Source organism: Chelmon rostratus, chromosome 22, assembly GCF_017976325.1.
Source record: "Chelmon rostratus isolate fCheRos1 chromosome 22, fCheRos1.pri, whole genome shotgun sequence".
Lineage (NCBI taxonomy): Eukaryota > Metazoa > Chordata > Actinopteri > Chaetodontiformes > Chaetodontidae > Chelmon > Chelmon rostratus.
Window position 1 is genome coordinate 5,082,796 of NC_055679.1, and position 144,179 is coordinate 5,226,974.

At 43.7% G+C, this 144,179-nt stretch overlaps 2 protein-coding genes across 2 annotated transcripts; one reads left to right on the plus strand and one right to left on the minus strand.

The window, feature by feature from the left end:
* The first annotated feature begins 9,191 nt into the window (after window positions 1–9,191).
* ano2b (anoctamin 2b) lies at window positions 9,192–61,912 on the plus strand. Its single transcript, XM_041963671.1, has 26 exons — window positions 9,192–9,224; window positions 11,706–12,077; window positions 19,841–19,939; window positions 20,131–20,282; window positions 20,981–21,035; window positions 21,118–21,169; window positions 23,406–23,461; window positions 23,622–23,669; window positions 24,468–24,532; window positions 25,786–25,920; window positions 26,499–26,659; window positions 26,964–27,046; window positions 27,322–27,408; window positions 27,540–27,572; window positions 28,299–28,382; window positions 36,209–36,283; window positions 36,543–36,744; window positions 39,378–39,489; window positions 39,633–39,690; window positions 39,784–39,884; window positions 42,202–42,344; window positions 46,371–46,523; window positions 47,185–47,237; window positions 48,551–48,729; window positions 59,024–59,129; window positions 61,420–61,912. The coding sequence occupies exons 1-26, from the start codon at window positions 9,192–9,194 to the stop codon at window positions 61,807–61,809; spliced, it is 3,087 nt and encodes a 1,028-aa protein (XP_041819605.1). The 3' UTR covers window positions 61,810–61,912.
* Window positions 61,913–102,575: 40,663 nt separating this feature from the next.
* ntf3 (neurotrophin 3) lies at window positions 102,576–131,234 on the minus strand. The gene is made up of 2 exons (XM_041964104.1): window positions 131,103–131,234; window positions 102,576–103,677 (listed from the first exon to the last, which is right to left on the minus strand). Exons 1-2 carry the CDS (start codon window positions 131,118–131,120, stop codon window positions 102,793–102,795), a joined length of 903 nt encoding a protein of 300 aa, XP_041820038.1. The 5' UTR covers window positions 131,121–131,234; the 3' UTR covers window positions 102,576–102,792.
* Between the last annotated feature and the right edge of the window lie 12,945 nt (window positions 131,235–144,179).

Below are 144,179 nucleotides of genomic sequence, written 5' to 3' on the forward strand. Positions count from 1 at the left end.
AAAGCCATAACAAAAAAGACACTTTATACCTTATTGAATTCCTGCAAAGTCTCCACCACGTATATCACGTGAGTCATATGGATGCATCTTAAAAGGTTGGCACAAGCATAGAGGTGGTGTTTCTAGTTTTGTTTGTAACATGCACCACAGTGCTGCCATGATCACTCCACGATCCTTGATAGAAAAATATTTTTGCACGACATACTTCAGCTTTTTTTTTTTTTCAGGTGCACTGCAGCTTTTATGGAATAACGTCCACGGCTCTTACAGGTGTGTGAGGTTGGTGTGGGAGGAAACTGGAAGAAACTGGAGCATCGAGAATCGATTCACTCTCTTTCTCTATTATCTCTGGTTCCTCTCCAGGAAGACATGAACCAGATCAGCCGACTGGGGAAATCACTGTGTGTGTGTGTGTGTGTGTTCATGGGCTCCTGTCCTTCTGTCTAAATGAGGAGCAATCTGACTTTTAGATCTTCAGGTGAGGGCACTTAGCCTGTCCTCACCTCTCTAAGGGGTTATTTTAGGGTCAGGAGGGCTGAGGTTCAGGTGATGTGTAGAGCTGAAGGCTAAGAGTAGGAAAGCCAATGAGGGTCCTCACAAGTACTGAAATACTTGCAAGTGTGAGATGTGTGCTTGCACATGTGCACATTTTGTGTATGCACTTGTATGTAAATCTAAATGCTGATCTACTGTATGTGCATGTATGTGATTATGGTGTGTGGGCGTGATGCACTTCAATCTATTTCTGGCAGCTGCCTTTAAGTGGCTTGAAGAATATAAATACAGATTTAATGCTTTTCCTTTGAATTTGCAGAATGTTTCTGTGACCTGCATAGCTGTTGAAGCTGTCTCCGTTCGTGTCATCTCATTTTTTGGGGGGTTTAATGTTAGCGGTGAAATGCAATCAGTGTGTTGTTGAAGATGTACGAGCACCAGGGGCGTATCTGAGGGGTGGCTGACATAACAAGTGTCCAGGTGTTTCTGAAATCATGAGAACCAACAGTTTTTCAAACTTTACACCACAGGGACGTGAATATGTGACGCTCAGAGCGAGTTTGCATCTGCTGGTGCCCACTGTGTCTTTGCATTGACTTTGAATGTAATCTAAAAGTTGCTTTGCATTCAATCCAAAGATTCCTTACAGGAGCACTGGGCTCATCACAATTCTAATTCCGAATTGGTCGCCTCTAATTAATTTTAGAATTGATGAAATCTCTCCCAGATCAGCTGTCGTGCAGTTTGAGGCAGGTCCAGACACCTGATTCACAATCGGATGGATTTCTGGCACTTGCGTGGCTAAATTGTGCAGGAATGCTGCAGAATGAGATCAATTTGAAACACATATCAGTCAAAAAATGAAACACGGCTCCTCTAGTTAAATGTTTAGACATTAAACCTTAAATCCAACATGAGTACCATTGAACTTGGGTGACTCCCACAAGTCAACATTTGAGAAGTGCAAGCTGGGAAAGCTCCATAACATGATAGTCAACCAGAGCAGGCTGTAGTTTGAACTTGACCTTTTAGCAGTTTCCTCGATTACAACACCTCGCCGTTAATATTACAGCCTTTAATATTTAACACCCTGACCATACCTGTGCCCGCTGTAACCGGAGACTGAACGCGGAGGTGTGTCTGGGTGCGTGCGCGTGGGCGCCGCTGGTCAGTGTGCCACATCAGATACCCTTACTGACAGGCCGCGAGGGCGCAGGGGAGTGCACGCTGGCGTGCACGTGCCCGTGCGCGTGCAACCTGACGCCGCCTCTCACACTCTATCTGTATTTAGCATCAGTTACCATCAGGTAGAACAATTAGTCACTGAGGAGGTTGGCCAAGCAATTAGACTGGGAGGAAGTACAACCATGGCGTAAAATGATCATTTATTTCATTCATTGCTTATAGTGAGGGAAGAGCAAACACCGTCTATGTGTGCAGTACATGTTGTCCATTCAAAAAGCAGAAAAAGACGAATGTTTTAGCTTTGATTTGACTTTAATAAGTGTCGAGGGGAGTTTTTCTGGACCTGGTCTGTGCAGCACGGTATGCAGAGCAGCTTCTCTATTAGGAACCCTGTGAAGCTACAAATATCACAGTGTTTACATTCAGTCTTTCTCACTAAAGTGCATTGTGTGGATACTTGAGTCTGACAACATGTTTCTTGCATTTCCCTCCTTGTAAAACATTTGAAATGCCTTATTTGAATCCTCTGTTGTTTACATCCATATAGGTTCCAAGGTTTATGAGAAAAATAGTCTTTTCCTGTACACAGTATTACAGCTGAAACACTTCCACCCCTTGGATCAGCATGAAACTCCTCTGGTTGAAGCATCATTTCAAAAGATTAACAGCTGCATTAGGAAATATCTGCTAGAAAGCTGAAGGTACAAGCCTGTGAACATAACTACAACTCCCGAGGTGCATTTCTGCCACAAACTCTGATTAACAGTTAACAGTAAATTAATTAAATTCAGTGGCCCATGTGGCTACTTTCCAACCTACTGTAGCCATCATAGTTGCCATAGGAACGCAGCAAGGCTTTCGTCATAAGGGAGTGGGCGTGGTCTCATCTAATATTTCTCTGGGCTTTACTGCCACCATCTGTTGATCAGTATGCTAGTATGGATTTAGCAGCATTGCATCGTCTGTGTGCTTCTGTTTGGTGTGGCCATTGGTCGAGAAGCCCACAGGGCGCCTTTGATTTCAAGGGAGTGACACTGTCCTGTTCAGTGCATGACATCAACTCACCGTGCTGAATCATCATTACTAACATGATGAGTGTTGTTTTGGTTTGAGCCCCCTCCCTTGGCCTCTGACAGGAGCAGCATTCTGTGTGAGCTGCAGCTCTTTTGGAAACACCTGTGAAAAGACACTTGTGGTGGTCCAACCTGCTCGAGGATTATTTTTCTTGCCTGTTTTTGGAGGTGAATTGATTCTCCGTTATCATTTGCAGCTGGTAACAGCCTGACTTTGATAGAGTGTTGATGAGGCTGTTGAATGTGCTGCACTTCATCTTGTCACTGAAGGCCTAAAGTCCAGATGTCACGAGTGCCTCGTGCGAATTGTCATCATCTCCATTTCCTCACTGTATAACTTTAATTTGCGCGAGGATGCCTCTTCCCTGGCTCTATATAGTGGACCCTTAAGACCCCACAGGTTCGCAGCTAAACCCTAACAGAAGGCACGGTAATTAATGCACATTAGAGGGCCCAATAATCTCTGCTTGTCAGTGTGTGCCTGTAATTCCTTTTGCAGAACACCCAATCAGCCAGCCGGTCTGTTACCCACAAGCCCTGGTGTGCAGTGTATTAGGAGAGTGTACACAATGAGCTGAGTTGTGGAGTTTCTGCTAACCTGCCAGCCATTTGGAGGAGAGTATTATCTCAGCGGAGCTAAGCTTCCACTGAGCCGAGGATTGCACTACTGAGTCGGAGCGTCGCTGTTGTTCGTCTCACCTGCTGCTGACAGCAGACCGCCGCGGCTGACTGACTGACTGACTGCGAGCTGAAAGGGAACAAGGCCTGCCTCTCGGCTGGAGTCACTCAGAGTTGAGGCGAAATGGCTCTCCGCAGATCCCCCTCCTCCACCTGTGCAGGTGAGTGCCACGGTAACGTATAGGAAGCCCAGCAGGACCCTCCTTTGTGTGGCCTGTCCTGCCTGTCCCTCCTGTATCCTCACCCAACAAAAAGGACACATTAGACAGGACCACCGTAGAGTAACCCGCCTATTGTCCCTTTCTATTTCCGCAGCAGGCGTGTGTGTGTTTGTGTGTGTCAGCAGGCCGCGTGGGGCAGCCATCAACAGGCAGCTCTTTACGGCAGGCGGGGGGTGTACGGTTGCGCGTGAGGCTGCCGTAGTTTAATTCGATCATTCATTCAGACCCCTCTGCGCTGATGTGGTGTGGCTGCTCGTTTCGCCACATTTGAACAGAAATAATCAGTTTCTAAGGACGACATGTGTCAGACACGTGCTCCCTAAAGCTCGAGCTGGGCGGTAATCCCGGTTCGTTTACGCGGCTGACTGCTGCGGTGCTTCACTGCAGGTGAGGCGAGGAAGCCGTTGGGGCTGAATTCAAACGATCCTTTTGGTTTAAGTGAAACAGCAGGATAGTGATAACAGCATTCTCATGAGCCCCGAAAGGCAGAGACTAGAGGAAACTTTCTGTGCTGCGTAGAAACCGCCCGGGGGGTGTGAAGCTGACTACAGAAGAGGGAACTTGGTGCATTGTGGTGCATTTCATTGGCCCGCTCCAGGGGAAACATTTTGAAATGATGCAGACAGGCCTTATTGACTGCGGCAGGGGGATTATTGGGCGGCTCTGGAACGTCACGATTTACTATCGAGCCTCCTGGAGGTTTTATGTTCCAAACTCATTATAATACACTATCCTTGATGGGGGGATGGCTGATTGATAGCCAATAATGACGCTCCAGCTGTTGCGCGCACAGCCAAACTTTGGCATCCGAGCCAGGCTTCTGCGTAGCTCACTCCCCCAGAATAGCGCTTGTGGAAAGTTACGTCAGTGCTGTCATGTGGAAAATTAAAGACCCCCTCCAGACATGTAAAAAAAAAAATACTCTGCTTGGGATAACAATTGGTGTCTGATGTGGTTTTTCCTCTATAAACTTTCATTGCCTGGTTAAGAATTATTAAAGTGCCATCGACTCCTTCTCCCTCATAAAAAAAAATCCAGAATTTATAAATATGCAAATATTTTTCATATCAGAAGTTTAACTACCAGACAGAAAATGTCTCCTACTTCACTGAAAAGTCCGTTTTCACTTTATGTGCACTTGAGGCACTTGTATGAGCTGCGTATTGGACCATGACACGCTTGTTGAGCTCGAAATTAAAGGTGCCCTGTGAAATTTTCACGTAAACAAACAAGAGTTGTTGTGAACAAACACAATACATGGTGTGCATCCTTTAAAACATTTGCAAAGCTGATTTTTCAAGTATTTTGAATCCTGCATTGTTCACTTACCAGCAATCTTCTGAATCATTTGGACAAAACTCTTCACAAAACAAAATGCTCTGCTAATGCTTCGAACAGGTGTCGTGCATCACTTCAAAATGCTGAAAGTCTTCACAGCTGTAACACACGAGTACCTAATCAAGATGGTAATGACATGAAAGCAAAGCAAGACGGGGTTAAAAATGCATTCAGCTGCGTCCTGGCAGTGGCTTCCATGCAATCAGTGAGCCAGAGCTGAGACAACATGTGAAAAAAACACCAGCATTAAGTCTTTGTGCGGCGCTCTGCTGCTGCCCATTAGCTGTTCCCTGAAAGATGCCCTTTGTCTCTGTCATTAGAAATTACTGTGAAAATAGAGAGTGTTTATCTTACACAGTCAGTCCGAGGAACAGAGGCTGCGTGAAGCCCCAAAAAGGTTTTGATATAAGGCAGCATTCTGAGGCAGCTGAGGACGCCTTTTCACCGTTCGTCACACTGAGGTGGATGCAAAGTTAAAAGTTAAACCCCAATTTAGAATAATTTGTCTCTATTAGCACCTTGTGAGAGGAAATGTGTTATTTGATATGACAACCTAACAATATTAGGGTGACAAAATGGAAAAAGCAAAAAATAATTATCAATCTTCACATATTTCCCTACAAATTAAGTTAAATTAAACACTCTGACAGCTTCCATGAGATGGACGACCAAGAGACACAACGTCTGCGACACCTCTAGAATGGATAACTGACAGTTTTCAGTAGGACAAAATGTATTTTACACTCCAGAAACATTCAACCGAGCCTCATTTTATGTTCCTGTGATGCTCTCTATATTTATACAAGAGGGATTTTCTCATCCCTTTCCTCTCCTACCAGATTCAAACTGGCGACCTTCCAGTTCCAGGCCTGCCTCTCTAACCTCCAGGCTACTGCGCTGCTGTCAAGTGGGCTGTGAGGAACACGAAACACAACTGTTGCCATAAAACGGCTTTGCTTATAACTCGAAAACGCTTCAATCGACACGTTAAAACTATTTCACTGCCTCGACCCGGCCGACGGGTCGTACAGTGCGTTCAAGTGTCGGACGACTGTGTGTGGATGAGAGAGAGAATGAAACAGAGAGAGAGAGAGAGCTGTCCGTGGTACTGAAATGAGAGCACAGCACGTGGCCTGCTGCGTTACTATGGCTACAGCTGTCTGCATCCCTAAAATAACCATACACACACATAGTAACCTTATTGCAAAAAAAAAGGAAAAAAAGAAAGAGAAGTCAATCTGTTGCAGCTCCTTACAACACACTAATAAGACTGATAAAGATGGAGAAATGTCTGTTTTGTCAGCGCTGCACGTGAACTCCCCGCAGGAAGGAAGTGTTTGAAAATCAACACTATCCAGCGAATGAGCAACAAGTAATCAGCTGGTGTTTTCCATGTTCCACACTGTGTACTAAATAAAAATGCAGACTGTAGCGACATTGTTTCTCTGAGCTACATTGTGTTCTTTGTGTTTTCAGATGGATTGTTGAGGCTCTACGTAGGCTTGTCCTTTGTCGAGCGCTTTGAGACGCCGTTTGTGATTGACTGACACGCGCGTCAATTTGCACAGCGTGGAACAAAAGCTTCACGAGGCCACTTTGCATATTTGTGGCTCCAGTAACAATGAGCGGCGATTGAAGACGCCGATCCTCAAAAGGCAGAGGCGGCGAGACCGCGGCATTGCCCAGAGATCCTGGGTTTGAGAAGAAAATCCCTCAGTGCTCTGCTGGGGCTGGCCCGCATGGCGCCGGCCTCCCCTCAAATCTGATTGGCCACTCTGTTTGGGTTTAGTGGGGCTATTTATCTTTTACATAAAAATTTCAGACACAGGGATGTAAGAAACTAAGATGCTGTAATGTTAGTAGTTAAAGTAGCGATGAGGAATGGTAAATCAATGCCATTCCTCCTATTATAGGATAGCTGCAGCCATTAGCTTAGCTTAGCATGAAAACTGGAAACAGGGGAAACTAGCACGCTTGGCTCCGTTCAAAAGTAAGAAAAATACAGCTCCAGAACGTACCAGCATAACTAAGACACTATATCTTGGTTTGTCCCTGTTCCCGGTCTTTGTGCTAAGCTAAGCTAAGCTAACCAGCTGTTGACTGTAGCCTTACAGGCTAATATGCGTAATAATAAGCTACCTCAGCCCTTGTTTCAATCAGTGCAAATCTTTTCAACCAAACGTGTGATTGTCTCATTCACTGTCCTGCTGTTATCTCACTCATTTTATGGTGGAAGAGCCGCATCCTCTCATGTTTTATTTTATGGCAGTTTTGAAGTGCAGAGACTTGAAGTGAGCTTTGAAAGTTTAAGTGTGGTTGACTTTGCTTGGGTACATAAGAGACAGCTGCACAGGACAAGATGTGAAAATACACCTGAATCAATACAGCTGAATCATCCAAGAAGCTCAGATTCACCCTGTTTCAGTTCAGTCCCTGGTGGGAAAGATTTACCCGGAGTAAACTGGATCCACCGCCTATCGACGTACCGCTCCACCACCTCAACGTCTGGCATAACAATACATAACTTCTGGCTCACAAACTCCTTCAAGCCTCCTTCAACATTTAGTTGCCCTGTGCAGTCTTAAATGACCAAATGTCCAATCAAGATGCTCAACCCTGAGTTCTAATCATTCATATTCCTCTTAAATAAATGTCTTCTAGGCACATGGACCAATGGTGCGGGCTTCATCCAAGTGGCCACAGCACTCAGCGAGTCTTCCTCCATCCACAGTGACGCCCTCTACCACCTGACCAAGGACATGTCTGGGGTGGGCCTGGACCCCATGTCCTACAGCATCCTGGAGCCTGAACCATTCAAAGATGAACCGTGGGCTGAGGAATCACAAAGTTTACTACAGGTGATCAAAGGCCCGCAGAAAGTGTGTGTGCATGTGAAAAACTTCCCACTCTTGGGATGCCTGCTCACACATACTAGGAGGAACTTGTAAAACTAAGTTAATCATATAATATTTCCTGTGTGGGTAATGTGTGTGCATTTCACTGCATTGCATCACTTTATAAGTTAGCACAAAAAAAACAGTGTCTCATTAAACTTGACTTCAGATATTACAGTCTGTGATGATTATGGAGGGGGTTGTTCTCTAAAATTTCTTTCAAAATAAGAGTTGTAACTGAGATATTTTGGGGGAATTAAACCGACTTCAAGCCGAGTGAAAGCTTGGGTTCAAGGTTAATGTTAGTTTAGGGAAAAGACTTCAATTGAGGATTAAGGCTGATATTAAAAATAGGTTAATGGTAAAGCCTGAGGTGAATGGTGCCTCAGAAGGTATCTATGTGTGTGTATGTGTGTGTGTCCTTGAGTGAGGTGTCTTTTATGTAGGCTGTTTGAATGAATTCTTATCATATGCATATAAATATAATGCTGGGACAAAGCATATACATAAATATATGTAGAGTCATAGTTTCCTCTGTGATTGCGTTGTAACGCAGGTCTCGCAGTGCGCTGTCTGAGCAGCACAGGCAGCTCCCTCTCTCCACACTGCAAAAAATATCCGTCTGAACGTCTCATTTTCGGAATCGGAGCAAGAGACATGTAAGAAATTGATTTTAAAAAGAAGAAAAAAAACACGGGAAAAGTGAAGTAGCTCGTCTTTTATCGCAAATCAGCGTATGGATGGAGTTTTTTTATTGTCGGGTGAAATTGGAGACATTGATTATTTCGGAGATTTAAAAAAAAAAATCTGTTGAAACCACACAGAAAATCACGTACTTTCACGCATTTTGCCAAACTATTTAGATCTATCTGCTTCCATCGGCATTTTGAGACTCAAGGTTAAAAAACAAATCATATTGAAGACGGGCATTTTTTACAGTGTGGCACGCTCCGTGCCAAAAAGCGCCGGCGGTGCGCAGGAAGCCTCCAGATCCCACAGTTGGATAGATGGGTATCACCAGCGTGTGATCCGGCTGCTGAGAGTGTATGCGCAGCCTCTTCAATCTGACAGATCCCTCTTCAGCACAGCAATGCGATCCGGTGCGGACGAGCCGTCGCTCCTGCTGGGCTGTGGACTTACCGGAGTGACCTCGGGTGTCATTCGGGGATGATGGGGATGAGGGTGGTGATGATGAATCCGGCTGTTTTTTTCTGCGAAAAACGCCAACTTTTACTCCCTCTCTCCTTCTCCTTCTTCTTCATCCTCTTCTTCCTCTACTTCTCTGTGTGTCTTTAAAGCGCAACAGCATGCAGATCTCCCCGAGTGAAGACAAGACCCCAGTAAGTACATCAGTATCCTTCCGCCACTTCCTCGCCTTTGCTTTGAGTTTAGTTCGTTTCACACCTGTGACCAAGCTGTCTTCTTTACGACCGCCTGTAATAGTTTTAATTATAAGGAATCCTCAATATAAACTATGTTCACGAGGTGATTCTGCAACTATTACTGCTGCACAGGAGACTATCTGACACAGTATATACAGGCAACATCATATACTGTATATGAATGATGATGATTTTAACCTTAACCAAAGTATTGTTTTTATTGTTTATTTGTTTCATTGTGACACCATAATTATAGCAGGTAAACTGTCAACCATGTTAAAATATGGTAGCAGCAAACAGGTGAGGTTCTGTAAAGAATTTACAACCTTGAGGGAACGTCCCCCAGAGGTTTTGTTCATGTTTTACCAACAAGAGCATGTGGGAACCTTCTTAGAACTAACTAGGCTGAACCAAATGGGAATCTTCCCAGTACGTTACTTATAAAAAAAAAGGCATCAGCGAACAAAAGCCCTGAGGGATAGCTCCAGGAGTTTTGGAGGCAGCATCCACTGTGTGTTCTGTGGAGAATGAAGATGTGGGGGGAAAACTTCCTGAAACTTCCAGTGGGTATTATCACTTTACTTGACGGTAGAGTGGTGCTATGTTTCCAAGGTCTGTAGATATGTTTTCATTCCATTACGGACGTGTTTGTGCATGGATCCAACTCTGAGAATCAGTCAAATAAAATGGCAGGAAGTAAATAAAATGCACAATGTAGCAAACATGATTGATTTTGGTAAATAAATGATAAAGGCGTAAATTGTTCCATGAGGAAGGTATCAATGAAGCACAGTGCATTCCCACATTATCATTAGAAGAGGTCCGATCTGCCTAAATAAGTGAAAGCACCTGTGTTTGAGGACTGTGGGTGCCGAGGGGCTTTTGAATATTTGAGCTGATCTGGCACCGGTACCAACAAAGCATGTGGCCATAATTAAATATCAACCACATCCAAACTGAACTTCATGGCGACTGACAGCCAGGACCAGTAAGTGAGCCCCTTGAGCAGCATTTTGTATGTATACCCAGCACAAACGTTAGCTGTTTAGCTAGTTGGAAATGGTGCCATTTAAAAATTGCACATATAAACAATGTAGGCCGACAGAATCCTTTTACTAACACTAATATGGTGATTTTGTGTCAAATAAGTGAACAGAGCTTGAAGCAGCAACTTTCAAATCTAGCATGCCATAGTGTGAGGTAGTGTAGCATGTTTGCTAGCTAGGTTATCTAACATTTCATACTAACATTAATAAAATGGCTAAAACCAATGAAATGAAATGAAATGACAATGTGAAAACAATGTTATGGTGTGAGACGGGTCACTTGTATGAAGAATTATCACATGAATCTGCAGCTACCCGCGGCTTTATGGAGCGCTACAGTGAGTTTCGGCTCGTTGTTTAGCTGTCCGGTCTGTCTGTTTTAATTCAGTCTCGCCACTCTCACTGTAGTGTTTTCAGCCTCACGGGGCAGCCAAAAATGCTCTAAATACCAACTGTGCACCAAACAGCAGTCAGACACAGCTAACAGCTAGCTGGCCAACGTAGTGGAGTATTTAGCAGCTCGAGAGCTACAGTGGCAGCAGTTTCAAACCAAAAAAAAAAAAAACTGGAAAAATTGAGCTAATACGTTCTTCTCCATGAGAAACTTGAGTTTAACTGTACATTTGTGCCTCGTGCTTCTCTTTATACCTACAGAAAGGATGCTGCATTATTTATTGTTTCAACAAAATAAAAACATAATGACTTTCATGCGATATAGCCAAACTAGCTAGCATAGCTTTATCCTACATTGGCAAGTGTCATTCCATCATTAGCCTGTTTTACTGGATTTTATTTATATATATATATATCAAGAGGACATTCATGAGGCTGTAGTCACAAAAACAGTCAATTTCTTAGTCTAATACCAACAAATACATTCAGTCTGTGATTGCTGTATTACGACACACACACAGACAGCAAAAATGGACTGCACCATATTTTAGCAATCTGCCGTGCTAAGTAAGAAGCCTCTCAGGTAGTTCAAAACAGTATCCCATCATGCCCAGAGCCTACAGAGTGTTCCCTCTTGTGCCCTCCATGTTTAGTCTCCCTCTCTACCTTCCCTCTGTCTAAATAAAGAATAAAGCTGCCAAAGGTGAGCTGACTGCCCACTCTGCTGCTGAAGGTTCTCACTTCCGTGTTTTTGAGAACCTGCCAAAAGCCACTTCTGTTTGCGTGTGCTGACAGTGCAGTAGATGTTTAAGTTCATTCAGACACTCATTACATAACACTGCTCAAAGGTTCTGTGTATGCTGTCTTTCAACAGTTTGTATTGCTCAGACTGATTTGTTGCGATTATTTTAAACAAATGGTTGCTGGCTACCTCTATCTCACAGCAGTTTAAATGGTTGCCATTCTACATTCCCTTATGATTTCTCTTGGCTTCCTACAGGTTGTGGGTTCAACTTCAAGCCCTCAGGGCAGCGGAGAAGGCCTTTGCTTTTCTGATGGTCGACGGAAAGTTGACTACGTTTTGGTGTTCCACCAGCGGCGGCACAGCTCCATACGATCTCCTGCCAGCACCTCAGTTTCACATGACAGGTTATCCATCGTTTCCAATGGCAACTTTCCCCCTTCGGTGGGCTCAGACGCGGCGGCAGGAAGAGGGGGAGAGGCCGCGAGTGTCGGCGAGGTGTTCATGGAGCTTGGCGGTGCAGGGGGGAGCGAGCCAGCGGAGCCTGCTGATCATGAGATGCGTCTGATCAGGCAGGAATTTGAAGCCAACTTGCTGGAGGCCGGCCTGGAGATAGAGAGGGACAGAGAGGTGAGAGTGCATGAATGGCCGCATTAATGTTCATGTTCTAAAATAGCTGCATGGCTTTAAATTTCTCATATCATGTTGTTAAGCGGGAATGCAGAGATGAGTTTGGAATGCAGAGATGAGTTTGGTGAAAGCTCTTTGTTGTTGGTGGATTCAAAGACTTGGAAAACTCATAATCATCTTTTAATACAAGAAACAAACTTGTTCACATTGTTACATCACAACATGATGAATGCAAGTCTGTTATTCACTTTCCTTTTTGCCTCTGTTTTGGCCTCCACCAGCTCCTGAAGGAAATATTTGACTTTTTTAACTGGTAAATGCTCCTCTGTGTTCATGGGCTACTTGCTAACTTCATCTGCCTGCTGTTCGGGGCTGGGCTGGTAGAATACAGTGTGTTTTGCTGAAAACAGCTTTGTGTTGCTGCTGGAAACAATGCAGATAAGAGCAGTGAGAGTAAAACAGTAAAACTGTGAGCCTTTAAACCAAATCAATGAGCTGAAAGCTGCTAAAATGTTCTGTAGAGCTGACGATAAGATGGGTGATTATTCCCTGTGGGTTCAATTTTCATATTACATAAAGTAATTTTTCATGTTTTACTTTAAGTTAACTATAGAGCATTAGCAGGTAATAGTCAAGAATGTATGAAATCACCTTTTCTGGTCCGCTGGTAGGTGAAGATGTTGAACAGTTATGGTTAACCAGGATTATAATTTCAGGCGTTAACCAGCAGCCTGTGGTTCGATTCACAGACTAAATGCTAGTTTTTGCTGACATTACAGGATTTTTTAAGATAAACCTCAACACAAGATCTGATGTAACTCTGTCTTGAGCTATTTGTGGTGAGCGCCTACATGGGAACCTGGTTCAGATGGTAGAGGAAAGAGGTGGGTGAGACTCGAGGTGTTGTCAGGGATGTAAGGTGGCTCTTAGACCAGCAAGAACCTGGTGTCATGAGGCTTCTATAAAACCTTTAAAATGTGTATTTTCTTTTCCTTTTTAAGTTTTATGTGCAATGTTGCGCTGCATTCATCGCCTCGCTGGTGTTGGACAAAATGACAGAAGCACAACATAAAGAAGAGAGGATCCATACGAGTCAACAGGTTCATGTTGACGATCAGTATGTGTCATCTTCAGAGCAAACAAAATGCAGGCACAATAATCGATATCCACCTGTGTCTCGTGTACCTATGGTGCAACACAGGTACACTCTTCGCAATCAAAATACATCTTCTCAGCAAGAGAGATCATTTTTAATGCGGGCAATATCGTCAAATTTCTGGGTTAATAGTGGAAAGATCCATTTTACACTCAAAATTCTGGGCCTTTGTGCACGATGATACAAGACTACAGTTTGTTCAAATGACCAAAAAATAGACTTTTTTGATTTCTTTTAGCAGAGTCAGCTCGTATTACATGGCGAACATCCCACAGTAGCTCTACAATTGTTGAATGGACAAGTTTAAGCCAGACAGGCACATGACAGGAATCTTCTTTAAAAAACAAAAAAAAAAGGGGGACCACAGAACAATTCAATCAAAAACGTCAGTATCAAAAGCCTTCACAGAAAATCCTTCACAAAGTGGTATTTAAAGAAGTTCTGTGTCAGAACAGCTTGTATCCAGGGCAACACACAAATGCATAACTCGGTGCAAGCACCAAACCTGCAAACCTGAGCGATGAAGAAAAAAAAAAAAAATCAAGTCTGATGAGTCATTCAGCCTTGTTCCTTCTTCAAGAAACACTTGCTGGAAGACAAGGGGCCCTCAAACCAACAGTGTGTCCTGCCAATGGCGTGGATGAGTATTGATCCTATGGAAAGTGTAACCACTGATGACTGCTCTACTTGGTCAAAATATATCAAACACACTATTTTGCCATTTGATGGGGCCAGATTAGACCAATACTTTGGATCTCCAAACATTTGAACTGAATTCAGAGCGTTTTAATTGTACCTTCACGTAAGATGTAATTACTTCCCCTCACATATGGAAATCCACTGAGGTCTCAGTCCTGAGCTGTTCATGGTCTTCACACTGAGTCTGCGACCTACGCTGCTAAATGGCAGCTTACTGAATAGAACTCACATTTACTGCTGTTTCCTACCTGTGATTCAGTTACTTACACTCCAAACTCCTTTTTCATGTCATGTTTCTGATATTTTGGCTCCACCACCTCTATATATGATGTGTGTGTATGTTTATTTATGGGCCTGATGGTTTCATGTGAGGCGGCAGACTTGAATTCCACTTGCTGCAGCCAACGCAGCTGCTGTGCTGACCTCTTTGTATCGATTCACTAATTTCGTCTGAAACGGGTAATTTTGTTTCGTCGTGTACAAATCGCTTCGCCGCGAGATAGGCGCGGCAACCAGCACTTGCGTGTGAGAGTGTGTCGTTCAGTCCTGCTTTTGGATTATGTGTATGTGTGTGTGTGTGTGTGTGTGTGTGTAGTTGCCGCTTGGCAGAACACAGTCTGTGCGCTGCAGGCCCGCTGCCACAGAGCCGTAAATGTAGTTATTGTTAAAGTTCCACTTGTTACCAGATGAACTGCCGCTGCTCTTTGGCTCCGACGCTAAGAGGAATTATTTGGGACAGCGAAGTGTTGCTCGCTTCAGCTGTTGGAAGCTGCAAGGAACAGTCCTGCAATTTTGTGAACTGTTGCATTACAATAGTGATACAATGTGGTTACCAACAGGCTCTTATGCTCTGTGTTGTGTGTGGCGTTCAGGGAAGAATTATCTGCAGCATAGGAGGACTTTTTCAGTGTCATAACAATACACAGTGTTCGGGTTTGGTGTGCGTTTGTGTGATACCTATTTCACTAAATACATGTGACTGCGAGGACGTGTGTGTGCTGGCTGGCTGCCAGTTGGCAGCGTGTGAGGTCTGCAGGCTAGTATTAATCAGATTGTTGACAGTGTGGCCATGGTGCCTAAGCCAGGATGAGATTAGCCGACTGAGTGATAGCTCCTTATCTCAGCTCATTGATAGAGGGGTAGATCAAATCTGCTGCTGCTGAGAGCAGCCAGTATGAAGAGGAAGACTTGCATTTCAGTATCCCTCACTTGAAAGTAGTGACTGGTACAAAACACAGTTACACTCCTTCCTTTAGAGTGTAGCTGGGTTTAGGGCGTGCTGGCAAAGAGAAGGAACATTGTCTGATACTAAATGCAGGTTTGCCGCTTACTTCATCATCATATAGATATAATCAGACAGTCTGGTAAATCACTGTATTCTGTGTGCAGATAATAAAATGATGCAGCAAATAAAAGTTGTTTGACTTGTTTGACACGTTATAATTCATGAGGTTCATGCTGTGCCAGCATAAAAAAGGGCTGTATCTGTGCCAGAATCATGCAAACAGATTCATTTGAAATAAATACACTGAGACAGAGCATTAACTGGTAACCTGTTGCCTAACGGGGCCAATGTATGTGTGGCAAAAAGTTTCAATACGCGTTGCGGTGCTTTGTGAGGGATCAGGGTTAATATAAGAGTTTGGTATCTAATGATGAGCCTCATATTTCTCTTCTCTTCTCCATATCTGCTGTTTAGCATTCTTCAGTAGTATTCTTCTGTTTCTTGCAGGTTGAGTAATGGTAATAAGGTGCTGTTGCACTGTTTTTATTGTTGTGAGAATAATTTTGGCTACACCTCGCTCAGTCTTGCCAGAGCAGGTGTTTTGGTGGATGTAATATGACTTTTTGGGGTTTGGCCAAGTCTAAAATGATTGAATTTTTCTTTAGCCAGCACTTATTATTTAACCAGTGTTTAACGTAGCATTACTGCTGCAGTTTTAGGCTATTACTGTAAGTTAACGATGTGTTTTTACTGTATTATTAGACGACTTAAGATAATAATTTTGTAAAAAGTAAGTGAAGCCATGGTAAACACACGTTTTTAAGTTCCTCCAAGTGTAAACCAGTTGCATTTAGATGAAAAACAACGTATTTTTTTATTATTGTGCACATTGTACTGAACCACTTTCTCCTGCTTGTTAACCTTCACATTAATTGGATGCTAGAAAAAAAGATAGCGCCTTAAATGTCAAACTTGTTGACTGTGTCTGAGGATTACGGAGCTGACCTTTGATCTCTTAGGGACATCCTCTTACAGAACACTTTTAATTAAATCAGAGCAAGATGTTAATTTAAGAAGTGGAGCTGGGACTTGCGAGGAGTTCGGTCTGTGGGGGCTTGGGAAGCAGAATGAGCAGGATTAACTGTTTTTGGCAAGACTCCCCTTTGATGGAGAACGATCCTCTCCACACAAATTGCTTAACAGGTGGCAGACCAGCACATTCCTCTGTACTACACCTCCCTGCTCAAGTCCTGCAGCACCACTGTGGTGTAGAGAAATGGCAATAATCACAAAAATGTCATTGATTACTGAATGTGCACATTGTTCTCTTGGAGGAAGAGGCACGTTAGATAGTTACAGCAACAGCTGTGATGCTGGGTCAGATCTTTAATACGTACCCATGAAGGTGAATATCACAGGTAGTGTTTGAACCACATCTCCACACATCTAAATGTTATGTTAGTGTCATGAAACTTTCAGGTGGAGGCAAAGCAAACTTTATTTAGAAAAATATGAATGTAGCCTGAAAACATTTTCTTACTTAGGGGCACAGATGTATTAAGACCTGTCTTATGTATTATAATGGATATATTAGTGTTTTTCCCACTGACCTTGCCTTGCTGGGTACTCCCTATAAAATGCAAGTCTTTGTCAGGCTGACACATTTTCCTGTGCACCTTACCCACATGTGTTTGGCTTTGTGTGGAGACAGGGTTACTCTACATTTTATCCATTCACCTGCAGTCAGTCACAACAAACTATTCAGCCACTGATAGGCAGCAGGAAAAAAGGCTGCTTTTGAAAGGGTAGATTGTCTGAGCACAGCGATTAGGAGCTTAAAAACTCGGACAGGAAGTGTAAACATAACTGTTGCTGTGGCAACTCCAAACTCTTGAAGAAATTATAATTTGGTACTCTGTGCTAGACTAAAAGAGTTGTATTGGCTTTTTTTTTTTCCAGTATGTTCTGCAACTGATGTTTCAGCTCTGCAGCAGAAACCTGTAGCTTTTCATCCTATAAATGAACTAAAAAGAACTGCTCTGCATCCTGTTGTGCGTTAATGTACATGAAGTCATCTAATAGTAGGACAAGGCCCTTGACTCTCGACAGTCCATGATCCAGCTGATTGTGTGTAGAAACAAACAGCAGCATGTGTACTTATGTGTGCGATTCAACAGGTAGCGTGTAGTTGTAGAATACAGCAGCCAGCGCGTGCAGGTCGATGCCGGCATCCGCCCACCTGCAGGTCTGAAGGAGAACCTGTAATGTCAGCCCCCCCCCACAGCCATTACCCCAGTGCAAAGACCTCTCTAATAACCACCTTTCATGCTGGTTTCTCTTTGTGTCTTTGTGCTGGTTTGTCTTTCTCTGTGTGATCCATCTTCCCTCCCTCTCAGTCACTGTCTTCATCACTTTGTCAGTCACCACTTCACTCTCTCCCCAACCATCCCATCGCCCAACTGATCACCCTCTCATATTCGATGCCCCCCCCCAATCCAAAAACGCCCCCGGCTGCGTCCTACTTCCCCCTCCCCCCCATAGAGATAAAGAGCTAATTGGAAATCCCTCTACTAATTAACCTTCTCCAGGCTGAAAGGTATTTATAACCTCTTCTTTTTGATGGAGCGATAGAAGAGGAGGGTGAGGAGGGGGAGAGGAAGGGAAGGAGGAGGAGGAGGGAGAAAAGGGGCGAGAGAGCTGAGAAACGAGTGCGAGCAAGTGGGTGGATGTAATGGATGTTGGTAGAAGTTGGGTACAGGTAAGTGAAGGAGGAGAGCGAGGGAAAGGTGCCAAAGTAAAGAATGAGGTAGCTGAAGCAGTTAAACACAGATGAATCATTGTCAACTTCTGAATACTGTGATAGAACAATAAGCACCAGGAACAAACAAGACCATCACCGAGAAGCCATCAGTCCTCTACACGTTTACATTCAGACTCACCAGATCAGATCTCAAAGGAAAAAGATGATAGATATGTGATAGAACATGTTTCTGTTCATCAGGAAGAGGGAAGTGGACAGGCAAGCAACAGGGCTTATGGGTAAACACTTGAGTAAACACCTGAGTGAGATACAGTTCAACAGTTGTGTGCAGTAATTCTGTTAATATATATTATGATATATTTAACACACACCGACACACACACCGACAGTATGTACTTAAAACAAACCTATACACACTTGTCTTATACATATATATGTTTTATGATGCGTATATTTTAATGAAAGGCTGTTAGAGGTCAGGCGGCTTTACGCTCCACTGCTTGTCTTTGTATGATAAAGGGCTGCGGACGCGAGCGAGGCAGAAGATAATGAAATATAAGAGGAGCAAGAGTGACAGTTAGTGAGTCAGCCAGTCAGTCAATCAGTCAGTGAAACAGTGTCTAGCGGGTAGCAGAAGGTACAGTAATATATATGTGAGGAGGGGTGGTGGCGCTGAGGGGGAGTGAAAGATCTCAGGAGAGTAGGAGTCGAGAGAGGAGAAAGGGACTCGTTTCAGGTTTCCGTCATTTGCCATGCCACCTTTCTCTTGTCACCCCCCCCTCCTCTCACAGAAGCTGATGGGGGTCCGAGGAGGGTAAGGTTACCTGGCTGTCGTCCCCTGCAGCCTCTGCTCTCTTTCATTCCTCTCCCTCAAGCCGCAAACAAGCTCCATCGTGGCCGCTGTGTGGATTTTCACTGCTGCTGGTTCTGCTAAATTGTCGACTACAGAGGGCCAGAAGGGGGTCGGTCAATTCACTGATATTTAGAAGTCAGTCACATACCCTCTGATGCTATTTGGAGCTGCCAATTATCACATTTTGCTAATGCATCTTAATGCAAAATATTAATTCAAGTGTGGGCACTGGACCATGATTCATTAACAGACCAAGCTGGATGAGGATTTAATTTCACAAATACATTATTTCTGTTTGGTGGAGATGATGTTTCGGAACAGAAAGGCGTCCAATGTGTCAGGAACAGGCTGCAACAACAACACAGTGAGGAAGAACAGCTCCAGGCTCTGCTTTAGGAACAGAGGCTACATTTATCTTTCATAAACACCAGTAATGCTGCTGGCCAAACTGGTTAGCCAAAGTGGTTCAGTGGGTCAGGCTGATCGCAGGGATTGGTTGTGTCCGGTTCAGATGTCAAGTATAATTTGGAGTTAGGATTTGCTGGACACTCTGAAGTGTGGAGTTGTAGCTCCTGATGCCACGTTCGAGGTCTGAAGGCAATCAAATCAGCTGAGAAGCAACTGACTGCAGGGAAGCACATACTGAGGTCTCTCCTGCTAAAGTCTGTCGGCTGTATTGGATTGCCAAGCGGCACCGACAGATGGTCTGGTAAGCAGGTAGTTTCAGCCAAGCAATCTGGTAGTATATTTCCCAATAAAACAAAAGTTTAAGGTTTAAAAAATGTCCTTTGTAGAAGAAAAGTTCAGCTCTTTAAAGTGCATGCATCAAAGGAATAGAGAAACAAGGGGAATCAAAGCCATAATCCTACCATTGTTAAAGCTGCTGTTTATGCTTGAGACAGATTTGCAGCTCCCCAGGATCTTGACGTACAAGTAGCAGTAGCTTTTACCCGCTGAGTCTGACCACATGACTGAGGAGACGTGTTTTTTTTTCTGTTCGTGAAAATTCCTGATTCAGTGACACAAACATGATATCAAATCTTCACATGGAGTTTTGTTTGTTTTTCAGTTAAAGACCCACGGCCCCAGCTTCACTCGTATCCATGCGCCCTGGCCGGTGCTGTGTCGAGAGGCCGAGTTTCTCAAGATCAAAGTCCCCACCAAGACGGTGAGCGCTCAGTGTCAGCTCTGGTGTGTCTGGGTTCTTGTTTTTTCTGTGGTCGACGACGACAGTAATGCAGTAACGGCAGACTTTCAATTCCTACAAGGCTGCTCGATGTTAGAAAAGTGTATTTTTTAAGACACTTTGGACGCGAGAGTGCAACAAGTTGGCTAATCCTGCGTTGTGTGTTTCGTCAGAGTTATGAGCTGAAAGAGGAAAGTGGCTTCGGGTCCAGTGTGAGCACAGTGTGGAGGAAAATGAACCAGCCTTTCCAGCCCAAAGTACCACACCAGGACCACGAACGCACCAAGTTTCTCTCACACTGCTTCTCTAGGGACAAACTCCACCTGTGAGACATACACACACACACACACACACAGAGAGAGAGAGAGAGAGAGAGAGAGAGAGAGAGAGAACACAGAAACAGGCTATCATGACTTCCTTTGCTGTTAGACACCAGAGAGTTGTGGTTTTTTGGTAACAGTAGCTTAGGTGGCTAATGTTAGCTTATGTTAGCAAACTGTTCTCTAACTGACATTACTGATTGATGGATTGACAGATTGCGCTCTTAGTCGTCATACTCAACATGTACTAAGTAATAAAAGCAGCATGTCATGGCCCTGGCTGATTGTTGCTCGTGCTGTCTGTGCTAATGTTTTAAACCATGCTAAGCAGTGCTAAAACATTAGCACAAGTGGCCATGCTAACAGTGTAAAATATTTGAGATAATAAGATCCAATAACAGCTCTTCAAATGAATGATAAGATTATTTATGATATTTGACTGAAGTCTGATTGTCTTGTGAAAGATTTTTTAAAAAACACAGTTTGGAATAATGTAAAGTATTAGCATAGCGCTTTGGAGAACATCTTATATAAGTATAAACCATCAGACCCAGTGATCTAATTTGCAGACATGGAGGATTTTGGTGTTCTGATCAATGAACAGGTTGAACACGATATAAATATGTGTAATATGTAAAGATGAACACACCACTAATTAGCATACGCATGCAGTTTTTTTAATCATTGGTTGTGTTGCTTTCAGGTACAACATCACATCTAAAGACACATTCTTTGACAACGCCACAAGGGGCAGAATAGTAAGTGTTTAATCTGTGTCTCTATCACGTTTGTCCAGGAATAGCTTGTGTCTCCAGTCTAACATTCCCACATCTTTCTCAGGTGTATGAGATCCTGAGACGGACGGTGTGTGTACGAACCTGTCAAACCATAGGTGAGGTTAAAAAACAGTGCGTTGTCTGGGAGGAGTTTGCCGAGCACGCACAGCCTTTTCCAGTCCTATATATTCATCGTTGACTTGTCTTTATCTACCTCTGCCGGCCTCTGCTTAACCCTTGAAGTACGATGGCCTGTAACTGATTAAAAACAGCCAAACAGTCACATTCTGGAGATAAAAGCAGAGGTCAAAGAAGAATCTACAGAAGAGGTCATGAGTCACAATAAAAAGCCTTTATTAGCCAATGTACTGGACATATTGTGATACTGGTTCATACTTTAGCACCATTCTCCATCGCTTCAAAAGCAAAATGGCAGTTAATATGAAGCTGGAGTATCTTGAAAATGGATTGAATCATGTGTGTCATGTATAATCTTGAAAATTAAAATCCCAATAACGGGTGGGGTAATAGTTGAGTCACAGAAAATGAGCAACATCTCAATCAGCCCCCTGCAGACCTTGCTGTTACGTCCTGCTGTGGGAAGCGTGCATATTGTCCCTTTAAGGGTGAGATTAAAAAGGGAAAGCAGGTGTAGTGGAACACTTATGTAACGTCTTTGGCTGTCAGTTGCATTATGAGGTTGTGCTTCCACATTCAGATCCGACCGGACTGTTTGATAGACTGCAGGTGAAGTGGGAGGTGATATTGATATGCCCGCTGGGAGTTCAGTGGGGGGGTGAAGTGGAGTGCAGTTGACACAAAGAAGGAGTGCCATGATTGGATAGTGAGACCTACATCTTTTGAAGCCTAATTTGTTTGCGATTGGTTTCATTTGGGCTTTGTGGCGACACTTAGCCCATCACCAGGCGGATCCCAGAAAGTGTCTTCACTTTCACCATCTGTGAAGATGGCAACAACAGCGACAAAAGACTCTAAATATGTAAGAAACACAAAAAACGGCCGTGTCAATATGAGTTAAAATATAGGTCGACCACTGTTTGAAAGAGGCAAATAAATCCTGCAGACATTTAGCACACTCTGCTTTCAAGTCAACATGGGTGTTGCCTTAGTGTTTTCATATATGTGGATTTTAATGAATGCAGATAACGCCTGCCTATGCATTCATGAGAGCCATCAGTCCCATATAGAAATGAGCTGACACCCGTTTCACTTCCAGTGCTCCACCATATGTCTGGTTGGCCTCTCCATCACAGCAGAAGGTCTCAGCCAGCGGGTACCGATGGAGCTGCAGGGGAAGAAGGGAAGTGAAAATAGAGTTGCATCTCTTTAACCTCTATTTTTCCCTCCCTCTTCGTTATTGGTGTATGAATTTTGTCTCACAGGCGGAGCCCACTCCCTGTGTCTCTGCTGCCCTCCTCCATCTCCTCCACAAGTGGGTCATACTTCCTGGGTCAGGCTGAGATTGAAGCAAGGGCCTCTGGGAGTTGTGGTTGTTTCTAGCCGGTTGAGTGAGAACTTGTGCATTTGTACGGTTGTGTATGTGAGTGAGTGCTGGTCGTGAGCTTCATTAATAGCACAGCTAATCACTGCATAGTTCCCAGTCCCCCTTTGAGGCACCGATAATTAATTGATTAATTACTTTGATGAAAGAGCCAGCTGCGTGTGCCAGGTCATCTGACGTGTCAGCGCCGGCCCTGACACCCACAGGTCAGACTATAACTTTCCACATGAAATTTTCCAAAGACTAAAAGTGGTCCCTACGCAACCCAATCCCAGTCTGCCTGACACTAAAAAACTGAATTAAAGCGCTGCAGCCTGCAGGGTGAGGCCTGATGTCTCCACCGCATGCAGCAGATACAGATACATGGTGGCTCCATGTATAGAATTGCGAATGTCAAGGGCCGAGTTCAAAACCTGAACTAGCGAGAAGAGGAATTTCATACACAGGAAATAGAACGACCGGGCATCTTGCAGCACTAGATGTAAGATAGATAACAGAAGGTGCTCTTTTCCAATGTCTACCACTTTATTTCACGCCACATCTTGAAGCCATTTGGTGTAAACCGACGGCCGCTGACTCAACTATTACTTCACCAGCTGCTTGGATTTCTGGTTTAAAGCTCAATCTCCTGCACAAACTGTTTTGGAGGGCAAAAAGTCTCATGCTCCTGAAGTTTCAAGACGAGTAAAGGTTAAAATATCACAAGTGGATACAGCACATGATTTACATAAAAGCCACATTAAGGACTAAGTGATTCGGACGACAGGGCAGAGGGACCAAAGCACTTTCAGGGTTGTGTTCTATCTCTGCTCTCTCTGTCTCTCTTCCAGGCATCAGCACATTGATAGCTAAAGGCGTGTATGACGCTGCCTTCCCCCTCCATGATGTAAGTATGAGGTCTGAATTCCACTTGCTTTCAGTTTATTTGCCTACAATATGCAGCTAGCAGAGAATGTATAGAATATACAACAATCATAAGTTTGAAGGCTCTGCAGGTTGATTTCCCCCTGAAATAAGCATGTTTGCCCTCTCTTCTGGCTCCGCAGGGTGACTACAAGGTCATCGGACACCTTGAGGAGAGGAACGACAGACAGGTAGACATTCTCCTCTCTCATTTGTCTTCCTCTGCTTCTCTTCCTCCTCCTCCTCACACTGTATGTCTGTCTAATGAAAAACATTCACTACAGTAGGCTGCCACTGCTCCAGCTCTTTAGAAGGTGACCTTGCTAATGCGATGCAGTGCTGGAGCCAGTTAGTATGCTATAAGACAAAAACACCTGTCATCTGAAAGTCTGGACCTTTTAAACTTCCAACAGCTGACAAGCCAGGCAACCTCCCCTTCTCTAAACAACGGTTTCATCTTTTCTGAGATTGTTCCTCCTTCCCATCTGTCTAACACTGTCACAGATTGGAGTTTAAGTTCAGTAAACATTTCTGAGAGGCAGAGCTGCGCTCGGGGCAGAGACGCAACATTCACTGGCTGACTTGAATTTCAAAGGACGGAGCAAAATAAAAACTGTCTTTGGAGTGAAGGTTAGCAACATGGAAAAAACAACAGCAACAAACAATGAGCTCTGGTCAGAATATAAATAGCAACCCCTTTATTCAGCTGTTAAAGCAGATAATCTGTTGTGGCGGGATGATATTCTTATTATCTTCCTCCTCCTTTACCTTCTTCTCTTTTGGCTTTTGGATAACATTGCTCAAACTGCAGTAGTCTGACTTCATCCACTCCATCCATCCTCCATCCACTAGCTCATCAGAATATTGCTGCCTTCAGCTCTGTCTCTGTGGACTGTTTGACGATTTTCATCTTGCCACAACTGGTAAACACACACGGCAGCCTCCACCCACACCGACTCCACCTCTCTCTCTCTCCTGTTCGTCGTCAGGTTCTGCATGAGGAGTGGGCCAGATACTCAGCCTTCTACAAGTACCAGCCCATTGATCTCGTCAGGTGAGGTGGAAATCACACCAGCTACTCTTCAGGCCTGAATGTTTTCATCAACTCATGATAACAGAAATCACAGACTTCTTACACCCGATGAGCCAAAGACAGGCTGCCAATACGCAGACGTTACAGCATTGTGGTTATTGTAGTTCATTAATAGACTTTTGTTGCTTTGCAGGATTTTACCTTTGAAATCTGAGTTGATTACAATTGCCAACTCTGTGCATCACAGCACAACCTTGAACACTCAAATGTATTACATTAAGCACGTGCCCATACAGTGCTTACTTTCAGGGAGTCATTTCTGTGCAACAGCAAATTCTGAAGTTCACCTGACGCTAATATGAGACATCAACAGTTTGCGTTAGCCATATCAAGTGTCTGCCTCCCAAAGTTGTCGTCTTTTTAGAAGGGAGTTCCCTCTTTGGGGATTCCCTTTTCCCTCTACGACCATTAACTTTCACGCACATATGGACATGCGAGTGTTGTATTAAAATAGACACGCTAACAAAGACCAGTCAGAAAGGAGGACCACTTCACCTGCCCACTCTGAGAAAATAAAACCTTGAGCATGAAATGTTTAAATCGCAAATTATTAAGACAGACTAATGTAATGTTAGCCTGTTCTGTACAACTTAGCAGGATCTGGTTTGAGTGTCTTGGTGTACTGTCCCCAGCAAGTACCACCAATCAAATGCTTGTGTTTAGGGGTTGTTAAAGGCCCTGAAATCGGTATAAAGAGACATTTAAATCAAAGTGTGATTACTTTTGTGGGGTTGCTTCCTAATGTTGCCAGATCACTGTCAGTCAAATCTGATCAAACCACCCCGATGCAGATTAGCTGTGTGAAACTCTGCTTAAAAATACCTAAGAATGTTGTTTTCAACACTTTAACCTTGATTGTCGCACACTTTGCAATGGATTTTAAATGTTACAGAGAAACACGAAAGATTTAAAACCATGTTTTCAGGGCCTTCAGGGTTAAAGTTGAGTCCATGTTTGGGGTTTAGGTCTGTCAGTCGCAGCGTTGGAAGCAAAGTTCGCTCAAGTCTGAGCATCGTAAAAGCTCAGCGTAATGAATGAAAGCCCTAAATAAAACATTAACACCTCTTACTCTCTTCTAGTGTTTTATTTTTAACACAGCATTAGGATTCTCCCTCCTGTGTTGCGTGCTGCTTAATTCTCCACAGTCTGCTCTGCCATGACCATGAACGCCACCGTCACTTTCACCTCCTAATGCCTGACCTCTGACCCCACAGGAAGTACTTCGGGGAAAAGATCGGCCTGTACTTCGCATGGCTCGGCGTTTACACCCAGCTGCTGATACCAGCCTCCATCGTGGGGATCATTGTGTTTGGCTATGGGGTGGCAACAGTGGATACTAATATACCCAGGTACTGCAAAGAGCACTGCAGCTACATTTGTGGGAGAAAACTGTTATAAAATCCTACATTTCAGTTCTATTAATGTGCAAAAAAATTTAAACTTTTAAGTGATAAAGACCACAGGATGGCGGATAAAATACATTAGAAGGATGCAGAAAATTAGGATTTCCTCCTCCCACAGTTTAAATGTATGCACACATGCTCTTACATACACGCACTAGACAGGGATTGCCCAGATACCTGCTGTATCTGGCTTTAGTCAGGGGTGTGTGGGAGGAACACAGAAGGTACGGCTGGCAGTGTGTGTGTGAGCGTGAGTGTGTCATGAAGCAAAAGGTTGATAATTCAGCCTACACTGACTATGAATAGGGTCAAAGCAGAGGAGCTTGTATCGTGTTTGTGTGCTCAGAGCTCCATTCATTTCTCATGGCTACATGTAAAACACATGGGTCTGTTTCCTGGCACTGAAGCCAGAGACGGCAATGCAGAACTTCATTTAATTTTTCGCCTTTCTTTCTAGCTTCTTGTGTTAATGTTGCCACGTCTAGGTGCTGTGTGGTCTGAGTCTTGCTTTTCTCCCCCCTCAGTCAGGAGATGTGTGACGAGAGTCTCAATTTCACCATGTGTCCTCTGTGTGACGGAGCCTGTGACTTCTGGCACCTCAGCACCGCCTGCGGCACCGCCAGAGCCTCGCACCTCTTCGACAACCCCGCCACCGTCTTCTTCGCCATCTTCATGTCTCTGTGGGGTGAGGTTACGTGTGCGCGTGAGTGCATATGTGTGTGTGAACAGAATGGCCTGAATGTGCATGTTGTTGCAAGAAGAAACTGTGAGCGAGTAAGTAATATGAGTAAATGAGAAAATCTACTCTGGATGTATTGCAACCCCAAGAGGATGTAGTTCAATACCGCTCATATGCTGAGGTTCTCCGTTTTCAACCAGCAGTCAGGTCAGTGATCAGCTGATCACTGCCAAACCAGAAATCTTAGAAATCGGAGATAATTCTAGGGAGTTTCATCAAAATGACTTGAGTTGTGTTTGTGTTTGTGTAGCGGTGCTGTTCCTGGAGCACTGGAAGCGCCGTCAGATCAGCTTGAGCTTCAGCTGGGACCTGACAGGCGTCGAGGAGGACGAGGTATCTACAGAGCACACGCACGCACGCAAAGAAACTCACACATGTAGACGCTGTTACTAGTAAAAATGTACTCACATGTGAATGTGCTGGTCTGAATACACACAAATAGTTTATGTGTGGATCCATGTAAAGACACACACACAGATGTAAACGCATCAACCATATCACAAGACAGAACGTTGGACAGTTCATGCACAACTGCAAGTGATGATGCTTATTAAGATTATTTTTTGAATGGGCAACATGCACGATTCTTCTTCCTGTTCCTCCTTCAGGAGCATCCCAGGCCAAAATACGAGACCATCCTGCTTCAGAAGAGACAGAGGAAGCAGAAAAAGAAGAAAAAGAAGAAAAAGAATGAGGTAGGGACGACAAGAAACCTGTCATGTACAGTAAGTACTTAAAAGCATATTGCCCTGAAAGCCTATTGACTATTCATGTCATGAATGTTTGCATATGAAATATGAACAACATATGAATTCAATTCTTTTAGCTGGACCTGACTGCCAACAGTACTAATGGAAAGGTATTATACAGTAAAACTCCTTCATTCATTTGTACAGAAAACTGTGACATTCATTTGATGACAGATGAATGATTTTAAAATACACACACACACTAAAGGCAAATAGAAGTTTCCTTTTTAAAACACTGCTGTGTGCTCTGTGTGCAGCCTGTGGGCAAACAAACAATGCAATCACCTGATCATGACACTCCTCCACGTGGCTCAGTCTTCACATTTGGAATCACATGGATCCAGATGGATCCTGATAGTTTGGTTTCCAAAGCGTGCCGCAGACCTTACTGCGATAATCTAGTGATTGGGAACGGTCTAGATTCCGTCTTTAAATTGGGTCAATCACATTGAGTCCTGTTGGCCCACATACACTTTGCTGCAGCAACAGATGGCTTCCTGCCACGGGCCGAGCTAGGCGACAACTATAATTCACATGGTACAGGATCGCGGCCACGCCATCCCAAACACCTGACCTGGAGATGAAAGTAGGAACCCTGAGGGATGCGACTGGTGTTTTTTTTCAGCTGTAGGGTGTGTCAACAAATGCTGGTTGTGTGTCGGGAAAAAGAAAAAGCACGATAAAGTTCCCCCACACGTTATTCAAATGGTGTATTATATACAGTTAATCCATGCACATCAACAATCTCTGTGTGTTGGGTGGTTTTTGTGTGTTGCATGTGTGTGTGTGTGTGTGTGTGTGTGTGTGTGTGTGTAACCTGTCCTTCTGTCTTGCAGCCAGAGAAGCCAGAGGACGGGACAGTGGCAGGGAAGGACAGATGGAGAGAAAAACTACTGTCTGCCATGGCTGCAGGAATACCGGTAACCCCTCCTCTCCCCTCGCCGTCCTCTCCCTCCTCCTCTCACCTTCCTTTTCCTCTTTTGCATCCTCTTCCCTCCTTTCCTCTTTCCTTTTTCCCTCCCTTTCCCTCTCCTCTCCTCTCCTCCCTCCTGCAGGCTGCAGTCTCTCTGTTCTCCTCTTCCTGTCCCATCCTCTGGCTTCTACGGTCTCAACTCCTCAGGTATTGTTTGCGCACATTTCTGTGCATATTTCCTGTTAATCCACATATCTGATGGTCACAACAAGACTCTTTGTGGGATTTAAAGCATGATCAGACAGTTTTTCAGGATTTTGGCCTATTGAAGTTGACACATTTTCTTTCTCGTGCAGTATTTTGCTTCCTAAATTCAATATTTCCAGTGACTGAATAATGATGCTGCTTGGTTAGTTTAGACATTTGTGCAAAAATAATCTGTATATTTACCAGCGGTGAGGGAACAGAACGCACCTACCTTCAGCAGCAGAGGAGGCAAACCTGTCAGTATCGACTGTATTAATGAAAACTGTGTCTGGAAAGTTGTTTTTGTTCCGAAGCAACAGCAAAAAGTCGAGAAGTGAGTCAGAAAAAACAGAACTTTCCCTAAAGTCAAGTTTAGCTTCTGAGCTTTTTAAAGCTCCGGTCGTAGTTAATGACATGTTTAAGATGGACAGACCTGAAGACAGACAGCTGATGCTAATCAGGGATTATCAGTCTGTGTGGTTTCCTTTTCTGGATAGTGTGCTAGTGCGTGTGTGGGAGATTTCACAGAGTGAATAATACACGCAAACAAAACAACATACACTGATCTCAAACACGTGTAAACATGGAGAGAATAGAGACTGCAGTCATTTATAGGATGAGGATGGAGATGTATTTGTTGTTGTCAAACCCCTTGAAAAACCATCAATGACTTGATCCAACTAACAAGCAGTGTTGTAATTCCACTACTTTACAGTAACTAGAAATGTATAGATTCGACAGAAATGGTGAAAGCTAATTAAATATGAGTGAATACCTTTTATTTGTGGAATATGTGAATCAGAATGGAATAACAAATAGGCCTTTCCATTTTCTATGAAGTATTCATTGAATTGGAGAATATGCTGCGTCGTGATTTGTGTCGTTATCAGTGAGTCACACAGTTGCACCGGGTGACATGTTCCCTCATTACCTTGAACACACACTCTGTAGTTTACTTTAAGCCTTAATTACTCTCTAGTGACCAAATGCGTATTAATCCGTGGCTGAAAATAGTCCCCAGCACATACGCTACGTTCTCCTGCTGGAGTGACATTTGCTAAAAACTACAGTTCCCAGCTGCTATGGGACGACTCAGCACAGTAGGGACTGAATTAGTTCAGGGCCGAGTGCCTCACACAGGTTAAAGGAGTCAGACACCCTCATTAATAAAAGCTTATTGAGCTCGCTGGTTCACTGATAAACTCGAGTGGAACAGCTGAATGGGACGGAGATCATGAATTCACGTCGTTAGTTACACCTGCGCTTTTCCTGCAGCGACAGCTCGATGTGTCTGCTGTCAAAAGTGCTGCTATGAATGATGTTTCCACACTTCTGCACCTGCTGCTCCGGCAACACAACACAGCACTTGGCAACGACTTTCAAATCAACTGTCAGTGGAACTAAATTAAAAAAGACAAAGAGAGCAACACGCGAACAGAGACAAGGAGAAAACAACAATGAGACGTTCAAACAAACGGAGAGAGACTTAGAGGAGAAGTGGAGGGATGGAGGGATGGAGGGAGGGCGGCTGAGTGGGAGTAAGGCATGCTGGGCAGGAAGCCAGGGGTAAGATTAGTGAACGTCACTATGGCGACACAGAAATCTCTCTCTCTCTCTCTCTGTCTCTTGCTCTTTTTGAAACACACACACACACACACACACACACACACACACACACACACACTTGAACCTTTGATTCCTTACCTGAGACTGTGAATCAGGCTGCAGGATTAGTATAACTGAAAGGTACAACAACAATTCTGCATTAAAACGTCTCAAATCAACCAGACCTATGTTATATATTTTGTTGATTTCTGTACTTCCTTTATCTCAAGTAAATCCAACAATGTTCAGACCAAGAGAAATCTGTACTTTATTCGAGGTAAATGCGTACCATTTGGTCGACTGTCAATGACGTCCTCTAGTTGCTATAATTCTGTGGAAACTACAAACTAGCTAGCCAGTATGCTTTTTATCATTGTTTGTAGCCTATTGCTCACTCGTGATGGAGCACGATTGTTAATTTTCATTGGCAACGAAGACAACAATTCCCATGAGCCCACACCGCGTCATGACGTTTTGATTGAGAGACCCCTAGTGGCAGAAATGACATACTGCATGTGCTGGTTTCTGGACAGAGACAGCCACACACACACACACACACACACACACACACGCACACACACACACACCTCTGTTGCACTAAGTTTGCTGTGCTGGACTGATTAGCTTGTTTCATGATACTATAGTTTGCAAATGTTACCGTCAGAGGTGGCCGTTGCAGCTGTTTTGACCAGCAGGGTTGTCAGGTGTCTCTGTTGCTCACCATTATTAAAGGGTTGACATTGTTGTTAGCTGCTGGATGCATTTTGTTAACAAGCGTTATGGGTACTCATTTGGGAATGTGAAGGGTTTTCTATCTCCCAGTGCATCAAATTCCGTAGTATGTGTGACCGGTTGGGATTAAGAATGTGTTTGCTCTCTCTTTTATTCATTTTCCAGTGTGTGCTACACCTGTTACTTCGAAACATGTGTACCAAACACCGCAAATGTGCAGTAATCAAACAGACATGCCTTTAACATTCATTCGACACTTTAAATGTGTCTTGACATGATTTGATGGACATACATTTTTTTTGAACATTTCCTTTTTTTCTTTCCTTCTGGTATATTTATGAACTGAAGCCACTTCTGTTCCTCAGTGGCAGACAGTCCCCTGTCAGGACCTTTCAAATCATCTCGTATATTAGGAGCTGTCAGTGCTAATAATGTGAGACATGTCCAAAGAGCTAAAAAAAGATTCTATGTAGGGGATGATTTTAAATGTCTTACCACCGGAAAGCCAGCACAGGCACTTACAGAGTCTTTCTACTGTTCGTCACTGGTTACTCCGGAGGCAGCGTGAGGTTTGTGTTCTCATGGATGTTTATAACTGCCATCATGACAGGAAGGAGTGTGTGTATGTGTGTGTGTGTATCTGTGGAATCATACTGGCATGTCTTATGCTGCGTTCAAAATCATTCCCTCTGCAACAGACACTCAGTAGCTGACTCTACAGCGAGCAGTAAATTATCTCTCTGACAGCTCTGACAATCATTTTTGCATCCATACAGTCGGATGCATTGCATTGTGGGATTGTTGTACATTCTGCTACAAAGTACAGAAAGAACATTTTTTGTTCAATTGTGGGCATTTCAGAGGGCATCATCTTTTTGCTTGAGAAGTTTCTTTTTTTACTGAAAGTCTTTGCCCTCTGCCCTCAGAATTTCTCCCACCTCACTTACATTAGCTAATATCATTTTCTCAAAACTGGGTATGTGTGGGACAACCGGGGTTTGGACACAAGGAGAAAAAGATGGAAAGAGAGAGCGAGAGGGAGGAGGGTGAGCAGACGGCGTGAGCGACACAGAGAAATAACCACTGTGACTGAGTCTCCGTCACGCAGGCCTTGCTGGGCTTTCCTCAACGGAGGTTACAAGCCAAATATAACACCTGTCCCATTTACTACTACCCTGCTGTCTGACGGCTGTCCCCACCAGCCATCACACACACACACACACACTCTGAAGGTGTCTTTGCCCTTGAATAAGTCCATCACTCCGGTTCGTCAACCTGTATGTGTGTGTGTGTGTGTGTGTGTGTGTGTGTGTGTGTGTGTGTGTGTGTGTGTCTGTGTGTGTTTAGAGCATCCTGCTTGGAATGAAGGCTTGGGCCCAAAAGGCTCTTTTGAAAAGGAAAAAAAGAAAGAAAGTGTTTCAAAGAAAACTGAATGTACAGATGAAACAGAAAAGTGGCTGCACACTCACGGTGCTCGATGATAAAAAAAACGCTGACATCTAGTTATTAACATTTATGAAAAGAGTCCTGCTGAGAGGCCGATTCATTTTCCCTCAGCCTGGCTGGGAGCTACAATTATGGGTCATACTGGCAGAAGATTATTAAGGGATGTCACGGTGAGGTGTTTAAATAATGGGCTGTTTTTGCAGAAAAGCACATTTTCATGTTACAAAACATTTCAAATCAGGCACATTCCAATTTAAACTGGAGTTCGACTGATAAACCAGTCAGTCGAGTTGTTTTTTTTTACGCAAGACGATACAGAAAAAGATACTTCCAGCGTGACGCGTTGTATGATGAATTAAAGGAATCAGACGAGTTTGCAAAGGTAATAATACGTTTAAGTTTCAAGGAGGGAATATTTGAGATCAGACAGAGAGACATCCAGTTCTCGCTTTGTCAATGAAGATGTTTGGAGGAACCTTCAACGCTTTGCAGAGACCACGCGACCTCACGGTAAGCTGACTGACGTCCTTTCTGAAAGGGAAAAGTTATTGTGAACTGCTGCTCGCAATGTGAATATAAAACCATTTTAATACTTCAGTTCATTTCAGTCCTCACAGCTAAAGTAGAGCCCACTGATCTATTTTAATCTACGTAGGAAAACAGACCGAGAGACACACAAATAAGCAGAGAGATAGCTGCCTCCCGTCAGCCATTTCTACACCGCTATAAAAAGTATCAATTCACAGTCTGATGAAAAAAAAAGTGATGTACAGTGGCTTCGAGTTGCTTGATAGGCAGGAATGTGATCAGGAGTGTTTTATTTTCGCAGTGGGAGTAACATGTTAGAAATGACTATTTTTACCAGGTTTATTCATTCTACACAGACGTGCTTTGAATATTCTTTGATTGAACTCCATAACATTGAGTTTAGTTTAGCTTTATATTTCTTGTTTTGGCAGTTTCAAAGGTAAAAATAAAAGATGATTCAACCGTGATATAATATCTTCTCATAAGGTTTACTTGTGTGAGGCCGTGGCCAGACTCACAGTTAGTGAGAAACCACGACCACCTGACTGGCCCAAACAAGAGGAAGTGGAAAGAGAAGAGGAGGAAGAGAATGGGACCAGAGGGTGAGTGTTTCATCACTTCACTGAACTGATGGTTTACTTTACACAAGCATGTTCATGGCATTACACAGAGCTGGCTGATGTTTTTAAATCATTTGTCTTTGTCACAGGGACAACATCTTGCTTCAGATTAGAGATAGAAACAATTCAGTATCTGTGCAGACACCAAACTTCTATATATTCCATAGCAACACGCACAGTTGAGATCCATTTGTTTTTGTCTTTACATCTGGCCCAGAAGAAACTATGAAGTGTGAAGGGTCTGCAGATATCAGGAAGTTACAGTTTCAGCTAAACACCATGATGTTTGTTACACGACATACTTTCATCCTGATTTTCAAGCTGTTCGTCCCTCAGGAACTTGTTCTTTGAGTGTTGTCGTTCTTTTGAAACCCTGAAACTCTGACCCTCCTTTCACAGGCGGGGAAAACCCGAAGGAGAAATGAACAGCACAGCAGCTCCAGACCTTCTCTCCAAACAACTTGGACTGCAGTTCAGGAGGCAGAAAAACCCACAGAACACTTTCAAATATCATGTCACATGTTGTTGTGTTTCCTTAACTATTGTGTCTTCCTATCTCATAATTCATTTGTGCCTCTGCTCATGTAAGTTCCTACTGTGTCCACCTTTGAAAGACACTTAAATTTGAAGAATCCTCTGTAGCATCTTCTGTAATCTTTACGTCACAAATTCAGACAATCACTTTGTTAAGATGGCACAGTCAGCAGTATCTGCAGGGTGCGTCCTCTCTACAGGCCACACTTCCATCCCTTAGCTACTGATTATAGCTGCTGATTATATTGGCTTTAATAGATTTACTTATTTTAGTTATTTAGATGCTCTGTGTTGAGTCTGAATTAAGAGCCTTTACCATAAACTCAAAGCTCAAGGTGATATTTATCTGACTCTTTCATGTCCAGGTAGGTCTTAATATGTGTCTAAATATACGTTCTTTGTCAGTTAATGGAAGCATTTCAGTTTTAAAGAAAAGTCTTTTGAGCCAAATAAAAAAAAGACATTAACATTTACAATCTGTAAAAAATGCTTATGTTGATTGGAGGCTATGGGATTGAGGGACAGTCATGTTGTCAAATGTATGCAGGTTTGCACGCTGATCAGGAAGCTCTTTAGCTGATTAACACACTTTTAACCTGACAGGTTTTTATCAAACAATAAAATCTCTATTTTCTCCTATAAAACCAGTGTTAGCATTAAGTTTTAAGGGTGTGTGTGTGTGCGTGTGCATCTGCATGGCAGGTTGCACAGTGCCAAAGTGTGCACTAGATGGTGCTGTTGTCTTGCTAATTGCCATATTGGACAGACTGTCCATCACTCTGTATAAGTGTCTGTGTGTGTGAGAGATTCCTGAGCCTGCCCATGTTTGTATATATGTGTGTGTGTGTCTGTGTGTGTGTGTGTGGGTGTGGGTAAAAGGGGTCACATACTTGGGGATGGAGATGCAGCGTTTGCCTTTGCAGAGATCAAACCATATTTAACCACAGCCGGGCCAGTGAAGCGGCTTTCCTTTTTCATGCAAGTAGGTCAGCTTCTCCCGCTGGTTTTAAGTGCAGGGAATCACGCCATACACACTAATTTGAGTGGTTGTGAGGGTGGAGTCAGCAGGTTAGAGGGCATTAGCAAAGTCTGAAATTTTTTTTTTCAGCCTTCCCCATCCTGATTTTAACCCCCTTTTCTCCACTTTCATGATTGAGTCCACCTTTCACAGCACTGGTTTTGTCCTGTGTGCATCTCTTCATGGAGACATCTAACATTGATTTAAAGCTCGTCTTATTAACAGTAACAGTTCGACATTTTAGGAATATGCTGACTCGCTTCTTGCCGTGAGTCAGATGACTCCTCGCTAAACGCATATGAAGCAACAGCTGGGATATGGTTAGCTTAGCTTACAGCATCATACAGACAGGAAGCAGGGAGGCACGTCTAGCCTCTCAAGCTCACTAATCTACATGTTATATCTGGTTTGTTTCATCCTCACAGAGACTGAGGGATAAAAATGGAGGTTATGCGCTGGACTAGCCCCCAACTTGCAGTCCCCCCCGCTTCTAGTGTTGACATCTGGTAAAGAACGCTCTTAACAAAAAATGGCTGCACTCATCCACCTCCTCTTGCGGAGAATATCGATCCTTTTTCGTTTAAATCCTAAAACAACACGAAAGGCTCCTGTACCGTTGCCCCTAAAAATGGTTGAATCACATGCACTGGGGGCTGTCTGGGCGTTACAGGGACAATCGCATGACAGCATTTGTTCCGAGCTGGTCTGTAAATGTAGGACGCGGACTGTAAAATGGGCTATTGTGCTCCTTTATGTCTCTCTGCTGAGACGTAGTAACACTTCCTGCGGAGGCGGCGAAACACAAATCCTGCTGTTGCTTCAACTCTCCATTCAGCTCTTAGACACCATTTGAAAGGCGGAAAGGGAACTGTGACAGTGCTTTCACATCAGGACAGTTGTTTTTTAATCAAAGCATCCGTACGAAACTGCTTTTTCTAACTTTTTTGTGTTTTTTTTTTTGCTTTTGTGGTGTCTCAGTAGGCGGCTTTGCGTTCTGCATCACAGATTTCCCAACAAAAGTTGATGAAGCATTGGCCATTGTATGAGTGACTGCCAACTTTTCCTCTCTTTCCCCTCTGTCCTCCCCCCTCCCCGTCTTGTCAGGCTGCCATAGAGAAGCTGACCTGGAAAGACCGTCTTCCTGGATACTTCATCAATGTTTCCTCTATCCTCTTTATGGTCAGTACATAAAAATCAGGTTAATGCTCTACTTAGAATCCTACATTTTCTCAGTGTGTATGGATGAAAGCACTTTAACTAGAAAGATTAACGTGTATACAACACAGCTAATGTATATAAGTGAGCATATGAGTGACCTACATCGATGTATTCTTTGAAATATTCATTCCAGCCTCTGCGCTGTGGACAAATATGGTTGACTAATGACTAATTTATTTTTATTCTATATAATTCATTCTTTTTTCCATTCTGCTCTCAGTTTGGCTTGACGTTTTCAGCAGTTTTCGGCGTCATCATCTACCGCATCACAGTGTCGGCCCTGATGGCGATGAGCCCCGACCCGGAGACCAAGTCCAATGTCCGGGTAACGGTGACGGCCACCGCGGTCATCATCAACCTGGTGGTTATTCTGATCCTCGATGAAATCTATGGGGCCGTGGCGCTGTGGCTGACTGAACTAGGTACAGAAAGACATTGGTGGCTTTGAGGACCCTGTGCAGTGCAACTTTTTAAAACATGAACAACCTCAGACAACACACTTAATAAAATGGGGCATATGACAAACTAGGTTAACTAAGCCTTACTAGCTAGCCTCAATTTCACAGTCATGCTATCTGAATTATTAAAGGAATAGCTCGACATTTTTGGAAAAACACTTCATCACTTTCTTTGTAGAGATTGGGATGAAAGGATTGACACCACTCTCATGTCTACATTAAATATTTAGCTAGAGCGAGGAGTCTGTTAGCTTAACTTAGCACAAGGAAACAGTTAGCCTCGCTCTGTCCGAAGGTAAGAACCACATAGTATCTCATAAAACTACAACTTGTTGTTTTGATGCTTCTTATGGGATAAAGAAAGAAGATATAATGTGTTCATAGTTTGAGTTGGCGGTGGAGTGAGTGGAGGCTAGCTGTTTTCCCCGTCTATCTGCAGACACACAGCAGCTACCTGACATGCCCGCTGCCTGCTACATGCTACATGCTACACCCAGGAAACAGCGACAAAACTGCTTGGTTGATTTTTGGAAAAGATCTGTCGTGTAGTAAAGCCAATGCATCTTCATAGCTGTGACTGAATAGGCTGATTGCCAGTGACTACCAAAACGACATATGTATCATATGTCCTGGGAGGGTGCCAGCAACAGGCGCACATTGTGAAACATTTGCAGTTTCCTTAGGTTTAAGGCACCAAAACTAATTGGTTTGGTTTAAATTAAAAACCCTACTGTTACATATGTTAGAATAAGTTAACACTGACGTACGGTTTCAGACAGGACACAGACAGGAGTCTCCTGGGTGAAAGTGCACTGCTTCACCTATACCTGCAAACTTTCTTGCTCTTTATACTATTTCACCTGACTTCCTCCTTTCCTCCTGTCATAATAACTATGGCCACTAGAGGTCGCAGCCTAACAATAAACACAAATATAGGTTGTGGCAACATACTTGCTGAAAAGACCTACATGGCTGTTTTTGTGGTGACGACGGGCTGAGTACAGTGGGTGTGACACATAGTATGGGAGACTGCAGATTTACTCTTCTCCTGCGTCAGTCTAAACTAAACTAAGCTAATTTTAGGGTTATATTTAACCAACAGATATGAAAGTGGTATCAGTCTTAACTTTAGTAAATAAGCATGCTTCCCAAAATGTCAAACTATTCCCATCAACATAAAAATTTATCCAAATCCAGCTGACGATTTGTTTTCTAGATGCAGCGAAAAAGGTTGTAGCACTTATAAATGAGTAAATGAATTAACTTTCATCGTCAGTCATGTCAGTTATACATCGAATTATTCAGATTCATGAATAAAGAACAAAACAAACATTCCAGTATTTATACCCACATACCCACAGCACAATATATTGACCTCATGGCCTACATACAGCATAATGTTGCAGGAGATATTCAACAGTGACAGTTAATACACACAGTACGTGCACACAGCATCACATCATAAACATAATCAACAAATTGAAGATTTAAATCTAACCCCCAACAAAAAAAAAACAAAAGCTACATGCAAGCATCCGTCAAAACACTGCATATGTGATTCAGATCCCTACAAAGTTATTTTTCTCCTCTTGCTTGATGCTTTAGAAATATATTCAGAAAATATCCACCCTCAGATCTAATCAAATATAAATCTGGAACATGAACTTTTTAAAACAATGTCCATCACAAATCATGATGAAAAGGACAGAAGAGTTCACAATATTTACAGATCCTCTCAACTTCATATTGCGTATTATTGTATGTAATCTAGTTTTCATATTAATAATCGTTCTTAAATATTCAGTTGTTCATTTTGGCTTTTGCGAGATTTCTTCTGACAGGTTTTGGGTACATGTTTAGTATCATATTTCTCCAATAGAAAAATGAGCCGTCATGCTCCACTTTCATCTCGCCTCCTTAAAATAAACAGCAGTTTAGGAATGTGCCATCAATCAAGGAGTATTTTGGGAAAGGCAATTTCTCCAGCGTCGACCCCTGCTCCTTACTTGTTACTAATGGGAGTCAGAGGTTAACTCGGCCAAGTGTGTTTTCCACATCCATGATGGCATATTTAAAAAATGTTGCCTCTGCAACTCAGTGAACGAAATCCAGATTTTTTACACGTAATCCTTCTGCATCTGTGAGCGTGAGGGGCTGCGAGAGGCTTTCTGCCTCTTGGTGGACCGTTTGATGAAACTTTGATGCGTTCATGCTCCAGTCAGTCCATCAGTCACCCCAGGAGGGTTCAACCGCATGCACATTCATATTCAAAATGTCTGAAACAGAGGAAAAGAATGGGAGGAAGTGTGAGAAAGAGGGTGTGTGTGTGGGAGAGAGAGAGGGGGAGTGTAGGCCATGAAAAAAGTGCCAGTATTTTAACCTACTTCCACCACAGTGATTATAAAGAGTCAGACTGAATCACCGCTGTTCTCAGACTGGGCTCTCATGTAATCACCATGGACTTAATAAAAACCCCACCTTACGTACTGTACATACATTCCTCTACATGTGCCATTTAACCTGCGCTGCCCCTCTCTCTCGCCCCCCTCCCTCTCCCACCGCAGAGTCTTCACACCTTCACTTCTCTTGTTTTTCAGAGATTCCTAAAACCGAAACCAACTTTGAGGAGCGTCTCATCCTGAAAGCCTTCCTGCTCAAGTTCATGAACGCGTACGCGCCCATCTTTTATGTGGCTTTCTTCAAGGGACGGTAAGTCCTGCACTTGGGTGTGTGGGAGCCTGGCTGTGCGTCGCTGTGCTGTGAAAAGCATGTATCTCCAAAAAGGACAGACTTGTTTCCAGCTGTGTGACGAAACCTTGCAGTTCTCACTGTGTGTTTGTGTGTTTTCGCAGGTTTGCTGGTCGACCTGGAAGCTACGTGTATGTCTTCAACGATTATCGGATGGAAGAGGTTTGTCATCTGACTGCGGATCTGTGTTTCCTTCCATTCGTCCGAATCAGTAAGACACAAAATGATAATGACTGAGTGTGTGTCTTCCCTCAGTGTGCGCCAGGAGGCTGCCTCATTGAGTTGTGCATTCAGCTCAGCATCATCATGCTGGGGAAGCAGCTGATCCAGAACAACATCTTTGAGATCGGCATCCCGTGAGTAGAACATTTCCTTTTTCCTTTGTCTCGTGACAGCTAACATGCATACCCACATACACACATGCTTACTCACAGGCACTCACAGGGTTGCCTCTCCCCTGTCTTCTTCTGATGGCATTCCGCTCATGTCTGTACAATGGTGCTTTATCTTCTAACAGCTCAGCTTTTACGTGCACATACCACAGATCAGAGGTCAGCTCTGTTTAGAACAGCCATCACACAGCAGAGGTGCTTTTTGACTCCGGGCTGCACCGTTACTGTCGCTGTAAGCGCAGCTTGACCTCCCGACCTGTTGGGCGAGTCTGATCAAACACTGAGGTCTCTCCAGTATGTCCTGAGGGATCAGCGAGCCGCGGCGAAGACCACCATATCATCTAGATACCATCTACTCATCTGCCATCCACTTCAAAAGCTTTCACCACTGGGAGCTGACCAGTAAAACCAGACTTTTACTGTGGGCCAGTGTGCAGCTTTATGGGAAACTCCAGTGATCGGTGCATCCGTGCATATACTGCAAACAGGAATGCTAATAGCTAATTTAGCAGTCTTTAATGGTGTCAGTTTGCAAAGATATAAACAAATATGGGCTAAAATAACAGGGTTCATCTGTAGACCGCAGCAAAACTCCAAAACACCATATGTAGGCTGGAAAATCACCACTTGGCGTCATAATTTATCTGATCAAAGAAATGCTTAAGTTATTAAATAAGTAATAAGTTTAGATGTAGACAGTTTGAGTTTATATTTGGACCACTAGAGGGCAGAAAAAGACAAAATCATCTCCAAAATGCTGTACAAATTCTAAGAACTATGTTTTTTTTTTTTTACTTACATGTCAAGCTGCCACTGGGTGCAACAGTATCACCCCACGTAGACTCATGTTTCTGACCACCTGATGAATGTCAGTCCGATGCTGATTTGTCCTTTAAAAACACCAACTCCTGAGAGGATGTGTAGGTCTTTAGCTTGATGCTCAGGTTTACGCTCGGCTAAAAGCTGCATAGCGTCGTGGAGTTAGTTGATAATCATCTGTTCAAGCGACCCCTTTCACACTGACGTCAAAAAGTCATATTGCTCATTGCTCGTTTTTCACAAGCTGCATGAGCAGTTATGAGATCACCAATCAGCAGCAGCAGAGGAAAGGAACCAGGGGTGAAGGAGGTAAACAGAGAGTAAGAGAGTCTTGACCTACATCAGAATCCTCTAATCTAACTTCAGACCAGCACCAGTAGCATGACGGGAGAGTGTGTGTGTGTGTGTGTGTGTGTGTGTGTGTGTGTGTATGAGTGTATACTCAGACTGTAAAGTGTGTGTGTACGAGTGTGGACATACTGTATACGACTGTGTTTGTGTGTTTAATGGACAGTAAACATTTGTAGGTTCGCTGCCTCCTTGAATGAGCCATCTGTAACAATGTGTGTGTGTGTGTGTGTGTGTGTGTGTGTGATGACTACATAAATAAATGATAATATAAATGCGGTCAAGCATTTAGCTGCTTTTATTTTTTTTTACAAGCAGCACACACAGTCACATGCACTACCACATGCATACACGACAGCACTTACGCAGTGCACACAGTGCACACACACCATGAGTGGACATTATTTACAGGCATGTACATCCAGAAACACACATCAGACTCTTCTCCTCTCTCTGCCCCCCCGCTGCAGTTTGTTGGCATCCCACAGCTTCACTTTTCACCTGAATGCTAGTCTGCTGGTTACTTTCTCTGAAAACACTCAGCCTCTGCTTGTTGAAATGTGTAGTATCACTTTATGTAAGTGAACACGTATAAATACGTGCTTGTGTGTCATGTTTCGCAGGCAGAGACTGTGTTGGTGTTCCAGGGCAGGTTTACTGAGTACACCTCCCACACAGCGGCACCACCCTGCTTCACATTCACAGATTAAGGGCATTTAGGTCCTTGTAAAGTAAATACTTTATTTGTTTGGGAGACGCACTTCGTTTTCCATTGGAATCAGGATTTGAACTGGATTCTTCCAGCTGCAGTAAAGGTGCCGAGTACAGCGTTTTAACTTTGATGATAAATGAACCTGCGCTGAACGGCTGAGAGCATCTCTGTACCATCACGTTAACTTTGATGCCTCGTGGAAGAATACCTGTTGGGTTCTTTCTTTTTCTTTTTTTCATTTTTAAAATGTGATTATACTCACAGTTTATATCTTATGTACATTTCTCCACTTTAGATAAATGTACAGGTTTTATTTCACACTAAGCGTGTGTGCAAAATGTTCAGCTCTCACCCTGAATCTTTTTTTCGCCTCCTCCTCCGCCTCCCCCTCCACCCTGGCAGGAAGTTGAAGAAGCTCGTGCGTGCGATAAAGGATAAGGGATCGGCAGAGATGGAGATGGAGGAGGAGAGGCCTCCGCAGCAGTGGAACCTGGACTACGCCCTGGCTCCCTTTGAGGGCCTCACGCCTGAGTACATGGAGATGAGTGAGTCCGCACGCAGGAACACCACACACACAGAGAAAACTAGCCTCAGGGACAACATTTAGGCACCAACATGCGTCTAAACGAGCACTCTTGCACATACTGAGAAGTGTTAAGTGATTTTGTATCTGCGGAGCCCCAACATGGCCTTCTCAGGTAAAAGTGCACACCTGGACTGAAGAGAAAATGGCTGCAGGATGTGTTTGTGTCCTTTATGAACAGTGTTTGCCTTTTGTTAAAATGTCTTAAACCACCTGAATCATGACTCTTGACCCAATGGAAGTAGGGTAAGTAAGTAAGTAAGCAGTGTGGACTCAGTGTGGAGGGATTCGTTTTCACACATTTGTTGTATTAGATGTCCGGTCCAACTGAAAGAAGCAGTAATGGAAAACCTGTAAATCTTCACATCATTTTTGCATTAGTCAATGCAGCGGAAAGCTTGGCAGTGTCACAGTTTGGAACCACCAGTCTGTCTTTACGGTTGTTGGCACAAATAAAACACGGTGGGGAAAAAAACACAACCTGAAAATCAGATATAATCCAGAGGCTCATTAAATTTCATCCTGACAAAGACTGGCAGGCGGAGAGAAAACAGAGATAAGGCGAGGTGTGGGGGGAAGAGTTCAAGCAAAATAAGAACAAAAAGATTATTCTTAGTTTTCACACATTTTTTTTTTTTTAATGTACAGTGTGTTAGTCTGTCAAACGTCATTATAAAGGTCATTCAGAGGTTGAATAGTTGGAAGGAGGGACAGTAATGTGCCAGTAAACGCTGACCGATTCACTGCCTCTCAGGGGAAAGTTAGCATGTGGAGCTGTAAACAGCTGCAGGTGTTGGGTTGGTTTGTACTTATTCAAAGGAATCAACATGGTTCAAGATTAAAAATCCTTTTGTTAAAGCAACGAGTAGATTTGTCCTATAAATGTCTGCTTGTGTCCTGTCACAGACTGCAGTTCAGAATAGTCCTGTCCAGAGAATGTGAAAATACTCAGCTTGGAATAATAATTTGGGTCTGATATGGTTTTTACACAAGCATGAAAAACAGCCTTCTAGTGTCAAACTCTGCACAGTGAAGGCCAAACAACAGCGTGAATGAAATACAAGTCAGTCAGACATATTAGGAGCCACAGTCTGCACTGAGTGCTGCCTGTTAGTTCCTGCAGCAGACCGCCGTCCTTAACATGAAATAAAACCATGGACAAGATGCACAGTCATCAACATATTTACATTCTATTCAAAGTTCAGCTTAACATGCAACCAGACCTGATCCCTCATTTCTATTAATACTCACCCATTATTGATCCTTCCTACCGAGAGCTCATACGATCTTCATTTCATTAGATTTCCGTCTTTCGGCTGTGATAAGTCCAACTTTTGAAATGCTAAACTTGTTATTTGTTATATTAGATATAGTTGCCTTGCTGCCAAGGAGACAAAACTGTGGATGTAAAGGCAGAATGGAAACTAGCCAGTTCCCCAGTATCTCAGAGGCTGCACCCATGGATCGCTCCCAGAACATGTGAAGTATGTGCCCGGCTCGCACTCCCACGTCCGCCCGCCTGCTATCAGCAAATCTTTACCTTTTACACTGGTGCGATTTTAAACTTGCCCTCTATCTGCTTGCACCAGCAGCGAGTACAGACGCACTGATACCCAGAAAGGCCCGGAAAAAAAAGAGGTTGTAACATTACGCTGACAGAATGATTCGAGCAAAGAGACAAAAGCAGCCACAAAAGCAGTGTGATCTATCGGAGCGTTTTCCTCCTGTTTAATGGAGTCAGCCAACATGCAACAACAAGCTTGACTTAAGAACCTGCCAATATCTGTATGTGAAGCATCGTGAGCTGGTAATATCATGCTGTAAGGTAATGGTATAGGGTCAGACAATAGAAATGATGAAATTGTGTTGTATGTATCATAGCGTCTACCTGTGTGGTTTGTTGCAGTCAGCACCAATGTTAACTCCTTCCAGAGGTCAGACCAGTCTTGAAGGTGATGTTTGTTCCAGTTTTGACGTGGAGATTTAATGCGATATGGACAGAGGACAGAGGGCGGAGGCAGGAAAACAGAAAGAAGCCCGAGCTGATGTCGCTGCAGGGCACAGGAAGGAATGTCAGAAATGTCTGAACTCTACGTGCAAACACACACTGACACTTAGCTGTGAGTGTGTGAATGGGCGGCTCTGGGTTTGTGTTCGCTCCGTTATTATGCATGTCTGTGTCTTTAAGGCGTGCGCGTCCTCTTTTTGTGTGCGTGCGTGCGCCCGGGCCGGCCTCGAACTCGTCAACCTCGGCTCAGGTGGATGGCGAGGTTATTCTAAGCTTGCCCTCTAGCGCCTGCCGCTCCGCTGTCGTATTTTCTTCCTCGCCGCTCTTTGTCTCAGCGTGGCGTCCTGAGGTGAAGCCGTCCGTCTCCGGCTCGCTGGAATTCCCCGTTCCCACACTGCTAAAGTTCCACAGCCCCGATCAGAGCCGTACATCAGCCGGAGTCGGGCAAACCACCTTGTCTTTCTCATGTTTCCTGTCCACATTCATAGGAAGCAGGTGCATGTTGTTTTGATCATTTACTGAGCAACCCAAAAGAAAGGTCTGTAGCAGCAATAACGCGATAAAGCTTCTATCTTTAAATCTGGCCTGGGATCAGCCCTGTGATATGACGTGCTCTACAATAAATCCCCATCATCTGTAGTTTGAATTATTAGTCATGGATGTTGTGTCTCTGGGTTGTCAAATTAGACTGACTTGCATAACACACGAACTTACAGCGCAGACGCACACACATACTTCCACACACTGCTTCATCAAAAAAAGTCCCGGTTTAGCTGGTGCAGTGGAGTGTTTAACCTTAAAAGGCATGATGTGAACCACAGAGCGGGCCCGGACAGACAGCGTGACTCCAGACCAGACAAATGACCGTTCACGACTGTCAATCTGACGACGGCGTCTCAGTGGCGGTTTGAAGCGTGTTCATCGTCCGTTTGAGTCCTTCCTCGCGTCTTATGCTGTCAAACAGCAGAAAAGACTAATTTAAGTGACTCTTTTTACAGCAACTTCAACACGCGTAACCCGCTGACTTGTACAGTAGCGCCACTCAAAACTCAGGAAGTTAGCACGTGCACTACACACTATTGATAACTAAGTAGACCTTTCTCAATGTGATCTACTGACTTCCTGTCTGCCTACCTTCCAGTCTGCCACAATGACTAATACTAGGCTGGAAAATATACTTCTCTCTTTAGGAAAATGTACCACCCTGAATGCTAAACGACCTTTTCAGTTGGTCTAAGTTGAAAATGTAGGAAATGCTTCGAGATAAAGATGGACAAAGAATAAAGTCATAACCAACCGCTGCTTGTGTCTGTGAACTCTGCTGCAAGGCAGTAATTAAAAAATAGGGAATATAAATGTGAATGGCTGCAGCAGGACAGCAGCATTTTACACGTTGTGACAACCATGATACCAGTATGACGGTAAACAAGAACCTCACAAGCATATGATGTTGTTTCCCTCAATATACAATAAAATCTTTAAGGAACTCTTTGTTGAAACTGCACCTCGTGCTGGAAAAGTGTGACTTGGGTTATCTTTATGTCCTCAAGACATTGTAAAACAGAATATGCACAGTCCAGCGAGGGAATTTCCATGAGTGACCTCTCCTCGTCTTCCTGAGGAGTCCGGTAGCAGCCGCAGGCTATGGGACCACACTCACTTTTAATATGGATACGTTCATTTGAATGTCATCAGCGTAAGTGTGATGAGAAACAATGTTAGGATATGTGTGCTGCATAATCTTGTGCAAGTGTAAAGGTGTGGATGGGGGGCATGGAACACTGGGGATTATGGGACACACAAATGGTAACACCACGTCCTCACTTTAGTCTTATTGGTTGGATTATACAACACTGATTTATGACAGGCCCATCATACATATTCACTCCAACTCCAGGCTGTATTTAGCTGTATGTAGATGTTTAGTCACACCACACCTACTGTAGCATGCTTGATGATTGTTTATCTCTCTCCTCCCAGTCATCCAGTTTGGTTTCGTCTCCCTGTTCGTGGCTTCATTTCCGCTCGCTCCTCTCTTCGCTCTGCTCAACAACGTCATCGAGATCAGACTGGATGCCAAGAAGTTTGTTACAGAGCTGCGCAGGCCGGTCGCCATACGCGCTAAAGATATCGGTAAGCTAAAGTGACCAGCGGCTAATGCTAGTGTAGTGTTGAATGCTTCCTCTATAACTTCCTTCATGTCACAGTGGAGGCCCGTGTGATCATTTCAGACGCCGTGGGACTCAGATCCTCTCCACTGAAGTAAATTCTTTCAGGGTTAACGGCACTTTCAGGCAGCGAGGCGGGTTTCACTGCTGAGTTCACAGGCAGCAGTTGAGTTTAGTCATGTTGTCAGTTAAAAGCTCATATTTCTTCAATCAATCAGCCTTCATTTCAACTTGACCTCTATGCATTTTTGGCTTTTAAAGATCTTTGCTAAGCCCAGAGGTCGTACAGTCAGTCAGTTGATGGATAACTTGTTCCTGTTTGGATTTAAAAAGATTCTGACCATCTGTTTCAAACTCATCTGGGTAATGTCAAACATGGCGACGCCCATCTGTTGGTCTGTCAGTCTGTCGGACAGTCCACCCCTTTGGTCCAGACTGAAATAACCCAATAACTATGGAATGGAAACCCATGAAATGTGGTACAGACTAGCTCTCAGAACCCATTTACATTTTTTGTCTCTATCCTTAACACAGATCTTCCTCTTCCTGTTTGTTCTGTTCTCATCCTCATCACTTGATGAACCAACCTCTCTGTTGGTCTCTCTCTCTTGCCCTTCTTTCTGTAGGTATTTGGTACAACATACTGAGCGGAATGGGAAAATTCTCAGTCATCATAAATGTAAGTGTTAATGCTTTTTACTATCTGCATTGAATTAGTGATGATGGCAGATGTGTGCACAATAAATGCATGAAGGTGGGTATTCCACAGTAGATCACCTATGTAACGTGGCTGTTTATAGGTCCCACAGAATGCACTAGTGAGAACACATAGGACAGACTATTTTAAAGCACAGAACAGAAGATGTTTTAAGAAGTGCTTCTTCTTCCACTGATTTTTCACAGGAAGTTGAGTTTATGTGTCATGAGGAGGACGACTCAGCTTCCTGAAACACTTGTATAATGTATTCTTTGGTTCTGCGATGCCAAACAGTTCAGCTTTTACCACTGTATGTAGTTAAATTCTTCTTATTCTCATGAGTTATTATATTATTAGCCAAATTACATTTTTTGTCATTAAATGCAAATGTATATTAATTAAAACTTTCATTTTGTGTTTTATTACGTTATACAAAATTCAAGGTATTCATTTTTTATAGAAACAAAGTCAGACAGATGTCAAAGGTTAACAAAGATTGCATAACACAACAGTGCATCGCCACTGACCTTGAACTGCTGGAACATTTCGGCACGTAATCCAGCTTTCATCAGTTCTGCTGTGTGTGTGTGTGTGTGTGTGTGTGTGTGTGTGTTTCCAGCAAATACTTTAATTTATCCATCGCTGACACTAATAACAGTTGATATTGAATAGAGATTTAACCTCTGCGTTTGCTTTGACATGTCATCCGTCATGACCTTGTGAGATCCCAGATTTATGTCTGAAACACCTGAACATGGTGATCTGTGAAGGTCAAGGTGTGTGTGTGTGTGTGTTTGTGGAATCAGGGAAGTTCTGCGTAGGATTTGTCCTTGGCCAGCTAACAAAATCCTATTCCGTTTACTTTTAATACTAAACAGATTTGTGGAGGATTCAGAAAACCAAGCAGCAGGAGTTTTTATTTACTCTAGAGCTTTGGGGCATTGGACACACACACACACACACACACACACACACACACACACACACACACACACTTAAGATGCACTGGGAGCTTCAAGGCAATGAAAGTGGCAGCAGAATTCCCCTTTTTGTGCATATACAGCATCATGCATCAGTTCTACACACTTAATTGAACGCTACAAAATGAATGGATGTCAATGCATTACTCAAATATCTCTGAAAATGCAGAGTTTACAGGAGCTTTTAAACATATCAAAAATAAACTGTTTGCCCCCTGCACCTCTTCCACTTTGACGAATCACGACATTTACAGGTCTCATGGTGTATTTTTTTGTTGTCAGTGCTCGTGACGCTCTGTCTCTTTCTCCCTGGAGGCCTTTGTGATCTCCTTCACGTCAGACTTCATCCCCCGGCTCGTCTACCAGTACATGTTCAGTCAGACGGGCACCATGCACGGCTTCATTGACCACACGCTCTCCTACTTCAACGTGTCTAATTTTAAACCGGGCACGGCGCCGCAGAACTCCGAGCACGGGGACATCACTTTCTGCCGGTAAGATCACACACGCATGCACACGCTTACAAGTTACAGATGTTGGAAGCAGTTCAGTCGTAATTTGCTTAATTACATTTGTGACAGACATTGTTAAATATAAAAGACAAATCAGTGAGTTTTATAAAAAACAATATTGTGATTATTTAATTCATTATTCAGCAAAAATAGCCACCTGTCAATAAAAGTAGATGCTTATTTATACGCCTATACATGCACATGCGCCCCCTGCTTTCTGATGTATCTTTCCTTCCACTGCCAGTGCAGCACTTGGTCAACAATCCGGTCTATTTTTACATCACAGGAATTTTTCTAATCGGATTTTGTCGAAGTGGATAAAGCAGAATTCCTCTGTCTTGTTATAGATTATAACTTTGACCTTACCAAATACATACTCTACCTCAGTTTCTGTATCAACAACAAATAACTACCGATTAAATGCTTATTCCATTGCTAGTATTCATGTAATTTGACCAAAGGATGTCTCTCTTTTATCTGTTCATGGAGCTGATGTCCATCTCCAGCTGAACTTTCCCTTTCCCTTCAAACCTTTATTCATATCAAGAAACCTTTTGAGTAACATTTGCATTTTCTTACATTCACACTGGAAGCTATACAGAACAATCACAGCCTTTCACTGTTTACCGTCACCAGAAACGCTGAAAGCTTTTGCACTTGAGGCACAGTCTTTCCGTTTCGTGCCATAAAGCAAACCTCTGTTTTATAGATAGCAGAGAAAGCAATAAATCAGGCAAGGCGGCAGAAATAAAGGCATAGCTGGCCCTGTATCCAAAATGTTCCTCTAAAGTGAGTGTAGTTGGAATTGAGATATCAGCTTTTGCTACATATAATAATGCATCATCTGCATAAAGCAACATTTAGTGTTTTATACTCAGTGACTTGTATATAGTCTCCAAATATAAACAAAGTGGGAAATCATGAGCAAACTTAAATGGTTGATCCGAATTCCACTAACTTCAGCCAAACCTGTATGGCTAGGTTGCACATATGCAGGTGATCAAGAAAAAAATATTTGCACTTGCAAAAGTATGCACTTTTACACTGGAGCAAAAATTAAAGCGCTTAGTGCCCACATTCCAGGTGATTAAAGGGATCAAGTAATAAAATGTACAAGTTTGAGTGTCAGATGGGCTGGAGTTGATGACTCAAGTAGGAGGAAGAGGGAGAGTATCCTTAGTTCTTTTGAAAAAGCCGTGTTGCCATCTTGGTCCCCGTGGCAACCACCATATGACACAAACCAATTAGACAACGAGTGAGGAAGTAGCATTTTTCAGTTGGAGATGCAAATGCAGTTAACGTTGATGTACAAATCTTCACGCAAACAGCATCAAGCCAGTTTAAGTCCTGAGACGACGAGGACGAATGGGACAGATACTGTCACGACACCAATTAAGCTTGATGTTAGTAGCCTCAAAAGACAGTGCCCTATTGTATCTACTATGCATTTTCGCGCATGCCAGTGGCAAGCATCTCTTTCATAATATCAATATAAAGCGCTGTAGATGAAAAGGTCACGGGCCCGCGCCCACAGAGGCCGACCTGCTGTTACATAAGACGGCAAAGAATGACAGTGCAAGAATACAGTCTTTGTGCCAGTGTGGTGCGGTACGTCACGTCTCAAACACGATGAGATATCGTAGGCTTTGAATGCTTATAGGCATGAATAAGGCGGGAAGATGTTCCAAGAAGGGGGGGTGTGTGGCTACAGTGTGTGAAGTGCCGTACAGTGTATGTACAGGCTGTGTCTAGGCAGCGTATTAGCCGCTTATGCTGTGGACAGCGCCTCCAGGCTTAGAGCAAATGATTCAACTCTGTAACTCAGAGCATGTCAGATGCTCCAGACAGTTAATTTCTTTCTTTTTCTCCCTGTCTTTTTGACCCAGTTAATTTGGGGGCCCCAGTTGTGTGGATGAATGGACGAATGAGGATGTCAAGCAGGGAACGGAGAGATGAAGGATAATATCATTGAACAGAGGATCAGATAAAGCTGCAGACAGGGAAGCATGGAACAATGTAGAAACAACAAAAAGGGAAGGAAGGACGGGAGAGGCGCTGTAGTTGATGATGGATGGATGAATGGATAAACAGATGGATGGTGTGATAGAGGCCAACCACTGAGGTATTAAATCTTTAATTACATTTAAAAACAGCAACGTGAGGAACTTGAAGACAGTTTCTGCATCGGTGGGCAGAGCATCACTGTACATCGCTGCAGTCATGTTTTCTCTACTGTATTCCCACTGCTAAACGAGTGCTAAATAAAAACGTGGGTCAAGTATGAGTCCTCCGGATGGTTAAGATTTATAATAGTTGCCACTGTCAGGAAAACTTTGTTTCAGGCTTTCTCCAGAGAAGAAGGATCTTTTAGGACCCAGTCCAAATGATAGGTTAACCGATAAGACCATCACACAGATATCTCGTAGCCTTTAGTGACCTCTAGCATTATAAGCCACCTGATTGGATATAAAGGAAAAAAATCAACAACAAATCGTGTCAGCTTCACATTAACTTACTTTAGGATGCCCTGAAGAATAGTTGTAAATGTGAAAATATCCAACATATGGTCTGTGATCCGCTATCTTCATCTTGCTGTTAAAAACAAGCCTTTTTAATGATGCGTGTAATCAGCAGGCAAGGAAAACAAAAGGGATTATGGAAAACTTGGTCCCGATTTAAAGAAAAAATACAACAGCTCTTTAAAGAAAGTTTCAGATTTAAAGGCTTTAAAGCAGGGCTCCAGCACACAGCTGGAAGGGCGTTGCTCTTTGCCCTTTGTTGCACAAACTTGTTCCACACAACAGATTTCTGATGATTTCAGTGGTCATAACTTGTTATATACACAACCCAGATTCCAAAAAAGTTGGGTCACCGTATGAAATGTAAATAAAAACTGAATGCAACTGTGAACTGTGTGTAGAGACGGTTTTACAAAGTGATCCTGAGCCCATGTAGTAACATCCTTTATAAAATCATGTGTTCACAAAGTGGTGAACCTCGCTCCATCCTCGCTTGTGAACCACTGAGCCTTTCCAGGATGCTCCTTTCATGCCCAATCATAATACAATCACCTGTTACCAATCAACCTGTTTACCTGTGGAATGATCCAAACAGGTGTTTTTGGAGCGTTCCACATCTTTCCCAGTCTTTTGTTGCTCCTGTCCCAACTTGTTTGAAACGTGTTGCTGCATCAAATTAACATACATATTTGTTTTATACAGTGTCCCAGCTGTTTTGGAATCAGGGTTGTGTCTGTACAGCATGTTAAATTCAAACTGGCCAGAAACGTACTCTAATACCTTCTATTGAATAAATATTGAACCCTTACCAGTCCTGACTGTCATTTGCTCCCTTTTCTGAGCACTCCACCTTCTGACATGTGCTGACACCAGTTACATTTAAATTCACGTTATATTCAGCCAGAAACTTTAGTTATTGAAAGAAAACAAAGAATACTTTGACAACATGAACAGATAAATTAAGGGTAATAAAAACAAGAGACAGAACAAGTTAACCACAAACGTGATTAGTCGGCTTGATATGTCGCAAATATGATTGTCTCCTCATGGACAAGAGTTTGAAGGTAATTATGATAGCGGGACTTTTAGGCTCCTACTGCTTCATGTCAAGACAGAGCTTGTTCCCTGAGCTGACAGGAAGTTGGCTGTAGTTACACTCTTATCACCAGGAAGTCAAGTGAGGGCCAAGGAGTTATGCTATCCCTCACAGGGATACATTGTCTGGGTGCCATATCCGCTTCTAATTAAAGGAAATCCATTGAGAAGATGTCAAGAAATTTCACTAAAAGCCCAAAATGTCAACCCCACGGTGGCGCTAGAGGTCCCCTCAGGTGGGCCGAGAATGTCTGTATAACATTTCATGACAATCCATTTCACAATTATTGAGATATCTCAGTCTTGACTTATTTTACCATCCTGCTGCTAGCAAGGCTAAAAATCAGGAAAAAGCAGGTCAACACAGGGTGACCATACGTTCAAACACCCAAACCGGGGCCCGTGAGTGTATCGCGTGTTCATGCACACACACACATACGCGCAAATGCACGCAACATAGGTGTTTTCATCAGGATGGGGCACCATTATATCAGCACTTAGCACACCTACCGAGCACACATTTCAGCACCATGGAAAACATCTCTTCAGCATGACAGCTAACCATTAGCCTGCTGACAGGTTCTGTCATCACATCCTGTGACTCACAGGCTAGCAGCGCCGCCGCCGCATTGATTGATACATATGCACACAAATCAGTGTTGAATACAGACGTGTATTGGGTTAGGTATTAACAAGTAGCACAGGACATAATAAACATCTATGAAAGAGCTGAAAACAATTATTCTAATTATTATTTCAATAGTGGTGAAAGCTGGGACAATTTGGTAGCGAATGAAAACATTCCTTTTAGTGTTTTACAGATATTTGTCAGGACTCAGGACCCCCCAGCTTGAAACCGGGACAGTCCCAGACAAACCGGGACATCTGGTCCCAGTAAATTAACACTCACTTTCCAGAACAGAGCATTGAGACACAAGAACACTCAGAGTTTAGTGACAGTGGGATCAGTGGGGTACGATATATTGTTCATGACTAATCGTGCGGGCCTTTTCATGGTCAGCTGTGGGACATCGCAGTAAGAAATCGTCTCATTCCCAAACGCTGCAAATGAGCTGACAACGTCTAAAAACATCAGCATCTGTGAGACGGAAGTTTCTTAAACGTGGAGCACTAAGGTTGTTATATTGATACCTGCTGACAAAGAAGTCCAGTTTTAGGGATGTTTCATTAAATTTCTCCCAAACTGCTCCTGTGAAACCTGACCGATGGGGCAGCGTGGTCACTGAGCCGTTATCTGTCAGGGACTAACCTGGAACACGTTGAGGTGGAATTTTTTGGAGTTCAGTGTTTTTCTCCTCTTGTTTCTCGCTCTGCACCCAGACAGGGGGAAGTCATAAACTGCAGAGGGATGGAAGCGTTTTTGGATCAGAGTACGAAACTTGCCAGACCTGTTGTCACCGTTCTCGGCTCTTAACAATTCTGGGAAAAGAGGAACACAGAGAGCTCGAGATGATGGGGGGGGGGGGGGGGGGGGGGAACAAAACAGTGGGAAAGAACAAACAGAGTGTGTGGAAAAAACACAGACAAGTGAAAGACAACACTTAAACACACACACATGTTCTTCAGCACAACAGATTCTCTTGTTTTAGGCCACGGGTCTCACTCTAGCGTTACCTGACTGCGGCCACGCTGTGCGATCAGGGGTTAGTGTGTTTTAAGGATGGGAATGGTCTGACCCTTGTTTGTCTGTAAATTTATTCCTGGATCCCAGGAGGCTCTGTATTGGCAGCAGGAACTCTCAGTCACACACACACACACACACACACACACACACACACACACACACACACACACACATACACACACACAAGTCCCTCACATACTAACCATAATCTCATTTAGAGGTCTTACAGACGAATATTGAGTTAGATGCTCCGGTTGCTGCCGAGCTGCACTATCATAACCAAACATGGAGCGTCTAGAAAACACACACACACACACACACACACACACACACATACACACACACAAACACACACATAGGATAAGAGAAAGAGTGGGAAAAATATTCTTTGAGAGTGATATTTGAATTCCGCCCGTGCAAGTTCAGTTGAGTGTGTCGTGACGGGGGGTCTTGTTTTACACTTCAGCTCACACTTGAAATTGATCCACAACAAAATACTGTAAAACGCCGATGAGCGAGTGAGAGAAAGATGAATAGATCAAAGAGAAACGAGAGGGAGAGAAGAGTGGACTCTCACAGGCAGCATTCCTCGCTCATGACTGTATAAGGAGAAGGAATCAGACACCATAAGACCCCATAGCACACACACAACGCTCACACACACACACACATCTCGCCCTCCTTCTCTGTTATTTCTATACTGCTCGTCAAGTAGAGACAGCTCAATTAGGCCATTTTATCTATTTTGCTGTCAGAGGGGTTTTTGTCTTTGAGCCGTCACATTAAACCTGACATGTTAAACTGCTGAGTGTTTACAGTAAAGGGCAGTTTCCAGCGTGACTCACTCAGTGTGATTCTCTCACAGTTCATTAGAAAATATTTCAAATTCTTCGAATCTATAATTGTAACAACTTTACCTGCTCGAACAGGTGGGAGGGCTTTGGTTTGTCATCGCGGCAGGAAAAGCACACACGCGACGCAGGAATTGTCGGTTACTGTTTGAAAGCTAAGAGCTGTTTCGCAGCTTCCTCTTGACACGTGCTGCTTATGCTCCGGTACGTGGTCCCTACCTCACCTGCGCACCGTTATTGGCTACAAACCCACCTGGGGCTACAAATGCACTGCCCAAAGGTTGCAGCCCGGAAACGTCCCAAACAGCAAAATAAGAAGAAAATAAGAAAACACAGTCAATACCAATACCAGCACCCTGAAACTGAAGCTGCTAAATGGAATTCAGCCATATTTTTTATGCTTTTCCCTTTGTGACATGTCTACATGTCATTAGTGGAAGAGCCTATTGCTTGACTGGATTTGGATTGATAGGAGGCGGTGCTCAGCTATTGGTTGAGACATGAAAACGACCTGCAGAATGCACTTGACTAGCAAAAAATATCACATAGACACCTTTCTCACTCTCAAGACTGACTCAGGTCCGCTTTATATGAAGCTGTAGCCATGAATATGAAGCAAGTTAGCTTAGCACGTGACTGGAAACAGCTAGCCTGGCTCTGTCTGAAGGAAATAAAATCTGCTTATTAGCACTATTAAAGTTCACTAAATTACGTCTTACATGTCAACAACAGGGACAAGTTCCTGCTCCCAGTCGAGAAGTGGTCTGGCATGTAGCCCCCATAAAATGTCAGGCATGGCAGCGTGCAAGCCAAGACAAAAATACATTTGAAAAATGTAACAATAAGAGGAAGAGCATATTAGTCCACCAGCCCAGTCCAACGAGGCAAATACCTCCCAATCTAAAGTCACTGTGTCACCATTGCTTTTTAAATAGTAACTTTGCAGAGACAATGGTTCAGATTCTTGTTTGCTTTTCAGACAGACTGCGACAAACACAGATCTAAACCATTTCTGATAGACGGTTGGCATCTGCTGGGGTCAGCAGTGCTCTGGTTCTCTGACTCAGTATGGGTTGCATCCCTTCTTGGCTTTTCTTTCTGTTGACCATGCAGTAAAAACGACAAGCAGGCAGCTACAGTGGAAATAGATTTACACGTGTTGTGTTTGCTGATGTTCCTCGCCTCCCTGTGCTCCGCGCTCGTCGTGGCTTAATTGCCTCTTCTTCCATGTTTGGCACAGAATTTTTCATCTTGATCCTGTTGATTTTCTGTCTTTTTGTTGGACCGCAGGGATTTCCTCTTATTATCTTACTCGACTCTGTCTGATGTCTATCTTTATGCCCTAAATGCACTAACTGAACCTAATGCTACGCCTATCTAGAGCCATAGCTCCCCATAATGTAGATCTCTATCTATAAATCCCTGTCTCTTTTATCTGTTTCTATATCTGTACTGTAAGTGGTTTGGGAGGATGCGTTCTTCTGCCTAAAGATGTCCTCTGGAGTAACAATGAGATGGATTGTCTCCCAGCTCTTGCCTTGAAAGGAATGCTATATGTTGTACTTTGCATCCCACAGGAAGTGGCTGACTGTTTGTGAAGATGGAGCCTGAAAGTACAGTCACATAAAGCTATCCTTCATCCCACTCCTCTCTTCAGCTTAAAGGCATGAATACAAAAGAAAGTGTTTGACGAACTGAAACATATCTGTATAGGGTTTGTCCTGAAATATCACCGTGTGGTCTATACTGTGGTCCCCTCACAGTGCAGTTGAAGGCCTTAACTCAAAATAGCTTCATTTTCCAAGAAAAAAACGACAACGTTAGAATGCCAGCAGTGCTGACGTGTCACCACAAGGTCTTTCTGATGGATCTCTGCTCTTATTAGCAAACCCTGGCCTTGAAATAATCTGAAATTGCTGCATGTGTTGACATCAGACCACTGCTGAGAAATCTATCAATCAGCACAATAACGTGCAAACACTGGATGAGTGCAGTTAAATAGTTACTGTACACATGAACCCCAAAGTTGAGGGTCTCACCCTCTTTATGAAAGCCTCTTTACGTTGTTTAGGAGTGATTGCATCCAACAGGAAACCGCTTCGTCAAACTTTGCCATCAGCTTGGATTTGTCCTGTAAGGTCCACAATAACTTTTACAAGATGCTTGTCCATAAGTGTTTATTTTTTCTCATCGTTCCTTTTTAGAGAGCGGTCAGTGACAGAAAACAACAAAACACCAAAGGTTTTCTCCTTCAAGCCGAGAAACTCCCACGCCTCCTTAATACGTCTGCATCTCAGGCAGCCCGGCTCCTACTTGGCACCGTTTTACTCTGCTCTCTGATGTTTTCTTGTTGCGCTGCAGCCACGGTGCCTGAACTGTCCGACTGCCACGGGTTACATTACTACTCCATGTTCTCCTTTTTATGGCCTGTTACAGTCTGCTAATGCAGCACTCGCACCAGATCTGCAGTCTGTGAAACAATTCATGCACCGACACAAGAATCAGCTGGCTCGGTGCGTGGGAGCGGCCTGCCAGCGACAAATGAGGGAAATCTTTGGTTCAGTGATGCTGAAGCAGTTCATTTTCAAGCAAAACCGCAAAAGTGTGACCAAATCTATACGATGACCTAATTTTACAAATCAAACACTGGCTCAAGTATTTATATGTGTTGGATCATCCTGTCACTCAAGACTTGAACTGAAACTAGACTTCACATTACTCTGGTTACCAAAACAGACATACAGCTGATTCATGCTGTCTCTCTCTCTCTTTCTTTTCTCTCTTTCTCTGTTTTTTCCTTCCATTCTTCCGTCTCTATTCCTTTCTCCTTTCCTCTCGTCTCTCTCGCCGACTCCTTGTCCTCATTTTAGACCATCCTCCGTTAGCTCAACATGTGGTTCAGATTTTCTGCTGTTTGTTTTGCCAGCACAATTAAGACTGTTTACTACAAAGAAAACAAAAGAAAGGAATCCTAGTAAAGTTTATTGCACTTTGAGTCCGAGCGCAAAGCTTAGCGGAGGAGCCGTTTGTCTTAATGACGCTAGATCTCAGCCAGGTAAGGATAAATCAGGGGGGGGTCACAAGATGATGACCAATAGTGGAGGAGGACAGTTGGTGGAGATTCTCACTGCAAGTCAGACATCAGAACAGCGTAGAGAATCCAGTAAATTTCTAAAATAAGTCACAATAAGTCCCGCACAGACTCCTGATTGAATATCATCAATAAACACAATTAATACAGTCAAAAGGAAACCATGTAACAAGCACAAATATCAAGGGAAAACAACCAAATCACATTAACAAAATCAGGCAGGTAAAACGATCTCCGAATCAAACTCTACTCTGCTCTCCCAGCGATCACCTGTCAATCAAACAGCGTGGGATGTGACCTCCCTGCATTATCAGTTTGTTAAGTTTGTGTTCCTATAGGAAGTGCTCTGTTACCGCTCATGCTAACTGCCCACTTGATTCCAAACAAAGCTTATTTAGATATTCTTATGCCATTGACGGTTGTCCGTCCATCTGTACGAATGTACGTCCAACTTGCCTCTTGGCACAAATGTCCATTTGGGTGCAAGGACGAACTGATTAGATTTTGGTGGTGTAAGGTCACTGTGGTCACCACGCAAAGCACAGTTTTGCTCAAGAATGCCTCATACGATAAAATGATGACATTTTATATCCAAAAGGTCAAAGGGCAACTTCACTGTGATGTCTTAATGTTCCGCAGAAACACTTTTCTGGCCATTATTTAACTCCATCACTCAGAAACAGAAGGAGAGATTGGGACCATATTTCACATTTGGTCAGATGCTGAATTGGTGACACTAATCCTGGGCGTCCACCTTGAAACTGTGCTGATTGTAGAGATCTTCTGTGCTGCCGGGTTGAAGATGTGTGTGAAGCAGCCATGTTTTACAGTCTCCATGTTTGAAGCATTGTCGTCCACCACAAGCTCATTGGTTCTGCTGATATTGAGCTTGAGGTGATTGTTGTTGCACCATGTGATGAAGCTCTCTATCAGTCCTCTGTGCTCCTCTGGAGAAACAGCCTCTAAGTGAAGACAGCGTGTTTCTCACTGGAAGTTATTCACTCAAATACACGCCGATATAGTGACTACATCTATTTTTAACATCCACGCTATATTCATGTATGTGTTGTTCTAGGTATAAAGACTACAGGGAACCCCCCTGGTCTCCGGACGCGTACACGTTCTCCAAACAGTACTGGTGTGTCCTGGCTGCGAGGCTGGCCTTCGTCATTCTGTTCCAGGTATGAGCTCACTGAGTTTGGTTCATAAGCAAATGCTAATTTCAATAAGCTCATGTTTCTGGGGTCCAGACATTTAATGCATAACTTTTGTTTTTTACAACCTGGACCTTATTTGTAGCATTAAATATGCCCATTGACTCAACCAGACAACTTTGGTGGCATTTGGAGTCGTTTTGAAGAAATTAGCCCCAGAGGAGCGGCGCGTATATCCGTATAATGCGAGTTCTCGGGGCATCCATGTGCAGCCTCTATATAACGCAGAATCTGCGGCGAAACTCGTTCATATTCCAATATTTTGTTCTGATATGCTGGTGCTATTCCCCTCTGAGCCCGTGGTGGCATGTTATCAACATCCAGTGTCTCTAGACAACTACCTCTGACGTGGATGATGTCATTACCGAACGCCGGGCACTGTGAGCAGCCAGCCACAACACGGCTGACTCTGCGATGGTCGGCTATGAATACGCAATAATGAACCATAGCTGTGCCAGACTACAGCTAAACTGGCCGACCGCCGGCTCAGAGGGGAATAGCACCAGCATATCATAACAAAATATTGGAATATGAACGAGTTTCGCCAGATTATGCGCTATATAGAGGCTGCGCATGGATGCCCCGAGTACTCGCATTATACAGATATACGCGCCGCTCCTCTGGGGCTAATTTCTTCAAAACGACTCCAAATGCCACCAAAGTTGTCTGGGTGAGTAAATGGTCGTATTTAATGCTACAAATAAGGTCCAGGTTGTAAAAAACGAAAGTTATCCTTTAAGTCCATTTAAAAATGCAACAACAATAGAGAGAAGGACGCAGTACAAAGATAGAGTCAAAATAATTAATTACTACTACAATGTGCAAACACATGATCAGAATTTTTCCAATACATTTGTTACTCTGTAGTGTAGTTACAGGTAGACTCTGGGATTTGCATTGATAGGTTTCATGTGTTGATGTTTCATTTTAGTGGTGTTCTGTTGAATTTAACAGACTTGTATAATAAAAGATTAAGTTATTGTATGTGCATTTGTGTGGGCCAGTCTTTCCTAATTAGGTGGATTAGCTGTACTCTCATCATGATCGGGAACATTACCAGATGCCTTAGCCAGTTAGCGACCAGCTCATTTGACAAACAGCTCTTTCTTTCTGTCCGCCTGCACGCCTCACTCACACATGTCTACTAAATGTCCTTCACAATTCAAGAAATCTCTCACAGTGACTACGATGCACAAAACAGTCCAGTTTTTGCCCTCATTCCAAAAAACATTCCTTCTAAGCTGTTTGCACGGCTAATGAAAATGAATATTCTACTAGTATTCCCGCTTACATACAGCATACTCCACACAGCCTCCCTCCTTCATTGCTTCAACCAACTTCTTGAAAAGGTCAGTGTTGTGATATTTGTGCCTATCCATAAACCTGTCGATATCCGAGTTTTTCATCAAAGTCAGAAATGTGGGCTGTTCTTCTGTGCATACCTCTTTTTCCAGATGTGCTGTCCAGAGAATGTTCCTAAAGCCCCAGTAATATCGGCATTTCCACCACCTTAATTGGAAAATGCTCTATTCAGACCTGATTCCAAATATCCAAATGGAATAAATAAAACTCAGAATATTAGTGTGCATGAAAACGTAGTCTCTTAAGTTTCTAGATCAGAGGCTTTCCACCTGTGAGGCTTGAGAAGGCATGGTGTGAGAGATGTGAGGCACGTTAGTCAAGGTTGGGCCTGGACTGGCCTCTTCAACCCACCTCCATGAGGTGAAAGGGCCAGGTGCATGCCAGCGTTACGTCCGAATAAGTGAAAAAAGACACTCATTATAACTGCAGAACTTGCCTGAGAATCATCATGTTTTTAAGTTTTTTTCAGTGTGAAAGGGACAAAGTGATAGTTGTCTGTACATCCGTGGGTACATTGCTAACTGTTAATTGCTAATTCTGCATCCTTTTAAAAGTGGCAATTTGCCAAAATGTAAATAAATATTAGCTAAAAAACAGGGATAAAGTCGCAGGCGATGGCATACCTCACTGAGTTTATGGCAACATTATGCATTCAGTTGTCATCCTGCAAAGCCAATAAATTATGATATTAATTATGATGATATTAATGAATACTTCGGGGATGTTAAAGGTGTCTTACATGTTGCATTATCACTGCATTTTCTAGAATGCAGTTTGTCAGATATCAAATGAGTTCTGTTCTAAATTCAAAGGACTCAAAAGAAATTTAATTTTTTTCTGCCACATAGCCATCCGTCCTTCCCTCTCTCACACTTCTCTTCTCTCCATCCTCCAGAATCTGGTGATGTTCCTCAGCCTCGTGGTCGCCTGGGTGATCCCCGACGTTCCCAAAACCATCGTGGAGCAGCTCAAACGGGAGAAGAAGCTCCTGGTTGACGTCTTCTTACGGGAAGAGAAGGAGAAATTCCAGCTCATCCAGAGCCTCTTCTCCAAGGACGCCACCCTCCACCCGGGCGGCAGCGTGCTCCACCCGAGCCAGGGCCCCCCCATCCCGGGCCGCTACAGCACTCTACCCTCAGGCCCGATGCAAGGCTTGGCCAGTGACAGAGGAGGAGGAGAAGGGCCGAGGGCGAGGTGTAGGGCTGCCAGTTTCAGCCAGTTCACCAGGAAGATTCCGCCGTCGCCCCGAAACGAAAACGAGAACTCGAGACACACGGCGGTGTGACACCCACAACACACACCTGCAGGGGTGCTGCAGCCGGGCCTCGGGACTGGCGGACATGTTGCTCGGGTGATTCGTCTTTGCCTGTGTCTTTTGTGTCCTGGTGTGTGTGACACAGTAATGCTGTGATGAAACGAAACCACAGAAACTAAGTTGAATTCATTGGTCTCGGTGTGCGGGATGTCCACACCGGTTGAATGGCTGTCTGTGTGTCGTTCCTCCATGCACCGACTGTTCACCTAATGAAGCGTTAGAATTTTTACTTTTTGGTAAAAAGAAATTATTTAGCGAGGCACACTTGCTTCATAGCGTAGTCAAGCAATAATTACTGTATTAGGCTGAAGAAGTGAATATTACAAGCAGCTGGAAGAAAGTGAGATAAAGAAGGACTTTTAACTGACGGACAGATTCAACACGAACACACTGATGGACGTCGCGGCTCATTGCTCGGGCGGGGGACTGACAGAATTCTCTGCTTTACGCGCTTCTGCTCTCTATGTGTTCTTATTTTTAACAGAATTTGTAGCAGATACAACATTCCACATTTTCTTCACTCCTCACCACATGGTACTGAAAGCACACGTGGGCCTGCTGGACAAGCAGCTCGTTTCCTTCACACCATTTACTGTGTTCCAGCCGGTTCCTCTGCGTAGAGAATCCACTCCACACTGTAGTTGTATAAATAGATGATCTGTGAACCAAACGTGTCTCCTGTTAGCCATGTGGACTTCTACAGCTGCGGCAAACTCCACTTGCTATCCTCTCAGTGCAAAGAGCGAGTGGGAGTGAGCTTGAAATGATCTCACTCCTTCAAAGGAACAAATACCTGATCAGCGAATACCAGACTGCACTCTGACATCCCTGGAGGTGAGCAACGAATCTGAATTCCTACTGCCCAAATAGAAGAGCTGTATCGCACAGAAAAGAAGTCACTGGTGTCACGCCGCCTCTGCCAGCCATGTTGGAAATCTGCAGCTATTGACTGTCAGCTGATTTTATTTTGTACATCTGGGCCATATGTTTCCGACTGTGAGCCGCTTCATCACTGATATCTGATTGATTTTGTGTTTAGCTAATTTCAGCGTATTAGCTAGCGAACATACTATCTGGCCTAACTATCACTGTTTACTGTAGCTGTTAACGACTTATTAGCGTACTAATTAAATTAGCTTTTGTATGTTGGAGTCAAACTGAACTTCTTGTGTAAGGAAATATAGACGTACTGATACCGCAGCTGATGTGTAGAAGTTTCCATTTTTCAAGAAAATTACAAAATAGCTTTTTGACGTGTTAGTGGAGACTAGTTCACTGATATTTGGGGGGCAGTGTTGCTAGGAGACACGTTAACTTCCTTGGTTTCACCACTTTTTTTTTTTTTTTTACAACCCTCTATGGTGCTGATCAACTACTATTAGTGATCAGATTTAGTGATTAGTGATCTGTCCCCTGATTGTGGGCCACGGGCCAAACACCTGCTGTATTGTAAGATGCAAAATGGTACCCAAGTCCCCTGAACTGATGACTGACCTGTTGTGCTCAGATGATTGAAATAATTAATCAATTAAAATTATGGAGCCGACAGATTTACAAAACAGTAGAAACAGCAGTTTTTTTAATCACGTTTTCATTTTTTTTCCAACGGTTAATATTTTAGAGGCCCGTTGTTTTCACACCTATAGTTTGTTTGCTCTGGTACGAAGCCGATGAGTTGGTGAAGTTGGTGCGTTTCCCCCCTTGGTTCGGTTTCTTCAAAACCAAAATGCCGCACCGCAAATCATATGAAAACGTTCACTCATTGGTCAGATGCGTCTGGGGCGGGAGCAAGAACATAAACACAGGAAGCAGGCCCTGAAGGCGGTCAACTGGCCGAATACAACGTGCTGCATTGCACTAGTCCAGGTCCAACCTTGACCAATGCCTCAGCTAGCTGCTAACTGTTGAATTCGTTCATCTACGTCCCCTGATACAAAGCACACCTGGTTACAGAGCTGTTTGGCTCAGACTTGCAGGATAGTCTACGACGGGCATGTCCAAACTATTCCTGGAAGGGCCATGTGGCTGCAGATTTTCATTCCAACCAAGGAGGAGCAGACCAGGCTGGATTTAATCAGCTGATCTCAGTCTTCAGCTGATAATCAGGTAACCTCTTGACTGGTTGGAACAAAAACCTGCAGCCCCATGGCCCTTAGTGGAAGAGTTTGGACATGCCTGGTCTAGGAATTGAATCAAATAGAGGTTGGACCATCTTCCCACCACACACAACCTGCTCTAAAGTTCGTTTGGTGTGAGACCACTCCATAACCGTTTTTGATTCCAGTTCCAGTTTCCAGTTCTTGGTTGACAGCTTTCACGAAAGCCCAAACGAAACGGACTAACCAGGCAAATACACCAGGGTTTGTTTTAGCTGAACCGAGCAGGTTCGGTGTAAAAGCGCCCTTAAATGTATCTTCAGCTGAGCTATAAAAAGCAGCACGTCTTCTTAATATCATGGGTCCAGATTAGGTTTTGGTAAGTGATCAGACTGTCAAACCTCACAACAACAGCTGGTCTGTAAACCTCAGATACCTTTACATGTCAGTCCATCATTCATATCCCAACCTGGAATAGCTAGCATACATAATAATGAGGATCTACAGAGTATAATCACAGATGGGAGTAAATCATGGCTAACAACTTCAGCTCACCACCTTTACTGCCTGTGTGTCCGGTGGAATTTAAGTGATATTACAAACCATTTTTTGTGCCTACAGTAGATGTTGGACTGCTCAAATTACCAATAATGACATTGTAAGACCCAAAAATCCATCCAGCCATCTGTTCTCTGATGCAGAGGGTGCTACAATTGATAAAATGTTGTGGTAATTACAATTTTGAACAAATAAGTAATAATAAACAACACAAATAACAAGTGAAACACTGTTTTCTTAGCAAAACTGAATTTTAATTTCAGTTCAACTTTCACCATGGATGCATCAAGAGATCTGGAGATATGGTGAGGAAGTGTCAGTCTTGCTGCCTTGTTGGCCAGCTACTGAGTGGATGCCATCTAGGATCACCATATCCAGTTCTCGTTGGTGTTCGCCTGCTGACATGCTGTAAACCTCCCGCACTCTTTCAGAGACCTTTTAATTGCTCTCGCATTTCCAGCCCAACACAAAACACAACATCAGTTCGGGCTCAGTGACAGACTTTAACTTTAAGTGTATTTACATGCATTGTAGGATAAGGAAGTTGTGATGGTGACGTTCAAGAAGAGAAAATGTCCATCCTTACCTGAGACGTACTTTATGTAAGCCGGTGTAGAAGTTCTGAATACATGACTGTTGGATTATGAAATCATTTTTACATGCTGTGTGATCTGTTTGCTTTTATCTCATTGGTCTTTTCTTTGTATTTGTTTTATTTCTCGGCCGGTTTTGACCAGGCGGACCTTGTGGGATTACCTGGCCAAAAGAAAAATCCTCAGAAACCAATAAACATCCAAGACTGGAGCAGGCGCTTGCTAAAATGTGGCATTGCAACCAGTTTAACAGCAGCTATTCAGATAACCCTTCATGTACGGACATTGAAACGCTTTTGTTAATGAACATCATATTCGGCATTATCTCAGGTGCCTCTCTCTTCTTGTCAGCCTCTCTAATTGTGGACCCCCTTTATCTTCTGGCTCCAGCTGAGCTGAGAGTAAAGGAAAGCTGTGTCTGGGCTTGGTTCATCTTGCCTGGAAGTGTTGGCAAACGGTGGATCGGGTGCATAAAAATGGCTGCCGGTCAAGGGATGAATCCTGCCAAAACCCTGTTCCCCCTTCCCTTCTGTCCTCTGACCACTCCATCACACAAAGAGTTTTAAAATTTATGACTGTGGCTTTATGATGATACTCTGCAAAAGCTATTCCCTCACATGTATCTGTCACAGTACCAAGTGTTTTCACAGTAGGTTAGAATTAGACTTCAAGTGGGTCGAAGTACCTTTTCTCCCATGAAATGAAGAATCAAGACATCATGTGCGACTGTTTACCAGACATCAAGGTAAATTCACAGTTTTAAGACATCTACCTCTCACCAGCATTTTCAGCTTTAAATCAGTAATCAGTTTTGTGCAGTCATTCATTTTTTTAAATTTTTTTAATTGTAGAATTCAATTTTCCATTCTGTCACCACTAAAGTCTTTAATACACCACGAAAGGAGTGATATCACAATTAAAGGTTGCCATTTTTATGCACTGTGGTCACTGAGCAGCCACAAAGTCATTCAAGACAGCTGGGAGCTTTATCCTGATGGAGAATATGGACAAGAACCTTACTGAACGAGTGGCTGACAGCTGCTGAACAGCATTTACATTCACTGTTCTGCACAGAAACCCTTCAGGCGTCCTCCAGAGTTCTTGAATCAAGAGTTCGAAAGCACTACTTATAGTTTTGGAGCAGCTGTTAAGATAGCAGTGGTTTAGTGTAGGTTAAGCTATAGAAAAAGCAATATGTAACACATTGGATGTGTGTTTTTTTTTTTGTCATATGATGTACTGTGAAAATCCCTAATCTCTTAAAGTAAATGAGTGTATGTCACATTGTATACTATTGAGCTGTGTATTTTTTCTACTAATGTACAGAAAGATTCAACAGTGCATGAATATGTGCAGAGTTTTCTGTGGGCTAGAGCTCATGGAAGTTTCCTAATGTCCCTGAATGCAACACTGACATCATTTCCTGTTTGTAGGTTTAAACTTTGGAGCTGTCTCATGTCTTGTCCTGGGGATAGAAATGTTTGTAGGGAAATGCTAGTGAAACTGTGATTTGGGTTTTGTTTTGTTCATCGGACAACGGAGGAGCATTTCATTCAACATGCGATTTGCTTCATTTTGAACAGGTATGTGGTGAATGTTGGCTGATTAGCAACACTGATTTTGGTGAATTCTGACGTGTTCCCTTATGTTTTGCTCAGTAAACTTTGGAATGAATTTGAATCATTTTCAGCATTACAGATCGTACCCAGCAGATGAACAATGTTTTCACGTTTTATACTATTAGTAAAAGAGGAAAAAGACCCCATACGTCTGACAGTTTTTACAAAGGTGGCATGTAGCAAAGGAAAGAGGGCCTACCTGTGGCCTGCACGCATGTGGTCAAGCTTTCTAAAAGACTTGTGAGTGCCACCTCCTGCTAACATCTGCCATCTAAAGCTAGCTGTTAAGGTAGCTTCCCAATCTTTTTGTTAGACGTGCCCACACAGCCCTGATGAAGTTAAGCACCCCTTCATCAACACCACCAGTCATATTCCAAATGTGGTCATTTTCCTTGATTTTAAACCGAAGTATATTTAACACATATTATAAAAAGAATGAATATTATTGACAATATTTAATAATAATCAGTGGTTAGAGTGTCAGTGGTTAGGTTGTCACTTTGGCAGGAGACGTTTCAACTATTTGTTCATGACTCTCATCTCACTGCTTCAACTGTTGTTGAATCAGTTTTTAGATGGTTGAAATTTTCTGTTCGCTTCCCAAACCAGCTTCCACACACTCTCTATCGCAACATGTAGCATTTTTCTGGTTTTGTTTTACCCTCTGGGTTACAAATACCCCAGGCAGGGAATCACACCTATCAATGTGCTCTAGTGTTTTATGACCTTCTGCCTTTGTGTGTGTGTTTTATATCTTGTTATAGATGTTGTAAAAATGTTCCTTTTTGCAATCTGAGGCCAAAATGGTATGCAATTACAGCGCTCACTGCAGAAAAGTGAGCTGTCGTTTGCACACACACCCCTTTAGGATTGGAGACTACAGTGAGTGTGTATGTGTATGTGTGAGTGTGTGTGAATATCTAGTAGTCTTGGATTTTGCTCTAAACTTGTTCTCGATGGCCAAATTGTCCGTCCTGTCTTCTGGTATGATTATGCCCTTAGCTGTAGTGCTAAAGCTAATTTAACTGGATTTTAAGGTCTAAATCCAGAATGGTGGAGTCCATTACAAGCCTTCACAATCCCTTTCCTTCACGCTCTGTCAGAAAGATAAAATAACATCGGCACATGTCCTTCTTTAGACTGCAGGAAGTGTTTCATTCAACATTTGTACTGCGGAAATACAACATATGTAATCAGGACTGTGTCCAGTCACCAGCTGCTTACAGGACAGGACATGATAGCAGCATTGAGCTCATGATCAACACCAGCTGTTCCGCTGTGGGTGGGGGTCAGGCCAATCGGCATCCAGAATGGGATTCACATTCCCGACGTTGAACCGGGATCGAGCTGGCTGATCCGCCCGTCTCGCTCGTCTTCCAACAGCTTGCGTTGAAATGTGTTCGCCTCGGCGTGGGACCACAAAGCAGCCTTCTGCTGGACCCTTTGAGCTGAACGCGCAGTGAGAACAGGCCTTAATTCAGTCAGCTGTCCCCCGAGAAAAAACAGCCATGCTGTGCTCCGATGATGATGTAACAAACCACAACTTAGCCAAATCCGGACGCGCATCAGATATTCTACGGTCATCAATCTGATCCGTCTGTCTGATCTGAGCATATGCGTGCACTTCCAAGGAGGATTATGTAAGTTGCAGGCTTCGCTATTGTCTATATTTTCTGATCTTTTGATGAGGCCAGCTGACAGGGACCAGATGCACGTAAATACCAGGGTCTCCACAGTCAGACCATAAGATGATGGTTGGTCACACCGCAGTGGGGAATCACACAAACCTGTCAGATAGTAAAAGGAGTACAGGCGAGTAGAAACAGATGCTATAGAAGTCAGACGCAGAGGTGATAGAATGGATATTTTCAGGATGAAGCAGCTGAGGAGGATGAGGTGAAGCCTGTGTCGGGGAGTCCCTCTGGTTTTCTCCTAACTAGGGTAGACCTGGACAAAAGCTGGAAAAAGAGGGAGAAAAGTTAGAGAGAACAAGCACAGTGTGACATGTATTTATAGAGAGAGGGTGGCCAGCATGAAGAAAAATGGCCTAAATGCACTGAAATGCCCCTGCATGCTTTCTCATCACGCTACACTCAGCCCAATTGTGAACATTTAGAAATAACAGTGGACATTTGGGTAGTTTTGCCTTCTGCAGTCGCGTGACAGCTTTGTGTCTTCTAGCCTTGTTCGTGCCGAGCAGGGAGACACAAGTCGCAGGTTTTGGTTTGTAAATATGATGGTTTTCGTTTATCCCAGAAATGAGAGAAGGCAAAGCTGAAGTGAACCTTAACGAGACACTCTGACTCGACTAAACAGGAACAGCAGAAATAACACCAACGATGGCATCCACCTGTGCAAATATCCGCTCTGAAAAGGGTCGACACGCAGCAGACATTGATGGAGAAGAGAGTCATCCTGATGCTGACTGTGTCCTTCAGACGCCATCGCCACAGATGTGTGAGAGTTAAGCCTCATCTGAAGTAGAGAGGAGCAGGTTGGGTGCTGGCAGCTGTTTTTTTTTTAATCCATGTTGCTTTTTCACATTTTCTCCTCAACTGAGCAAAGCCGTCAGTGTCAGGGTCTATGGCATCCAGATTTTACATGGCGCTCCTTAACTATGTGCGGCGATGACTCAAGGCGCAGAGGGAGCGTTCACAGCCACCGCTGCTGATTGGAGTCATCAGGGCCACTAGGAAAACAGCCTTCAGGGTGGGAAAAAAGTCTTCATCAAGCATTTGGAACACAGTGGTGGTGTCAGGGACTCTTTCTACATCATTCTCTTGATTAAACTTTTAGCCACCAAGTGTTTTTCTGGTTTCAATTGAAGTCTCCTCAGGGTAGCAAGGCTTTTGAGGGCTTCTTCATAGAGAAAGGTCTCTGGTTGGGATGTGGGCTTGGATACCTGACTCTTCTCCCACACCTGAAAACGATTGAGCTCCTCCATCGCCCTGCTGATGCCTGAGATCATCTGAGTCAGTCGGTTTGGAGGCTGACCCACAAGCTGAGCATCAAATCTTTTTTGATCCTGCCTGGAACCAACAGGAGGCCATGATCATGACGATGGTCACACCCGCGAGGAGCAGCACAGGCTTCTGTATAACAACAGGGCTAATGCTAGCTGAGCTTAACGGTACAGTTACCAGCATCCAACCGACTGCTAGCCACATTAGCTGTGCAGCATAAAACAGCAAATTCAACAGGCTAACCTACAGATTATACAGTAGTCTAGAGCTGAGGAGGTTCACAGAGGACAGGATGTAAGACAATAAAAAAACACATAATCTTCATGGCATCTGAGGTTTATGATAGGCTTCTGAACATTTGTTGTGATCTGATTTCAGAGTGATGAAGACAGCCGGAGAACAGTTCCTTCCAAAATAGGATGTAGGATCTGTAGGGTGGTTTTTTAGTTGGCAAATATTATGTTTTTTGGCAAATTTCATTATCTCAAATGGCTTGAAAAAGAGTCAACATAGCTGCTGTAAAAGGCGGGAAAATATTTTTTAAAATGTTTAATTCATGCAACATGGTGCTGAGCGCGCGCACACACACACACACACACACACACACACACACACAAACAAGAGGCAGATCCTTACGTGAGATTTATCTCCTTTTCCTTCCAGTTTCCTTCTGCAGAGCATGAGCTGACCATACATTTCATCCATTCCTAATATTAACCTTAACCTTAGCTTCATTTCCTCTAAAAAAGGAAGACAGCATAAACCCCTTGTATTCATACACAATACATTCTGTCTTCACATGCGGTGAAGTATAATCCATCATGTACTGCTGAATTATTGAATAACTATGGCGCACATGATGTGTGCGACATTATTCTAAATGAAGCTGGGTACAGTGTGACTCATGTTGGTGGGACAGTATGTTATCCTACACACCCAGTACAAGTTTGTATGTCGTATTGTGAACAGTCCTTCATGGATCCTCCATCAAAGTTACTGAAAGTTAAGTTTAGCTCATTTTTTTTACATTTAATAAAGTTAGTTGACATTTTATATCATTTTTTAACTGTTATTATCGGTGGTTTTCTTGACGTCTGTGCCCCTCAGATCAAACCATCGTATATAAAATGTTTTTGCTGTTTTAAGGGCTATTTGAATCAAATAAACTGAAACTGAAACTGTCGTTGCCCGCGGCCGAAGCAGATACGCTGCAGATAGAGCTGTTTCACATGGCGTCATGTGGTGCATTTCTATCGTTTACATGTCTGTGTGTGTGAGTGTGTGTTTCCTGCCTCTGGCTAATTCCTGGCCTGTCCTGATTTGTCTGCAGTCTTCATTTACCTGCCTGCTTCTACTTATTCCGCTCTTCCAGGACGGCGCAGAGACATTTTGACATTATTTCTATTATTATTGTTATTGGGCACAGTCTGTCAGAAATGCCATATCAGGTAAAACAGATTTCCAGTTGTCTCTCTGTCACTGTCGCCTCTCTTTGTCACTGTAAACCATGTTCGCTCAATTTAAAGCTCCATTTCCAGGCTCCATTGAGCTTTAGCTAGCTACAGTTAGTAGTTAGTTCTACATTGTTCAGGGAATGTGAGCACCAAGTTATCCAAGTAACTCTAATGAAATCAGTACAGTTTCCATTGTATGTGCGTAAATATTCACACTACAGGGACCAATAACAACACGTTAACTGTAGAATGAGCGCTGCAGTGCCATGTGCCAGAGAGGTGTTATTTTGTTTAAACATGACGTCATACAGAGGACAGGTGACTCTGATTGGACAGATTTGGTGATTGTATTCCTGCATCATCGGTGCATCTTCAGCACCCAGGTTGGTCTTGTGTGTATATTTATGTTCTCAGGTGCCACAAAGGGCTCGAGAAGAGGTACCTGATTGTGAGCATTGTTAGTTTTATTAGACTGCAAAACAAAGTAATGTAACGAATAATGACTAACAGGTAGATGCAAGACAAAAGGAGGCATCAGGTACAGCAATATTCTGTGGGATCACACACACACACACACACTATAAAGACTTGTTGAACCACTGAAGTTCACAGGGTAGGATACAAGCTCAACACGCTGCAGACTGAGCTGCTTTTCTGCTGAACAGAACACTTAAATTAAGTTGTCCCTTCTAAAGAGGTGCATCAAAACTAACAGAGGAGCGAGGGAAGTGTCAATCATACAGTCCACACCTGAGGGGGAGGGTCTAATCCGGCAAAGTGAAAACACCAGTGTGGATGAACTGTGGGGAGCTGTGATCTGTGAGCTGTCAGCCTGAACTGATTAATGACCAATGCAACCATAACTGATGAAGTGACACGCATAATGAGTAAGAACAGCTCATAAAGCCTTCACACGAAGAAGCAAAGAAAAGGAAATGAATTTGCCAAACTAGCTCAGAGGCGCCAACCCTGGGATCAGTAGACCCGCTCCACCTGTTCTGAAGGATGCTTTGAAATGGAGTGAATCACCAATTGAGTTTAAAAAGATGCAGTTTTTGAATAAAGTCCATGCCTTGCCACAGCTTAATATTTATGGTAATGACATTAATAAATGCTATCAGCTGCACTGACAAGCAGTGGAACCTATCAGCATCACTTAAACGCATGTTTGACACATCGCACACACATAGTTTATGCTCAGCTGAAGCTAAGGAGCTAGTACAAACTATTTCTGACCTGATCGTGCAGACACTAGAGACAGAATATGCTTAGGACTTGTCCTTTTTAGTTGTGGAGGTGAAAAAGCACTGGAAAAAACACAAATTAAGTTCTGATTATGCTCAAGAATCTCCAGTAAAATAACAGACGGCAGGCTTTGTTGGAACCTGGACAGGATGAGGCTCTTGTAGATGTAAACACTGAAAAGGCCATAGGAAAAGTACCATCAAAGAGCGACAGCAGGAGGGCGGATGACAAGCTAGGAGAGAGTTCATGTTCCTGTATGTCTGTGTCCTCGGGCAATGCTATACTTTGCATTGTAAGTCGTATACTCCTCCTTTTTCTTCCCATTTTTCTCCTTGTGACACACTGGAAACTCCTGTTCCTCGTCATCTCGCCTTCCTCTCCTCCTCCTCCTCTCTCTGTCTCTGTCAACAGCTTTTGTCTTTTTGTCCCTTTAATATATGGATGAAAGAGTTCTATAGAACGCTGAGGTGGATTCTTTCATATGTCACAAAGCCGCCCCAGGCCGCACCTTATATGCACACACACACAAGCATACACAACCAGCCCCCATGCATTCGCACGCTGCACGAACCTGCGAACACACTCACGCACGCATACCCACACGACTAAAAACATAAAAGAGCTTAATCATGCATGTGCAGAACATTGTGCCGCACATGCATTCACATGTGAGGAGGTGTGCACGAGGACACATGCAGGAACTTCAACACCTACGCACACGCACGCATGCTCACATACATAGAGATCTCAGCCAGGACGCACCCTATTCTCTGTCCATCTGTGTAAATACATTAACTTTGAAGAGTGAGATGGGTGTGTGTTTCTGCAGATCTTTGAGTTCTCACCCTCTTCTTCACTTTAAAAAACTGACTACGACATTTAGAAATGATAAGCACTTATTTCAACCCTGCTCCCTTAAAATAACTTTCTTTTTCACTTCGTTTGCATTGGCACTTTTGGGAAGAAACGTGATGTCATCATGGCTTATGTCCACTTTTTCCATTCATGTGAAACGTATCTGCAAAATGTTCGTAGCCACCTTGATTCTTTAACATATCAAGCTCTGACAACTAAAACATGATTGCGATGTTTACCTTGTTAAGGCCAGAAAAAGCACTTATCTCAAGCTGCATGGATTGACTTTGGCCACTGCACGCCAGAGGAGTTCCAAAACAAGCAATGAAGCCACCTTTTGAGCGGCTACGGCTAACACGTTAGCAAACAGCTGCCAACTTCCACAAACTGTACACGTGCAGCGATGTTATCAGTCGTGCACCTGGGTCTAGTACACTCTCCTTTTAGGTTTATTTTCTCTGCCAGAAAATAGGCAGTTCACCAGCTAACCGCTAACCGCTAGCTACATCAGTCCGCTGTTTGGTTCTAGGGAGAATGTGTGCAGTCGTGCCTGTGGCGCAAAGCGTAAAAACTACTGCCACAGCCGGTTAGCCTAGCTTAGGACAAAGACTGGAAACAGCTAGCGTGCTTAAAGGTAGCAAAACCCATTTACTAGCACTTCTACAACTCACCAATGAATATCCCTTTACTTTAAACCAAAGAATAATGCATTAAAATGTGACTCTATCATTCAGCTAGCTGGTGGCTGGTTAGCTTTAGCTGGTAGCTTTTTTATCGACTGAAGAATTAAGAGCACCTTCTATAAGAAAAAAGAACGAAAGAAAGCAAATAAATACATTTTACAACTGTTGCACTATTAACCGTGAGTTTTAGTAACCTAATCCACACCTGAGACACGGGTCACAAGCCCGTCTCCGGTGTCAAAGTTGTGTTTTGTTCGCCCGACCTGACCTACATTTGTTGTAGCTCTGGTATAAGAATGTCTTCTGAGCTGCAATTACATTTCCGCCAAAACACCTTTGTGCCAGTGCTGTGACAGACATACACATTTTCACGTTAACATGAACATTTACCAGAATGCATCGAAGTTCACACTCGCACATGCTGTCGATTCATGTGTTGGTGAGATAAATCACTCAGAGCCTGCACCAAGACTAATTATCCGCTCTCTGGGCATGAAGCATTTAGAGAAAAATTCATTCCACAGAAAACGTTGTTTAAATGACGTTTTATGGCCCAGAAATGGCTCGCAGGCCTCATCCTTTTCTCATCGGACACCGCATGAAAACAGAGCGGAACACAGCAGAGACTTTACAGCACAGATAAAGAATAATTAGTTTTCCATCTGACTCATAGGTAATTTTCATCCGCCAAGCTGAGATGATCATAAAATAGTGATGGGGAGATATCAAAGCCTGGGCCTTTTTGACTTTCAGATCGGGGGGGCAACACTTTTTCCCTTGAAGGGCAAAAAGCAAACAGTGTTTGTGTTGTTGAGGTGAAATCTCGAGGTCCCTTAATTGACTGACTTCCTGTGTTAAGTGTCACCAGATTATGAAAAGTAACTAACAATTAGGGATCCTGCATATATTACCTCACAAAAATATAACAGCGTGAACTGCAATTAATATACGATTTTTATTCTTTTTCCAATGAAACAAATTGAACCTAATGGCGGGCCACATTTGGTTTTGGCCCCACTTTCGGCAGTCCTGCCGGGAAGATCCGGGAAGTTGAGCACATCTCCATCATACGGTCCAGGTTTTTGCACAGCACCTTGAACTATGTTCAGATAAAGTCAGTGCACCTACAGTAGAGTATCAGGTAATTCAAGTGTTTTATGGCGGGTGGGTCTGTGATATCAACACATTTTTGGGATGTGTTTTCCATCAGCAATGGATTCATAGGAGTTGAGGCCAACTGGCTAACAGGAAGTGAATAGCTACCTTAGCATAAAGACTGGCAGCCACAAGCCTGAAAAGTTATGGTTTCATGGGGAATTATGTGCTGGATCTATATCCAATTGGGAGCAATGAGTTCCTCAACCTCGTGCTAAGCTAAGCTTATAAACTCCCAGCTCCACTGACATATAGTTAGTGAACAGATATGGGTTGATCTTCTTATCTAACTCTCAACAAGAAGTACTCTCAAATAAGTGAATTTGTGCTTTTTGGTACTCAAGAACATTACTGGAGACCAATGGTGCTCCAGTGGAAGTATGGTAGCATGTGAGGGGGAAGCTATTATAGTTATTTCAAGTCTGGATAATCTTATCTGCTGCTTAAATAGGGAAACAGTGCAGTGCCTCTTTGTTGCTGCTGTACAGTCTGAAAACACAATTATTTGCACCATTTGGCTCTGAACTGGTCCACATCTGTGGCCTTTTCAGTTTTCATAACTCCAAAACAAGCAGCAGCCACAGCAGCTGAGTTAAGTGCACATGGACGTTCCTCTTGCTGCAGTTCCTGTAGCTGCTGGCTCCTCAGAAAATCCTCTATTCCAGAGGAATAGCCTCACGTACAGGGATCACACTAATGTCCCAGTCGACACAGTGACACATCATTTATTGATATTAAAGTGCATCAGAGAGCAGATTTTTATCATAGGTCAGTCTCTCATATAGTGCACCTACATCCTGGTGAGCAGCTGGTTGACTGTGGGGCTCGCTGCCCCACCCTCCATCCCTGACTCCTCTACTAGCACCTTCCTCTGGAACTCCTGCAGGAGGAGGAAAGTGTGAAGAAAGCAGAGAAAAATAAGATCCTGAGCATTCTCTTATTGAAACGTAAACTTGATCAACAGAAAAAAAAAATTGTCAGTCAACTTTTGTCCCTCTCGCAGTATTTGATTGACAGGTGGCAGTTAAGTCCAGTTCCAAACAAAACACAAAGCAATGATCGCTTGGCACCGGAGTGACATGACATAAAAGCTAACATCGCGGTGACAGCCTAGACCAATTCCCTTTACCAAGCATTTACTCATTTGACGAGCTACTGACAAGCGTCTTTAACAGTGCCAGATCCCCGATCTTAAACTTCGACCTCAGTGAAATCCAGGACCCTTCAGCGTCTGATAAATGGCTCGCCTCTGATCTTTACAAAGCTTTTGTATTCTGCGGGAGCTTTGAAACGTTAGAGGCCCCGTGGCTGCAGAAGCTGTCACGCAGCAGGGATAAAACATGGTGTTTGTCAGCTGTGTGTCTGACATCAGCACTTGGTCCCAAACTAAATTTCACGTTGTGTCATACTCACCCTGAATCTCCTGAGTCTTGCCAGTCGGTCTTGCAGAGTTTTCTCCTGGATGGAGGTCAGCTTTGCAACATGAGTTCGCCACTGCTGCTCTTTCTCCTGACACACACAGGTATGCACAATTAAGGGCAATTTAATTGTTTGCTGACAGGAATGAAGCCACAAAGAATAATCACCCGATTCTGAAGCTACCCACAAGTCTATGGGTCATTTTAGCATCTTTCAACCAATTGTTTTAATGGATCGGTCCTGTTTACAGCCAGTGCTCAATAAAAATCCTTCATAAACCCCCTCAAACACTCGCTGTCCAGCACTGAATTGCGGACAAAGTTCCTGACAAGTCAGTGAACGTAGTGGAGTATTTACCAATTAAAGAGCCAGATATTCCCTGCAGGAGCAGGTGAGGACCAAAACATCTTTGTTATCCTGCAAACTGCCTGCTGCTGTCTTTTCTGGTCTGTTTCTGATGATAGAGAGTGAGATGTTGCAATTGCTAAACCAGGCTGTCATGTGTCTGGTCAGTCGTCAAGTTGACAAAGAAAACACTCCCAGTCCATCACACTAAACCGTCTCTAATATCAAAACAGTCTGTATCATTGAAGGTTACAAAGATTTAACAGTACATGTGTGTTTGGACGTGTGTGTGTCTGAGTGATGAAAAGTGCTGGGCCTGCTGGATGTTTATCCCTGACCTCAAATTAGACTCAGACCCAGCATCACTCAGTTGGATCCAGTTTCCTGCTGTGTGTTTGTGTGTGTTTGTGTGTAGAATTTCTGTGTGCGTGAGAGAAAAGCTGAAATAGGTGCGAACATGAAAGGCTTTCAGCGCTTCAGATGGGACACATGTGAGACGGTAGAGGCAAGTTGCTCTCAATGGACACTGCCTGTCATCAATTAACATTTCTGTCATGCTGTGTGTGTGTGAGTGTGTGTGAGTGTGTCAGGGGAGCAGTAATGTGTGGAGGAAGTTGATGTGAGCAAGGGCGCGGGGGGGTGGGGGGTGTGTGTGTGGGGGGGGGGGGGGGGGCAGTCAGTTTAAATAGTTTAAAGAGGAAGACTTGCTGACACATATGGAGTGAAGGTGAAAGCAGTTAAACCATCACCTCCCTCCCAATTACATGCTGAACACACACACACACACACACACACACACACACACACACACACACACACACACACACTTTCAGGCTAACAATCAGGACATTCTTTCCTAAAAGGCCTTGAGCTGATAATGAGTATTTGAATGATTACTTCACTGGTGTTCTGTACACACTTCATGTGTGTCTTGAGGAGGGAGTAGCACACGTTGAACAAATTGCCTTGGACTGGCGATTACTGACCAATTGGCGAATCATGTTAACACTTGTTTTCTGTCTCTGATCCAATCACAACACCGTGGTGGCAATTTGCCATCTGGTCAGTAGTGTTGGTTGTGGAGTCGGTGTGCGGCACAGTCAGAGGCTTAACGTTTAGACAAATACTTACTAGCCTACTGCAATGCCCTCTATGCTGGCGACTATGCGGGCATTATGTGATCGGGTTGTCTGCGTCCATACATGTATGGACTCTATCCATCCTATTCCCGTGAATGTAAATATCTCAGGAATGCCTTCTGGGTTTTACCTCAAATTTGGCACAAACCATTTCAATATAAAGGGTGAACTGCTTCGATTTTGGTGGTCGCAGATCAATGTGACACATTGAAACACAGTTTTGACCTAACTCTATAATAATTGTGATGAAATTTCGCCCCAAATGTCTCATAGGATAAAATGATGACATTTTATGTCCAAAAGGTCAAAGGTCAGCTTCACTTTGACTTCATAATGTTCTGCAGAAACACTTTTCTGACCATTATTGAACTCCATCACTCAGGAACAGAAGGCAGATTGTGACCATATTTCACATTTGGTCAGATGCTGAATTGGTGACACTAATCTTGTAGATCTTCCGTGCTGCCAGGTTGAAGATCTGTGTGAAGCATCCACGTTTTACAGTTTTACAGGCTTCTGATGAGCCCAGATGCAGTTAATCTAATTTGCATAACCACACTGGTTAATCATGTTAGCATGGAACCATCTGCTATTTAAAATTTAATCAAATAAATACAAATTCTGACCCCATGGTGGCGCTAGAGGAACAGTTAGATTGAAAGTAATTAGGATTCATCGTCTGGGAACCGTGAATATCTGTATAAAAATGTTTGTGCTAATCCATCCCATAGATTTTGAGTTAGTGAATAAATGAAAATGTAGTCTTGCTGAAGAGATAGGAGATCAGCAAAGTCATCACCATAGTTCTGCCCACCATGGATCTCTGTCTCAAATTTAATGGCAATCCAATAGTTGCTCAGCTATTTCAGTCTTGACCGTATTGACTGACCAACATTACCACCCCTCGAGACAAACTGCTTGCACAGCTAAAAATCTTACAGGTCAATCTACTACATTGCACTCCTCTTGACATGCAGTGAAGCGGGTCAACGGCAGGAAGAATACGCTGTCAAGCAGGAAACTCGAGAAACTGATGACATAATGCAAAGAATCAGGGGCAGTGCAAGACACATTTGCATGCATTTCTTTCATTTTCAACCTCAATATCCCCATGTGTTAATACAGTACGAGTCCTGAAAATCAAACCTCCATGTGCAACCTAAACTTTGAGGTGCGAGGATGGCTTTTCAGATTGGAGTCAGGGCAGTTTGAAGTTTTCAAACAGAGCACATCCATAGACAGAGTTACATGGTTTTGGGGAAATTCCAGCATGTTTCAGTCAGTTTGTCGGCTGGTAAGTTCTCCCTGCTTGTCTAATAAATGAATTGCACGTAATATAAGTCACTCAAAGTAAATGCAAAGGATGCTTGCATTAATTCAGAGACGCATGGAGTCTGGTGTGGAAGTGAGGCTTTGAGTGTTCTATGCAGATCATTTCAGTATTGTCTGTTTGAATTGGTGGTATAAAGTGCACCCATACTGTGATCACGCTGTACTCCCTGAATGTAGTTGGCAGGTTCGCACAGAAAAAACTCTGGCTGGCTGGAAATCAAATAACACACACACACACACACACTCTGCACATTATGTCAAAAAAGTCAAGCAAAATGGGCTTGGAAATGTATTTTCCTGGGTTGTTTGGTTTAATTTGTTGTAATTTGGGAGGGGCATTTTTTTTCAGTCAAACCTGAATGTTAAGTTAGAAACATTACAGTGTGTTTGTGGAATTCCTCTGGCTCAACTGTGGCGTTCCAGCGGTGAGTGTGTGTGTGTGGGAGATTTTATCCAGAGTAATACTCATCCAAACTCTGCGTGTGTGTGTGTGCGTGTGTGTCCAGGTTTAGGCTGCTGTCTGCTGCTGTGCATGCAGATGTGTATTAGGGCCTGTGAGTTCGTATGTCAAGGGTCATATTCACGAGTCGTGGAGTCCTTGTTTGTTTGTGTGTGTGTGTGTCTGAGGTTGAGTTAGGGTTCAGTGGAAAGTACATTCCATACTGAGGTGAGAGTGAATGTCCTCTCTATCAGGGTAAATGTTGTCATCAGCTTCCTGCCTTTGTGTGTGTGTGTGTGTGTGTGTGTGTTTGTGCGCGTGTGTGCTGCAGCGGAAACACTGACAACAACAGCCCACGTCCCCTGTTGACCTCGCACACTCTTGTCAGAAGCAGGGAGACTGCTCAAAGTGTGTGTGTGTGTGTGTGTTTGAATAAATCTACAGTATGAATACACTTCCCCTTTTTAAAATGCCAAGTGTGTGTTTCTGCGGCTGTTAAGCGTCCTCCAACGTGTGTGTGTGTGTGTGTGTTTGGCTGCGTTAAGCGCCGTGGAGTGCGAGTGATGTTCTGATAAGCTTGGCAGCCTTGTCAGAACGCCACAGTTGTGTTTCCCCGTCTGCTGTTTCCATGGAAGTGAATCTGATTTGGCCGTGAGCGATGAAGTGAACCTCGCCGGTAAATTAACACTCATCGATCCGGCGTCACGCTGCTGCCTCATTGTTCAGCCCTCTGTTTCCATTAGGCAGATTGGAACCGCCCGCTCTCATGAAATGTTAAGCGCAATGTCTTAAAATGCGACTAACGAGCTCCATTCACATAAAGGATTAACCACAGGAAAAATAACTGTTTGATGTTTGCTAATTGCTAATACTTAATAATCACTGATGCTGCTGGCAGAGCTCAGGCTACACATCCTAGATTCAAATCTGGCTCAAGGTGGAAAAACAAAAACATGACAACAAGAAATTGGGGGCTGAACTCCAAAAACTCCAAACTCCCTCCAGACTTTGGCTTCCAATAAGTAGCGCCGACAGCCAGATGATCTATCATTACGCCAGTCAGCTCCAGGAACTACTGCTTGGTTGTTTGGTGCAACCTGTGTGTCTGTGCTTGTGTTTGGGTGAGAGCAAAAATCTGCATGCGTGCGTTGGCAGGAGCGTGTCCTCGGGAGGGTCGAACGAGAGCTGTCGAGGCTGAGCTGGTGTCGTTTAGTGGAAGCCTTCATGCTGTGCCAAAAGCTGCGAGTGAAGAGGCTGTTTGGTTTCACAGATGTACAGACTTGCAGAGTGTGTATCATTCGTGTGTGTGTGTGTGTGTGTGTGTGTGAGTGTGTGTGTGTGTGTGTGTGTGAGTGTGTGTGTGTGTGTGTGCGTGCGCGCGATCACCTTCTTGCCCTCTTCTATTTCTCGGAGTCTCTCTTTTTCCTGCTGCTCTCGCTCAAGTCGCCAGCGGACCTGCAACACACACACACACACACACACACACACACGTTCATACTAAAACACATCATGTGTATTTTTTCAGCTCGGTGGAGTGTATTAATGGTGGGATTCGGCTCCTCCTTGACCCTTACCCTCTCCTCCTTTCTGGCTCTCCAGTCGTCCTCCAAAGCTCCGGCTCCTTCTGCCGCCTCCTTTGCCGTCGTTTCTGACACCCCCAGAAACTCGTAGTCCTCCTCTTTACACAAGCCTCTCATTGACTAGAACCAGAAAAACAGCCGTTCGCCAAATGTGAAACTTGTTTACTCTTCTTCTGGATTGAAATTGCCTTGAGCCTTTGTCTCCGCTGCATGTATCAACTGTCTCCAGATTGACTATTCTGGTTGTAATGAAGCCACAGTGCGTAAGACAAATATTCACCTCCCTGGGAAGTTTATAGATTTCAGTGTTTGACAGCATTGAATCAAAGAAGGTTTTATGTGGCTTTTTTTGACATTGATCAACATTAAAAGTAATCTCAGATATCTATAAAGTGATCAATCAATCACAAATAAACTATTACTCTTAAAAAAAAAATCTTTTGTGGCATTTCAGCTCCAGGCCTGGAATAGTTTGAAAATGATGCAAGTCATGCTGCAAATGCACCGGATCTCAACCCGAATAACAAACTACAGACATGGAACAAATCCACTGTGGAAATTTAAGTGGCTGTCTTGTTTTTTTTTTTTTTTTTTACTGCTGTTCTGTTATTGGCTGTTCTGGGAAAACGCTCTGGTTCCCCAGAATGATGCTCCAGGAAGAACCGCCCGCTCGGGTTGGTGTGGGATCGATAGTGCTTGAGCAGTTATAACGCACCTTTGACATGGGAATCCCTTGAAACCTTTTAACGTGAGTCATCTTAATCCAGGACGCGTCTGCTGCTCATAACACACAGATATTCACAGTTTAATTCAGAAAGTCTGAATGTTCTACTACTATATAATGAGGAAACGGACATTTATATTTGCTTTGTAACAGCTGATTGAACAAGTGCAATCAAATATGTCGTATTTGGAACAAACTAATCAAAAATGTGCAGTAAATTACTCACCTGTGAGTCAACACTGACTGTATCACACACTCCTCAGTGTCTGCTGGGTGCTGATCCACACCGGCTGCTTCACTATGATGCTGTCCCCTCGGTTTAGTGTCTTATAACCACAGATGCATCCAGCCTCCGTCTCTGACCGAGAGTCCCAACACAAAGTTTCAGATCAGAACCATACAGGTTCTTATACGGTGACGGCACGCAGCCTACATGCCAGTTATTTCCACAGTACTGCGACAGAAGTGCCACTGTCCCGCTAATAAAGAGTCAAGAAGCCAGAGGGAGCATCACGGACGGACTTTTTTAATTTGATGAGATCAGTCTGAGGGGATCAGGACACTTTATCTCACTGTTTACCGACACAAAAAGCTCACGTAGCTGTTATGTGTCACCCAGCTACTGAGCAGCTAAAGCTAAAATAATTTTAGTTTTGTTGTGTCATGTTACAGTCTAGAGGCCGTTTTTCATCCAGAAAAGACCAAAACTCGATGGAAAAGAGTAAACACTTTCAATAAGTTTGGAAAATAGCCTCTTTAGCGTACGTTCTGGGTTAGTTCTGGGTTTTATGCTCAATGTGAAGCCAAGGTAGAAGATGTTAGCTTAGCTTTGCTTTGCTAAAGGCTGGGGACACAGGGGGGCTAGGTGACGAGCGTGGATTGCTAGCAAGCATGCTAATAACCACGCTATGTCTTGTTTGTTTATGTGCAAAAAATCCAAAATGTTTTAAAAAAGTTAATGTTTTAACACTTTTGCGTGGATTGAACTAAATACAGCATGTTTATAAGTGAGCTTTAGAGGTGCTGATTGGCAGATCAGCGTTTGGCCAGCTGTTTCCCCGTGTTTCCGTTAGTTAGCCAGCTTCTAGCTTCATACAGTATATAGAGTAAAGACATGTGAGTGGTATCAATCTTCTCATCTAACTCTCAGGTAATGAGGCTAATATACGAAATTTGGGTTTTGCTTTAAAGCCCTTATTTTGGTTATTTTATTGTTTGTTTTTTTCTATTTCAAAGGCATTTAAGCACATCTGCATGTGCAGAGTTGCACCGATCCTTGTTAGCTTTGGAAACACGCAGCTTCAGTTTTATTTACAGCCCACTGTCTGCTGCTCAATTTCCCCTCTGGAGTCAATAAAGTTCATCATCTTAATCTTATCTTAATTAATAGCTCTTGCAGCGGCTGCCAGTAAGAAGCCTGACAGCCACAGCAGCTGCCGGTGCGATGGATAGACAGCACATATTCAGCGTTTCCACTGAACTCACCCTCTCATAGTGTTGACACATTTATCAAAAACAGGTCGGGGAGCAGTTCTGTTGACAGTTTTCTTTGTTTCAGTTTCAGATCATATACAGAATGACAGCAGAATCATAATGACGAGCAGACCCAGTTTATTTTACTGTAATATGTCATGAAGCAATGTATAGATACATACTTTACAGCAATACACAAAAACACTGATTTAATTTGACACAGCGGGATAACACAAAATAAAAAATGTAAAAATTGCATGAGCCACAACAGGAACTCTGCATGAGATCAATCGTGATACAAGAAACTCAACATGAGTTATTTCAGTAATAATAAAAGGAGCACGGTGGGGAAAAAAAACTGTTTTTCATAAAACGAAACACGGAAAAAACTTCTGGCATGTTTTGTTGTGCGTCCTGCTGAGACAAAATATGAAAATGAGGTAGTTCATAAGCCAATATGTTCCAAAGAGAGGTTAACAGCCGGCATCGCTGAGTGTCAATGAGAAAACACCTTATAAAGCGCGACTGTGAATTGATCAAAGTGGTCTGTGAGTGTGTGTGTGTGCAAAGGATCAAAGAAAGTTGCATTTAATGTACAGTATTTGTATTTTATGAGGCCAACATTTGCATCCTCCCACTGTACAATAATGTATGTTTATGTGACTGTAACTTTAAATTGTTTTTTATAGGCTGTTAACCCCTGAACAGACTCATAATGAGAAGTCACAGAGCGCTGGTTGGCTTGGATACCCTATGAATGTGTATACATATGAGCCCTACACAGAAGATGCCTAATTAAAGCCATGCTATAGCATTGAAAACACATTTTGTTAGTAAATCAAAGATGTAATGATGTTGTGGTGTTTTGACAGGCTGATTATCTGAATTACAATGAACAGATCATTATGTAGAAATGACCGGCCCCTTATACATTCAAACTGCATTAAATTTAATCACAACACGAGGACACAGTAAGCAGGAAACCATAAATGTCGCAGCACGTCTTACAAGGTAGCTGGAAGTGAAAGTAAGCACTTATGGCGTCCATATGGCCTCAAAAACACACAGGACCACACACTCTCACATGTCAATTTACTGTCCCGGCACTTCACACAACCTCTGTACATTTAGCACCCTCACAACGAGCAACAAGCTGCGACCTTTGACCCCAACGTCCCCGGCGCCCCGCCATCACTCATCAGCCTGCTCATAACAGGAAACAGCGCTGGCCTTCAAATGCTTCCTCCGGCGATGAACATGAAATAACCCTTTAGCGAACCATCAACGTTTGTTAGAGGAATATTTTAAAATGAGTGTGATTCATTCGAGATCGTGCAGTTCGTTTGCAATAATTCATGACTATTTGTTTTCCATTTTATTCTAGACACAGTTTATCACCAATCCTTCACATTGCACAGAATATGGTAATGAACTCCATGTATGGCCTTTGTATTCAGTCACTGTCATTACTATCCCTTTGGACTGCCACTGTAATCCATTTTTAATAAAATCGCTCTTCACAAGGTCTTATTTGGGCAAGCGGGACAAAATACAGAGCACTGTGATGCTTCTTTCTGCAGGCTGGCTGCCTGAAATCACTGGCTTGTGACACATGTTTGAGGAACAGAGTGTGAAAAGTTCTCGTAACCTTCACTGTCATAAGATTAGCTGTGTCTTGGAAGGAAAATTACATCCCGCGGGACTTGAGTTCTAGTTTCCATCCATCCTTGTTCCATGTCATAGTGGTAGCAGGCGAAGGGAGGTAGCCCAGATGTCGCTCTCCTCGGTCGCATCCTCCAGCTTCTCCTGGGGGATCCTTAGATGTTCAAGACTGCCCTACAGGAAAAATTAGTCAAGTCTTTTCAGCAAATATCATGAAACATGTGTTTTCATTCAACCAACAAAGGCCACTAGCAGCCGTAGTAATTAGGAGGACATAAAGTGGAATTATCATAGAGCGACATGCATACATGCATCTACAAAACATCAGACTTTAACACAGGAGGCCGCTGTTCAATTCCACTGGCAACCCACAGTCTTTGGTTCTGTTTAACTTTGACCAAAACCTTCACCTCATGGCTGTTACTATAACCATGACAATAAAGTTCCCCTTACCTTAACTAGTTACGTATTATAACTCAACCACAACCTTTCCAACCTCCACAGCCTAAGTTGTTTTTGTACCAAAACCTAACCGAATCTCAATCATGGCATTGTCACATCATGAACTTGATGTATTTGTCATTTGTGATTCACGATGGTTTTGCAAGGCACAGACAAATGATGTATCACATCGGAATGTCTGTTCTTCTAAAGGGCAGTTACAAAATATGTGTTCTATAACTCAATTTGGGGAACTTGTTGAAACACTCCTTGGCCAGACAGGATATATAATCCCTGCAGGAGTGAGCCTGGAGTCTTTCCTCAGTTGGCATGCCCTGAAAAACTCTGAAAAGATACATCTAGGAGGCATTCCAGATTAGATTGACTGGTAAATCGAGAGTTTAGCCTTAAGGCTCAGCTCCCTCTTCATCCCAAGAATCTAGTATGACAAACTGCCGATCTTGCACAATTTGCCATTACTGGTAAACAAGACCCAGAGTTACTTGGAACTCCCTCACTTGGGGAAGTAATTACAGATTTGAGCCACTGAATCCGCTTTATAATTGATGATTTTGTTCACTGTAAATGGCGAGACATGTCCTGGTGCAGACAGCTGCAGCTGCAACTTTGACAACTGTGTCATAGATCAGACAAAGAGCGCTGTAAAGCCTCGCTGAGTGCAGAGGTCAACCGAAGTGACAGAGGAGCGAAGTGCACGACTGCTGTGGCACGGTGCCTGCATGACATCATATCCTTTATCATTCCGAGGATCTCATTCGTCGCCTGGAGTCAGATGTGAGCGGGCTGCTGTGCGATGACCTGGAGTGACTTTGTGAAAGCTCTTGTCATGTAGGACTCCTAACACGCTTGGTGTCTTAATGCCTGATCCCTCAGCCACTAAGTCGTGCACAGCAAGAGGCTTAACTCCTCCTCAGGACCCATTGTCCAGCATGGTTCCAGGCCTCAGGGGACTCAGCTCCACCTACGGGACACTCATCATAGTGCAAGTGTACTTTTGTGTTTGGGTGTAAACCGCAGGGGGGGTGTAGGGTGTGGAACTTCCTCTTTGTCTCTTTAAGGCATGTGCAGAAATGTGTGTGCGCGTGTGTTCATGGGTGCAGAGCCTGTTATGTTAAATTGTTAAATGAGGGGGAGTAGTGACTGCAGGTGACCTTTGCTGGCAGGTACACTGTTTGGACAATCTCCTGACCTCAATCTCTCTCAGGTCAGGAGTGTGCATTAGTGTTTGGATCTGATTGTATGTATGCTAAACGTGCAAAGCATCCACATCCCCGCAAAAAAAAAAAACTGGGTTTCACACGCTGTGTGTGTCTGTGTGAGTGTCTGTGGGCTTATTTTCTGTTCAGGATGTTTCTTTTCATTCAGAGAGTATCAAGAGTCCCTTACGACTGCACATACACACAACTGAAATACGCCAACAATTATCTTCAAGCTATGAGGTGGAACACAAGACTAAACCCACCTGAACATGTCTGATATGGCTGCCGGTGACGTTATTTGGGCATGGCATATTTGGCACTGTTTTAGGAGGAATACCTCTGGCAACAACCCTACTACAATTTAAGCAGAATTTAGCTTGTGGTCCACACAGGATTGAGAAATTACAATTTAACAAAAAGACTAGAGACATGCTGGCTGCTCTGTAAGGCTGTACTTACATAAGACCTGAACGCTAACGTCAGCATGCTAACATGATCACAATAACAATGCAGACATGCTGATGTTTTGCAGGTATATATATATATTAGCACTAAAAATAAATTACAGCTGATGGGGAATACCATTATTTTTTTGGTATAAGCAATGTTTGATAAAGGGATCTGACAAATTCTAACCTGATGAGGGTGCTAATGGATTACTAATTTCATAAAAAAAAAAAACAATAATAGTTGAAATATTATCTCCAAACCACCAATGTCACCTCCACAGCACTGCTAAAAGAAAAGAAAACTTAGTGGATCACCAAAGTCATGAGGATTTATTGTCTGGGAGCCAATAAAACTTTGACCGCTGGAGGCACTACAAGAACAGTCAGGAGACCACCAGCATCAGTAGGATTCGTCCTCTGTGCAACATGGAAACCTCTTCCCAAACTTCATGGCAATCCATTCAATAGTTGTTGAGACGTTTCACTCAAAGTTGCAACCTCATGGTGGCGCTCGAGGAAAAGGGAAGGGACCCGCAAGGTTATTAGGATTCAACCTCTTGGGACAATGAATGTGTTCACAAATTTTCATGCCAGTCATCTGATTGTTGTTATGATGTTTCAGTGTGGATCACGGTGCTGGACAGAAAGACCAATAAACCAAGACGTCCTCATACCAACGCAACCGAATAGCTCGATTGCGGGTGACTTTCAAAATGATATACATCAGTGATACAACGAAGGTGGACGTTTGTTGTACCGGACGCTCGTCCATACATCATTTACATTGATGGTGGCAGTTTGCTTAGGTTTAGGTACAAAAACAACTTGGTTAGGTTTAAGATCATGGGTTTAAATAAGAACGTTAGTGTTACGTACGTGACGTAACATAACTACGTTCCATAACTTAGAATGGATAAAGATTGCCTTTGGTTCCACGTGGAACATGGACAGCGGCCTTCCAGGTGAAAAGAATCTGTTTGTTTGATCACAGTCTTGCCATTCGTAGAACAATGCCGGTAGCATGGGTACAAATTCAATGGAACGTGGGTACTCGGGATAATCCAGACTTTGCTATAAGCAAAGCAACTACTGTAAGAAAGAATGCATATCCAAAGTTATAGGGACACTTTCTGTAAAAACATTCTGTTGCTGAGATGAAGCTCAGCAAATGTAGCTCGTTAATTTATGCTTCCCAGAAAACAATTTGACCTGAATCTGCTAAATCTTCACTTGGTGCAAGTTTGAGGGGGAATATATATTTTAGTCAGGTTTGCCTGGTAGCTGACCACTCAGTGATTGATGTCACCATCCCTGTGTGAACCGCACAAGAATTAATGATATTTTTTGCGGTGATCCATCTGCCTTAGAGACCGGAGATGCCATTTTTTGTTACTTAGAAAGATAAACATGTGGTTTTATGACCAAAACTGGGGCACTCAAGCTGTGAGAGAAACAGACAAGGTATTATTTAGAGTGACCGGGTTATGACTCCACTTCAACAGGAACTAAAATAACATTATGTCAGAGAGTTATGGGAACAGGGGTGCTGTGGAGAGGATCTCTTTCTCTCTGTTGAAGCTGAAGGCTCACGTTTCCATCTCACACCCTTGTCCTCTGTTCGACTTGGGAAACAGACCTTTCATGACACACTGCAAAAACACCTCATGGTTTCTCTTTGTCAAATGTTAACTTTGAGCTGTAAAGATTTTAAAATAACAAGCATACTTATGACTAATTCCATGGAGGTTAGAAAATATCATAACAAGCTTAAGAAAGTGGAGGAAAGACCCCTGTGAAAACAATTTACAGTATGTAATGTAGTTTTTCATGGCAATCTGAGATATAAGAAGAGTCATTGCTTGGAGTGATAGCCACTGAATTCCCCATGCATCATAGAGTAGCAGCTATTATGGTGGTCAAACTTGATGCATTAGCTTAAATTTCTCCTGCATCAGTGCTGTCAGTTAGACAGTATCCTCTTTTTGCACATTTGTCATGCAGAAATTGAATGTTTTTTAAGCACTTTCTTTATTTCTCTGTCAAACCTCCCCATCTGGCTCAAAGAGAATATCACATTTGCCTGCATGCATCTTGCCAGCAGCCTCATCCACTGCAGTAAGTGAAAGCCTTACTGTTCATTTTTTTACAATACATTCAGTATTTCACCATGTTACCTAGTAGTCATTTCTTCAAAAAATCGACAGAAAAGACAAATCCTAACCCCTACCCCTAACCATTGTGAGAGCATTCATTGACATAATGCATTCCCCAGCCCCATACCCCGACCTTGACCATCACAAATAAAAGCCCAATCCTAACCCTAACATTATTTCTAACTTGACCTTTAAAACCAAGTTTGAACCTCCATTCTAACTGTCTTCAGTTCAGTTTTATGTTCAGTCTGTTTCTTGTCCACGCTGTCACATTGAATTCAGTACAAACCTAGCCCACACAGGCACTGTACGTAAGGTTAATAGATCAGCAGCCTGTTATTTATGACCGAGTTGTCAGATTATGATTGTTTCTGTGGCTTTTGTTGTACATACTCACAATGGTGATACTAACATGCTGATATTTAGCAGGTGCAACCATAGTTTACCATATTCAACATTGTAATTCAGCATTTGATTAGCGTGCTAACATTTGCTAATTAGGGCTAAAACCAAAATACAGGTGAGGCTGATGGGAATGTCATCATTAGTGGCACTTTGTTTTTGGACTAATCAAAATTTGACCTGATGCTGGCGCTAGATGAAAAGTTTCAGGATCACCAAACTTGTTGCAAGTTGTTTTAGGGGGACATAAATGTCTGTACAAAATGTCTTGGCAATCCATCGAATAGTCGTTGAGACATTCCAGACACCGCTGTCCTTCGAGCCACACTGAATGACTTGATCTTGAAAGACGATCACTACACGCACATCATCTCTTTCTGCTATATGCATATAGTTGATTACTGTATGATTGTTTCTTCTGCATTCATACTCAAATGACTTCTTCTGTCCCATACTTGTTGAAGCGCTGCAGATTGGCGCAGCATTGAATTGCTGTATTGTTTTCTACTGGCCGCATGGTGTGGTGTCATGTGAGCTGTCACCGCTATTGGATGTGTCATGTGTTGACTATATCTTTTGGACCATATCTTGTTGTTCTCATGTATGTTATTTTGTTTCTGCAAATCAGTTCAACTCCAATTCTAAAACTATTGGAAAAGGGTCTTTATTTTGCCCATAAAGGAGAAAGTTAATCGCCTGATGTCCGGAAATGAAACTGAGCTCATAATTTCCACAGCTGTTGAAATGATTTTTTTAAGCGCCCTGACTTGTGCGTGAACTGTTTGTCAGTAAATTAAGACGTGTATATCCAGAAAAGAAACAACTTTCAGCCGAATCCTTGCATGCAATAAAGACCTATAACCGCATCATAAAACCTCACAATGAAGAGCAATTAAGTTCGGCGCATGCAATTAAAATCAAGCATTTTGGGAGATATTTGTAGAAAACCCAGTGACATATTTATATAACACGTTTGACAGAAACTGACTGCTGTGAGGGAAAGAGTATTCATGCTTGTCTGAGAGCAAGTTTGCATTCAGAATATATATTTTTCTGGTGTTCCTTCTGTCTTATTATCCTTTCTTTGGAGTTTAGAATATTGGACATAATCAGTCATTTTCAAAAGCTCTGCCATGCATACACACACTCAATCAGACATCCCGGCGTTTTGAAACACGGATTCAGCCACTTTTTATCCCGGTCAGGACCAGCTGTATAAACTGTGCCCGCCTTGAACTCTTTGCCGGAGGAAAACAAAAGTATACAATTTGTATGCTCAGAGGATTTCAAACCACAGTATGACCCTGGACATTCAACATATGCAAGGGTTTGGACGGCGTGAATCACGAGCCAGCAGACTACACAAACAGACAAGGGTCAGCTTCACTTAACAACAAACACCCCACAGACAAACATCCTTTACTGAAATAGAAACCTGTCACATTAATTTGATTCTCAGGAAAATCTAAATGGCTCAGGGGAGGTGAGAGAGGGGTGAAGAGGGGAGCACACAAAGACTCTTTTGATTACTGTTTTACTCTTGGCACATTCCTCTGATTTTGATGGCCTTCGAAACACGTTTGGCTGGATGAAGCAGCAGACATCCATTCATTGTGCTGGAGTCAGATTCGGTAGCGTGACTAATCACTGGTTTTTAGGAGCAAAACAGTAACTGCTTAGCTTCTGGGCGTAATGAAATGTTCATCAAAAATCCAAGATGGAGAGCGAGGGAATATCTAATCGCGATGACCCCGGTGAACTGCTGCGTTAACCTGAAATCCATTTGACTGACTGTAGCTGGTTGATTGAAGTCCGCTCTCTGAAATATCTTTTAAAAGCAGCACGACTCAACCAAACCTGGAAGACGACAATAGAAAGAAATTCCTGGTGGAGTGTTTCAACAGCCACATAAACACACTCGCCATCGTCACGCACATTTAGTCGCTACATATAGCATCATCTAACGTAACTCAGCGATGATCATGCTGGGATCAGACTACACCAATCTAACCCGATGAATGGGTTTGTTTGGAAGTTTGTTTCTTACATTTGCTTTTAATGTTATGTTTTTTCTTTCTTTTCTTTTTTTTTCTGTACACAAGATCGCCAACATCACACGCGACGCTTCTGTTCACTTTGATTGACAGTTGCTTCACCCACCTCCTCGATGACATCTGAAGTTACGCCTGATCGTGAAATAGGACGTGCTGTGATTGGTCGGGGTCATACGTGTAGTCTTATGGCACTGTGATCGTTAGATCTGACACGGTGACCATCATCAACGACAAAAATATCGTGTAGTCTGATCTGGCATTGGGTATGTGATCATTCAAGGGTCAGAACAGTAATGTTCAGTCATGCTGTTTTAGTGTCAAGGCCGATTTTGTAAAGGATACCTCAGGGGCTGCCACGGTGACGGAAATGCAATGCAGTGGCCTAACAAGGAGAGCTGCACAAAGTGTGTGTGCGTGCTCGTGTGTGTGTGTGTGTCCTCCAATAGGAAACCATTATAGAGGAAACAACACTTCTTGTGGACTAAGGAGCCCCACACAGAGAAACGCCTTCACCCCCGTGGTCTCTCTCTCACACACAGACACATACATACATAAACCCAGTGGGTGGCCAGTGCTGCGTTTAAATCCAGATGGGCAAACCATCTCGGTCTCACATCGGTCGACAGCCTCACATCGGCGAAAATTTCACCTGCCAATCATCTCAGCGAAAAGCACCTCATTTCCTCCATTTCCTCTTTTCTTTCCCTCTGGTGTGTGTGTGTGTGCGTGTGTGTGTGTGTGTACACAGGCCTCCCATTGTCACCCAATTAAATGTCTCCATGTGGGCTTCTCTCAACTGCTGCCAGTGTCAATACTGACTGTACTGTAGCTTAAACATTCCTTGACTCTTTGGGAGTTTCTTTTCCTTTAGTTCAAGCATTCGGCCATGCTTCTGTTTTTCTTTTGCCTCCCAGTGTCAAGGACCTCTGCCAGCTGTAACGCTGTGCGACATGCTGATAGAGAGCAAAACACATTACAGGTCACTTGTATAAAGCTTCAGTTTCCTGATTCAGAGACAACATCAGAAATTTAACTCTGATGAGTTCTTCCTACAGTAGGTCAAAAATGATCTTTTCCAAATATGAGAGGAGGCAAATCAGTGGCATGCATTAGCTTAGCATTACATCTTTTTCTATATAGCTTTGTAAGCTTAATTTGTAAATTTGATTGTATCCCCAGCTTTAAATATAATGTCTGCAGCCTTAAAGTGACCTTAAATCAAATCTAATATACTTGTTTCTGTCTTGCAGCATAATGGATGACTTATCTCACCATTAATAAGCATGAAGAAGGGCTCAGCATACATAGATTTAAAATTTGTCGCAGAGCGGGCCTATTTTGGGCAACACTGCGAGTTGGCTTCCCCGCCGACCATATTAGGACTCACGTCTTGAAATACTGGGAGTTTAAATACATGGTATTAGTGGATCCCTCAAAGCCGTTTTGTGGAATGTCTGGTGGTGAACGAAGCACTTGCTCTGGGTACGACCTGGCCCTCTAAAGCACGGTTTAATCCTCGGAAAGTCAGAGCTTATGGCATGAGAGCAGGGCGAAATATATGTCTGACAGGGCTCACACACGCGATGAAAATCCTTCGGTCTTTGTAAGCTTGACAAGCATAAGATGTCACAAGTGTTCGAACACTAACAGACGGCCTGTTTTATTATTTCAAGGCTCAAAATCATTAATTGCATAAACTGTCATGTCTTCACCGTGGTCTGATTAATCCTACAATGGGGTCAAGGTTTAAGAAAGGTTGGTTTTGGGCCCCTTTTGACCCCTTTGTGATAATTTAGTAACCACACAGATTTTTTCAGGGGTACATATGTATGGACATATGTAATTTTTGACATAGGACCAGTCTATAAGACAGGCAATAATGCAGGACCCACACAGTACTATGATGATGTGGTGCTCCATTTGTGAATATTCTCAAACCAGAGGAAATTGGTGAATCTGGCACAGAAAACATAATGTAAAGCTCTGAGTCTGTTAACCAAGAACAATACTAAGAGTCTACAGTCACAATGCAAGAACAGAATCAGAAGGATTCATTCTAAGGGAGAATTTAATGTCTATACCACCGGAACACCAATGTTGGTTATATATATATATATGGTGTTCTAGAAGAAATCAGGGGATCGCCAACAAGGAAAGGATTCATTCTGAGGGGAACATAAATATTTTAATCAAATTTTAGCGTCACAACAATATTGCCATCTCTGGACCCTTGTCGCTAACATGGCAAGAAACTACCACATCAGACATTTCAGCAAAAGCCCAAAAAGGACATGCTGCACGTTTACATTAATCAGCGAAAACTGTCCAAAGGCTGCAAGATTTATGACTCCTGTCTGAACGTTGGACTTAAATGAGGGAGATGGCTCCAACCTTAATCATAGCAGCTCCAGATCGAAACTATTTTATTCTCAGCTGTGTGGTAGTCACCAACCGACTCATGCCACACTCAAGCCAAGCAGAAAAATGTGTTTTTATGGTGGAAAATTGCCACAAACTTTTTATCCCCTAATCTTCAGGCCAGAGGCGAAACACCCAACTCCAGCTCAGTCGCTTCAGAAATTCTTGAGCTTTCTTGAGAAGAAACGGATGCATGCAAACACACCTTCTGTTGGACTTTGTTTGCAGAGGTCTTCAAAGCTCACAGTGGAAGCAGTTTAGTGTTATTCAGATCTGATGGTAGAGCTCCGGTCAGCAATACTGTAACAGCAATCAGCATGACAGTTGCCAAACCTTGTCGTCTCCTCTTATCCTTGTTGTGATCCTGCCATCTGTAAACACTCCTGACCTGTGACCTGCAGGCTTTCAGCAGCCTCTTGGACTGCATCGAAACCCCCAAATAGCTTTCAGGGCCTTAGTTCAAGACAGGGATCTCACGCACCGCTCAGCACGAACAGCCCAGTCCAGGATCCAGAATACCCTTCTCTGCAAATCCCCCCCTACAGGTATCAATGCGGGATTGAGAGGAAAAACCTCTTGAAGTTCAGCAAGTCCTCTTTACGCCTATGTCTGCAAGTGTTGTCCAATGCTGAATGAATCCTATTTCCTGAAGTAATCCACAATCTTTTCTTAGTTGCCAAGAATGCAACAAGGCTACAAGTTAAGATCCTAAGACCCAGGCCGAGCAGCTATGCTACCTGTGGGCATTTTGTAATAAGTGGGTGGATATGTGTACGAAAACATGGAATTTCCTTGTAATAGCACTTCTCCTTTTGAGAACTGGTAAGACATCAGGCAGGTTTGGGCAGGAATGGAACTCCAATAGCATGTATATTACTCTTTTAGGGGTAGAAGATCATTAAGAAAGAAGGACAGGATATTTGTCCTCGCTTTTGGCCTCAAATGCTCCTCATACTGTAACAGTGCTGTCAATCAAAACATATGACAGAAAAGTTCAGCAGTGGTTCTCGCTGGTTACATTTGCAAACACGCAATCGTCCTGGCTGCTCTCACAATCACCTTCGCCACGTTCCCCCACTAATACTGTCTGGACCAGTACATTGGTGTGACATCACAGATTAGACGAGTTGGCCATGTTCGCACTTTTAGCTCTGGCTGTGAGAGAAGGCATGAAAGAGCTAATAAGAGACAGGAGAGCACAGCTGTGCAGGAAGAAATGCGTGTTTTTGGAGGATACTTAACAATTGCAATGTAGCAGTTTTGCATAAGTAAACAAAAATTTGATAGATTATGTTCTTTGGGCAGCTAATGCAACCTCAGAAAGCATTGGACCATGTGGATAGTTTAAATTTATGAACAAGGGCAAAATTAAGTATTATTAAGTAAGCAATAAGTAAATTAAGTTCACCTAAACTGAGTCCTTCAGTGCTTTCTTTCAGTAATTACAGGTGTGAACTGCTTCTTCTCAGTTCTACACAGGGTTGCCCGAAGGTTAGATTTCTTTCATTCACTGAAATTTACCCTTTACAATCAAGTGCCCCTAAATCACTTTAAATATAAGCACACATTCAGTCAGCACATTGAAGGCGTTGCTGATCGGCTCTCCTCTGCAGTCTGACAAGTGTTAAGCTCCTCTTAGAATAGGAGATTACTGCCTCAAATCCCAGCTCTGCATGTATGTACATCTCCTTAAGTCAGCTTTGCCCCTCTGTAAAACCCCTGGGTCATTAGAGACGGCACAATGTGCTGCTCCCTCCTGCCACTTCCCCCACCTGCCCGAAAATGATAACAAATCCAACACCCCTGCAGGTGTTGCGTGGTTTGGCTTCAAAAGGGATGCAGGTCTGCTCACACCTCTGCGTCAGAGGAAACAATGGAGAATGAGGCCACTTCTTGCCTGATGGCGACGGGGTTACTGGGAACAAGGGAGTGGTGATGGCTAATCAGGGGAGCGCTAATTGATGTTGTCACATTTTGTGACAAGCTTTGGTGAGAGATAATCAGCAATGGATGACCTCATGACTTAAGCTTGGCTGTTGGCAGGGTGTCCCGACTTGGCTAACATCGCTGCCAAGCTTTGTTCCCGTCATCACTTCCATCAAAGACAAAATATGCTCGAGTAACAACTTCAAAAGGCAATAATCTTCTGTAAGAACAGAACGGTCTCATCAGCGTATATCATTAACATTGCATTTTTTCCCAGTACATGTTGTGCTCCAATGAGTTGTGCACAGTACCTTGTGGTTGTAGGGCCAAAAAGAGAGAGTTGCAGCTTACAAATCCACTTTTGAGTTCATCAGCACTTGAAAGTAAAGCCGGGATAGTCCATTTTTTGCCACAAATTACAAGAAATGTGTCGCCACTCTGTGCTAATGCTCTAGGTTGCACAACATGTAGGAAATCATTAACGATTAATAATTATGCATTAACGTTCAGTGAAGGTTTTCACATCCAATGGCAATGTTTTTAAAATCCTTATTCTACACATGGCAAATATGGAATGCTTGCTGGGAGGTCAGATAGCTTCAGACACCCCCTCACCCTGATGTCAGAATTGGGGGTAGGCTTTTTCTTCTCCCTCTTGTTTTTTTTTTTTTGTCATTTTTTGCGCTATTTATTCTAAACGCTACTTCTACTTTCATTTTTTTACGTGTTCAACCAGACTTTAAGCGCCTTTCATGGAGGATTGTCTGAAAATGACCAATGCTGTCACCATATTTTAACTGCTTTCGCATCTGCCTTCTCTTAACAGCCTCTCTTTCACTCCTCCTTCCAAACAACTATAAACACTTCTGTTTTTCACCACTGAGCACCCAATGCAACCAAAATAAGACCATCACACTGCCATTTAGTGTTCCCAGCATGTTTTTAATCAGTAAATATGGAAAACCAGTGCTTCAGAATGCCTGAAACCAGTGCTTGAGTTCGGTTAATGTCCGGCTACAGAAAATGTCTGTCTGCTTTGAGTTCACAAAGTTCAGTGCCATAATAACCAAAGGCCTTGACCGGACACTTAGACATGTAGAACTGAGTAAAAGTTGCATAAGAGCTTTATAAAGACTGAACAGTATCTGTATGTTATTGCACAGACATTTACAGTCCAACACATGCTGTTGTGGACGGGTAGGTACTGTAAGGTTTCTGACCAAATCCTGTTTCCATGTGGAAAAATCTGGGCCAGGAAGGTAGAGTAACTACCGTTTACAGTATGTGCCCTGAAGTAAGGCACTTAAAGGGAAAATCCACCTTCACATGTAGAGTGTTGTGTCTCTGTCACTTCCTCTATCACTTTCAAAGTCCATCATTACATTTTCTGAATCATTTATTGTTGCCTGCCATTCATTTATTCCCCATTAGCTTTAGCCTTTAATTGCAGATGGTAGGATAGGGACAATATCCTGTCTGTGAATTAAGCTTTAATGGATCCACACAGTGGTTAGCAGCAATGCTAGCTCAATGTCACCTGCCAGCAAACATCTGGATACATGTCAAATGTAAGTGAAGGGCGACGGGGACGGCTATGATGAAGCCGCTGTCGTGATGAAAATGGTGATGATAACAGGTCATGTAGTATTAATCCAATGAGCTTCTGGAGTTATCAATTCAGCGTTGTAATTTACTTTCTTTTTTACCATACCAACATTCCATTTACCTGCTTCAACCTCAGCCCCGAGAAAACATGCCTGAACCTGTGCAACACAATAGCAAAAGCAATGTAGCTGTAGTTGTTCTGGTGAGAAGGGTCACATGTTACCAGTCAGGCAGCTGCAGTGTCACCTGGTCTATTTTGTGCTTCTGTGTGTGAATGATCGTTATCTCTGGCTCTGATTCCAAAAGAGGTGAGACGCTGGGTAAAATTTAATTTAAAGCAGAATGCAGTGACTATATTCAATTAAATGCAGCCAATATATTTAATGTTCACAAATTCAATTTGTGAATTAAATGCTGAGGTACACACAGACGGCATCTTTTCCAGGGATTCCCTGCTCGTTCCAGCCAAACCACATTCTATGAAGCACAAAATACAGCAGCAGAGATCCTGGACTGTTGAGCGACTCAGGTCATATATCAAGCTAGAGAAGGAAAGATTTTCACTTTCAGAACTTCAACAATCAGTGTCTTCACTGAGTGTTCACCGAGTGTTGTTAGAAGAAAAGGTGATGTAACACAGAGGTAAATGTGCCGCTATCGCAACTTTTTTGGAACGTCTTGCAAGCACCAAATTGAGAATTAGTGTATATTTACAAAGAACAGCAAAGTGAATCATTTTGAACATTAAATCTCTGGTCTTTATACAGTATCCGATTGAATGTAGGTCAAAAAGAATTTGTGAATCAGCATTCTGTTTTGATTTGCATTTTACTCATCGTCCCAACTTTTTTGGAATCACAGTTTGATTTTTGTGATTGTGAACCACTGATGCATGTCGGCAACTTTTTATTTTAATTTTAAAAGCTGCCATCAGCATTTAGGACTGAAACATTCTCTGCCACCAGACTTCATTTCAACTCCTGGAAAACATCTGGACATGATGTGACATATTTGGCGGTCCATGAGTAGAACAATGCAAAAAATAATACGAGACTCTGGAGTGCACACAAAATTCTTTTTTTTCTCTCTTTCACTTAGTTTCTGTGTTTAAAGGTGGATTTTTCCTTTAAAACCCCAAGATTTGTCGACAACGATCAAATGCGTGCCAAGCCGATCCTCAGAAGTTTGACAAAAAGCATGTGTGCAGAACGCCGTCCTCAATCCAGCAGCAGTCCACAGACCCTCTGAGGGATCGTTTGACTCCACAAACATCCATTTTTGAAAAACTTTATTCCTGAAAATCAGACCGTTTTCAAACAAGACAGTGGAATCTGTTCTTAAAAGTGTTTCTTATTGCTTTGAGTGACACTCGAGGCGGCTCCTGCCTCACGGTAACCCAGGACGTGCCTTTGCTTTCATCCCAGCAATCGTCTGTTATTTATCACTCCTTCAACTGGAAGCTCCTTCATGTCCTCCTGTCTCCTCACACACCATCTAATACACAGCATACCTTTCCTCTTAACACACACATCTCTGCGCTGTGAAGTCACCTTTGAGGAATCTGATAATGAATGATTCATATCTTTGTCAGTTGCGTCACCTCTGGTCTCTTTCTGTCTCGCTGCACATTTGGGGATTTGCTTAATTTGATTCTACAGTGTCTCTGTTTTTTTTTCTGCCGTTCTGTCTAAAGTGTCTCTCTACATTTACATTGTTCTGTCATTGTTGATCTCCTCTGTTTCTCTCTTGAAGCCTGTTCCATTTCATCACACATATATGAGGATGTTTTATGAACGCTGCAGGTTGTTGGCAAGTCAAAGATTTTTTACAGTTTCTTTCTTTCTTTCTTTCTTTCTTTTTTGCTGCTTAGGATGTTTCGGAAACCTTTCCTGAGGCAGGATGTGTTCTTTTCTCCGTATTTCAGGCTTGATTGAGACCTATTTTTATCTATTAGCAGGCGAACAATAAAGAACATAGTTGCTCAGGCCAGTTTGCTCTTGAACTTTATTCTAATTTTCAGGCTGAATTCACCTTTTTCGGCTTCTCCAAACTCTAAATACGACAGTATAATATCAGATAATAAGTGTGCCATGGTGATGAACATCACTTAAGTTCAAATGTGGAGTCACCCTGCATTTATCCAGCATTAGCGCTGCACACAGTGGGAGCCATTGTAGAAGTCCCTTTAGATGCTTCCTGCATCCGCTCTGCATTAGTCCTGCAGATAATTACGCCTAGAGGAGACCATGCATTTGGTCGTGTGTGTCAGTGTGTGTCAGTGTGTGCTTGTGAGTATCAGTCCGCAGATAATCTTGCATACTGCTGGGCCCATCAGCCTAATATTGTTTGTGCACGTTTATCAAGCACCGCTCATGGCTGTAATGATTCACAACTTTTGAAAAGCCTATTTTGCCGACTGCTCTGCTTTACTGTGTATTGCCATTGGCTCTTGTAACCGCCGCAGACGATCAACAACTTCTTCAGTTTTGGAATCTTGTTTCTGTGAGCAACAACGTAGCAAAAGTCAGTTCCGGCAATCAGCTGGGCTGAAACCAGCAGGCCTCATTTTGGTCTTTAGTCTCATCTTGAATTAATTCCATACCCAAAATGTTGGCATCCACTAAATTTAGGCACAATACAAGATGACTAAAACCTCGTATTTGATGCCATCTTGACTTTAAGCCTGGAGGAGAGCTGCACTATTAAGTCCACTCTTCCAGTTGATTTTTGCCTTCTAGTCTGAACGATAGTTCATAGGGGTTCGAGCTGCAGGACTTTCTCACTTCCTTTTGTCGTCAACCCCACGTCCTTTGACCACTGACCCCATTAGATAAAGCTCCATCTGATGTCTTTGTTCTCTCTCTGTGCTGTAACTGGTGCGATAACTGAAGTGTAAAACATCTGATCAGATAGCAGAATAAATGACTATTGATCAGACCTCTGATCAAACATCAATATTTCTCTCGCTGGCTGATCTGCGGACTCCCCTGGAAGTCCCAGAACACAAGACTGGAAAACACCACCAGATAATATTTTGGGGAATTCTGTGTTAAACAGACTCTTTTGATTATTAGATTGTGATCATCTATTTGCTTGTCATGATCAACAAATCCCAGGAAAAGATCCAAACTAACCATGAAGCCGTTCCATCAGCGTGTCACAAATACTTTATATATACTCTCATTTCTTTGAAACGGCTAAATGATTTCCTAAAACAGCTGGCCAGCAGTTAACAGCTCTCAAACAGGCACATTTGTTAGGGTCTATTTTCTGCCACAGATTTGGATACAGATGGTGGGCTCGACTCAAAATAAACTACAGTCCCCACGTTTGTTAGAATGAAGGACCATGTGCAACAGTGCTGCTCTTTCATGTGTTTTTAGTTTCTGGACAACAATGGAGCTCTATGACACAGAGGTTTTGGATACACACACACACACACACACACACACACACACACAAAACTTGTTAGTAGGATCTATTCATCGTTAGTTTCATGTTTTGTTTTGTTTTGTTTTTTTGTTATCAGTAAGAAAAATACAGAAGATCTCCCGGCTCTTCAGTTTGAGGGACTTCTCTCTCGGTTCTGGTGAAATTTCCCAGTGTTCATGTAAAATGCAGATGCCATCAAACTAAAAACAAATTCCCATGCTCACGAAGCCAGTAATTGTGGTAGTTGAAGGATTTTGCACACAATAGCAGAGTGAGGGACTTCTGCAACGGCTGCTGCTGTGTAACAACTGATATTTGGCTGGCAGCCTTGTTTAGGAATGTATCAGCTTCTCCTCCATTAGACTCGATAACAAGTAACCACCAATGCACAGCAGCAGGCGAGGACTGTATTATTTCTTAAAGCAATATAATATGGTGTCACCCACGTGATGTAATCTTTGTGTTTAATTTTCAGAATTTGAAATGGGTATTCGTTAATGAAATGTTTTCAACTTTAAGAAATATAGGTTTTTATTTATAGGAAGAAACATAAACAGCTCATGATCACAGCTGAGAGCAAACCGTGGCGAACACAATCATGGTGGTCTGAGGAAAACCAAACAGCTGGGTTTTCTTTAATCTCTGTCAGTCACTGCCAGCAGATTCCAAAAGAGGAATTTAGAGTTTGATTTTGTCAAAACTGTCGTCCGGAGAAATGAATTGACTTGTGGTATATTACAACATAACAGTATGGTCAATTGTGAAGGTAATGTAGATGTATTGTGTGTTTGGTCAGAAATCTTCAATCTGTGTTTCGGTGATAGGAGGCCCTTTCCCCTCTGATATAGCTATCTGTCTCATTAAGGGGTAATGCTGAGAATTTGGACTCCGTGTTTGTCCGTGGGACAGCACAGGTCCCTGCAGCTAGCTTCACCCACAAAACGTTTGCAACGACGGCTGTCTGTGAGTTACCACGTCCTACGTCTCCGCTCTGCAGCCGCACTGGTCAAGGCACATGTAAAGTCTTACTGTGAAGCACCTTTGCTGCCCAGCTCTGTATTATAGTCTCAAAATGAGTTCATAGCTTGTTTCATTCCTTTTTATAGACATTTTTTTTTCCGTTTGAAGAAGACTTCAATAAATAACACAAATATATTCATACGTCATATATAGATAGATAAACATGTATAAACTACATGCATTTCATATAATTTAAATAATTTATATGTACAGTTCCCCCTCACACACTCACTCCCTCCCTCCCCAACCCCTCTCAAGCGAGTTCTTCCATGACAGCGGCGCTGCACTGGCTTGTGGATTTGCAGCACGTTAATGTGAAATATCATTTAAATGGACCCAAGGTTTCTTCAGTAGAAGCATCGTTTTATAGCAGAATGTCGCTCTTCGCCGCCATGACGCATAATCCTGTGGCAGGGAGCACTGTGAACAGGAAGTAAAATCCTATACAGGAAGTAGAATTCCAAACAGGTAGTCCCCAGCGGGGCTTGCATTGCTTTGTTTACGTCCTGTGACGTTTCCTTGACAATGCGCAGACGCAGGACGTGTCTATGCGTATCCACCTCCAGCCCACCGAATTGCGGACCTGCGTCAGCGCCCGAACGTACGTCTGAGTCGTCTTGCACTGCGAATTCCAGTTCTTGTCATCAATGCCCCTGCAGCCACCTTTGAAGGGCCTGGGGGTCCGGCAGCGGGTCTCATAAAAGTACTGTTTGATGTCCTGCGTGGCACTGGTTTTAATTTTGGCCAGAACAGTGACAGGGTCCCCCTTAGTGTCCACTGCTTGGGTTTTATCCGTCACCCACTGGCTTTCGCTGTCGCACACAGAGTATTCCCCACGATAGCTCCTGTGCTCAGCGTACCGCTTCTTTCGCGTCTTGTTCGCTGCCGCCCCGCCGTCCAGTCCGCCGCTCACGAAATCGTCGGCGAGATACAGCGGTGGCGGCTGCAGCGGCGGCCGGTCGCTCAGCAGCACCCGAGGCGAGTTGTACCGCTTGTGCTGCCTGAGAAGGTCCGTGTTCAACAGCATCACCTGCTGGTCGACCACGTCGTCACTGCTCCCTCCGCTGCGACCCCCCATCCCCCACTGCTCCGCATCGCCCTGCTCCTCCAGAGGAAAGTTTGCGCTGAGGAGGGGAGGCAGCGTGTCCTGGGGCTCCGGGTCCCGGCTCTTCCCCTGTTGGCTCTGGTTCCCCCTGGTCTTCCCCCTCGTCAGGTCGGCCTGAAGCAGCTGGATGATGAGCGAGTTTAAGGGGTCGGGACTCGGCTGCTGCTGCTGCTGTTGCCCCTGGCGACTGCTGTCCATGTTGGTTGCCTGGATACCATAGAGGTACACGAGGACCATCACATACAGCAGGATGGACATCACTAGATTCACCTGTAAGATCTGCAAAGACAGGGAGAGAGACACTTTTAAGAGATATACAAAACTTCTTCCAGACAGAATATAGAACTTCTTAAAAACAAAAAAACAACGAACATGAACATTAGCTCCTGTATATTAAACCATGAAGCAGGCGCAGGAGAGTCGAGATGCTGCGTGAGGTGAAAGGGCCAAAAAACCAACAGGAAGTTAATTCCTGTAGTTCGGTCAACAGCTGAAGCTGCAGCTCATGGAGGATAATGATGCACTTTAAAACCAGCGCATGATTGTATTTAATCGTACTGAACCGGATTTGTAGATCCAGTGTGGGATACACTTCCCATCATTATCTCACTGTCATTATGTCGCAAACAAACGTCCATAAATCTGTTTGGAAAATATATTAAAAAAAGTTGCTCCCTCTTAGCCTGCCTGAGGGCATCGTTCAGGTTTCTCTCAGAGCTGAAGCTGTGAAAGTCTTTGAGGCTTTGTGGGAACCTTAAGCTTGAACTTGGTTACCACAATGTAAATAGCAGCTGTGTGTGTGTGTGTGTGTGTGTGTGCGTGTGTGGATTAGGGTTAGGCAAGTCGTGGTTGTGGTTATGGTTAGAGTCAGTCTCCAGGAAATGAATGTCAGTCTATGTGGAAACACAGCTGTGTGTGTGCGTGTTTTTGTGTGCGTGCGTGTTTCGCCATGAACACACAGTTACGGGAACGCACCGCCGCACATACAACACACCACGTGACCGTAAAACGCCCATCGTTCTGCTCGGAGTGATACATGTAAGTGCTTGGCATGAGCATTTGGACTGTGCATAATGAAACCTGGCTCCCACACAAACGTAACAAACACGCGCTTTGTTGTGTCGCCATGACGTGCCCCCGTCTCCCCCTGACAGCGGCAGATACTTGATGAGAACGCGACTGTGCGAGCTTGCAAAATAATTTCACACCGACTGTAAATGGAAATGTTGTTTGCAGGTGGAGAGGCGGTTTTGCGACGGGAAGGCTGCCAGCTCGATCTCCCGGAGCAGCAGGACGACTCTGAGAGGTAAGGCCCTGTCGCAGCCCAACGCTGCTGGATGGTTAGAGAGACACTGACAGGTGAAATGCTTTGACTATATTTAGTGACAGGTAAGGCAGAGCTGGTCTACAGTAACCAGCTGTAAGGCTGTGGCGCCTTTACACATGATCGCTCCCGGAAGAGTTGAAAAAGCGTGCGGTGATGAGTTAGCGTCACGCAGGCCGGAGAGCATTTAACTGATGTTTGGAAAATGTTTCAGCGCCACGTGCTTATTCCCAACCTGCACAGTGTGCTGGTTTCGTGACTGGAGACACTTCTCCCACCTTTTAAGTCTGCAGTGGCTGATATTTCGTCCACTTGGGGGCAGCAGAAACAAACCGTAAACACTGACATATTAGCAGCTTTGAAGATGACGTGGCACACTTGTTAGCAACTTTAGCTTTTTCAGACACCGAGCAACAGAAGCATTCATTTGGAGCTGCCTTTCTGGCCACCGAACAACTATAACTCTAATATCCACATTCCCTTTAGCTCTATTTTTTGCTCAAAAGAGCTGCCAATCCTATCTATCCGTTGCCAGGCCCCCCGGCTAATAATTCCTTTTAGAGAAATGTATACAATCTGTCGAAAAAATGAGCTATCAGCATACCTTTCTTATGCCTCACCTGGTGTAATTATAGCATTCCCACTGATAAGCAGGTGGCGATGTGTAGTTTACGTTTCACAGATTGTTATTTCTGTTGCAATCCAGTGCACGCACGCATGTTCACGAGGCCTTCCCGTGACAAGCACAGGTTCAAATGTCTTTCAGAGAGGAGGAGAGACAAAGGTGAGGGATGATGGACAAACAGACGGCTGCGGACAAAAAGAGGTGACTCGTTCCCATCAGCGATGTTGCTGCTCGATGATACAGCTGTTTGTGGGAGGGAGGGAGGGAGGGGGCGTCTGTTTAGCAGCAATGTCACCTTACAATCAATGGCTCAGAAAAGACAGCTGCACACACACACACACACACACACACAAACTTACTTTGATCACTTCTGTGGAAATTACATAGACTGACAGTACGTACATCCATTTTCTGGAAACTTACCCTAACCCCCAACCACTGAGCAAAAAAATGAGATGTCTCACACACACACGCACACACACAAAGCCACATATCAGAGAAATTAAAGAGTTAAAAACAGATCAAAATCGATGCAGCGGATCAGAGAGATGTTTTTCTGTTCATTCCAGGCATTCCTCTCCCTTGTCGAAACCTGGTGTCTACATTACCCACAATGCAACTTGACCGTTGATACTTCTGCAGTAGTACTACCAGAACCTGTAAACCGACTTTGATGTTAACAGCTGCCCTTTAAAATAATTTCTTTTAGCTGTCACATGAGTTTCATGGAGACTGTACGGCCCATACAAAGACAAAAAGGTTTGCCAGTCAGAGTTTAAGTGTGCTAAACAGGCAGGAACGAGCTGAACTAAAAAACACAGCATCTGCCCTTAAAAGCACATCTGTGTGCTGTAAAGTGTTTTAATATTTGCTCCTAACTGAAGAAAGCTTCCCTTAAGAGAAGCAGATGTGATTAGCTCCTGTTGAAGCTCACCCCAGCTGAACGCTGTAGTCCTCCTACTTGCAGTGTATCATGCTGTGAAGACAGGGACCACGTTGGTCCTTCTCTTAACGGGGCAGGGCTGTGCATGAACAATCAAAATCACGACACTTTGACATCTTGAAGCACTAATTGCGACAACCTTGGAGTCTGAACTCAGCGCCTCCGCCTCTGCTTTGGTGATTAAATCCAAATGTGTGAATAAGGACTCTTTGTAAATCAGACGGCTGGCGCGTGAAAAGTGCATTCGCCACCATAACAGCCCCTCACTGCGGTTTCTGACAGCAACATTCGGGCTCATAAGGCAGGGTGGGTGATGATAGCTTTCTCAGCGGGCAGCGTGATAAAGAGACTGCGTGTGTGCATGCACTGTGTGCCGGCCTGTACTCTGTGCTGTTGAAGGAAATGTCCGCACAAGGGCAGGAAAATGGGGAAGCACCTCCCCGCTGAGGACACTTTGCCCGTCCTCACCTCTGCGACAAGTTATTTTGGGGACTAGGACTTCAGTTTAGGGCTTATAATTAGGTGCTGGTCACACTGATGTTTAAGGTGAGGGAGTAAAATGCAGTCACGTGTAGGTGGGAGAGAGATGGAGGGAAAAAGAGAATGGCTGACAGATGTTAATGCTGCTGAAAGCTGCAATGCAATGTGCAGCCACAGATGTCAGGATATTATGAGTCCACCTGTTTCAAAGGCATCCCGAGCCTATTTACAGACACAGTGTATATTCTGATTGTTTCTTCATAATTTGTCGAATTTTCTGGAAGTGCTAAAAACAGCACTGGGTGGTTTTAAAGTGATTCACTACCCAAAAAAAGTCAACCGAAAGAGGGCCACGCAATCCTTTAGCTGCAGCAATCGTCAAAACTTTGCTGCCACTGGATCTGATTCAGAGGGTGTTGGTTAGCCCGAGGAGTAAATGCACTGTGTACATACAGTAAATTACTAAAGGAGCAGGTCTGGGCAAGAAGAAACATCTGAAGCCTCAGGGAACCGTCAGAGGATTCCTCGCATTCATCTACAGGTCATCAGAGATTGCGAGGTTTTTTTGTTCAGAACAGAAAATTCGTAACCGGCGCTCATTACCAGCCTGATGTTTTTAGGGTGAGGTTACCGTCGCCGTCTCTTCTGTAAGCGTGCAGCTTTTCCTGAAATTGACTTTTCCGCTCAAACAAGAAGAGAGTCGACGCAGCAGCAAGCATGTTTACAAGAAATTCACCGTGTGCCTCTGAGCGTTGTGCTTCACACTTAAATGGATAATTGCTCAAGGAAAATATATTTTTCATGTGACATTCAGATGGTGCCGCAGCCTGAAAATAGGCACAGAACTGGGTGAAACTGGAAAGCAGCATTTTGGGACTTTGTCTTCCTGCACCACCACATCGCCCCATGTGACTCCCATTAATTTAAAATGAATATTGGCTAATTGTGTTCTGGTGTTTTCTGGTGCCAGCAACAAATCCTCCTGCCAAAAAAAAAAAAAAAAAAAAAAAAAAAATCTGCCTAAATAATAAATGAAAAACAAGATGAATCTTTGTTTTAAAATCACAAAGTCTGACACACACAACAAAAAAATATGACTTTGATTTGGGGGCTGATACTAAATCACTGAAATTATTTTAAAAGAGGTGTTAAAGTTTTCCTCTACTAGATTTGTTCAAAACTTAATAATGACACTGAAATTAGTTTGTTGCAGACAGACTCAAACAAAAATGTCACAGCTGGACTTTGTCTTGATTGGTGTTTCTTTCCTGAAGAGTTGATCAATCATCAGTGCTCATTATTTAAATCATCCCGAGACTTAGCCCTCAGGCAACTTTAGCTGTGCTAGCAGCGTAGCTCTGGAGATGACAAGGCCGGTCAGCAAGTCCACCACTTTATTCCAAAACCTCAACAACTGCAGAATGAATTCCCATGAAATGTCATACAGATGTTTGCTTTATGACGAAATAACCTGCAAGGCCAGTAACATTTAACATTTCCATCACCTTCAGCTGCACTTTGTGTTTAGCGCTCATTAGCAAATGTTAGCATGCTAGCACTCTAAACTATGATGGTGAACGGGGTAAACACAACCATAACCGTCAGCATTATCATCGACGGTGTTGGCAGGTGCAGATGTTAGCATTTAGCGCAAAGCACCTGCTGCCTCACAGAGCCGCGGCTTTGTCTGTGGCTGTAGTCGCGGCATTTCTGCCGTTTTTCAGTCGGCCATATCTGCGCATCTGGAAGAATCAATCAATTTGAGTAAATCCAGCTGTCCACACAGACCACATAACGGTTGTGCGCCAAAACGCTGGTGACCGGCCCTCAGAACTCGGCCTGAACGCGTCCCTTGCAGGCGCAAACCTTAGCCAACTTGCTGCTGCTCAGCTAACGTGGCGTCATCGCTACGCTTCCTGCTGTGGACGTGACTTTTACTTGTTAAATCAAACATGCTTTTCATCAGTGCGTAAATGTGCGATTTTATTTTTGTTTCTTTTTCAGTTGTTAGTTGCTCAGGTGGAAGACAGGTATGAACTTCTGAATGTGCGGCGCGAGGCAGCATTTGAGAGTACGATTAAAAAAAGCGTCAACCACCTGGAGGCTGGTGGCTGAACAGCAGGAAGCACCCCAACAATTGTACAACTGTAATGATTCAGTCAACATAAGAAATATTTATTATACACAGGTACCTCCATCCTCTATTGAACTATAATAATGTATGTATATGTTTAATTTCAGCTCCGGTTCTCTTTGCATCATCATCCTCCTTAAAACCTGCATATGACAGCACCTCCAACACATTTCACTCTCAAACATACACTGATGCATTCAGCACAACCGAAGCTGCACCCTGGAAGTCCAATAAAAGTGAGCCTGACAGACAAAACAGGAAGGGGATGGAAAAAACATCATGGACAGAAAACATTTGTACAGCGAGTACAAGGCTTCTTGCTGACAGCACATTCGCCACCACATGACTAAGGATGAAGTGTTTTATCCACCTTAATTTACTGTCACTGACACGCAAGACAGACGTTTGAGGACAGGTCAGGGCTTGATGAGGCAGGTATTGAAGTGTCAGCTCCAACGTCCTCAGATTATGCAAAAAAGGACCAGTTTCGTTATGTCAAATGCCAGAGCTGTTCGGATAATCTTTCCCCTCAGGCAGCGGCGAGGGGCAGTGAAGGAGGCTTGTTGTTCACTGGGACAAAGCAGGGAGTGAAGGATGAAAGAAGAAGAAGTACTAATAACAGGACGACAGGGAGTGGTTTGAGTGTTTCATCATTAGGGGGATCAACACAAATTGTCATTTAACAATAAAAATCACATTATTTCTGCTTGCAGCAAAAAACAAGACAGCAAATAAGTGAATTTCCCAAAAGTAACTATTAAAGTTTATTTCTGAGATTTGAAGATGCAGAGTCACATTGTGAGCTCTGATTATTGACTGTACTGTACTATACTGAGTACCTACACCTAAAGGCTGCAGATCCAAGCTCTGTGGCCGAATGAGAGGACTTGAGACTGAAGCTTTGTGCTGATCCTGATGTAAAACTGTCCCGTCTGCTTAGTTAATATAGAACACAGACAGATTTAGTGTATGTGCAGCCTGGACAAAGACTTTTCTGGCTCACTTTTAGAGCTTTGTGCCTATGTTTAACATGAGTGAAGCTTGATTTAGATATTTTTGCACGTTTTCCACATATGCGGAACAGTTTCTGTCAGCGTGCACACGTGGAACAAGCGGGGGCCAACGTTAGCGTTTACATGTAACTGAAAGACGAGGACGAGCTTGTTTCCGCCTGTTTCCCACTGACCTTTTCATTTCTCTCTCCCACCGATACACCCTTCTCTCTCTTCTCGCTTTGAAATTGCTGCATAACCTTGATATTAAAATTCTGTGCTCATTTTGTCCTCACAAAGACCATTATTCAATATCTTGAATTCAGCTGGCTGGGGAGGAATGCGATGACCTGCTGCATGCACAAAGAAAAGCCAAAACCTCGCCCAGCCCACCATCACAAGACCTGTGTTATATTTAACAGACGCATCAGAAGCTTTCCAGGTCAAATCGAATGATTACAGAAAGCGTCATGAGCACAGAGCCTCCTCGCTCAGAGGTAAAAAGGGTTTATCTTTCAAAGAACTAATGTTTGCAGACAAGTCATGAATATTTGTGCTCATTCCATTTGCTGCCTTCATATCTCCAGCTTAGGAGGCTCAAGAGCCATTAGGTCAGTGTCCAGCCCGCCTCCCCCTCCCTCCAACATTATCCCTTCCTCATCCGCTCATCATCTCACACTGCTCATATTCATCCTCGCGTCTCTCCTTCCTCCATCTCACGCACAGGAAGGGTGTTATGTAATTCATGAACCGTCCCCACAAATCAGTCAGTGCTGTTTTTTCCCCCAAAAAATATTGAGGCAGCTTTTTTCCCAAAGATTGTGCAGCATTGAAAGCACAGTCCCCACTGTGAATACAAATCATCGAATGTCTCCAAGTGACACTTTCTAAGTGTTTTCCCCCTCCACGTCCACAATACCTCTGCTCATCATTCCCTGGGAAACAGAGCTGGGTAAATTGCCAAGATCCTCGTCTCACCTGCTCTCCATGCTCACTGAGGCGGTTAATCAGGCACACTCGTTGCTGAAGCTTATAGCCACGGCGCATAGAAACACACGTAATGTACAGCGCAGGCAGGCGCGAATGTGAGGGAGCGAGTGCATGAGATGGTAGAGCTGCCCTGGGGTTACGTTTTACAGATCTGTGTAGATCTGTGCAGTCTGTGTGAGCCACAGGTAGGAGCTGCAGGCTCATGCCCTCTGAGCCTTTAACTCCTGAGGGATTGATGCAGATAATCAGCCTCAGTGTGGAGGCGTCTTAGCAGGAGCACAGACCGCGGTGACGTGCCGGACGGCTGCGGCTGACTGCGACGTGGTGGATGATGTGAGGTTTTGGGTTTTTCATGCGCACACGCATGGCCACGCGCCATGGTGCAATGTAGGGGGCATCTAGTTGGGTGAGCGCAGCTTCACCTGCATTTAAAATCCCAACTTCGACCCACTTTCGGTGAAAACATGCAAAATGCAGGTTTGCACAATATGAGTAGGGTGCACATGATTTTGGAGGTGTGCATAAAGGGGGGAAGGGTATCAGTGTTCAGGCTGGAAACTGCTGACTACTGCATGGAGCAAGGCTGCGTCTGATCTTACACTACTATTTCTGTCACTTTTTGTGTGCAGTGCTACCAATGGATTCCAGGAGAGGCTCTTTGAAAGTGTCTTGGCACTTTTCCCACATCCTCAGATGAAAACACATTATTTTATCACATATCGGCCCGTATTTGCTTTTCACCCTGCCTGCAAGTGTGGCTGTTCTCAGCAGCCCTTTATCTGCAGAATGTTGAGAAGCGAAGTAAAGATAAGGTGTGCAGCCTTGCCTCGCTCGTAGCTTTGAGCGTGCAGCGGTAGCAGCTCCGGAGCCGCGCAGGCAGCATGGCTTTACTACGTGTTTATATTTCAGATGCGGCCTGCAGGTCACTGCAACAACCTCCTCCACCGACACACCAGTGCATGCAGCAAGAGAGAGCATGCCTGTGTGTGTGTGTGTGCGCACATGTGCTTCTGTGTTGTTCTTCTATGCAAATGTCAGCGGAGCCTGAGGCAGCGTAAGTCAGATCATGTCAGGGTTTGTTCTGTTTGTGCGAGTGTCTGAACTTTAGAGTGATGTGGCCCACCTCCAGGAATGTACAACCTCTATAACACACAACACTTCAAAAACTGGCCTCAGACACACTGGAGGGAGACGCGCACAGGAAAAATGCGAGTGCACGCACCTCATCTCGCTAAATCGAAGTCAGCTGTTTATCAGACAGGTGTGTCTGTGTGTATGTGTGTGTGCACCTCTCAATGCACCTCAAAAACAACCCTCCTGTCTGTGTGTGTGTGTATCATTACATGTGTTCCTGTACTTGGGTGTGTGCATGTGCATGTCAGTGGGATTTTTGGGTGCATGGTGGATTATAAAGGACATACAGCAGATAGTAGAGGCTGCAGGTTAATTGAAGCAATAGAAAACACAACCTCATCATTTCAAGGGAAATAGATTTTTGTTATTTCTGGAGTCGGATCACTGACAAAAATATATCTAATTAGAGTTCTGCATGCTAAGACCAGGAACATCGTGGACCCGTTGCAGATTACTGTAGTAAGGTCATGTGATAAATCCTCCTTTTAAATGCTTTAAAAAATCAGTGGTGAAAGTTGGTTGGACTGGTGTCTCACTTGTGTGTGTGTGTGTGTGTGTGTGTGCGCCTGACAGAGATTGCAGCCCATTTTGCACATTTCTCAGCATCGAGACTTTATCCAGATCTCCACGAGCTTCACAGAGAGGTCGGGATGTGCGAGACTGCTGGTTGCTAAATGCAGTTGACTGTTATTTGGCTGGACAAACTGTATTATTCTCTCAGCTAGTTTCTGTGATAGATGCATTCTAGCGTCCAGAGGGCGAAGGAGGAAGAAGAGCCAGAGGCAGCAAGGCATCTCAATGCTGAAATTTGCCAGGAAAGAAAATCAGGAGAGGGAGAAGGAAAACTGAGTATGGCAGCGAGGCTGAGGGTGAAATAAAAGCGAGACAAGATTAAGCTATTTTAAGAAGTTGGGATAAAAACGACAGTGACCAGCAAATCGCTGTCTAACCTCTGAACTGATTGTAACTGGGACGCTCGTCTGGTAATCTATTGGCTGTAATGCTTAATAAGGCAAGACAACTGCCAAGAGGGAGAGGACGAGCGCAGACTTTTGCACATTTGACCCTCTCAGAAAACAATCTTAATGTCCAAATGGACACAAGTAACATTTACTTGTAACTTCCAAGCACTTAAAACTGCAAAACAGCAGCATTTGAGCAAGCGTCTGGCGAATCATTGACACTTAATGTAAAATAGGACAGATGCATTCATCATGTACTGCGCCTTACCTTCCACGTGCAGCTTTACCCGGGACGTCAAACGGGTCAGTCGACTCGTGTGCTCCGTCTGGACTTGACGGGAACACATAAGATCCATGCCGCACTGACCCCGGCTGTAAGGGCAGGCGATTAAACTTCTGTTTTGGCTGCCAGGCTAAAAATGTGAGGCCACCTGCTCTGAACTAATTAGAGATTCGCCGTTGCATGTGGAGCAGGAGGAGAGCAGAACGGGCGTGCCTCGCCAGAACATCCCCGTCAGTTGAGTCATCGAGGGGAGCCGAGGAGCAGTGGGCCGTGAATTTCTGCGCCGCGGCTCCCAAAACCCGGCAACAAAAACAACTTAACCTCTTAAAGTCTTAAGTTGTGTTTCGCTTGTTGTACTTAAGACAACATTTCTCACTGGCTTGTTTTCACTGCATGCTTCCAGGTGGATGCTGCTGGCGGCGAGTGTTCAGCTGCTGCACCATCTCAGTTACACAACGGACGCTTTCAGCGAGGCAATCTGATTAGTCAAACAGGTTCCCACTGTGCTGTAATTGACGCACAGCTATATGTGTTTCAGGGCGTCTCTGCCAACTCCTGCGGTGACTCCTAGAAAATGTGTGTTTCACTCTCATGCGTGCTGTCCTGAGGCAGCTTTCACAGACCCTACACCTTTTTTTTGTGTGTCATATATCACGCTGTAGACCCGTGGCTGCTCATAGTCAGTACTTGCAGATAGGAAAAGAAAACATCGCCACCAGTAACAAAGATAAACGTTTAGCTGTGCGAACTATATGGACAGAGGCAGAGATTCAGGGAAAAATATGTCAAAGACGATTAATACTGCGCCTAACTAAACAGTTGATGGCTCAACTTAAATTTTTATCTGCTTGAAAACTTGAAGACAAAGCTGCTCATTTTACCAAACACAGAACACAACAGAATCAGCCAGCCATTTGTAGATATACTGAGCAAAAACCTAAAAGTCTGTCATGCTTTTCACCCTGTAAGCAACTGAACGACACAATTTCCACTAGATTAGAACACACACACACCCAGAGGACTGACGAGGATTAGCAAAAACAGAATAAAAAGAGAATAAAGAAGTCACATAACTGTAAAATAACTGAATATTATCACATTAACTGTTTCAAAAGTTCATATATTTCATGCAAATTACAGAGTAATTCTAAACAAACGAAAGTTTCTGCATAGGTCATAGAATACAGCCAGTTGTCATTTAAAAATGCTGCATATCACCTCTCTAAATATAGATTCTGACCCCACTGGCAAGCATCAATGCCTGCGGCTCCCCGAACGTGACTTTGGTAAACACACACCGGGCTGAAACACACACTGTGTTGCCAAGTCTGGACCACCTACAGAGTTTGAATAGTTTCCCTGAAACGCTGTAAACGACTTTAGTCCAAACTCAGTGGGGCTTTTGGCACAATAAGGATAAACTAAGCATTTCACTTTCGTATTATTGCTTCAGGTAATAGAAGTGAAACCCTGAGTTAAAATCTCCCGGCTGCACTCATAATCAGGCAACATAATCTGCAATAAAAAATCCACCCCGGGCCCATTAGTTAGACCTTTTTCCTCTCTGTGGCTGCGAGCGCAAAACACGCTGGCTCAGGAAACCACAACCGTACCGATTTGAGAACGTCGCGATGGACGGAGTGCGTTACAGTTACCGTGGAGACCCCAGCGATGATGCAGTCCGGGGGCTTAGTGATGGGGCTTAGCGAGCGGTGTGCCAAACCAGCAAATCCTCCAGAGGGATTTTCACCCGGCAATGTCTGAGCTCTAATACTGTCCAATTGACTCCAGATGTTGGGGCAGGCAGAGAGAGAGAAAACGACAGATAGAGAGATCCAGCCTGCAGCTCAGCTCCCAGCCAAGTATTTGTTCTGCAAATTAGAATTCATCAACCGGGAAAAACTGAAGAGAAATATCAAAAGTTGATCGGAGTCGCTGGGGGTGTCAACATAAAGAGAAATAATGTGATGGTCTCATCTCTTGTGTAGGCATGGATATGCTTGGAATCGATGGTGTGCTGAACAGCTCCGTTAAACTGCACAACTATTTACGTGGCTTCTGTGGTCCTGAGCTGCAAAATGGTAGAAGGCCAAAGTGTGTTTATGCAGCTCGGGAACGACAATCTGATGGAAAGACGTGATAAAAAATGTGCAATGAATGTTTATGCAAAGCTCACCGAGAATTAAAACAGTGCTAATGTTCAGCATGTGGACTTGTGTGGAAGAGCCAGAGAGGTTTCACAGGTTTTCCACTGATCAAGGAGTGCTTGAAATATGGGGAAAGTTGTGGTGTCTGCCGGAGATTGTCAAGGAATTTAAAAAATGAGAATGTGTTTAACCACAGAGGCTTAAACAGAAAACAATATTCAGGAAGCACATACAAATGCAGCTCAGCTGATGGAGGTGCTTTGATAGATCGATTTTTTAAAAAAAGTTGCGGCCAGGTCATGGTGGGAACTCCTGTGTGGGTTTCTTCCAACATGACTGTTTTCCATTGTGAAACACTGACCACTTTTTGGGACACACACCCACTTTCTGCAAAGAAATCTCCTCTTATCTCCTCATCATCATCCTTCTGAACCGCCAGCGTAGGTCACATTTAAAGCGACAGTCCCACATCCCGGGAATTCTGCCTTTCTTAAAGAAAGTTGGATGAGGAGACTGAAATCACTATCATGTCTCTGTGCTATGTTGTGGTTTTATGGGGGTGTCTATTACTTGGTCACTTCCTGGAGCTTCTGCTGGCTGCCTGTCAGGTGACCTCACCATGGTGCTTAAACTCCAGGAGGCGACAACGGCGAACTTAGAAATCTAAAACCAAAGCACATCAAACTTTCACTTCAGCATTTGCACAAATTAACTAAACAAACAAGATATAACGTGTTAGTTAGCGAGTTTTAGAGGTGCTGGTTTTGTTACCATTGGCCAGCCCAGGCTCGATGCTTTGTTTCCATTCTTTGTGCTAAGCTAAGCTAACCAACTGCTAGCAATAGCTTCATATTTAGCATGCAAACATGAGAGGGACTCTCTGCAAGAAAGGAAAAAAATGCCAAACTATTCCTTTAACAAGCATTCCAACTGTCCATTTCCTGGGGGTAGAGGAGTCTCCACGAACCCCCACTGTGTGATTTAGGCTGTTAAGACGGGGAAGCTTATCCTCCTCGTCTTCCTCCGCCCCCCACCTTGCTCTCTCTTCACCCCCGGGGTGTTAAGGTAAGCGAAGGGAAGGGCAGAATTCCAATCAAACGAGTGAATTATCCTCTGTGTTTCGCCGCCTCCTGCCAGGTGAGTCATCCGCACTCGCTGTGATCATCCCTTGAGAAAACTAATTTGTGCCCGAGTGTGGTTGCAAAGGCGAATGTCTTTGGTGTGGTGTGTTCGTGTCAGCGTTTAAGAGAGGGAAAGTGACGTGGAAAGTGTGTGTGAGCCGCGCGATGAAAGGCGTGTGTGTTTTTTACAGAGTGTGGCGTGTGTGCGCACAGTTCTAGCACAGGGCACATGCACTGCATGTATATATACAAAAACAAAAGAGAACAGACACCTTGCAGTGAGCTTGACTACACACGACAGCCAGAGAAAAGAGAATATACTTGCAGATTGTCTATGTGTACGTATACATGACAGCCTGGTCACTGTTCCCAGCAGGCATATTTAATTACTCCAATTCTAAAGGCAACCAGAGTCATTTGGTCTGTTCTTGTGGCTTCAACAAATGTTGAAAAGTTGACTGTGTTTTTAAAAGTGACCCCCCAATCGATCCTTTAATGTCCAACATGACTTGGTACAGATATGGGCCGCTGTGTGGTGTGGAGCGAGGAAAACGTTTCTCTCAGTCACCCTCTGTTGTTTCCAGGCTTCAGACAGAGTAATGGTGAGATTACTGTTCAGTTCCTGATTGTCTCGGTGAGGTCTTGGTTGGACAGTGGGATTTATAGCTGGTTGCAGTCTATCAGCGAGTCCATCCATCAGCTTAAAAACAATAAAGCATGACAGCCAAGCACAGGTTGTTCCCGCAAACACTACGACTATCAAACAAAGTTGATTTTTCCTTTTTCCTTGTAAATTATGCTTTCACCCATGGCATGTCTCAAATGAATCCAGGTAAAACAATAGTGGAGTACAAAACTCTTTTAGAACTGCCGGTACAATTCAGCTGTGTGATTTCCCCTCACAGCTCACAGAAAATACCAGTGCCATTTAAAGCAGTTAGCGGCTCCAAAGGGTAATTATTTGCAACTGAGACATTTGAACTTTAACACTTGAACTTTAACATTAGTAAACTGCTCACAATCCCTGCTGCTCAGAGAAGGGAGGAAGAGATCTGAAGTCCATCACAGAGGTACCTTCAAAAGCCCCCTGTGGAGGCCCGGAGCTGTGGTTTCACCAGCGGGTCCCTGTGTTGTTTGTTGGGGGGGCGCACATGCAAAATGCAAAACACATTCCAACAAATGCGTTCACACTGTGCCACCGATCTGCAACCACCGACAAATGCAGCAGTGTGCCGGCGAGGGCAGGAATGAAGAAGACTGCAGGCATGTAAACATGGGCTTAAACAATGCAGCTTTCAAAATGGAGAAAGATATTTTTGAGGGCCGGCCTTTTGTGGGCTGAGACGCCGTCCATGAAGCACGGTGTGGCCGTGGCTCGTGCCCGACCTTTGACCCCGACTGCATGCCATTCTCTTTCATTTCTTCTCTAATAAAGCCAAAAAATGTCATACGTTATATTTATCGGAAAGAAAACTGGTATTGCGAATGTTTTATGAAGAGGGGAATGGATGTGTTTTGGTGAGTAACGCTGAAAGTAATAAAAAAAAACCTCCTCAGGGCACCTTTAATTCTGTTTAGAAGACTTTGGAATTTGCTCTTATGACACTATTGGCTTTTCTTTTGGAAATTAGAATTAATTATAACAACAAAGCTCAAACAAAGCTCTCCTTTGTTGCAAACCTGGCTGACAGATGTATTTTTACATTTAAAGCTTAATATTGCACTTCCAATAAGACAGAGACAGAATAATATAATAATAATAATAATATAATAATTAAAATAGTTTAAGTTGAAGCAGTAGATGCTGAGATATCCTGACATTCAGTCCTACAACATGAAGCTAGATCTGACATTTCCCACAATGCAACTCATCAGCGTCTGCAAAAGCACCGTGCTGATGCAGAAGTAGGTTATCACGCACCCCTGAGAGGCTGCAGTCTGCAGGTGACCTCACAGCCAAGGCCGCCTCACCGGAGCGTGCTTCTGTTTACCCGAGGCTTCGCACTTCAAACGCAGGAGATGATCGGCTGAGCGAAACCAGCTGCTAAAGTGTTTGGGCGGCGAAGTGAACTCCCCACCCTCAGCGGCACATGTTTGTCCCCGCCCGGCCTGTTGGATAAACCGGCGCGGCAGTGTTGACACACGCCTGTTTAGTCCCTGAGTGAAAGATAGAAGAAGAGGAGAGCCTCTGTCCATCTCCGTCTTACACAACAGGCCGGGCAGACACAACAGGGCCGGCCGCAGTGTTGGATTTCTGCGATTTTCTCAACGGGTGGAGGAGAAGATGTGGTTTTTCATTATGTCCTGGATCTGACAGGGTCCACTCTGACTGGGATTACGCACACTCAGCAGAGGTTTGTGCTCTGTCTTCCGCTCGCCTCATTTGTTACATTTAAGTTCACTTCATATCACACTGACGCTTAAATCCTCCACGTCTCCTCAGGCTTGATGGGAGGAGAGCGAACAAAGGCCGAAAGCAGGAGCGGGCTCGACAGACGGGAACTGTTTGATCTGAGCGCCCGGCGTGAGACGTGCTCGACGCGAGGGTCGGCACTGTTTATGTGCGAGAGCGAGAGAGACGGAGCAGTAATAGGTTGTAATAACCAACCCAAATCAGCCGCGGAGATCAGGGGAGCTAATCCGGTGTCAAGCCTAATAGAATCACAGACACAGGAATAGACTGTAGAGCTCAACAGTGGCTTTGACCTTGCTTCAGTGTGTGTGTGTGTGTGTGTGTGTGTGTGTGCGAGATGGTAGTATTTCCTGGATTAATGGTCCAGGCACCAGGGTGGATTACCAGCTGGGCAGAGTGTGAAAGTGCCCAAGAACTCCAAGCGCCCCAAAAAGCTCCAGTCTGACTGTAGATTTTTGAATTTTAGGTTTCCAGCATGTTGCAGAGAACAGTGCAGAACCTAAAGTAGGAGACTTTTCAACAGTGAACGAGTCGCAAAATGATTCCCTGCAGAAAGATGACGTGGACCCTTGTGGTATACAGCTAGAGCAGATCTTGATGGTGTGCACTGGTTTAAACCAACAGTTTAGGACTGGACTTGTCCTCCCCAGTGCTCCAAGTTGGCGCATCATTGGTTCCAGTTAGCATCAGGTGCCTGGACCCTCGTCTCCCTGCTGGAGGTTTAGTTTAATAAAGAATTCTAAAGTTGGTTCTGCTTTATTTAATGGTCAAAATCTATTTTTAAGACCTTAATTATTTCAGTTTTCTTAAAGATTTCACCTTCCAGGATGAATGTGTTCAAGCACATTGACATGCAGCAGGTAATATATAGAATAAGATAGAATAGCTGGACAGGGTGCACCGAGAGTGGGAGGGATGGGGTGTTAGTAGGCCCAGCAGCTCTGTTTTTCCCCTCGCAGTTCACAGACTAACAGATAATCTCATACAATGTATTTAGCGATATTAATGCTGACACGATAGCTATCAAGACGAACTCTATTTTCTCCTTTAAACTTTTGGCATCTGTGTTTGTTTTACCAAAGCACATGATGTTCCCGATGCCAAGTGGGAGGAATCGGAGCCCTCAAATTAAATCTGCACATCTCCTTCTCGCAATTATCATTAATAAACTCTCAAGCCATGGTCGATTAGCTGGGGATCAAATGAGCCTCTAACATAATGCGCCACATGCAGCACACATGATCAGCCTTCCCCTCAGTGACAGAAGAGTGAACTGCGCGAAATCACTACAAGTGTGTCAGCAACAACAACGATTATCGAGCTTCTGGAACAAAACTTTCCTCACGATAGGATCTGCTCTGGTGTTTTGTTCTCTCCGGCACTATCTGTCATCTGACTGAGGACCTAAATTAGTTTTTTTTGAACGCCAGTGCACCCCATGGTTTAAGGGAAGATGGCGGAAATAATGGCCAGACCTATAACTGATGTTTCTCACTTAGTTTTTGTCCTGTTTGTGTGAAAGAGTACTTCAGGCTGTGTGCATGCGTACGTACCCACTATGGCTTTTAAAAGAAGAAATAATATTCTTCTTCTTATAACCTCACTTTGCATGGTTTGGCCATGGTATAATGGCTTGTGTTAGCTAACATTAACAAAGATCAGATAGCTATTGTTGTATAAGGGACGCTGCAGATCAGTTCAATGGCTTACTGACTCTTCTCAGCTTGTCACTATCCTGTAATTGTCCCTTGTGGCAACATGGCTACCGTTTAGCAAAAGCTATGTAGGCTCTCTTTGAGATCACCAAAAGTTCTCAAAAATGTGACTTATGAGGACATCACCCAAGTTAGACCATGTCACTGCCCCTCACTTGGGTTTATTTTGAGATCACAGAGTCTGGGTTAGTTTAAGTGACTGTAAAGGTTTGGGGATGAACGCTGTCATCGTATGTCATCACTCAAACATTTGTCTGTTCCACTGGGGCGGCCAGTTCTAAAAACACCTTCAAAAACCGGACTGTCGGGCACTTTGGATAAAAGCATCCCTGAGCCGATTTACATGTTACACGTCTGTGCACATGCGTGTACTGACACTGTAAAACATTTACTGCTTCAAACTCAACAATATTTCACCATGTTTCAGGCTCCCAAAACAACTATTCTGAGGCAAAGGCCTCACCTGCAGTCTACAGTACGTGCTCACACGCTGGGCTGCAAGAGAGGTGAGCCTCCTGTCCCACCGACTACACGGCAGGGGTGTCGGACTCGTTTCTGTTTGCCCAAATTAGATTTTGGTTCCTGTGTAAAACACTGCGAGGATCCTAAAGCTGCGACCCAGATATGTTCAAGCAGCGGCAGCAAGTGAGCGCCTTGTCCTCAGATACCTGGCTGTCATACCTTTCATCTCTCAATCCAGGAGACAGATCCCGACTTGAGCCTTATCATACAATCAGTCAGTACCTGACAATACACATTACTCTTTAAAGACTCACAGTACGTTTCAAGCCTGAGCTATCCATCATCGTCAGGGTACAAATTGCAGTTATCTGATTTCTGAATGAAACGTTTATCTTTGTGATCTCCGACAGTGGAGAGCGATGCTGCCTGATTCACTGCTTGGCTGGAGATTCAGTCTTGTTTCGCTCCGATAAAATAATAGATGGAAGAATTTCTAGAATTTCATGGTTTTGCTTCTCAGCATCTCTCAGCTTGTGATTGGTCAGAAGTACAATCTTTCAGTCCACCACAAACAGCCAAGTGTTGACAGGGGATCGTTTCCAGATACGAGGAGCTGCCTTCTAATCGTGCATTACACTGTGCTGTCAAAATATATGTTAGAAGTGTCAAAAACAAACTTCTCTCAAGATGCTGAATTAGAGTTTTTAAGAATATTTTGGCATTGCTGCCGTCAAGCCCACAAATAAGCATTTTGTCCATCTTGATGTTTTGGCGCCTGTCTGAGACGGGATGCTGTTTTTCCTGCAGCCTTCGCCGTCCAAACCAGCACTTTAACACTGAGACAAACACACGGACTCACTTCTAGCATCTGGTCACGCCAGGACACATCACGGCCGCTGTCGCGCCAGGATGAACGGGGATATTAAAGTCGACAACAAACATGAGTAATTGGAATGAAAGAGTTCGCATCCATTTTTTGTCTGTTTACAGTGCGAGCACTCAGGATTAAGTGAGGAGTACGTCCAAGAAGCAATCAAGTTGCTATTTCTCTTTCTTTTTGTTGCTTCTGTGCCAGCACCAGTCATCCAAGCAGCCAAAGCTGAGCTGAATTCAGATTCACTTATTTCAGACTGAACTGTGTCTGACTACCATCATCTGTGTCGCACAACCATGATGTCCGTAGCCAAATATGAAGTGCAGTTTTATTTCTGTTCGTCCGAGGCTTGGCAGTGTGAACACACTTAAACAGAGCCGCCTGCGGCCTTTTAGCCTCGCTAATGGCTTTAGTGATGCTGCAGTCAGTATGTCTATCTGACAGACGGTCACTCTGGTCAACACTGAAAAATCTGGACAATTATTTTGTAAATTGCCATGAAATTTTGTACAAACGTTCACAAATGAATCCCACTTTGGTCGTCCTCTGACCTTTATATGTAGCACCACCATGAGGTTGACATTTGTGGCTCAGAGTGGAATATTCTGACAACCACTGGATGGATTGTTGCTGATATTAAAGGTCCCTGCAGGATAAGTTCTCCTGACTTCGGTACCGCTCTGAACATCCATCTAGAACCTTTTCCTCAAAGTCTCCACTCACACAGCGAAATGTCTTTCACTGAAATATCATAAACTGTGGGATGAATAGCCAGGAATTTTCAGCCTCAGCGAACTGTCAAATGTTGAATGCACTGAATATCTAAGTGTACACAAACAACAAAATAGCCTCATTTAATGCATTCTTTACGTTCGGATCCCGCAAACAATGTTCAAACATCAGCTCATGTCTCCACTCTGCTCCATTTCGTGCACACTTTGTCGAGTTTGTCATGCTATGCTCTGTGGTTCAGAAGACGAGTACACATGTGTGCAGGCTGAAGCTCCTTGTCAGCACCTGTACGTTCGTAACAATGAATGAAAGTGAAATAGCAGCTGCCAACCAGTGCAGTGCTCTGAGAGAGCCACTAATTTACCCTAATCATTCTCCTGCTTGTTGTCTGGACATGTAAAGTCCCGTCCTCTCCAAAAAAAAAAAAAGATGCGATGTCTCTTTCATTTCCTGGAACAAAACTGCTAGAAATGTACACCTCGAGGATCAGACAGACAAAATGTCAAGCTTCACTACTCAGGCTGTCACGAATGTTTGCCGTATTCCCACATTTGAATGAATGCAGTTATTTGAATTTGCCATGAGGCCTTCATTTGCCTTCGCAAAGCAACAGCTCTGTTAACTGTTCCTGCGCCCTGCAAGTCATGCAATGTATTTCCAGTACAAAAGAGGTTATGCTTCTCCCTTTTTACTTTCTCATTTGTGTTTTGCAATGCTTATTAGATGTAAACAAACTAACCACTGCTGTCCTTCCACACGCACTGTGGCAAGAAGTTATGCATCTCTACCAAAATGATACTTGTCTTTTGCTCTGGTTTTACTAATTGTCTTATGGTCCATTTTTTAGGCTATTCATGCTTTAATGGGAAACAACTAAAACAGAATAATGCTGTAAAATCTGATTTAAATTGTGCTTCAAAGCCAAATATTTTTTTGTCCTTAAACAGAGGAGTTAATGAAACCACCAAATGGCCATATTAAGATGAGAGGACAAGACAAGTCAACCACAGTGAAAGTCATAAAAATGCATAAAAATTGTTCTTGGGTTGAGTTGATCTCAGTTCTTTTTTTATGAATAATTTAGCTAATGCTTTGAAGAACACTAGTCTACAGATTAAGACTTCTAAGCAGGAACATCAGGATTTATAACCCTTCAAGCATGCAAGAACACTCACACTGCAGTTGTGCAAAAAAAAAAAAAAGCATTTTACACTCCATTGCTAACATTTGTAAAACTCTCATTTTCTACAATAAAGCATAATTGCAGGCATACAAGCTCTTCAGTTAGCTTTGCATTCATTTGCACTTCTAAGTTTAGAAGCTACACCCCCTCAGACTACACGCTGGGGCTGTTGTGGCCACACAGATTCCCTGTGGGGACCTCGAGATCTGTGGCAGACTACTTGTGTTCATTTCCTACAGGTGTCTGATGCCAGCGGAGCCTGTTGAGAGTAAAGTTATTGTTAATGTCGTCTCCAATAAACACTCTGGGCAGGATCTCTGCACTCTGTGAATGCACGAACACACGCGTTGCAACCGCGGCGGCCCCCTATTCAGGAATGAAGCCAAGCCAAAAGGCTGCGATGCACCTAGGGGGGCACAGCACTGAGCAAGGATTATAAAATCCATTCTAGTTCTGTGAAAACAGGGAATCCATGCTGGCCTTAAACAAGGAGCCGTCAGATATGTGTCTGTTGGATTTTAGAACGTGACATAAATGCCTCCACCGTCCCCACACCAACAGTGAAGTCTTAGCGCTCAGAAGACCGGCGCCCCCTCTGGGTCTGTGCACAGCCAAAGCAGTGGTGTCGCTGCAGGGCCCTCACTCACCTCTCTGATGGCCCAGTCTGGCCTCATTCCTCCTACCTATATAAACATGAATTATCATCATTGTAATGTATATAATAATTACTCATGTATTAGTGTATCATTAGCATTATTATTTTATTAGTATGATGTTATTAGTGGTTCCTCCACACACCAACCTGACCAGGATCACTGAAGACACCTCTCATCCAAACATCCAAACATACACACACATTACCCACACATGCCCGAACTAATCTAAGACAATCCCTCCTCCAGGACGCTACACACACACACACACACATCCTCACCCAGGTACCTTTACCACACACACAATCATACAAATAAACACAAGTCGTATTTAGCAGATTTCCACTAAAACACTTAATTCTACTCACTAACATCACAGTAACTGCATGAGGTTTATTATTATTATTATTAGAATTTATTATTTAATCCTCTTTTGTTAGTTTTCTGTATGTTTCATCCCACGTTCTGCGCATGTTTAACCCCTATCTGTCCTCTTGCTATCATGGTCGTATCTGTAAAGTCACAACTGCAGTCTCAGACGGTGGATGAATGAACGCACCACACCAGCACACTTTTTAAATCAGTCCACGCTATCAAGTGCGTTATCTGTGACAGATTAAACATTACTACTGTCAGTGTTCACACAGCACTTTGCAAATACTGCATCAGATTCTGGTCAATTAAGCCATTTGAATTTTATGACCTGTGTCAGGGAAATTTCACGCTCTACAACGAGACAGTGTGTATAAACAGAGTGGCCGTAATAATTCACTGTGAAGTGGAAACCATGTATCTCCAATTTTATTCGTTGAGATTTCAGATAAATTGAAAGGTTGAGTGTTCCTTTATGGTTTAATAAACTTCTCCTGCGTGTGCAAAATAAATCCACTGGATCGTCTGAATAATGCATTGATACAAAGGTGAAAAAAAAACAGTCCTCATTTCTTTAAGGGCCAAGTTTAGGGTCAGGATTTTGTCTTTAGGGTAAAGATTAAAGTTAGGATTAATTTCATGTTTGGGTTAGAGTTGAACCAAATGTGGGGACAGGTAGGGATTGTGTGTGTGTGTGAGGGGTTTAGACTCTAAGCTGCAGGTTTCACCCTGAGGCGTCTGAACATCTGTCAGCTCAAATATCAAAGGTGGCCACAAACCTGACACATCAGTCCTCGCAGATGTCACCTATAGGCATCTCATATAAGCGGAAAATGAAGGCGGCCGCTCCCTTCTATTCGGGCTGCGCTTTTTACAACAGTATCGGCCAAACTATCTGGGACACACTGCGGCTGCGAGAGGCAAACAGCCTCTCGCTGTGACGGAGTCATCGGCGTAAAACAAGGAGGAAACACAAAAGTCCTTTCACGAAAAGCAGGTTTTCCAGCTTTTTCATGGAGGTGATGTAAGAGAAAGACAAGAAACCCAGTGGCCAAAACATCATCTCCATGCCACATCTCTGCTTTTTATACAAGGGCCTTTTATTTTTCACACTAACAAGAGCCAACTCAGATGGCGTAAATCACCCCTGATACTGATAAACCCAAAGTAAATCTGACTTGAATTTGGTTCTAGTTTCATAGCGAATCATAATTAGGAAACAATAACCACCTGAATGGCAAAAGGCTCCAGATATTGATCTAATATAATCACTAAATATAATCCAGCAGCACAGTGGACGCAGCTGACCATCAAACAAATTCAATGGAAATGTGCACCGCTTTGTCTGACTGACGAATGTGTAACTTCATTAGCAAATGTAACCAGCAAAACTCATTAATGTAGGTATTGATCAGTGATACAAATACAATGCACTGTTTGATATTAAACTATAGGGTGGTGGCCCCTTACAATAAAACAGGGTCTGGTTGGGGCTCCTTGTCCCACTTGTAAGAGTTTCTGACAGTCTTTTACTGATGTGAGATTTTAAATGCAGGACATGCTCTTGTAATGCAATACAATTTAAATACTTCTTCCACAATTTAACACATGAAACACATCAACAACTTTCCAGCTTCTATTAAAATGCTTTATGGTTAAGCAGATTTTAATTACATATAAAGCAAAAACATATGAAATCCACGTAGAAACACACCCACAATGCGTCTCCACCGCTGAGATGTACTGGAACAAATCAATTAGATTAACTACAACATTGACCAGCAATCAGTCTCCAGTTAATTTATAGGAGCTGCATACGCAGAAGCAAAATTTTTTGTGTGAGTTAAGGCAGGAAACTTGCAAATCAATCAGGAAGCAGCCGATTTGATTAGTGACCTGCTTCCCACAGATGAATCGTTAGCATGCTGGTGGACAGGGAGGAGGCTGCAGGAGATTTGTACTGTCAGTTTGATGTGATTAAACAGGACATCTGATTTCTCTGGATTCACTCATTTTACTGTAAAGTTTAAATACAACCCAGCGACATCTAGGCTAAAAGTGGTCAAATGCTCCACGCCAACATAGATCAACTGCTAGGTTATAATCTACATAGAACAATAAGTGCATCTGTAGAGGCTAGAAGCAAATGAAAGATAGGCTTGTACTGGAATTCAGCAGAGTCGACACTATCAGTGATCAGCTGTATATGCATCGGGACGCTATCAGGAGGTCACTGAGTCTCCCTTTTAATGTGGAAACAGAGAGTGAAAAGAAAAACAGGCTGGGAGGGAGAGTCGGGGACGGAAAGAAAGAACAGATGAGAGATGTAAAGATCCGGAAAGCGAATGTGAGGGAGATAAAGAAAATCGTTGAGACAGAGACGCAGATTACCGGGGTCGGACAGAAAGAGGAGGGCTGAGCTGTCACATGACGGCCCGGGCTTCACCTTGAAACCACATGATCTCTCTCCGGGGATTGTGGGAAAGACACTGAAACTTTTGCTTCGTTAGAGCTGCGCTAGGATTTCAGCAGAGATATAGGATCGTTTACGTGACGGAAAGCAGTTTAGGTTAGAGGTTAAAGGGATGAATTCCTTAAATGAATGCCCTGGCATGTATATGTGTGTTTCTGCTTGCAGCTCCTCTGCACTGCGCTGTTCCCGCCCAGCAGCTGACCGATCCAGATCCTTACGGCGTGTTTTGCTCTAACTAGCCATAAGAATGTGCGGGGTATAAACACTCCGCTAAATGTGTAAACCATCTCGGAGCAGGCAGGGCCGCAGAACTGCGACCATATAGGATGAGGGAAACAGCTCGATCCACACAGAAGAGGAAGAAAAACCCTCAGTCCTAAACACAAGCTGGGCTTGCCAGCAGCTCTGCCTCTCTCATCCCTTTGGAATGAAGCATCACAGACCTGCAGTTTACTCACATCACTTCACACGGTCTCTTAGAGTGAAGTGATGTGAGGTGATGCTTAGCTTTAAGTCACATTCAAAGGACTTCAGCACCCAGAAACCTTGTAAAGTGATGTCACTCACGTTCACCAACTTGCTCGAAAAAGCCCCGACAAACCCTTCAGGTGCTTGATCCCAGCAGCCTTGCAAACACCACATTAGAAAAGTACTTGAGCTCCACTCCACTTTAATTACAAAGCCCTTCAGTGTCTTGAAAAGCAGAAACAACCCGCAAGAGACGTCTGCTAAGTGCTTGTAGAGCTGCAGAGGGCGAGTGGAGATGAGATGGGAGCACCTTGCGGAGGGCAAAGGTTACTGGCCAAACATCTGTGATTTGTGATTCTAAGTCAGATTTTCATCTTAATGCAGAGCTGGTGACTGGATGATTTGGACATGTAAGACTAGATTTTCCAAAAGTGCAGCGTAACTGAAAATGAAAGAGCCTGACATAAATCTGGATCAGTCCCAAAATCAGGCGATCCTTGGCCGAAGATCAGTCAGGACCTCCACTGGATGCTGCTGCTGAAGTCTCATTAGGTTCAAATACACTCTGACACATACTTTTACCCTGACAGAGAATTGAGGATTTTGTCTCTTATCTCTGAACAGCTGGTTTGTTCATATTAGCAACTTGAAAAAATCTTAACTTTTTAGACATGTCTTGGTGGTCTGTCTAAAGTCTGACTTAGGGGGGCTCTATTAGCACCCTCTTTTGTTCATGTTTCCCTGGCTGAACTGCTCCGTTGTCTCGCAAACAGTGATATAATCAAACTTGATTTGCCGTTTCGAGGAAAGACTCGAAGTTGAAGTGCGAGCTGAATAACACGTGACGACACGGCATGTGGAGAGGTGAAGAAACGTGAAACATCACATGTTGCACGAACAGATTTCCAGAACAGGGAGGTTCGAGGACACTAGAACTTCCAGTTCGTTCCCTTTGGAGGTGTCATGAACCCAAATGAGTGAAACATCTGTGCTGGGATGACAGCAACGATCCACCCCGGCTGCCTTTTCCTCTTTGAGTGTGTGGCTGATGCTCTAATCCGTTGACCAGCATTACACATTCAACGGTACAAGGGAATTCAGACATTTTCAACATGAGGCTGTACAGCAACAAACACTGCATGGATGGACGCCTCATGAGACGTCTTTCCAGGGGCCGTGCGCGTCATCTAAGACTCATGGAGAGAAGAGTAAGAGCAGATAGAGGAAGCAAGCTGGATGCACAAAAGCAGAAAAAGGTTGGAATGCAGAGCCACAACAGACAACAGAAACTCTCCATGGTAACATTATCAGCCACCTGGGAGCCATTTTGGCCCCTTTCTACCCTTATTTACTTAAAAGTTTTCCTGGAGTCCAGCCCCTAATCTGTTCACACCCCTTGCTCCTAATTTCTCTCTTTTCTCCTGCAGTGAAACACAAAATGAACGTTGTTAAACTGAGCTGTTGCAGCTGCGCTCTGAGCTCTAACACGCAACAGCCCACAGCTGTAGTAGAAAGCTTATCTCAGGGTGCCTGGGAGGCCATTTTTGACTCAAGTGCCCATAAAGGGAGTTACAGAATGGAACCGGCCCCTGCCTCTCGCCTCCTTCCTTGCGCCCTGATTTCCTTGTCCTGCTGTGCGCCTGCACGTCAGGAGGGGCTCTGCGTCAAATCCGCCGCTGCAACAGCTGCTCCAGCGGCCTCCGCCTCATGCTCACCCTCCAACACATGCACGCACACACACACGAGTGGACTCCCACAGCAGCGGGAAAGCGTCCACCAAAGGCTCAAGACGCCCACTGATGCGCGCCATTACGCAAAGCTGCCCAGACCACATGTCATTATCGGACGGAGCCAACCGCACCGCCGCGCCGTTAAGGCCATTACGCAGAATTGCCTCCATGTTATGTTATCAGACTGGACTCGCATGCACGGGCATGCGCGCACACACGCAACATGAGTATTTTTGGGTTACTGGGCTGTTTGGCTCTAATCCCATCAACAGCTCCCGACGTTTAAATTCTATTATCTGACTAGGAAAATTGCGAGATATAAAATGCATCCACATAATTAACGCAAAACACACATTAACCACAACTCCGCACAGCAGACTTCAGCTCCATAAAGTGAAGAAAATGTCAATTTTTGACTTCCTATCTGGCCTCATCTGTCTTTAAAGTTTTTTATTTCCTTAAACAAGTGGAGACATCTGTAAACTTTCACTGTTTTTAACACACACAGTCGTGTGTTGAGTGTCACTGGCACATGCAGCATTAGTGTCCTCTCTCATTCCACATATCCTAAATGATTTATTTGCGTTTATCCAGAAAGGCAAATTCGGGGGAGTGTAAGTCTGCAGAAGACACTGGAGAGGGCCTCTGCGCGCACGGAGGCCGCTCGCTCCGTCCGCCTCGTGCGCACACAGGCTGGGGTTTACATGCATACACAAACAAACATGCACACGGGGCAGGGAACGCGCAGGGAGGGAAGGAACGATCCAACGCCTTTGTGCTGGGAGTCAACTGTCACATATCAGCTTTCACTCCCTCTAACAGCGAGCCCAGGCGCAATTAGCGCGTCGGTAATCCAGAGATACAAGATGAACCTCATCTGAACCGTTCCCGTGCGCGTTCAGCCAGCTCCGCTCCCTCCTCGGAGACAAGCGACACGGGGAGCCTCTCATGTTTGTGTGCGTAAACTAGCTTTGGAGAGACCCAACCCTTTTATCTACCTGTGCGCGAGCGAGCGCGCACACACGCACACACACACCGAGAGAGTGAAGAAGAAGTGAGTTTGTCACTGGTTCGCCTCCAAGCAGCGCACGCATTCTGCTTTGTTTTACCTGCCAAAGCTCAAGTTCATGAGAGGAAATGAGTCCCTGAACACATCATGAAACGCCTCTATTATACAAAAAGTAAATATTTAATCTGGAGCACTCAGAACCAATTTAGACGCCGCTCTGGTGCCAAATTCGGCGTCTAAAACTTTTCAAAAAGCTATTCGTGCTTCAGTTGTGACTGCAGCAGCTCCGAGGCTGCTCATCACACGACTTGATGCACTTAATGCAACTTTGTCGGTCTTCGGCATCTTTTTGGAGGCTGATGGACACACTGAGTACTTTGGGTCAGTTTCTGTCACTTCTTTCACGTCAGATTCCAAGAAACGGTTCTTCGGCGACAAAAATGCTCCATAAAGCAGCAAATTAAACCGAATAAAGCAGTTCCTACCGTAATAAAGGTAACCATAGCATCGGCAGGTTAGTATCCAACAGAGTCGACATGAAGGTGATTAATTTTTAGACAGAATCCTTTGGCGAAAACTTCCCACTGTCTGAGGGCTGCCGCAGGTCTGTGCGCCACACTGGTTCTGTGTGGAGAGGATCAGGGTGTGCGTAAAGCTCTCTGCGTCTCTCTCTCTCTTCCTCTCCCTCTCTCTCTCTCTCTCTCTCTCTCTCTCTCTCTCTCTCTCTCTCTCTCTCTCTCTCCACAACATAATCTACGCCGCTCTTTCCGTTACAGGACAGATGGCTCTTGGCGCATGTTGCCGCAAAGACCTGCATGCATGCTGCCACTGTCTGTCAGCGGAGCGAGCCTGCTGACATGAATTAGGACACCGAATTAGGAACGTGCATGTGTGCGTGCGCGTGCATGCCTGTGTGCGCGACTAATGCAAGCATACGTCTTTATGTGGCGCTGGCTGACACTTGGCAGGTTCCCCATGACTGACCGTTTCAAGTCAAATAGAGTATTAAAACATAAACTTTAGAATTAGAGTAACCAGAAAGTGAAATAAAAATGAAACCATGTGTTCTTTAGGTATAGACATAAATTAGTTTATACTCAATCATTAACAGAGACACAGGTGCACTAAAATCTCTTCATGTTAAGGACATGGGGGCAAAGAGCAAACTCAAGTATTACATGTTACATACAGTGAAGTTTCTGCAAAGTCTACACACAGTAAAAGTCACAGTAACCTTAGAAACTTACTGGTTTGTAAATTGAATGAAACTTCAATAACCCATGTGACCAACGATCATTTTCAAGTTCTAAAAACCTCTCACTCCATGGCAGAGCTTCTTAACTTAGAGAGCCTTTGTGTGTCTGACCTCACTCTTTGAGCCAACTCTTTCGCCTGAATTGGTGTATGATGGGACAAATTACGGAGGTGAAACCACGGCTGTGTGGAAGCACAGCGCGGCGATGCCTCACAGCCGGAAGGTGCTTGTCTGCTGAGCGAGTCTACAGCCATATTAAAAATCAATACATGTATTTGCTCACTAGCTGTAATTTATTTTAGTATATTTATATTTTATAAGTTAATACAGTTGTGTGGAATCACTTCACAGAGCCTAACTTTTGACTAGTTCATAACATTTATGGTACATTGAGTGGCGTTAGCCTTAGCCAGCTTCTTTTTTGCTCCACTGGAGCACTTACAGGTTTAATGCCTTGCTTGAAGGACCTATTATTCTATTCTGACTCACGCTTGTCCACGTCTAGAGGACTTTCAGGGGGTGTAACACATCCTCTGGCAGCGGTATCGGAGCCCTGAGCTCTCAGGGGCTTTATAAACAAACGCTACAGAAATCTGTATCCGACGGGGATCTGATTATTTCATCACTGACTCAAAGTGTCAGGCTTCGACACTGAGGACTACGGTTCCCATCCCGTCACAAACAAACAGAAAACGCTGGTTTATTTATCCATGACCGTGAACTTTCTCCAGCTTCAGTAGTTCTAGTTGTCTGACCTTAACCAAAGCTTTTGCATTCTTAGCCTGTGTTTCCTTTTGGACAAACACTCCTATTTCTGCTCGTGAGCTGATTCCCAAGACGTCAAAACAGACATGGCAGCTCTGTTAGCTGCACATCTGGTCTTTCTCCCCCATCCCTTCTCTATCTCAGCAGCACATCTGGTAAACCTATGAGTGTTTTCTCATTGGCCGGTACACACAGGCAAGACCTGACCTGACTGATAATAGGACAGGTGGGTGGTAGATGGACTGATGTTATTAAACTGTGGAAGGTTCAGAGACTGGCAGGCGCAGCCTCCTGTCGGGCCGTGCGGATGCAAAAGCCCTGCCAATCAAATCATTGTGGTTGGATTTAGACCATGTTTATGGAAAGTTTAGTGCCACTACGGGGGCTGAGCCTGCCAAACCGCAACCGTAAAGGCAGATTTGTACACAGTTTGACAGAAGCACTGCCTGGAAAGATTGACCCAGGGCAGAAAAGCACCCCTCCAAAGGCAAACTGTCAAAATGTTTTTGTGGAGTTTTTGACCCCTGGTGGTGCTGTGGAGCCATGTTTTGTCACATGGATCACATGGTGAGTCCACTGATCAACGGCTGATTATGTACAGAAATGTGCAGTAATAATGAGGATTATATTTGAAATTCCAAACACTTTTGAAAACCGTCAGTTACTAAAGAGGGTGAAACCAGCTGCTCAGCATTTTCGGCTGTGGGGCTGCTCTGAGGCCACTGAGCGGGACTTATTTCTTCATGACCAGGATCGCCAAAACAATTATGAGCACTAGTACAAGTTGTGTAAACCTTTGTTTAGACTGTAATTAAAAGAAAGCCAATTGGAATCCACACTCTAAAAAAAACACAGGTTAAACATCACCTAAACCTGAATCTACCTAACCTTACCTAAATCTGAACTCTCATTTCAAACTTCTGAGTGTATGGACTCAATGCAGTTTGCCGATCCAGCTGAAGGCGCCGTTGAAGATGCTGCACTCGCTCCCTTGTGTGAAGTCCAGACAAGTCCAGACAAAGCCAACGCTCGCGTCTGTCTTCTTTGTCTGGACCTTTCCTCTGTCGTTAATACAGGCCAGCTCCTATTAGAGCACCTGTGTGACCTGAGCGTCAGCAGCAGTCTGGTCCTTTGGGTCAGTGAATTCCTGAGAGAATGACCCCATCATCATCAACTTTTTGCGACTGTCTTGTCCTGAAAACAGGTGTCCCTCAGGGATGTGTACTATCTCCCCTGCTGTCTTTAATATACACACACGAAGTGCAGAGTAACAGCAGTGACAAATATGAACTTCCATTTTTATGTTGATTTAATAAGGTAATCTGAATCAGGAATATGTTTCCAACCTGAAAACCTCCAGATTAAGCTAGAACATTTTCTGCTTCACAGAACACAATAGTCGCCTCCCCCAAAAAGCAAACAAGTTAATTAAAACCTTTTGTGTTTTTAATTCTAAACACTGAGCAGGATATTTACTCAAGATTTCCTAAAAATTTGATAAACAGTCAAATTGCGTTTGACCGTATTTACTGACACTGTGGTTTTGCACCAGTGGAATGGAAGAAAAGCGGTTCCAGTGAAAATTGTGTGTTTGGGCTCATGCAGGATGTATTTTAGGGCATTCCTGTTCAGAGGCCCAGAATATGGGAGAAGAGAATGGAAATGTATACAAATAGCGGCTGCACCTGATTTATCACCACAGGCTGAAACTGCATCTGAAATTCAACATCTGGGAAAAGCAGGCGTGGTTCAGTCCAGCACCACAGGCCTCCTCATGCATGAAAACAAACAAGCCCTGTGCAAAAAAAAACCCCTCAACTGGCACTTCTAGTCCTGATGGTGGCGCTACAGCAACCGTCCAAAGTTAAAAATTCATAACAAATCAGTCGTGCGTGCTTTGATGTTCACCAAAATGTAGGTCAAATGTGCAGAAGTGTTCACATGGCAGACACACTGTGCTCAATATCAGATCTGTATCTCAAAAACTGAATGCTTGATGCTAGTGTCATTCTGTCCACAAGTGAAGTGTAGCAGTCAATGGGAAGTAGAGCATCTTTAAACCTCAGTTTGTAACTTTGCAATCAATATTTCTGTCAATCTTCTTTCCGTAAATAGCGTGCAGACATGGATTCAACACACTCTCGGGATTTTGTCTCGATAGCTGAATTTTTTACGCTAGTTTGAAACCTGCCATAGCATGCAAACCCCGGTGACTGCCAAGAGCCGTCCACGGTTTCTCATTTGGCTGATAGCTCAACGATATCATGAGCTGCTTCCGTAGACCAGTAGTTTAACTTTGGTGTGTTTTCCTAATGTGTTGCAGTTTCTGTCGCTCTCCAGTAGATGACTGGGAAATGCATAGCACAGCTTTAAGCCAGACTGGGCCAGCCTGTTTATCATTGCTCGCAGATTCTCATCCACCCTTTTGTTCTTCGCTTTTGTCTTTGTGAATATCTGAGTCTCTGATTTGTCGAACCATTCACCCATAAATTAAAGTGGATGCCATCATTATGTTCTTTAATCCTTTCTTGTTAGGGTGTGTGTACTTTAACCAACATAAATCTTATCCCATGGGCGTCTTATGTAATAGATCACTTTTTCTCAGAGTTGCTCGGCATGATCACAACATGCCACTGGCGGCAAAGGTTGCCAGTTCAAGAACCAGGTGATGCAGATTGAATGTCTTATACCTGCTCAGGCATTTGTGTGTGTGAATCTGAGACAGTTGTTAATGGACCCTCCTGTATTTTTCACTTATCCAACCAGCGGCCTAGCGAGAATTTAGCGACTTTCTGAGCAGACCTTCCTTCATGCAGAGAGTTGTCAATATCTCTCAGTCGATGTGCTCTGCTGTGGCTTTGGCTCAGTTCTTCAGTGGGTGGAGAAGAGCGGTAGCACGTTCAGCTGACCACTGATTGGCCAGACAGCAACACGGATGAGCTGTGAATGTGCGTACCTGGCGATCAATCACTGATCCTCACTGGACGTTTGGGGGAAGTCCCTCCTCTTCGTTTTTACTTTTTTTGCAAGTTCTCAAGTTACACTTAAAACCAACCTTATCTATAACTAATAAAATGAGTGCAGGCGACAAAACATAGGGCTGAGTTTTAGGGTTCGTCTCAAACACAGAGTTGTCCCAGGCCAACAAATGAAGAGGGCAAATAAACGCCCAGATGTCCAGGCAGTGTGTGATCGCATGTTTTGCATTAATGTTTTCCATTTTATATTTCTTGTTTCTTCAGATTAGAGAGAAGAAAAACCGGATAATTTGCAGCCACTGGTTCTTTGTTGATACCGCAAAAATTAAGAACGATCCCTCAAGGCAGTCTGGCACCACCAGACTGGATAATGAATATTGAAACTTTGACACAGCTGGTACGGCTGAAACAAAAGGCGTCTCACCAATAAGATGACTCATAGCTTGAGACAGAATGGCACCAACACATATGGCTGCATTTGAAAAAAAAGTTCAACAACCATCAATATTAAAACTTGTGTTAAAATTTGTTCGTTTTTTTTTAATCTGTCCTAAGTTGTACAATCCACACGTCAACTTCGATAGAGTAACTGATGCTATCTTGCAAATAGAAACTTTAAAAATGCAAGATAATTCCTCAACAGGAAGAAAACAGATCCAGTCAGAGCTAAAGCCTCAACAGCCTGTTCTCAATCCCAGGTCGTCAAATACTGACGGTTGTTGTCGGCTATCAGAAAGGCTGTCTGCCAGAAAGGGTCACACTGTGATGGCGCTGTTCACACCTGTGTCTGTCCTGCACCTCCAAGGTGTCCAGCTGACCACTTGTGTTCAGATCCCAGCACTGCCTACGTCACAGGGGCGCGCAGTTATTGCGTGTTGCTATGTTTGCTTCACACTGGCTAACAGCTAACGAAGGAAACAAAACTGCATCAGGAGCTAACATACATGTACGACCTATTCCAGCTGTTGAGAGTGACAGCGCAAAGTCTTTTGCGACTTGCAGATGAGCGCAGGACAAGATGAAACAGGAGCTTGTGCTGCTCGTAGATCAGGTGCGCTGCAACCAAAACAACCACCATGTCCTACGTCGATGAGGTATGTTCCTGCTACGTCCTTGTCGTCGTTAGCGTTTACACTACAGAAGATATGTGGTCACATGCATCCCAGACCACCTCAGCAAGTGGTTTGAGTGACCGAATCACGATGCATCTTGGATTTAACGCTTTGGTGTGATCCGATCACCCAAGACGCACGATAACGTCAGGTGTAAACAGGGTCTATGGTCTGCATCGACGCATCTTCACTGCATGTCACTTTTTACTCATATGTGTGTTGTGTTCTGCATACTGTATGTGGTTTTTTTGCCCTCTATGACTAAGCATAGACAAGCATGACATCATGAGAGGCCCCTTAATACCAAGCTCTCGTTCAGCATCATCACTGTAAAAGACGCATTCAATTTTTGATGAGCCCGATGGCGACGCACATCTCCAGCAGCTCCCTCGGGCTCGCCACGTGACACGGCATCTGTGTAATTATTATCCTGGGCTGCAGCGAAATCATCAAATATGAAAGGAGCGAGGGAGAGGGGGAAAGTTTTAGAGGAGGAAGGGGAATGGAGAGGCAGAGGGCGAGAAAAAGGAGTCAGCTGACGGAGGGAAGGGTGACGAAGAAGAGGAGAAGGTTGGAAGGATGGGGAGGAGGGTGGATGTGAAAAAAGCAGGAGCAGGAAAAGGTAGAAAGATAGTTGAGTGTGTATTGGCAGCAGCAGCTAGCAGGAGTTGCTATATGTGAGTATTAGATTATTCGAGTGACGTGTGGGCGAGTGTAAAACTTTTCTTCCATTTTTGAATCTAAACACACACCTTTCTCCTCCTTACGTCACCCAAAATATTTAAAATGAACTTAATTTTAGTTAAACTCACGTGTGATCTCCCCTCGTTTGTCCAGCCTTGAGCCAGGTTTAAATATTGATCTCACTTTTATTCCTAACTGGTTCCAAAGGTTTATGGGATATTTACGTGAGGGGCACAAATGGCAACGATATAAAATTATATATGGAATGTATTACGAAGAGATGGTGGATTTATTATAAAAACATGTACAGCACCATGAACACATTATTTTTCTGGTTCAAAAATCGCACATTTGAATTCTGTACTCGACAAATAAAAATGTACTTACTCGTACTATATTAATCCCTGTATTTAGAACCTTTATTAAAATGTAAGTCGATGTAAGTCATTTCCTGTTTTATGTTGAAAGAGTTTCTCCTCTCCCTGTGTTTTCTTTCACTTCCTGTCTTTGTGTCTTCCCTCTTTTGTGATTGCAGATCAGTTTCACCTGTCCCTCATTAGTCTTCCCTCTCTTGTGTATTTAGCGTGTTTTCCCTCTTTCAGTTGTCACGTCATCTGTTCCTCGTCCTGCGTGTCTTTTCCACCTGAGTCTTACTGTTTTGTTATCAGTTCTGGCGTTTGGATGTCTTCTGTTTATTTTGGATTTTGCTCCTGCAGTTTGTTGCCTGCCTGTTTTTTTTTGTTTTGTTTTTTTTTTGTCTGGATTCAGCTTTAGTTATTAAAGCTGGCTTTTTGTTCTTCGGCCTGTCTGCCTCTGCGTTCTGCGTTTAGGCCTTTTGAACTGCTGAGACAGACACCGTCTGCGTTCTGTTTGACATGATTCTTGCGTAGGTGGTACAAGAGGCTGGCGGTGTTTCAGCATGTTGCCGGGACCAGTCTGCAGCATAAGTTTCAATTGCAGACATGTACAAAGCCAGTGGAGATTGGGATGTGGCTAGTTTAATTGTAAAACAATTTACTTACCGTGTCTTTGAAAAAAAAAGAGACATCCTTAAATACAGTAGAAACATCTTTAAAATGCGGAGGCACTGGAAAGTAAATTATAAAGCCAGATGAATTAACTGTAGGAGGACACATGACAAAATATTCTGATGAGCAATAACTCCTTCGCTGTTGTACTGAGACCATCAATCAATTGGAGCAAAGCCTGCAAGCAAGTTCAGGCGCATGGCACACTCCTCTCACTGCAACATATGTTCAGCTCAGTGCACCCTCTTCATCACGGCAGTGGACTTAAGCCGTCAGTGCGCTGCCGAGGCTTTTGCTGCCACACTGCTCATCTCGCCACTCAAACTAATGCCGTCACGCCCCCGTTGCATCTTGATGGGGAGTGGGCGGTTGTATGCTGAAAAGTCATACAAAAATAATCAATTATATAGATGATTGAATTTGTAGTAAGTACAAGTAATACAACACAAATCTAAAATATTAAGGGTTAAAAACAGATCAATGGTGAGAAAAGAAAAGAAAAAATAAAGATATATGAACCTTTACTGCCAGACAAGAACAGACGATTCTGCAAAACCCTGCAAAAAATTTACGGCAAGTTACGTTCTAGGTTTGGTTTTGTTTTTTTTCTAATCAAACACAAATGAGGTAAAAGTTGTGTTAGCAGCAGCTTCAGTCCTCCGTCGCTGGACGTGTTTAAGAGCAGTAATGAGTGCATGACACCTGTGTATATGGACAATATATAGACATACAAATCACACATATGTACAGTTTATACAGCAATAAACACAGGAGAGACTGACGACTGCAGCTGGCTGAAACGCCTCCTGTGTAGACCAGCCGCTGTGTGATTTAGCCTCCTGCTGTAAAGTTTCAGGCTCAGTTTCACACTCATCCTGGTGCAGCTAGGGGACAGACCAGCTTCCTGTGGGACTGATGCTTATACTTTTGTCCTGTGTCGTTTTGTTTTTTGTTTCGTCTCTCCTCCTGTGAGCTGACACCTCCTCATAAATAAATATGACTTGCATGAACCCGACCGGATTCCAGATTTCGAGTGCTGTGTTGGTCCGCAGAGTCTGAAACATGACGCCGCGTCGGGATGCTCCGGATAACCTTAACTGAGTCCCCTCCGACAGACTAAATCCTGACGAGATCAGGAGGAACATCCTGAATCACATGAACGCATTGCGTTTGTTTTCACAGTAAATTCCACGTGGGATCCGAGGGCGCCTCTTCAAAAGCGCCGCGCGCTCCTTTCGTTGTTTGCACAGTGATAGGCATCAGCAAACAATCCCAACCACCAACAGCAAACGCCGTTCCTGTTGAAAATATCAACAGGCAGTAATTGATGGGACAATGCTTTTTTTTGTCACGGCATTCTGGGTATCGTGCGACTCTGTTCCACGGAAAATTAAACAGCAGCGTTGACAGACACCCACCTATTAAAAAGAGCACACGCATGCTAAGTCAAGCTCCGATAAGGAGGCAAATGCAAACACGCTCACATAGTCCGCATTAATGGAGACAGATGTGTGCTGGCACACAGAGCAAACACACCTGAGAGAGAAATGAACGAGTGAGGACGAGGAGGAGGAGGAGGGGGAGGGGGAGCGGAAGGAAGGTGCAACAGGAAGTGGAAAGAGCGTAAGAAGCCGGGAGGAAAAGGAGGAAAAGGGGGAACCATAAATAAAGCAGGCAGATTTGATTAGAGAAGGAAGAGAGGGTGAAAGCACTGTGCTCCACTGCGTCCCAGACACTCAGTCAAATAAACAGAGGAAGAGGAGAGTGATGGCTGCAGACGTGGCCCCAGCAGAGGAGCAGCCTCCCGACATGCTGCAGGACATCCCAGAACACAGACCTCACAGCGAGCTGCTGTATGTGTGTTCATACGGGCACCAAGCAGGTGCTGATTATAGACTGCCGGGGCCAAATGTACAAACCATGTATACGCACGGAAAGTGCCGGAAGTGCACTTTCCAGGTTTGTGAATGTATGGGCGCTGAGAATGTGGATGGATGTGACCTACAGTTTATAAAAATATTCACTATGACTTCACTTTTTTTCATACTATCTTGCCTAGATATGTTAGTCATTAGGCATCATAATCATAATATAATGATAATGATCTTTGCACAAATAAATAAATACATGATCTTTACATAAGTTTGTTAATGTTATTGTTCTACTGGGAATAAGAATAGTCTACATCTTCAGGTGTGACCAGTTAAGCCTCATGCTTGAAATCAGACCACTTTCTTTAGGCTCCTCCAGGGTCCGCAGCTCAGAACTACGTCAGTGCTGCTTTAGTCACTTTCTGCCATCCAGCTCATTTCATTTTGCTGGTAATACCAGAGCTCAGGCTTCCAAATACTGCACGTTTCCTTCTGTCATATCCCATCAACCATTATTTCAATTTCAAAATCTTTTTGTCTCTAAGGGCTCTACAATCCATACAACACACAAAACCCCCTTTAATCCTCAATTCAGACAGGAAATAGACACCACAAGCAAACAGTTTCATTTCAGTATTTTATGACTGCCTCGGCTTAAGCGCAGTTGTGCTTGTCGGAAGTAATTTTGGATGACGAGCAGGGCTAAGGAAAAGAAAGAGAGGGACTGGATAAGAGGGAGAAATCAGAGGAAAGACCAGCGATGATGATTATCAGAGCAGAACACTGCATTATTCATCCTGCTCTCCGGGGACAGAGACAGGAGCTGGAGGAGGGACGGAGGGAGAGGAGGTGAAAAAGGAGGTGAGGGAGGAAAGAAGGAAAAATGAAGGTAAAGGAAGAAGAGAGGAGAAGGAGGAAGAGGAGGAGTGGAAAGAGTGTCACACGCTAGAGGAGGAAGGACAAACCAAAGTTGAAGAGGTAAATGAGGGCGGAGAGCAGGCAAAGATGGAGGGAAGTTCTGCACTCGTTCAAAGACACAGGAAACCGCTAACTGCTAATCATCACTTCTAGTTGCTTATCTCGGTCAACCATCGCTGTGTGTTTACAAAATATTTGCTCGCAGATGCTTGGCGATGTAGCGACTGCTCGCAGGCTAGTTGGCAGAGAAGCTAACCGCTAACACGCAGGCCAGCAGCTCCACTTGTCTCTTCACTTTTTCTCCACTGTGTGTTTACCACCCTGTGGCATTTTGTTCACCGTCGCACGCCGTGTAGTTCAATAAAGCATTAATGAAGAGGGAAAATAAAGCTCTCCTGCTTACGAACTTGCTAACAGGAAGTTAGCAAGCCTGTTAACTAGCGAGCTCGGTCACTGATAGGGTTGCCACGCGTCTCGTAAAACAGTGGTCCCCAGCGTTTTTGTCACCGCGGACTGGTCAACGCTTGACAATTTTACTGGGGGGGAATACCTGGATTGTTTATATTGTAAATATAATAATAAACATAAATCCACTGTGTACTCGTATGCAACTTTATTAGCAGCTTCCTCGTAACATTGACCCAACAACATTGCCTTTTAATCCAGGCTGCTTGGTCTCCAGGTGAAGCAGTTTTGAGGCTTCATCGCCTCATTAGAGAGCTGGTCGCCGCTATGATGCAGAGCGGGCTCGGTGTGTGGGAATCACGGGTCGACAAATCCAGATTTCCAGCAGGACTGCTGGTGTTGTCTGTTAAAAGCTTTCTTTTTCTTGGAAGTCGTCTGCTCTTCTTCTGTCTCTTCACTGGGCCTTTTCCCCTTCGCAAAGAAACTTTCCAAACACGTCCAGCATGTGGGTTAAATTCGAGCGCTCAAGTGACCGAGATGTAGCCGAAAGAATCCGGTCATTTTTCAAAATAAAAGATTTTTCAAAATAAAAGATTGTTCAGACTCTGATAATAGCCTGAATAAAACGGAAATAATTAATTATTTCTTGTGCCCGGTACCAATTGACCAGGCATTGGGGACCACTGCCGTATAATATGGAATTGTCCAGTATTGACAATTAAAATTACTGCAGTTAAACACATAAAATATAATATGCTGTAAAATTTACTAACCAGCTGAACTTTGGCAGAAAGTAGCCTGCCAAAGGGTAAACCCCTCCATTCTTTATGAGAGGTTCTGGACTGCAGATTAAAATGACATTTGTTTTACAAAAGCTACAAATATTGTGCTCTTATTGACAGTTTATTTCCTTTATATTCATGCTGAGAGTAGCAGAGGATTTGAAACTGATGCATGAAAAAGCACAAATTGGTGCTTAAACAATTCACCAGAATGCAGGAAATAAAGTGCGTGACGCTCACAGCGGAGGCCCCGCAGATGCCCGGCTTTTAGGGTTTGTTTAAACAAACATTAGATGGGACTACAGTACAGCAGAGAGGCTGTAAAGGCCACATTATGTGCTTTCCCTAACAAAAAACACACACGTGTTACCAGCAGTCATCCAGCGTGTCGCCCTGTTTTCCAGGGAATGGATGTTGTCACAGAGGCTCTTTGGACGTGTTTATGAACAGTCTGTGACTGGGCTTTTGTGCTGCACAAGTCGGTGCAGGGATAATTGGTGGTGTGATGACAGTCGTCAAATGATAAAGTGATCTTTAAAGACAGCGAAGAAGGGAAAAGCAGCGTAATGACTGATTAAAGGTGCCTGTCTTTTCTCTGCAGTCGAGACGTGGCTGACGTTTCTGTTTAATTCCTGCTTTCCCTCATTGTTTTATATAACACTGTTGGTGGTTTTCCAGCTTTTTGACACACCCAGAGATGCATGGCGTTTTTATTTTTTAATATTCGCTTTGCAAAGAATCAGGCTGAATAGCCTTCTTCTTTCTGCATTAGTCTTGGCCCATGAGCAAAACTGTCACATTTTATTGAAAGAGGGCTTCTAATTCAGGCATAGCTCATTGATATAAATTACAACATGTGTCGACAATATCAGGAATTGCACTTCAGCGTGTCTAATATTTCATTTCAAGTTTAAACTATGTGGAAGAATAAAGTGCTCTGGACGGGAGTATTACTTTGTCCTTATTTAGACAAGAGTAATTCTAGTATCCAGAGGCAGAGATCGTGTCGCAGCTTAAAACAAACGGTTTGCCCTCTTTATTATCTGATCAAGCTCGTTAAAGGATATGACACACAGTTTAAAAATGTTCCATCTTATCTCACAACCTCAGGCAACTGTTTTTCCCAGTGACAAATTTCAATAATTCACTGCTTTAAGATGTAGCATTCAGTTTGTGACTTCAGTCTCACAGCTGCAGCTTTTGCAGGTGTTATTTCAGGGTGTCAGATACATATTCAGTCAACATGTAGGTAAACCTAGGCATTCAGTATCAGCAGATACCCAATATTAAAGGACTCAGATCAAGATCTGTGCCAAAAACAAGAAAGAAATGGAAACAGGATGAGTCAGTATTACTTAACATTTAGTTTTCACAGTATTCTTAACCCTGCAGGCAAAACTCCTCATCAGCCAGTCGTAGGTCTGCTTCTCTCTTGAAGACTATGCTTATGAAGCATACTAGGGTCCAGCTGGTGACAGCTTCCAAATTACAGGCTATTGTGAAAGCCGATACGAGCCCACTGACTCAGCTCATGTCCTGCGTGAGTCCCTCAAAGCAGTTCGTCAAACTTCGACGACAGTTTCATGGACAGGCAGAGAATGTTAGAGGAAAGGAATGCACTGTGACGAGACACGCCTCTGGTTTCTCTTTCAATTTTTCACACTTCTGTCTCTTTAAGTATACAAAATGCATCAGCCATGAATAAAATGAACTGGGTATCAGGACATTCCAGGCCTCCAAACACACTTTCTCGTCTTGTAACGT

Bases quoted from the DNA above. Each gene is read 5' to 3' on its own strand.
- ano2b (XM_041963671.1), top strand. From the start codon at position 9,192: ATGCAGATCTCCCCGAGTGAAGACAAGACCCCA. The intron at 19,940-20,130 runs GTGAGCGCTCAG...GTGTTTCGTCAG, and splicing joins TCAAAGTCCCCACCAAGACG to AGTTATGAGCTGAAAGAGGA. The intron at 42,345-46,370 runs GTGAGTCCGCAC...CTCTCCTCCCAG, and splicing joins GCCTGAGTACATGGAGATGA to TCATCCAGTTTGGTTTCGTC.